The sequence below is a fragment of the Lithobates pipiens genome, unplaced genomic scaffold, assembly GCF_037356315.1.
Source record: "Lithobates pipiens isolate NorthernLeopardFrog02 unplaced genomic scaffold, aLitPip1_a1.2 Scaffold_16, whole genome shotgun sequence".
Lineage (NCBI taxonomy): Eukaryota > Metazoa > Chordata > Amphibia > Anura > Ranidae > Lithobates > Lithobates pipiens.
This window is the reverse complement of record NW_027507748.1, coordinates 205,093,592-205,237,770: the sequence shown is the minus strand read 5'-3', so window position 1 is coordinate 205,237,770 and position 144,179 is coordinate 205,093,592.

Genomic DNA, 144,179 nt, shown 5'->3' with positions numbered 1-144,179 from the left:
ACACACAATTGGAATTTCGGCCAGCAAAAGACAGATGAGAGCTTTTCATTGGAAAATGTGACCGTGTGTAGGCTCCATTGGAATTTAGCTGTCCAAATTCCCGCCAGCAAAAATTTTCAGAGCATGTTCGGAAATTCCGATTGTCTGTAGCAATTCCGCAAAATTCCTACGCATGCTCGGAAACAATTCGACGCATGCTCGGAAGCATTGAACTTGATTTTTTATTGGCTTGTCGTAGTGTTGTACGTCACTGCGTTCTTGACAGTTGGAATTTGGTGTGACCGTCTGTAGGCAAGACAGCTTGAGCGGAATTCCATCAGAATTCCATTGGCAAAACCATCAGAGCTTTTTCCAACCGTAATTCCGATCGTGTGTATGTGGCATAAGTGACATTTTTTTTTTGGTGACATACAGGGATCAGTCCTATAAAAATGCACTGATCCCTGTATAAATGACACTGGCAGGGAAGGGGTTAACACTAGGGGCGATCAAGGGGTTAAATGTGTTCCCTGGGAGGTGTTTCTAACTGTAGTGGGAGTGGATTCACTGGAGGAAAAGGGAGATCGTGATTCAGCTTGGCTGAAACACGGTCTCTTACTTTTCCTGCCTGACAGTTATTATTATTATTATACAAGTTTTTATACAGCGCCAACAGTTTGTGCAGCGCTTAACAAATTAAAGGCAGACATTACAGTTACATTACAATTTGGTACAAGAGGAATCAGTGGGCCCTGCTCATTAGAGCTTACAATCTAAAAAGGAAGGGTCAATTGAATAAATACAAAAGGTAATAGCTGTGGGGGATGAGCCGATGGAGGAAGTAAAACAGTATTAGTTAGAAGCAGGATAGGCTTCTTTAAATAGAAGAGTTTTCATGGATCGTCTAAAGATGGATAGATTAGGGGACAGTCGGACAGATTGGGGTAGGGATTTCCAAAGGATGGGGGAAGCTCTGGCGAAATCCTGGAGGTTAGCATCGGAGGAGGTGACAAGGGAGCTAGAGAGCAGGAGGTCTTGGGAGGACCGAAAAGAGCTCCTTGGTTGGTATTTTGGGACTAGATTAGTGATGTAGCTGGGAGCAGAGTTATGGATGGCTTTGTAAATTATTTTTAGTACTTTGAATTGTATTTGTTGGGTGAGTGGAGGGATTGGCAGAGAGGGGTAGAGGACACTTAATGGTTGGTACGGTGGATGAGTCTTGCAGCGGCATTCATTATAAACTGAAGGGGGGATAGTCTATGTAAAGGTAATCCAATGAGGAGGGAGTTGCAGTAGTCGAGGCGAGAGATAACCAGTGAGTGAATTAGAAGCTTGGTGGTGTCATTAGTTAAAAAGGGGTACATTATTGAAATGTTGCGGAGGCTAAGGCGGCAGGATTTGGACATGCTATGTTTACATTGGCACACTGCTGATCTGTCTCTCTTGTGAACTATCAGCGGATCGCGGCGGCCATAGCACGCTCGCGCCCCCTAAACCGTGTGCACAAAATCGTGTACAGGTACGCAATTTTGCGCACACGGGCTGCCCTGCCACAGTATATGTAAGTGGGGTGGTCCGGTAACAGTTAATGTAATGGTTAAAATGTGATGGACTCCGTCACAAGAAGCTGCTTCCTAAGTCCTGGAACACCAGAACAATGGATCTGGCTATAGTATCCCCAAGAACCAGGCAACACCAGTTTTGGAGTACACAAGAAATAGAACTGTTTATTATAACAAGAATACAGTCTTTTATACACTTGAGGTGGAGATTCCTCCCTCCTGATCATATTACCCTAACAATACAACTGTAACCAGAAACATAAATTAACATGAGCTAATTAACTAATCAATTAACCAGCCTGGGTGATGCAGATGCCTGACCCTTCAGGTCAGCCTTGTCTTCTTATAGCTCAGAAGACACAATCCACATTATCATAAGTAGAAACACAGGACACCTTTGCACAATAGCAGGAGCTCCAGTAGCAGACTACATCTCCTACATTGTACAGAGGCCAATGTGATCAGCTCTTTCAATTAACATAAATAGTTCAGAATCAAATAAACCAGGAATAGTCTTTGTATATTTCCTGAGAGATATTGTGGATACATATTACTGTCCCATTTGCTTGGTCACCCTGTGCCCCAATAGACACAGGGTCACTTAGACATAAGAGGGACATGGAGGGGCTGAAACAAAGATTTACCAGTTCTCTCCAAAAGTCCCTGTCCCGGCTAGGTCTGTCACATGGTACAGATCAGTAAACATAGTCAAAACATAATTTTGAAGACCAGAAATCAATTGTTCAATAAAACATGTCAGGTCACCTGAGTCCAGGTGACAGATGCACCCTGTTGGAGTCTGGAGTGCACTGCAAAGTAGTGGACCCTATGGCTGACTGCTGCAGATGGAGCTCTAGAATATACAGGAGAGCAGGTACTCTGTAGTACCCACATGGATGACACTGGGAGCATGAGATTTCCCAGGGCGCTGAGTCTAAGAGCCAGCGGATATTCACCAGAAGCCCCTAGTGGGTGGGACTGATTTAGCTGCAGTCTGGCGGAAGGTTGCGACCTCCAGGGCCTCCCAGCTCATGCTCATGGTAGACTACAGGGAGGTAGAGAGGAAGCAGCAGACTGCGACAACAAAAGGCTAGTCAGGAGATAACCAAAGGTTGGGGCAACAAGCAGGCAAGGATAGTCAGGAGATAGCCAGAGATCGGGGTAACAAGCAGGTAAGGATAGTCCAGAACAAGCCAAGATTGGTAACTGGAATCAGACGTAGAAGACACAGCAAGTCGCACATTTAAGCTAAACACACAATGTTGATCAGCAGCGCTGGCTTGTGGTGCACAGGTTAATATAGAGTTCCCTGATAGGGGTTGGGGCGGAGCCATGCTTTGAGGAAAGATTGCTTTCCTAAAGCAGCCAGGTGAGAGTGGCTGGCCTCTTAATCTAAACACATGGAGAGGTAAGCTGACAGACAAACATTACTGCATAATCATGACAAAAGATTTATAAAGGGTAAATTATTTGACAAAGTATGGCAGGAAATGAAAAAAAAAATACTGAAATAAAGCCCCCTGATTGTATACTCCAATATGGAACAATAGTAGTTATGGGGAACTGATGAATCTGGAAGGGTTTGAGATATGGAGGTTTAACCACTTGCCAACCGCCGCACGACGATATACGTCGACAGAATGGCACGGGCAGGCATATGGGCGTATATATACGTCCCTGCCTTCCCGCGGGTGGGGGGCCCGATCGGGCCCCCCCCGGTGCCTGCGGCGGTCGGTATTCGTTCGGGAGCGATCCGGGATGAGGGGGCGGCCATTCATTCATGGCCACCCCCTCGCGATCGCTCCCGACGAATAGAAATCCTTCATGACATCACTTCCTCTCCTGTAATGTAAACACAGGAGAGGAAGTGATGTAATCTCTCCTCCGTGTCGGTATTTTTCGTTCCGACACCGAGGAGAGAGGATCGGTGAGTTGCACCAACACGACACTACACAGTAGAACATGCCAGGCACACTCACACCCCCCCGATCACCCCCCCAATTACCCCTGCCCCCCAGTCACAGTGACACCAATGTCATTTTTTATTTTTTTGCATTGGTGTCATTTGTGACTGTAATAACTGTTAGGGCAGTTAGGGTTAGCCCCCTTTAGTTCTAATGTACCCCCCTAACCCCCCCAATAAAGGTTTAAACCCGTGATCACCCCCCGTCGCCAGTGTCACTAAGGCTGGGTTCACATTGCAGCGGTTTATGAGAACGAATGTGATTCGCACCGCACTGCAGTGCAAATCACATCCGATCTCTGTGCGATTCGAGTTCAGCCATACAGATAGTATGGCTGAATTCGTGTCGCACCCGCCGCAAATTCGCACGGGACCCTTTTTTTGGTCCGCAGCAGAATCGGATCGCATGGGTGTTCACACCATGCGATCCGAGTTTGCAGATCGCACTGCGATATGCGAACTGATCTGGGGGTGTCATTAACATTTCACTGACACTCCCAGCAGTTCGCATAGGGCAGTGTGAACTGCCGCCGGGAGGCATGCGATGCGGGAACCCGCCGCGGATTCGTGGCGTTCCTGCATCGCTCCAGTGTGAACCCAGCCTAATAAGCGATCATTTTTCTGATCGCTGTATTAGTGTCACAGGTGACGCTAGTTAGGCAGGTAGGTATTTAGGTTCGCCGCAGCTTTTTATAGCGCCAGGGACCCCCATATACTACCGCATAAAGCCCCCTGATTGCCCCCTAGTTAACCCTTTCACCAGTGATCACCATATAACTGTTAAAGGTGACGCTGGTTGGTTAGTTATTTTTTTATAGTTTCAGGGCACCCGCCATTTATTACCTAGTCTCACTAGTGTACCCCTAAATTTAGGGGTGTCTACTTTCCAAAATGGGGTCATTTGGGGGGGGGGTTTGTGCCATCTTGGCATTTTATGGCCTTCAAAACTGTAACGCCCTTAGAAAGCCTGAAGGCGGTGCTTGGTTTTTGGGGCCCCGTACGCGGCTAGGCTCCCAAAAAGTCCCACATATGTGGTATCCCCGTACTCAGGAGAAGCAGCAGAATTTATTTTGGGGTGTTATTTCACATATGCCCATGGCATGCGTGAGCAATATATCATTTAGTGACAACTTTGTGAAAAAAAAAGTTTGTAATTTTCCCGCAACTTGTGGCAAAATATAAAATATTCCATGGACTCAACATGCCTCTCAGCAAATAGCTTGGGGTGTCTACTTTCTAAAATGGGGTCATTTGTGGGTAGTGATGGACGAACTTCCGACGGGACGTTTCGCGAACGCGAAACGCGAACGGACACAAACGTTCGCGAAAACGACCGTTCGCCGCGGGCTCCATTGACTTCAATGGGAGGCGAATTTCGCAAACCTTTAGGTCGAATTTGCGGCCACGGGGTAATTATTAGGGGGTAGCACGTAGTCCCACCACCTGGACAATAGCATAATACATGTATGAGGTGAATTTGGGATCGATAACTACAAGCATTTTTTTTTTATTTGGGAAATTGTTCTGACAATTCAGGACTATGGAGCTAATGAAGGCAATGGAGGAGAGGGAAGGTCAGGGACCAGGGTAGGCAAACAAGAGGGTGCAGGAGATACAGAGCACTGACAGCAGCACCGTAATACAGAGCACTGACATCAGCACCGTGACATACAGCGCTGACAGCAGCTCCGTGACATACAGCGCTGACAGCAGCTCCGTGACATACAGCGCTGACAGCAGCTCCGTGACATACAGCGCTGACAGCAGCTCCGTGACATACAGCGCTGACAGCAGCTCCGTGACATACAGCGCTGACAGCAGCACCGTGACATACAGCGCTGACAGCAGCTCCGTGACATACAGCGCTGACAGCAGCTCCGTGACATACAGCGCTGACAGCAGCTCCGTGACATACAGCACTGACAGCAGCTCCGTGACATACAGCGCTGACAGCAGCTCCGTGACATACAGCGCTGACAGCAGCACCGTGACATACAGCGCTGACAGCAGCTCCGTGACATACAGCGCTGACAGCAGCTCCGTGACATACAGCGCTGACAGCAGCTCCGTGACATACAGCGCTGACAGCAGCTCCGTGACATACAGCGCTGACAGCAGCTCCGTGACATACAGCGCTGACAGCAGCTCCGTGACATACAGCGCTGACAGCAGCTCCGTGACATACAGCGCTGACAGCAGCTCCGTGACATACAGCGCTGACAGCAGCACCGTAAGCAGCCCCAGGAGGAAGTCAGCACAGCACAGGGATGGTGTGATCCCCTCATAATAAGAACCCCCAGGAGGAAGTCAGCACAGCACAGGGATGGTGGGAGCCCCTCATAATAAGAACACCCAGGAGGAAGTCAGCACAGCACAGGGATGGTGGGAACCCCTCATAATAAGCAGCCCCAGTAGAAATATGACACCGCTCAACCTCTTCAAAGAGGAGGGTAGGGGCATATAGTACGGTGTGCTTTTTTGGGTCAGGGAAGTGAGCCAAATGAATTAAGAAGGTCTGTGTGCTTGATTCCAAAAATTGTTTATAGACATATACATGGTCTACTGATCACATGTGTTGAATTCCTCCGAGATCCATGCCTCATTCATTTTTAGAAATGTGAGGTAGTTAACACTGTCGTGAGCTAGGCGAGTACGCTTATCGGTCACAATCCCCCCTGCTGCGCTGAACGTCCTTTCGGACAGGACACTGGATGAGGGGCAAGCCAACAGTTCGATTGCAAATTGGGCAAGCTCTGGCCAGAGGTCAAGCCTGCCCACCCAGTAGTCTAGGGGTTCATCACTCCTCAGAGCGTCCACATCGGCCGTTAACCCAATGTAGTCGGACACCTGACGGTCTAGGCGTTCCCTGATGCTGGATCCGGATGACACCTGTCGATGGGTCGGCTGAAAGAATGACCTCATATCCGAAGTCACCAACACATCTTCAAACCGGCCTCTTCTTGCAGGCGCTGTTGGATTGGTACCCGCAAATCCTTCTCTGGGAGTGGGAATTGCTCCTCTGCCAGCGCACGCAAAAGCAGAATGCAGCATTTCTCGAAGCAAGGCCTGGAAGTGCTGCATTCTGACAGCCCTCTGCGACGGCGGTAACATTTCCGCCATTTTGTGTTTGTACCGGGGATCTAAGTACGTTGCCACCCAGTACTGGTCCTTGACCCTCATGCTTTTTATACGGGGGTCCCTATTAAAACACTGGAGCATGAAGGCCCCCATTTGCACTCAAGCGGAAGGTATGTGGTGGTGGTGGTGTTGTTGGTGGTAGTGTCTTTGGGGGTGCACATAGCAGAGAGTGAAGAAGAGGGTGCAGATCGAGAGGATGAGGAGGGTGCAGAAGAATAAGGCTGAGTGAGCCACTCAACCAAGTCTGGTGCGTCCTTTAAAGTAATTGAACGCACCTTCTGCAACTTCCCACTTTGGCTCAAGGCTGTTGCTCCTGCCCTACCCCTACCACCCCTGCGGAAGGGCCTGCCTCTTCCTCTGCCTGTCATTTTTTAAATCACCCTGTGACAAAACTCTTAGTCCCTATACCGCTGAAGGACTGCTGCAGTATAGGGCAGCGGTCAGCAGTAGTGCACGTCAACCCTATGTATTGTGGACCGATAGCGGTCCTTACAGAACAGCAGACTGTACTGCACTCAGGCCTATGTACCGTAGCACCCTATACCAAGTTACCAGTCCTTATAAAAACTTTTGTGGACCAAGCAGGTTGTGTGTTAGTGTTTAGCAGACTGTGCGTCAGTCCCTATACCGCTGAAGGACTGCTGCAGTATAGGGCAGCGGTCAGCAGTAGTGCACGGCAACCCTATGTATTGTGGACCGATAGCGGTCCTTACAGAACAGCAGACTGTAACGCACTCAGGCCTATGTACCGTAGCACCCTATACCAAGTTACCAGTCCTTATAAGAACTTTTGTGGACCAAGCAGGTTGTGTGTTAGTGATTAGCAGACTGTACGTCAGTCCCTATACCAATGAAGGACTGCTGCAGTATAGGGCAGCGGTCAGCAGTAGTGCACGGCAACCCTATGTATTGTGGACCGATAGCGGTCCTTACAGAACAGCAGACTGTACTGCACTCAGGCCTATGTACCGTAGCACCCTATACCAAGTTACCAGTCCTTATAAGAACTTTTGTGGACCAAGCAGGTTGTGTATTAGTGTTTAGCAGACTGTGCGTCAGTCCCTATACCGCTGAAGGACTGCTGCAGTATAGGGCAGCGGTCAGCAGTAGTGCACGGCAACCCTATGTATTGTGGACCGATAGCAGTCCTTACAGAACAGCAGACTGTACTGCACTCAGGCCTATGTACCGTAGCACCCTATACCAAGTTACCAGTCCTTATAAAAACTTTTGTGGACCAAGCAGGTTGTGTGTTAGTGTTTAGCAGACTGTGCGTCAGTCCCTATACCGCTGAAGGACTGCTGCAGTATAGGGCAGCGGTCAGCAGTAGTGCACGTCAACCCTATGTATTGTGGACCGATAGCGGTCCTTACAGAACAGCAGACTGTAACGCACTCAGGCCTATGTACCGTAGCACCCTATACCAAGTTACCAGTCCTTATAAAAACTTTTGTGGACCAAGCAGGTTGTGTGTTAGTGTTTAGCAGACTGTGCGTCAGTCCCTATACCGCTGAAGGACTGCTGCAGTATAGGGCAGCGGTCAGCAGTAGTGCACGGCAACCCTATGTATTGTGGACCGATAGCGGTCCTTACAGAACAGCAGACTGTAACGCACTCAGGCCTATGTACCGTAGCACCCTATACCAAGTTACCAGTCCTTATAAGAACTTTTGTGGACCAAGCAGGTTGTGTGTTAGTGATTAGCAGACTGTACGTCAGTCCCTATACCAATGAAGGACTGCTGCAGTATAGGGCAGCGGTCAGCAGTAGTGCACGGCAACCCTATGTATTGTGGACCGATAGCGGTCCTTACAGAACAGCAGACTGTACTGCACTCAGGCCTATGTACCGTAGCACCCTATACCAAGTTACCAGTCCTTATAAAAACTTTTGTGGACCAAGCAGGTTGTGTGTTAGTGTTTAGCAGACTGTGCGTCAGTCCCTATACCGCTGAAGGACTGCTGCAGTATAGGGCAGCGGTCAGCAGTAGTGCACGGCAACCCTATGTATTGTGGACCGATAGCGGTCCTTACAGAACAGCAGACTGTAACGCACTCAGGCCTATGTACCGTAGCACCCTATACCAAGTTACCAGTCCTTATAAGAACTTTTGTGGACCAAGCAGGTTGTGTGTTAGTGATTAGCAGACTGTACGTCAGTCCCTATACCAATGAAGGACTGCTGCAGTATAGGGCAGCGGTCAGCAGTAGTGCACGGCAACCCTATGTATTGTGGACCGATAGCGGTCCTTACAGAACAGCAGACTGTACTGCACTCAGGCCTATGTACCGTAGCACCCTATACCAAGTTACCAGTCCTTATAAGAACTTTTGTGGACCAAGCAGGTTGTGTATTAGTGTTTAGCAGACTGTGCGTCAGTCCCTATACCGCTGAAGGACTGCTGCAGTATAGGGCAGCGGTCAGCAGTAGTGCACGGCAACCCTATGTATTGTGGACCGATAGCAGTCCTTACAGAACAGCAGACTGTACTGCACTCAGGCCTATGTACCGTAGCACCCTATACCAAGTTACCAGTCCTTATAAAAACTTTTGTGGACCAAGCAGGTTGTGTGTTAGTGTTTAGCAGACTGTGCGTCAGTCCCTATACCGCTGAAGGACTGCTGCAGTATAGGGCAGCGGTCAGCAGTAGTGCACGTCAACCCTATGTATTGTGGACCGATAGCGGTCCTTACAGAACAGCAGACTGTAACGCACTCAGGCCTATGTACCGTAGCACCCTATACCAAGTTACCAGTCCTTATAAGAACTTTTGTGGACCAAGCAGGTTGTGTATTAGTGTTTAGCAGACTGTGCGTCAGTCCCTATACCGCTGAAGGACTGCTGCAGTATAGGGCAGCGGTCAGCAGTAGTGCACGGCAACCCTATGTATTGTGGACCGATAGCGGTCCTTACAGAACAGCAGACTGTACCGCACCCAAGCCTATGTACCGTAGCACCCTAGACAGACCAAGTTACCAGTCCTGATAAAGAGCTTTGTGGAACAAGTGAGTTGTGAATGATTAGCAGACTGCAGCAGAAGGGCAGCAGTCAAGTATAATATTCTTTCTATATTTGGAAGAAAGAATATTATACGTGTACAAGCCTATTACCGTACCACTGATACCAGTCCTGAAAAGAACCTTTGTGGAACTAATAGTAACAGCAAGTCTTTAAAATTATCCTCACTGCCTGACACACTGCTTCCTGCCTGTCCCTATACAAATTGGCAAAAAAGAGTAGGCTGGAACGATTAGCTGGAATAGCTCTTTTGTGGACCTGATAGTAACAGCTAATGATGATGATGATGATGATGATGAAGAAAGACTAATCTGGCTGAGCTGTCCCTAAAATAGCAGCATACAGCGCTCTGTCCCTTTATCTAAACTGACAAAAGAAACTCAGGCTGCTGACCTAACACCTATACCAGTCCTGAAAAGAACTTTTGTGTACCAAATAGCTAGCGTTTTCTCTGTCCCTACTCCACACAGGATCCTTTCCCTACAGTGACAGAAGAAAGAATGTAAAATGGCCACCGGATCGGGTGTATTTATAGGTTAGGGGGAATGTCCAAGTGTCCATGAGCTGTCATGTCTCAATTGGTTGTCCTGTAACACATGATAAACGTGTCACGAAAGGTTAAAGTTCTTGTATACATTAAACACGTAAGTCCGCCGGGGCGAACGACGGAAAAAGGCGTTCGAACCCGCGGACGGCGAAAGTCGGAAATTCGCCGCGAAACGACCGCCGGGCGAAACGTTCGTCCATCACTATTTGTGGGGGTTTTGTGCCATCTTGGCATTTTATGGCCTTCAAAACTGTAATAGGTAGTGAGGAGTGAAGTCAAATATTTACGCCCTTAGAAAACCTGAAGGCGGTTCTTGGCTTTCGGGGCCCCGTACGCGGCTAGGCTCCCAAAAAATCCCACACATGTGGTATCCCCGTACTCAGGAGAAGCAGCAGAATTTATTTTGGGGTGTCATTTCACATATGCCCATGGCATGCGTGAGCAATATATCATTTAGTGACAACTTTGTGAAAAAAAAAACAAAAAAAAAAAAGTTTGTAATTTTCCTGCAACTTGTGGCAAAATATAAAATATTCCATGGACTCAACATGCCTCTCAGCAAATAGCTTGGGGTGTCTACTTTCTAAAATGGGGTCATTTGTGGGGGTTTTGTGCCATCTTGGCATTTTATGGCCTTCAAAACTGTAATAGGTAGTGAGAAGTGAAATCAAAAATTTACGCCCTTAGAAAGCCTGAAGGCGGTGCTTGGTTTTCGGGGCCCCGTACGCGGCTAGGCTCCCAAAAAGTCCCACATATGTGGTATCCCCGTACTCAGGAGAAGCAGCAGAATTTATTTTGGGGTGTCATTTCACATATGCCCATAGCATGTGTGAGCAATATATCATTTAGTGACAACTTTGTGTAAAAAAAAAAAAAATTTTTTTTTTTGTCATTATTCAATCGCTTGAGGCAAAAAAATAAAATATTCAATGGGCTCAACATGCCTCTTATCAATTTCCTTAGGGGGTCTACTTTCCAAAATGGGGTCATTTGGGGGGGTTTTGTACTGCCCTGCCATTTTAGCACCTCAAGAAATGAGATAGGCAGTCGTAAACTAAAAGCTGCGTAAATTCCAGAAAACGTACCTTAGTTTGTAGATGTGACAACTTTTGCGCAAACCAATAAATATACGGTTATTGACTTTTTTTTTACCAAAGACATGTGGCTGAATACATTTTGGCCTAAATGTATGACTAAAATTGAGTTTATTGGATTTTTCTAATAACAAAAAGTAGAAAATATCATTTTTTTTCAAAATTTGCGGTCTTTTTACGTTTATATCGCAAAAAATATAAATCGCAGAGGCAATCAAATACCATCAAAAGAAAGCTCTATTTGTGGGAAGAAAAGGACGCAAATTTTGTTTGGGTACAACATTGCATGACCGTGCAATTACCAGTTAAAGCAGCTCAGTGCCAAATTGTAAAAAGACCTCTGGTCATTGACCAGCAAAATGGTCCGGTCTGAAAGTGGTTAAGGGACTAAGGTATATGGTACAGTTATTTCAGGAAGATGTGATGAAAACATTTATTGAATTAAAGAAACAAATATAATATCCCAAACCAAATATTTTTTTAAATTTTCATTCTGATCGCATGAATTGAAATTTAATAAATCAGTGTTAAAAGCCTTGTTGGATAAGACAGAAAGGAAAAAGGGTCTGATATCACAATTATATGATATATTATTTGATAAATTCCAAGAAGCTATGGACATACCAGCAAGGTCAGCCTGGTCTTGCAATATAGGGCCATTTTCAGATGAACAGTGGGCATTGGCATTGTTGACAATACCCCTGGCCTCCCTATCCCCAACGCAAAATTTAACACAATTATTTATTTTACATAGGGCTCATTATAAACTAGAGAAATTATTTAAATGTGAAAGTAGAGATACAGCCCAATGTCTCAGATGTAAAGGGAGCCCCGCTAATTTAATACATATGTTATGGAGATGCCCTAAACGCCACCGTTATTGGCATGAGGTTGTGTCTATGATTAACAAATGTTTTGGGACTGGGCAGTCTCCAGAGCTGGGAGGATGTCTTCTGGGTATCCTGGATGAATCTGGGATCCAGGAGACATCACGGTATCAATAATAAGGAGCCTATTCCAGGCCTGTAAGCCTATTCCAGGCCTGTAAGCTTACAGCACAAAAATGGATATCCCCATACCCACCAACAGTAGCAGAATGGAAAACACAATTAAGGAAAAACCTAATTAAGGAACGATATACCTGTCTACATAGAGGCTGTACAGGGAAATTTGAAAAGATGTGGAAAAGATGGTCTGATATTTTGGATGGATGATGAGATGGGAGTAGATAAACTTATGCTCAATGGGGGGGGGGGGGGGGGGTTGGGGTTATGTTTTGTCGTGGGTTCTGTTGTTTTTTTTTTTTGTTTTTTTCTTTAATATGTACATGGGGGACATGTGTTGTTTATATGTTTATATGTATATGTATATGTAAAAGCAATAAAAAATGATTTGATAAAAAAAAAAACATAAGCCAGGTTTGGAAGCCAATGTGGGTAGTCAGACAAGTCAGTAATCAGGAAACCGGAGATCAACATAGTCGGAGGCAGAAGAACAGGATCAGGAACCAGTAGGGACGTCAGCCAGGCAAAGTCTTTCACAGGAACACAGCAGAGAATCTCCAGATATGTTGAGCAAAGCGAAGGCACGAAAAGAATGAACAAGGCAGTTTAAGTAGACAGAAGGGGCTGGCTATAGGCGGGACTGGCGAGCACGTATTGATCACCAGGTGAGCCACTGTGGAGACTACTGTGCTGACAATTATCTTACAGCTGAGCACAGGGAAGAGAGATGCTGAGAGCCCAGCCCTGGCAGTACCCCCTCCTCAATGACCCCTCCCCCTCGGAGGGGCACCAGGTTTAGGGAGAAAATGTTTATAAAAAGCACAGAGGACAGGAGCATGTCCATCCGTGCATGAGACCCAAGAACCATACCCTTTCCAATGAACAAGGTACTGTATGTGCCCAAGGAGCCAATTATAGATTGTACCTCATAGTCCTCATGGTTCTCAACCTGACCTGGGTGAGCATGTGGTACAGAAGTGGAGAAGCGGTTGCACACCAAAGGTTTTAATAATGAAGCATGGAATAAATTAGAAATACGCATGTTGGAAGGAAGCTCTAAAGTGTAGGCCACTGAGTTGATTCTATGGAGAATACAGGAAAGGGCCAATATACCGTGGTGCCAGTTTCAGTGGGCCAACACAGAGTCAGAGGTTACAAGATGATAGCCAGATCCTCTCCCCAACTTGGTAGAAAGGGACAGGTAGACGTCAGTAGTCAACATGGAGTCTGAACCTATCACTGGCACGTTGCAAGGTCTCTTGGACCTGCACCCAAGTGTAACAGAGATCATGGAGATGCTCCTTTAACACAGGAATTATTTGAGAAATAAATGCGTCAGGCAACATGGATGGCTGGAACACATAATTCGCCATAAACGGAGATAATCGGGAAGCGGCATTGACCGCACTATTGTGATCAAACTCTGTCCAAGGTTTGACCGGCTCTTATGGTGGTCAGAAATATAGCAACATAGAAACTGCTCCAAGGCTCGGTTGGCTCATTCTGCGGCCCCATCGGACTGCGGGTGATACACAGAGGAGAAGGAAAGTTGAATTCCTAACTGTGCACGAAAGGCTCACCAAAACCTAGATACAAACTGACTACCCCTGTCCGAGATGATAACCTTGGGTAGCCCATGTAACTGAAAGATCTCCAACTTCTTAAGTGGAATACAATGTGATATCTTCGAAAACTAGTTAACTGCCATAAGAATAACTGTGTTGCAGTGGGAGTTGGGTAACTCCACAATAAAATCCAGAGACAAGTGGGTCCAAGGCCTCTCTCTATTGGGTATGGGTTGTAGAAGGCCCACTGGAAGGTTTGGTGGTGTTTTACTCGGAGCACACATGGAAAAAGTGGCTACGAAGACGGTTACATCAGCGTGGAGACTAGGCCACCATTATTGTTGAGAAATGGATCAGATGAGTTGATTTTTCCCTGGGTGACCAGCTACCTTGTGAGAATGGTAAGTCTGGAGCAAAGCAATGCAGAGATTCACAGGGACAAAGCAGCAGTCACAGGGTTTCTCAGGAGGAGAATGGATCTGAGCAGCAAGCATTCTGTCGACCAAATGTGAAGTGAGACTAGTGCGAATAGTGGCTAGAATGTGTTTGGGAGGTATCACAGGAATAGGAACCGACTCCATCTTGGAGGAGGAGGAAATCTGTTGTGACAATGCATCAGCCCTTATATTCTTTGTACCAGGTAATAATGAGACTATATAATTGAAGCTTGACAGAAAAAGAGCCCATTGCGCCCTTCTGGGAGATAAGCATTTTATCTCAGACAAGAATGTGAGATTCTTATGGTCAGTCAAAATGAGGACCGGCACAGTGGTACCCTCAAGGAGATGAATAAGGTTTGGAAAAACCGAGGAGCTAGGTGGGACTTTATATGAAGCGCAAGGTGTGTAGAGCCAAGCATGACCATCCCTGATAATTTAGACAAAAAAAGACAAAACAAGTGGGACTTTATATGAGGCATGCACCCAGGAGATAACACGGTGATACTGAATATGGCAGGTACCCAAAATACTATGAAAGAACCAAAAACGCTGCATATAAACATCACATGACATGAACTGGCACTAAAAGATTTAATTGTATATAAAAATTAACAAAGGAATAATATCATAGTTCATACTATAAATATTATAAAAACCCAAATTCATTAGAAACTAGTCTCTAATATTGTAACAGAAATGTAATTAATAACATGATTAGTTCATACTGTAGATACTGTAGAAAACAAATTCATTCAGGGCAGATCTCTATGATAAATAATTTATTCCTAAATGAATTTAATAAAATTATTATTAAATTAATTTAGGATATAATTATTTATCATAGAGATCTGCCCTGAATGAATTAGTTTTCTACAGTATCTACAGTATGAACTAATCATGTTATTAATTACATTTCTGTTACAATATTAGAGACTAGTTTCAAATGAATTTGGGTTTTTATAATATTTATAGTATGAACTATGATATTATTCCTTTGTTAATTTTTATATACAATTAAATCTTTTAGTGCCAATTCATGTCATGTGATGTTTATATGCAGCGTTTTTGGTTCTTTCATACCCTCAAGGAGATGCCTCCATTCCTTAAGAGCTAAAATGATAGCTAACAATTCTTAGAAAAGTAGCCACAAGGATGCATATCGCTCTCAGAGGTAGGGCGTTGAGACAGAAGGGCGCCTACTCCAGTCTCAGACGCATCAACCTCAAGGATGAAGGGTAACGTGGGATTAGGATGTGCCAACACAGGAGCTGAAACTAAGGCAGCTTTGAGAGACTCAAAGGCTTTAAGGAAATCTGGAGACCAATTCTGTGGTTCCCTGGTTATATCAGTCAGGGGTTTGACCAGAAAAGAGAAATTACATTTGATAATAATTGGCAGAGCCAAGAAAACTTTGTACTGGACATAGACCTACGGATCGAGGCCACTGTAGAACTGCAGATAGTTTCTCTGGGTCCATCAAAAAACCGGCAGTAGAAATGACATACCCCAGAAATTGAACCTGTTCTCGATGGAACTCATACTTTTCCAACTTACAATACAGGTTATTGTCTGTCAACCTCTGTACCACGTCTGTGTGGTGGCTCTCTAGGGATTTTGAATATATGAGAATATCGTCGAGATAAACCACCACACATTGCTCCAATATATCTCAGGGGACACCGTTGATGAATTCCTGTAAAACTGCAGGAGCTTTGCAGAGACCAAACGGTATTATGAGGTATTCCTAATGGTCGGTCCTAGTATTAAATGCAGTTTTCCAGTTGTTGCCCTCTTTAATCCTCATAAGATTGTATGACCCTCTCAAATCGAGCTTAGGGAAAACAGTTGCCCCCTTGAGGTGGTCAAATAATTCCGTAATCAATGGAATCGGATAAGTGTTCTTAATCGTGACGTGATTAAGACCCCTAAAATCGATACAAGATCTCAGTTCACCACTCTTCTTTTTCACAAAGAAGAAGCCAGCACTGGCAGGAGACGAGGATTTGAGGATGAACTCTTGAGAAAGTGAATCAACAACATAGTCCTCCATGGTTTTATCCCCCGAGACAGATAAAGGGTAGATCGGGCCCAGAAGGGACATGGCACCAGGTTGAAGGTCAATTGCACAATCATACGACTGGTATACAGGCAAAATACTGGCTTGATCTTTGTCAAAGACATCGCCAAATTCGCAGTACCCCTCTGGGAAAGAGGAGAGTGAAGATGTGCTCAGAACCTTAACCACTTTCTGAAAACATGTTTTGCTGCATTGTGGCAACCAGGAAAGAACCCAGAGCATGAGGTTCTCTCCTGGTTGCCAATAAAAAGAGTGATTGTGCCTCTGTAGCCAAATATAACCAATGATCACCAGGTAATGAAGCAAGGAAATAACTTGAAATTGGATTATCTCATGGAGAAGAGCACCTACATGGTCAATGGAGCAGTCTCATAGGTCACATGGACAGGCTGTAAAGGTCTCCCATCAGTAGCCTCAATGGCAAGTGGAGTGGCACAAAGCTGCAGTGGAATTCAGTGCTTAGACACAAAGGTACTATTTATGAACAGGCCTGCAGCCCCAGAGTCGATTAGAGCCTGTATATCAATGGACGACTCAGAACAAGAAAGAGTAACTGGAAATAGAGGCTTATCCTTCAGGATAACTGGGGACGTAAAATCGCCACCTAAGGTCTGTCCCCCGCATTTCCCAGATGGGTAGGACAAGACTTCAAAAGTGCCTGCCTGGCCACGATGAATGCACAATCCCTCCCTCCTCCTAAAGACCTTCTCCTCTGCAGAGAGACGTGGGAAGCCCAACTACATGGGTTCTACTTCACTGGTGGACTCGGTACCAGGAGGCATGGAAGGTGAGGGAGGTAAGGGTGCAAATGCAAAGCTCAGAGCCAAATGTAAAGGAGGCTTCCGCAAGCACTCCTTAAAGGAAGGTCTCTCTCTGAGTCTAGAGTCAATGAGAAAATGTAATTAACATCTCCAGATCTGTAGGTATGTCTTGGGATGCTCGCTCATCTTTAATGCTTTCCGAGAGACCATGAGAAAAAGCAACCATGAGGGCCTCATTCCAAGCAACCTCTACTGCCAGAGTACAGAATTCAATGGCGTAATCGGCAACAGTTCTCGCACTCTGTGTGATGGGCACGAGGCTCTTGGCAGCAGAAGTGATGTGAGTGGGAATGTCCAATATCCTCTTAACCACTTAAGGACTCTGGATGCGGCGGTCCGTTTCGCTGCAGGAGGGATCCGGGATGAGGGGATGGCCGTTGGTTTCTGGCCATCCCCTCTCGATCGCTCCTGGCCAATGAGAAGCTTCCCCCGCTGTGTATAGTAAACACAGGCAGGGAGGAAGTGATGTCATTCTCCTCGGGGCGGTCTTTTTGACCGGACTACGAGGAGAACAGTGAAAGTAAGTGTGCACCAACACTACACTGACATGTAGGCACACATAGGCACACAAACCTGATCAATATCTGATCAGATCTATACTAGCGTCCCCAGCAGTTTAGGGTTCCAAAAAAATGCATTGTTAGCGGGATAAGCCCAGATACCTGCTAGCACCTGCGTTTTGCCCCTCCGCCCAGCCCACCCAAGTGCAGTATCGATCGATCACTGTCACTTACAAAACACTAAACACATAACTGCAGCGTTCGCAGAGTCAGGCCTGATCCCTGCGATCGCTAACAGTTTTTTTTGGTAGCGTTTTATATTTAAATCCGGAAGGCAGTGCTTGGTTTTTGGTGTCCCGTACATTGCTAGGCTCCCAAAAAGTCCCCCATATGTGGTATCTCCATACTCGGGAGAAGCAGCAGAATTTATTTTGGGGTGTAATTTCACTTATGATAGTGAGAAAGTCAACCAGCGCTAAAAAAACTAAAACAGTGAAAGAAAATAAAGGAAAAAATGCAGCTAGAATACTGTAGGTCAAATTACCAAATCCCACATTTCAAAATATAAATATCTCAGTACAGCGCAAAAACATAAAACTCTTTACAGTGAAATACTAAATGCATAAATAAAAGTCCATATAGTGAATGATACAATATACAGTGATCAAGAAAGATCAAAAAAGAGTCCACTTGTGTAGTGTGTCTTTAATCAATATATCCAGTGACGATGTGATCCCTTCACCAATGAACTAGTTGGACTCTCACCTCATCGAATGGACCCCTGATAAATCAGATAGGTCAACAACACATGTTCCCATCAAGGGTGAAGTATAAGGCTACAGCAAACCAAACGGAAGCTTTTCCAGATAGAATCTCCTCAATGTCATCAGGTCAGGATAATGTCATATATGAAAAAGACAAGCAAATCTAGTGCTCTCCGTTTGATAACAATTTATTAAAACAGATGAATAAAAACAAATTTCCACTCACATTTCTAAGCACTGATCTCCAGTGCTGAGTGCAAAGCAGGAAATAACATGCATGGATCAGTGTGTCAGCTGGCGGATGACGTCACGACGCGAGTCACGTGGTCCGTACGCGTTGCGTCCCAGGGATAGGGCGGGACTTCATCAGCGGTGACGGAATGACGTCGGACGGCCGCTTTATACTAACACACTAAATTTAAACCAATAAACAGCGGAGTTATGCGCAAGGCAAGTACCGCTACTAGCGTGACACCGGAACATACATCTGTAATCGTTCCATACACAGAAGGAAAGGAGAGGGCATATAGAAAACTTTATAAGCACCAAAAACAATATTTAAAACAAAATTAGAATCAAAACCAGAGAGAGGCGTACGTCAAGTCCGCTAATTAGGCAACAAAATATCGCCCACTAATAGTTCTCGCATAAAACATGCAGAGAAACGAACGAGACGTTGCCCAAACGGACAGTACGAAGCCTTAAACGAATCTCCCGGTAGGTCGCATGACCAATGATAAGAACTAACGAATATACCCGCAAATGCCGCTGACGTCATCAGAAAGCTACACTGATCCGTACATGAAGAATAAACAAACAAGCATACCTATAATTAAACACATACCATACAGGTAAGAAAGAAATCAAAAAATATGTACAAAAAATATGAAAATAAAAATAAAAATAAAAATAAAAATAAAAATAAAAATAAAAGTAAAAATAAAAATAAAAATAAAAATAAAAATAAAAATAAAAATAAAAATAAAAATAAAAATAAAAACAAACATAGAAATAAATAATAAAAAAATATATGAAAAATAAAAATAAAAATGAAAATAAAAATAAAAATAAATATAAAAATAAAAATAAAAATATCACAATGACTATGAAAAGAATCAGATACTATAAAATAAAATAAAATAAAACAATTATCTGTCCGAAATGAAACAATTTAAATCAAATTCCACATTTAAACCTCCCGGGGCAAGAACCCGTGTTTCATGTATCCAATAGGATTCACGTTTGCTTAATTGGCGTATGAAGTTACCTCCACGCCAATGTTTGGTGACCTTCTCAATCCCCATTGGGATTGAGAAGGTCACCAAACATTGGCGTGGAGGTAACTTCATACGCCAATTAAGCAAACGTGAATCCTATTGGATACATGAAACACGGGTTCTTGCCCCGGGAGGTTTAAATGTGGAATTTGATTTAAATTGTTTCATTTCGGACAGATAATTGTTTTATTTTATTTTATTTTATAGTATCTGATTCTTTTCATAGTCATTGTGATATTTTTATTTTTATTTTTATATTTATTTTTATTTTTATTTTCATTTTTATTTTTATTTTTCATATATTTTTTTATTATTTATTTCTATGTTTGTTTTTATTTTTATTTTTATTTTTATTTTTATTTTTATTTTTATTTTTATTTTTACTTTTATTTTTATTTTTATTTTTATTTTTATTTTTATTTTTATTTTCATATTTTTTGTACATATTTTTTGATTTCTTTCTTACCTGTATGGTATGTGTTTAATTATAGGTATGCTTGTTTGTTTATTCTTCATGTACGGATCAGTGTAGCTTTCTGATGACGTCAGCGGCATTTGCGGGTATATTCGTTAGTTCTTATCATTGGTCATGCGACCTACCGGGAGATTCGTTTAAGGCTTCGTACTGTCCGTTTGGGCAACGTCTCGTTCGTTTCTCTGCATGTTTTATGCGAGAACTATTAGTGGGCGATATTTTGTTGCCTAATTAGCGGACTTGACGTACGCCTCTCTCTGGTTTTGATTCTAATTTTGTTTTAAATATTGTTTTTGGTGCTTATAAAGTTTTCTATATGCCCTCTCCTTTCCTTCTGTGTATGGAACGATTACAGATGTATGTTCCGGTGTCACGCTAGTAGCGGTACTTGCCTTGCGCATAACTCCGCTGTTTATTGGTTTAAATTTAGTGTGTTAGTATAAAGCGGCCGTCCGACGTCATTCCGTCACCGCTGATGAAGTCCCGCCCTATCCCTGGGACGCAACGCGTACGGACCACGTGACTCGCGTCGTGACGTCATCCGCCAGCTGACACACTGATCCATGCATGTTATTTCCTGCTTTGCACTCAGCACTGGAGATCAGTGCTTAGAAATGTGAGTGGAAATTTGTTTTTATTCATCTGTTTTAATAAATTGTTATCAAACGGAGAGCACTAGATTTGCTTGTCTTTTTCATATATGACATTATCCTGACCTGATGACATTGAGGAGATTCTATCTGGAAAAGCTTCCGTTTGGTTTGCTGTAGCCTTATACTTCACCCTTGATGGGAACATGTGTTGTTGACCTATCTGATTTATCAGGGGTCCATTCGATGAGGTGAGAGTCCAACTAGTTCATTGGTGAAGGGATCACATCGTCACTGGATATATTGATTAAAGACACACTACACAAGTGGACTCTTTTTTGATCTTTCTTGATCACTGTATATTGTATCATTCACTATATGGACTTTTATTTATGTAATTTCACTTATGCCCATAGCACGTGTGAGCAATATATCATTTAGTGACAACTTTGTGCAAAAAAAAATAAAAAATTGTAATATTCCTGCAACCTGTGGCAAAATATAAAATATTTCATGGACTCAACATGCCTCTCAGTAAATAGCTTGGGGTGTCTAATTTGGGGGGGGTTTTGTGCTATTTTGTATTTTATGGCCTTCGAAACTGTGATAGGTAGTGAGGAGTGAAATCAATCCTCATACTCAGAAGAAGCAGCAGAATATATTTTGGAGTGCAATTCAACATATAACTATGGCGTGTGTGAGCAATATATCATTTAGTGACAACTTTTTGTAAACTTTTTTTTTTTTGTCATTATTCAATCACTTGGGACAAAAAAAAAATATTCAATGGGCTCAACATGCCCCTCAGCAATTTCCTTGGGGTGTCTACTTTCCAAAATGGGGTCATTTGGGGGGGTTTTGTGTTATTTTGGCATTTTATGGCCTTCGAAACTGTGATAGGTAGTGAGGAGTGAAATCAAAAATTTGCACCCTTAGAAATCCTGAAGGCAGTGATTGGTTTTTGGGGTGCCGTACGTGGCTAGACTCCCAAAAAGTCCCACATATGTGGTATCCCCATACTCAGGAGAAGCAGCAGAATATATTTTGGGGTGCAATTCCACATATAACTATGGCATGTGTGAGCAATATATCATTTAGTGACAACTTTTTGTAAACGTTTTTTTTTTTGTCTCATTATTCAATCACTTGGGAAAAAAAAAATATTCAATGGGCTCAACATGCCTCTCAGCAATTTCCTTGGGGTGTCTACTTTCCAAAATGGGGTCATTTGGGGGGGGGGGTTGTACTGCCCTGCCATTTTAGCACCTCAAGAAATGAGATAGGCAGTCATAAATTAAAAGCTGTGTAAATTCCAGAAAATGTACTCTAGTTTGTAGACGCTATAACTTTTGCGCAAACCATAAAAAAATACGCTTATTGACATTTTTTTTACTAAAGACATGTGGCTGAATAGATTTTGCCCTAAATGTATGACTAAAATTGAGTTTATTCAATTTTTCTTATAACAAAAAGTAGAAAATATCTTTTTTTCTCAAAATTTTCGGTCTTTTTCCATTTATATCGCAAAAAATAAAAATCGCAGAGGCAATCAAATAGTATCAAAAGAAAGCTCTATTTGTGGGAAGAAAAGGACGCAAATTTCGTTTGGGTACAACATTGCATGACCGCGCAATTACCAGTTAAAACAGTGCAGTGCGAAATTGTAAAAAGACCTCTGGTCCTTAGGCTGATAATTGGCCCGGGGCTGAAGTGGTTAAAGTAAGCAAACTCAGGACAATGGGTTTTTGCATTTCCCACAGAGGGTTTGCCCAGGCCAAGTCTCTATCAGAAAGCAAAGAAATAATGAAGCCTATTTTGCTTCTGTCTGAGGGGAACGCCTGGACAGCACATCAAGTATAGCCCAACCTGGTTGAGAAACATTCTGCACTGAACTGGATCACCCCCAATAACTGGAGCAGAACCAGACCTATCTCTTACAGAGGCATAATATTCAAGGTGGGTGCCTGCACAGAGACTAGAGCAGCAGGGATGGCCTGCAACACTGGTTGTACCGGAACAGCCACAGTGGGAGGATCCAGGTGAGCAGTGACTCAGAAGCATCTGTAACGCTATGGCAAACTGATCCATGCAGGGGTCCGGCTCATTCAATCTGGAAAAAATATTACCACTCGGATTGCCTGCATCTTCTGAATTCATGGTCTTTTGCGTACTGTCAGGAACCATGAATCAGACTGGGACAGAAATGCAGTAAACATCATACCTTTTAATGTAATGGTAAAAATAGTACAGATCAGTAAATTTAGTCAAAACATAAGCCAGGATGGGAAGCCAATGCGGGTAGTCAGACAAGCCAGTAATTAGGAAACCAGAGATCAGCGTTGTCAGAGGCAGAAGAACAGCATGAGGAACCAGAAGGGACATCAGCCGGGTAAAGTCTTTCACAGGAGCACAACAGAGTGTCATGGTTATGCAAGTTTGTCTGCTTACCTGTTCCCATGTGTTCATCTAGAGACCAGCCGACCCTCACCTGTCTGCTTTTGTAATCCATCCTCTGGCATGGCTCCACCCTAGCTCCTATCAGGGAGCTCTATATTAACCTGTGCACTGCAGGCCATCCCTGCTGATCAACCTTTGTGTGTTAGCTTCCTGTTACCTGCCGTGTGCTCTTCTGTTGTTTTCCGTTACCGACTTTGGCGTGTCCTTGACTATCCCTGTTTGCCTGTGATCCTGACCTTTTGGCCTGTCCCTGTCTATTCCTGTCTGCTTGTGGCCCTGACCTTGGCTTTGTCCCTCATTTTCCCTATCCTCCTGTTGCCTACTGTGGGTGTGAGCTGCGGGACCCTGGGGGTCGGGACCTGGAGCCAGTTGCAGCCAAGTCCATCCTCACCACTAGAGCCGCTAGTTAACACCTGCTGGCTCTTAGACTCCGCGCCCCAGGGAATCTTACGCTCTAACCCCAGTGGGATCTGTCTCCCGTCTGCAGCAGTCAGCCGTAGGGTCCACAACCTTGCGGTGCACTCCTGATCCCTACGGTGTGCATCTGTCACCTCGCCTCAAGGTGACCTGACACAGAGAATCTCCAGATATGTTGACCAACGTGAAGGCATGAAAGAATGAACAAGGAAGTTTAAATAGTGAGCCACCGTGGACTCCATGAGTGCTGACAATTATCCAACAGCTGAGCAGCCTGAGCACAGAGAAGAGAGCTTCTGAGAGCCCAGCCCTGATACTTCCATTACATCTCCCCTTTAACATTGTCCATTAGGTTCTTTATTTTTCCCCTCCCCATCCACCATTTTCCCTCAGAATGTCCCTTCAGAAACTATAAAAATTGGATTCCTCTCAAATTTCTCTTCATATCTGAGACTAGGACCTGCTTGACAGAATATTGGTATCAATTACATACGGCTTAACAATGTGACTCTCCTCCAGAATACACTTTAATCTAGGTCAGGGGTAGGTAACCTTTTGAGCACAGTGTGCCAAAAAATGTTTTCAAAGAAATTGAACTTGCTGATTTTATAACAAAAAGAGTCAACTTCACACTCTCAATCTTGAAAAGGATTTTTTATAAAATAAATGTTGTAAACTATTTTAGTACTGAGACGTTAACATCCTGCACTCTCACACCCCAGATCAGCTCCGATTCCTGCAACTCCACACCTCAGATCAGCCCCAATTCATGCACCTTCACACTTCAGATCACTGTCCCCCCTGCAAATCTGTTTCACCACTGTATCCCCCTGCTCATCTGCCCCACCACTGTAACCCCCTGCTCATCTGCCCCACCACTGTAACCCCCTTTCTCATCTGCCCCACCAATGTACCCCTTCCTCATCTGCTCCACCAATGTACTCCTTCCTCATCTGCCCCACCACTGTAACCCCCTGCACATCTGCCCCACCACTGTAACCCCCTTCAAATCTGCCCCACTACTGTAACCCCCTGCACATCTGCTCCACCACAGTAACCCCCTGCACATCTGTCCCACCACTGTACCACCCTGCTCTTCTTTCCCACCACTGTAACCTTCTGCTCATCTGCCCCACCACTATACCTCCCTGCACATCTGCTCCACCACCATACCCCCATGCTCTTCTGTCTCAACGCTGAACCATCTTCTCATCTGTCCTAACACTGAACTTATCTGCTCATCTGCCCCACCACCTTTCTGATCTGCCCCAATACTGTACCGCCTGCACATCTGTCCCACCACTGTACCCCCTGCTCTTCTGCCCCACCACTGTAACCCCCAACTCATGTGTTCCACTGATGTACCTCTTTTCTCTTTTGCTCCCCTCTGCACATCTGCCCCACCTCTGTACCTCCCTGATCCTCTGCCCCACCGCTGTAACACCCTGCTCATTTGTCCCACCAATGTATCTCCTTTCTCCTCTGTCCCAACATTGAACCCCCTGCTCCTTTTTGCCACCGCTGTAACCACCTTCTTATCTGGCTCAACACTGAACCCCCACTCATCTGTCCCACCACTGTAACCCCCTGATTTTCTGTCCCACCACTGAACCTCCTTCTCATCCCTCCCACCACTGTACCTCCTGCACATCTGCCCCACCACTGTACCCCCTTGCTCTTCTGCCCCACCACTGTAACCTTCCTGCTCATCTGCCCCATCAATGTAACCCCTTTTCTCATCTGTCCTACCACTGTACCTCCCTGCTCCACCGCCATATTCCCATGCTCTTCTGTCTCACTACTGATTCACCTTCTCATCTGTCCTAACACTGAACCCATCTGCTCATCTGCCGCATGACTGTAACCCAACTTCTCATCTGCCCAACCAATGTACCTCCTGCACATCTGTCTCACCTCTGTACCCCCTGCTCTTCTGCCCTTACTTGTGTGGATGGAGAAATCTGTTCTTTTTTTTTTTCATTCTGCCCACTGGATGAACAAAATAAAAATACCCATCTATGTCCAGCTTTAGTTCTTGATTTAATTTGTTAGGCACCAATGTCAGTATTTTTTCTTTTTTTGTTAAATACTTTAAAAAAATACATGTGCTGCTTTTAAATGGGCCCCAAAATGTTCAGTTTCTTAAGGTTAGACACACCCTAGAACCCATTACTTACTTATCACTATTTCTCTGGAAAGCTCTACTAAGGTGTTTACCTTTTTTCAGGTTATTTTTCCCCTTCCCCCATAGACAATCTCAGGAAGTGTGGGGGGGGGGGGGGGGGGGGGGGGACTGGGCCGGGGAGCAGGTGGACTTTTGCCCCCAGTCCTATACTAGTGAAATATGTTGTGCTACTGAGTGGAGATAAGTCACCATTCAGCTATTGATCAGAGCAAAGTCCCCAGTCAAGCATATGGTGGGCCTTACATACCATACCATTGTTGTCTGACCCTAAGGGGTATTACCCCTGCTGGAAATGTAACGTCTGCATGCATAATACATGCGGGCATAGGAGATCCTATAGTTTTGAGTCTACTTAGACATCTGCTATTTACCATATGAAACATTTCACCACATGTACTACACGATGTATTGTGTATTTGATTACATGCCAGTGTAAAAAACAACACATAAGTCGTACAATCAGATCATTTTTGGTTAGGTTAATGAGCACATTGCTGGCATTAAACTAGATCTCACTAATCGTAGTGTCCCTAGACACTATTTGCATTATCATTATGGTCTGATGAAGAAGCTGTAGCTTCGAAATGCATTACCATTCCTTGCCACTGTGAATAATCACATTTCCTGTTCCTGTGAAGTCACGACCAGCTGCTTCTTGTTTCCTGCCTCCTGGTTCCCAGCATTCTCTGGATCCCTGTAAGATCACCAGTGCCCCAGGCTGCAAAGGGAAGACTTTTATGAGACTCCAGGACTGGCGATTTTCACCACATACTGAACTCATCTAATTTAACCCGAGCGTGAAACTGGGTTACTTATGAAAAAGTGGAGCGGCTACAGTGTATGGATCGTTCGTTCCTGAGGGATAAAGTGTCTGGTGAAGGCGAGGAGCTGTCGGTGGCTTGGTACTCTAAACGCTCCTTGTGCTTTTACCGTCTGGTAAGCGCACTATTTTGTCGGTGGTGGGACACTATAGTGATAAGGAAGTGTGGAATCACTGTGAAGAGTACCCATTACCTTCTTTATAACTGCCATTTTTAAGTGTGAAGTCGTACCTACCACCTGTGCCTTTAAGGAGGATTACTTTGTGCTCCTTCTCCCTATATAAGAGACTATATTGATCTTATTGTCACTTTCTATATGAATCATATGAATGTTTCAGGATAGGTTCACCTGTTGAGGAGACCCACCTTGATTAATTTATTATTTCATATATAGTCATTGGATGGACGTTAATGCATTGGTTTATGCATAAGGCTGTGACAAGTTTTTATGAAACTCCTTCTCCTTTGCATTGTTGTGCACAATTTTATATATTCACAATATTAATATTTTGTTTTCACATACACTATTAAGTGAATACTCTCCCCCAAGAACTGTTCTTCTGGGGTAGATTTGTTCAGTTTAGCGCTGCATTTTTTCTTTCTTTGCACTGTTCTACAATCACTATCATTGTTGATGCTGGCTGCTAAAGAGGAGGTCCACCTAAAAAGAAAATATTAAAAGCCAGCAGCTTCAAATACTGCAGCTGCTGACTTTTAATAAATGGATACTTACCTGTCCCAGGGTCCAGCGATGCCTCCGCCATCCTCGGTGAGGGAATCAGGAAGTGAAGTGTTGCGGTTTCACTTCCCGGGCCCCTACTGCGCATGCGCGGGTCACACTGTGCGTCCTAACAGATCCCCGCTATCTCCAGACAGCGCGGGGGGACAGGAAGAGGCGTAGACTCCCGTGGGAGTCTATGCCAGGAAGTGGGTGCAAACGTGTCTTAGACAGGTATCTGCACTCCCCTCCACCCTGAAAGGTGCCAAATGTGACACCAGAGTGGGGGAGGGTTCTGAAAAGCAGAGGTTCAATTTTTGTGTGAACCTCCGCTTAATGTTTGCTGTTTTCTATAGGTAGCACAACTTTGTTATATTTTTTCTTCTTACATATCTATCCTACCGCCCCATTCAGATCCACCATCATAGCATCTGAAGTTTTCTAGCATCAACTTTCTTTGTGGCTCTGAAATTTAATGTGATTGAATGTTGTAAGCCACAAAGCAGTAAAAGCAGTTCTGTGCTAGAAAAAGGCCACTCTCCACCAATCAGAAATTGAGTCCTTCCTTGTTTCACGCCTGCCTTTACTCTCCAAACTAATACAGCCAGTCCCTCTTCTGGTAGGTTAGTGGTCAACAGTCATGCAGTGAACACTATAGTCTAGCTAATACTCAGTAGTAGCAGGTATTTTTTCACATATTAGCTAACAAGGCCCCCAAACAAGGTGGGGATAAAGACATTCATTGTAAGGTTCACAGTGATTTGGGGTTAAAAAAAACCTTTTTAATATATTCAAGCCATAAAAACAGTAGAAATGTGTCACCATTCATTCTACACCAATTTTAAAATTACTATGTGTTCAATATCACAGATACCTTCTAGCTTTAATTGTGAAGGATAAATGGTATAAATTAACAAATATTTATAAATGTGTCTGAATACATTAACCACAGAACAGAGACTCATTCAGTAATGAATGGATAAATCTAACTGATTGCAGCATTTGTCAAAACATAATAAAATCTCTGGGACTCAACTTTGGTGGGAACCTCAACAAAAAAACCTCTTATATTAAAGTGGAGCTCCACCCATAATTTCATCTTTATTTAAATCATTTCCTTTCTGCTCCTATAACATTTGGACAATTTATTTTTTTACTTACTGTATCTGAAAGGGGAAAAAAGGTATTTGTTGCCAATTACCAGTTTGCTTGTATACAGAGCAGGCAGCTGCGGTGATGGAGGTTTATATATATATCCACACATTTTAAAATTTCTGGAGTAAAAACTGTATACTGAGTCCTCTAACATCTAACATGATAATTTATGTCATCTTAGCCCAGCACTGCAACAGCTTCATCTGCCTGCTAGGCTAAGTCTTCCATGTTTTGCTGGAGACTGATTGATTATCTTCATTGCTAAAACAACGGGGCGGGCTCTTCCTCTGTCGCCGTCTATGATGCAACCAGACACACCTTCTATGCTACGCCCTCTAAAAGAATGCGCAAGTTCGGGAGGTGCATGCTGGGTAGCCAGCAGCACCTTATCCCGAAAGAGAGTCCTAGTGGGCTTCACATGCCCACAATCAAGATGGAAGCGCTCAGGAAGACGAAAATTAAGGTAAGTAAATTCTAAAAAGATGTACAGGGATTTAATTATAAACATGATTTAACCACTTTCCACCTAGCCACTGCATGTTTACAGCTGGATGGGCGCTCTCTCCTTCTGAGTGGACGTTTAGGAAAGTCCCTTAGAAGGAGGCAGATTGCCCATGCGCGTACCCCCGCAGCGGCGCAATCCAGATGCGCTTGTGCCACCCAGACACGGCGCATTTCTGATCGGCAGGGAGGCTCTGTGATTGGCCCTCCTGATCACATGACGGCCGTGTCCAATCACAGCCATCATGTGATGTAAACAGAGAGCCGGTTGCTAGGCGATCAGCTCTCCTCTCCTCACACAAAAGTTGTTGGTGAAGAGAGGAGAGTGGATCGCTGCAGCCGGCTGGTGATCAGTGAGTGTGAGCTGTTTTTTACAGCTTTTTACACACTGATCACCAGTGTAAAACACACACGTAAAACATGTACACAATGTAAAACACACATGTCCCCAAAACACGTCCCCACACACATGTTCCCACATAGTAAAAACACCTGTCCCCCACAGATTTAACAGTAAAATCACATGTCCCAGTGATTATCTGCACACATATGTCCGTAATCACCTGCGCATATCTGTAAATAATCATCTGCATACATATATCCGTGATCACACAAACCAATTATTATACACTTAATGGGATTTTTTTTACCATAGACATGTAGCAGAATACACTTTGTCTTAAATTTATGACAAAATTAGATTTTTTGTATTTCTTTTAAAATAGAAAGAAGAAAAATATTGTTTTTTTTTCCAAATTTCCGCTTATATCGCAAAAAAAAAAAAAAAAAACGGAATCGTGAATAAATGCCACCAGAAGAAAGCTCTATTTGTGCGAACAAAATTAGTAAATTTCGTTTTTGACCTCAGCACAATAAAGGTTCTGAGGGTTAAATATTGTAGGTAGGCCTAACATCAGTCTGGCCAGGCTGTGTTTAGAAGTTCTGCCTGGTCATGTGAGCGGTGAGGTGCACATGACAGGCTAGAACCAAGTCTGGTTGGATGTTTTGGTATCGGCCTTCTCGGAGCCAATCAGCGGGAGTGCTGGGGCCCGCTGAGGAGTCTGGCAGGGGGTACTTAAGCAGGTGGGGGTCACGTGTTCTGGGTTCTGGAGTAGTTTGAGAGGCCCATGTGGTCTGTTCTGGTTCCAGGACCAGGGTAGCCCCGTGAGGGGTCCCAGTCACGGAGTGTTCGACATCCTGCAGCATGTTCCTGTCTGTGGCCCCTTATAGACCTGTCTGGTCTGGGGTAGGGATCCTTCTGTTCCAGAGTCTTGGAATCGGCTGGTCCGAGGTGCTGTAACTGAGGGAGGATTCAAAGTGTCTGGGTGTGCTCTCGGCTTGGAGGGACACTACAGCTCCTGGAAGTGACCGGGGGAGGACTCTTCGGAGGAGGGCCGGCAAGTGGCATCCTGAGTAGTGCCTGGTTACTGAGTTGGGAAGGACATCGAGAAATTCACACTTTTCCAGTACCTCAAAGCAAGCGGGAAACGTTCCAGGTATGGTGGGAAAAAGTTTCCTGTATACTCTCAGTTTATTGTTCAAGTTTTGAGTCAACGTGCTGACTGCCATGATCTCTGGCTAGAGATCTGTTCAGCCTTGAAGTACCCAGCTGAGAGTGGCTACTCTCTGGGTGGAAATAAAGACTGTGTTACACCTGCAGTTCAAGGTGCCTGAGTTCTTCACCCGTGCCCTCTGTTCCCTAAGAGACTGTGTTTGTGAAAGTTCTACTGCAAAATAAACCTTTTCATCTGTGTCAGTGTACAAGTCGTTGGGTATCAACCCTGGGAAAACCCTAGACACAGAGGAGCAGGCCAGGAGAAGGTAACCGGTAAGCCCATTCAGTCAAGGCCGTCCTGTAACGGGTTATGGCAGCTACATAAATGATAAAAATGTCATTTGGGTACAGCGTAGCATGACCGCGCAATTGTCACTGAAAATGCGAGAGCGATGAAAGCTGAAAATTGGTCTGGGAAGGAAGGGGGTGAAAGTGGCCTGTATTGATGTGGTTAATGTATATTATGTATACAAGCAGAGGGGATGCTGAAAAAATAAATAAATATGTGGGCAGAACTCCTCTTTAACTAGCCCCCTAACAAGGCAGGGTTAAAGAGGTTAATTGTAAGGTTTACAGTTGTTTTGGATTAATAAAACGTATTTTTGTATTCAAATACTAAATAATAATAGCAAAAAGGACCATTTATTCTTAATTTTTTAAAGTGTGCCTGATTATACAGTATACTACACAGGAGTGGGTCTCAACTTGTAAACAATGGATTCATTTATCCAATGGGGTTTTGACCGTAAATGCGTAACTGTATTGGTAGGTTGGTCATATACTAGAAGAAGACTCCCAGAGCTTAATAATCCTAAAGCCGCGTACACACGTAGCAGACTATCTGGCAGACTTAGTCTGACTTTCCGGCGGACTGTCCACTGGACTTTCCAAACGAGCTACTTGCCCACACACGGCACGTTTTCAGCGGACTAATACGGCGCACTAAGTCCACCGGACTATCCGCCGTACTTTTGAAATGAACGGACTCGCCACACACGCGGAGGAAAGTTCACTCATTTTGAGCGCGTCTCCAGGTAGCCGGGGCCAGGGAAGGAGGCGTCACTGGCCCCGTCACCTGGTATGGACTTAAAGGGGAATCCCTATGCCAAAAAATCGGCGTGGGGGTCCCCCCCAGGTCCATATAAGACCCTTATCCGAGCACGCTACCCGGCTGGCCAGGAAAGGGGGTGGGGACGAGTGAGTGCCCCCCCTCCTGAGCCGTACCAGGCCGTGTGCCCTCAACATGGGGGTGTGCCTTGGGGAAGGGGGGGCCGCGCACTCCAAAGCACCTTGTTCCCATGTTGATGAGGACAAGGACCTCTTCCCAACAACCCTGGCCGTTGGTTGTCGGGGCCTGCGGGTGGGGGGCTTATCGGAATCCGTGAGCCCCCTTTAATAAGGGGGCCCCCACCCTATGTGAATGAGTATGGGGTACAATGTACCCCTACCCATTCACCTGTGAAAAAAAGTAAAAAAAAAAAACACAACACACAAGGGTTAAAATAGTTTATTGCACAGCTCCGGGGGTCTTCTTCCGTCTTCGGGGGTCTTCTCGCCAGACTCCTCCTCTATCTTCTGCTCTTTTGCTAGCTCTTTCACTAGCGGAGGAGCCCGGCTTTCTTCTTCGCCGCCGCCCTCTTCTTCTGACTTCGGGGGTCTTGTCCCCCTCTTAGGTTCTTCTTGCCAGGCCACCGCACCTTCTTCTAGCTAGCGGTCTTCTGTCGCCGCTGTCTTCTGGCCTTCTGTTCTTCTCTTCTGGAGATGTTGCCTCGTCGCTCTCTCCGGTTACAATGACAGGGACGCGGCGTGGGGCAGATTTTGGGGCGTGCGGCGACTTATATAGGGAGATCCCGGATGATGTCCCCGTCCATTATGATGTCACAGTCCCAGCATCCTCTGGGACTGTGACATCATAATGGGAGGGGACATCATCCGGTGATGTCCCTATATAAGTCGCCGCACGCCCCAAAATCTGCCCCAGCACAAATCTCCCCCAAATTACACTTCCAAACACAAATCATCTTCCCCATCAAATCCCCTATCCCAGTACAAACCCTACCCCCCTAGGCACAATCTTTTTGCCTCCCCCCCCCCCCCCCGATCAATGTGTCATCCGTATAATTCGTCCTCCCTCCCTAAACTTACAGACCTCAGAAACAGCACTGCAGAGTGCTGGATGATGTCCTTCTTCCCAGTCTCCCCTCATCTTGTATCATTTCACACGTCAGCTCTGAAGAGGAACCTAGGGGAAGCTTCCCTCAGCTCTGAAGTCTATCGCTCTAAGGTGCAGCTGGTGAGGAGAGATGCCAGCTGCTGCAGTGAATGGAGATCCCAGCTTTGGAGACTTACAGGACCCTGCAGTATAGTGCCTGACACTAGGAATGCCACTGATGGACCCTCTAGGCATAGGTTGTCACCAAGGCATAAAGTATAAGGAGTGCCTGGTCTTCACCTTTTTCCCCTGCATGGAAGGAGGGAACTGTCAGGTTGTGGCGCTTGGAATAGCTCAGCTGGAAACAGCTGAAAGGCAGATGATCAAACATAGTGCCAAATTGGCAGAGGTGGGGAAAAGTGACTAATGCCTTGTTTCCACTGAGCGGTTCGGTTTGGGTTGGTTCGGTACGGTACGCTATATTGAGTGTTTCCATTATGAAAGCGGCCCATACAACAGAACCATACTGCACCAATCATGGTCCTGCTTCAGATGTGAGGCCATAGAAAATGGTACAGTATGGTTAGAGTGGAGCTACTGGCATCACACGATACATTCCACTGATTGGTGGACAGAAAAAACGTCAATGCTCATGTCAAAGGCATTTTTTCTAAACCCTGTATGGCCCCTGACGGTCAAACTTGCAGTGGAAATGCTCACCTGAATAGGCCGGACCATTCTAACCCTTCCAAACTGTACTGACCTGAACCATTCAGCTCAGTGGAAAGAGGCATTACTAAGCTAGTTAAGTATTTAGACAGAACATTAGGGCAAGTGGCAAACAAGTGATATAAACCAAGATCAAAGGAGTTATAACGAAAAGCATAGTACAGAGTAGAAGACTAGTGATGGCCAAGAGCAATTGATTAGCAATAAAAACTAAAAGACTATGGTAAATGGAAAGGTTCTTCACAGGATAACATAACAAAGCATTGACAAGTAACAGCCACATTTCCTCAAGCATTGTGGTTTCACACAATGCTTATGTAATAAGGCTTATGCAAGAATTGCAATATTCAGTGTTAAAGTATTATATTAGTGCAATCCTAATAAATGTGTATATTTTCCTATTACTTAGTTTTTTACTTAAAGCGGAACTTCGGTAATTTTTTCAACTTTCCATCTATTAAATCTTCTGCCCTTGTTTTAACTTTGGATAGTAAAACATTTTATTTTTTTTGCCAGTAAATACCTTATACAGCCCACTTCCTGTTTCTTGTCTGGTAATAAGCCTAGACTTATGAGAGACTGGCGCAGCAGCAGGGACGGCCTGCGACTCAGGTTGTACCGGAACAGCCACCATGGGGGATTCCAGGTGAGCCGTGCGATTCAGGAGCGTTTGATCCATGCGGTGATATTGCTCATCCAATTCGGAAAAAATATTACCAACAAGTGGATTGACTGTATCTTCTGAATTCATGGCCTTCGCGTACTGTCAGAAACCATGAAACAGACTAAGACAGAAGTACAATCAAATCACACTTGTTTATTAATAAAAATAAAAAGGTAAATAGAAAAAAGCGTAGTCAAAACATAGCCAGAGTCCTGTAGCCAGATCGGGTAGTTAGCCAGTCCAAAGTTAATTAACCAGATCGGGTAATCAGCCAGGCTGGAATTCAGGGATCCAAGGAGAGCAACCGCAAGCAGGATAAGAAGCCAGGTGGGATGTCAGCAAGCCAGTCTTGAAACAAACAGCAGGAGATGGTTCCCTGTGATGTGACCAACGCGAAGGCAAATGAAAAAGTGAGCAGGAAGGCTTTAAATAGGCAGGTCAGACGAGCATCATCGGGAACAGCTGGTAACTGTGGAAAGAGAAGAGAGCTGGCAATTAGCCGACAGCTGAGCAGCCAGCCCAGAGGAGGAAGGGCGAAGCCAGCCCTGACAGTATTACCCACTTTAACATCAATGACAGCTTGAAGTATTTTGTGGTATTTGAGGATGAGGCACAATATCTTCTTAGATGGCAAAGTTGCCCATTCTTCTTGTCAAAAAATATCCAGTTTCTGTAAATTTGTGGGCTGTCTTGCATGAACTGCACATTTGAGATCTCCCCAGAGTGGCTCAGTGATATTGAGGTCAGGAGGCTGAGGTGGCCACTCCAGAACTTTATTCTGCTGTAGCCAATGACAGGTCGACTTGGCCTTGTCTTTTGGATCATTGTCATTTTGGAATGTCCAAGTACATCCTATGCTCATCTTCCTAGCTGATGTTTGCAAATGTTCCTCCAGTATTTTTTGATAACATACTGCATTCATCTTACCATCAATTTTGACCAAATTTCCTGTGCCATTGTAGCTCACACATCCCCAAAACATCAGCGATCCACCTCCATGTTTCACAGTAGGAATGGTGTACCTTTCATCATAGGCCTTGTTGACTTCTCTCCAAATGAAGCATTTATGGTTGTGTCCAAAAAGCTGAATTTTGGTCTCATCACTCCAAATGACTTTGTGTCAGAAGGTTTGAGGCTTGTCTCTGTGCTGTTTGGCGTATTATAATTTGTGGCATTTGCGTAGCAATGGCTTTCTTCTGGCGACCATGCAGCCCATCTTTCTTCAAGTGCCTCTTTATTGTGCATCTTGAAACAGCCACACCACATGTTTTCAGAGAGTCCTGTATTTCACATGAAACTATTTGTGGGGTTTTCTTTGTATCCAAAAAAAATTCTAGGCAGTTGTGGCTGAAATTTTAGTTGGTCTACCTGATCGTGGATTGGTTTCAACAGAACCCCTAATTTTCCACTTCTTGATTCTTCTTGATTGAGTTTGAACAGTGCTGTTAGGTATTCTCAATTCCTTCTATATCTTTTTATATGCCTTTCCTGTTTTATACAGTTCAACTACCCTTTCCCGCAGATCCTTTGACAATTCTTTTGCTTTCCCCATGACTCAGAATCCAGAAACATCAGTGCAGCACTGGATGAAAGATGCAAGGATCTGTGAGGAGTCGAGAAACGTATTGACCTTTTATACACACACATTAATTACAAGCAAACAGATTACAGGTAAGGATGGTTACCTTTAATAGCCATTCAAATCCCTTTGTGTCAACTTGTGTGCATGTTATCAGACCAAAATCACCAGGGTATGTCAACTTTTGATCATGGTCATTTGGGTAGTTCCTGTTGCCATTATGATTTTAAATGAGTAAACACAGTTGATGTCAGGGCTGGGCTCAACCATTCCTTCTCAGAGCAGGCCGCTCAGCTGTCAGTTAATTGCCAGCTCCAATCTTTCCACAGTGACCCACCTGATGATTATATCCTTGTTTGTCAATCCTGCTGGTTACTTAAGCTGTTCAGTTCAGTCCCCATCTACCTTTGCCTTTGTCAACACATTTAGAGACTTTCTCCTGTGTACCTGTTGAAGACTCGCTTGGCTGATGTCCCTTCTGGTTACTGATCCTGCGTGCTGTTCCACTACACTGATTCTCCAGTTTCCTGATTTCCTGGTCTGTCCTGAATTATGCTGATCTCTGGCTCCTTGACATCCTGGCTTGTCTGGCTATCCATTCTAGTTACCAAACTCTGGCTATGATTTGATTTTGTTGTTCTGTTTACCTTTTACTATTATTATTATTATTATTATTATTAAACAAGTGTGATTTTAACTGCACTTCTGTCACTGTCTGATTCATGGTTTCTGACAGTAGGGGAAAGCCATGAATTCAGAAGATGCAGCCAATCCACTTCTTGGTAATATTATTTCCAGGTTGGATGAGCAGGATCACCAAATGGATCAGTTTGCCTTAGCATTACAGAAGCTCCTGAATTGCACAGCTCACCTGAAATCTCCCACTGTGGCTTCTCCGGTACAACCTGTGTTGCAGGCTGCCCCTGCTGCTGCTCCAGTCTCTGTGCAGGCACCTGCCTCGAGTATTACCTCTATAAGAAGTATGTCTGGTTCCGCTCCACTTCCCCAGAGATTTGGGGGTGATCCAGTTCAATGCAGAGGGTTTCTCATTCAGGTTGAGATATACTTTGAGATGCTGCCCCAGGTGTTTCCCACGGACAGAAGTAAAGTAGGTTTCGTGATATCTTGCTTTTTGAGAGAGCCTTGGCCTGGGCAAACCCTCTGTGGGAAACACAAAACCCATTGTCCTGAGTTACCCAGAGTTTGTTGCCTCCCTTAAAAGGGTATTTGTTGCCAATTACGCCATTGAATTCCGTACTGGCTGCTTTTTCTCATGGTCTCTCGGATACCATCAAAGATGAGATAACAGCATGAGATAAACCTACTGAGCTGGAGAAGTTGATCATGTTTGCCATCCTCATTGACTCCAGACTCTCTTTTAACCACTTCAATATGGGGCATTTTCACCCCCTTCCTCTCCTGTGTTCTTGTTAAAGACTTGCTTGGCTGACATTCCTTCTGGCTCCAGATCCTGCTTGCTGTTCTACTATGTTCATCTCTGGCTCCCTGACGTTTTAGCTTGTCTGACTATCCATTCTGGTTCCTGAACTCTGTCTATGTTTTGACTACGTTTACTCTGTTTAAATTTTTTATTATTATTATTAACAAGTGATATTTAACTGTATTTCTGTCTCAGTCTGATTCATGGTTTCTGACAGCCGGTCTTGGAGGATAAGGCCATGGAGGAGTATGTGGCAGACACAGTTTCTCAAGGATTCATCGGCAAGTCCTTGTCTTCTGCTGGTGCTGGTTTCTTCTTTGTGAAAAAGAAGAGCGGTGAACTGAGACCTTGTATTGATTATAGGGATCTCAATCGTTTCACGATTAAGAATGCTTATCCAATTCCGTAGATTACAGAGTTAATTGAGAGATTCATACAATCTCGTGAGGATCAAAGAGGGTGACGAATGGAAAACTGCGTTTAATACCAGAACAGGCCATTATGAGTGCCATTTGGCCTTTGCAACACTCCAGCAGTTTTCCAGGAATTTATCAACTATGTCCTTCGCTCAGCTATGTGTGGTGGTTTATCTCGATGATATCCTAATTTTTACAGAGAGGGGAGAATATTGGTACACAAATTGGCAGTCATGTTCCCCCAGCTGCAGCGTATTGCCAAGTTGTCTCCAGTGGTAATGAGGATCGAGGAGATGATGATAGTGAGGTCACTGATGTGACTTGGGTGCCGCATAGGGAAGAGGAGGAAGGTAAGGGTGAGAGTGAGGCACAATCCCAACGAGGCAGCCATCATGGAAGTGTAGAGAGCAGCCAGCCTATTCCATCACATTGTGGAGCTGTTATCTTTTAGCTTTTTTAGCACATGTGCAGCCAATCGCACTGTTGCAATTTGCAAACTTTGTCTCCAGCACATCAAGCGTGGCAAAAACACCAGCCATTTGGGTACCACATGCCTGACAAGGCATATAACCTCCCCCCACTCAGCCCATTGGCAAGAGCAATGTAATGTACATTTACATTTACATTTTTGGTTGTTACATGACAAAATGTGGAAAATTTCAAGGGGTGTGAATACTTTTTTAAGGCACTGTGTATTGTATGGCAAGTGTTCCACAAGCTGCAGCACTCATTTATGATGACGATCTGAATGAAAGTTCATGCAATTAACCTGTGGTGCACAGTGGATGTGCAGGTTTTATTGTGAGTATATTTTTATCTTTTTATTTAATAAATCAGAATTTTATGGAAAGCACTATGATTGTTTTTATGCTTGAATTTCTGGGCATTGTTTGTGGATCCTTTGAAGGTGTGTATTTAACCTGGCTGGACCAAATGGAGAATTTAACCGTTCTGGTGTGTCGTGTGCTAGCTGTGTGGCTCACACGTGTGCAGTCTGGCAGGCGCAGTGCTGGCTGTTCCACGGCACGGTAGCATGGCATAGTGATGTAATTTGCGCATGCACAGTTTGGCCAGTGACTTAGCGGTCCAATACCCAGGATGGCTTGTGTCCCTTTGTTCATGCCACCATACTATTGGTTAAAGGTGTGGGGTAACACACATTCTTATTGGCCATCTTCAAGCATATGGGCTGGTAATTGATCTTGTATAGAATATATAAGGAGCAGAGAGTTAAGATGTTGTTTTTGCACAGTGGATCTTGTCAGGCAGGCTGGACATATGTCTCCTGTGGTATATTCTATACCCTTTTAAAAATATAGATCTTTGACATAAGGATTAACAAGTATATATATTCCCATGATATCAGTCAATACATATGTCTGTTTTCCACCATAGTAGTAATATTTATTATGTTTTCTTTTTAGATTGGAACCCTAGGAACCCTACATATAGATGTGTAAGCTGAACATACATCGATTTATGCCTCCCTTTATTTTACCATTTGGCATCTACTAGTGGGACTTATAATTTGGTAAATGATTTTATATTCTCACATTAAGATATTTTAATTCGATGAATAGCTTTTGTATGTGACGATGCCCTGAAACTTATATGTATACATCTCTTATATAGAGCTTTGTTTTAGCTTTCCTTGTGCTCACTATGGAGAGAATGGTTCTTACAGATTTTATTTAATAAGACTGATTGTGATGGCAATAATGTGCATATCAATTTAATTATACTGTATATGTAGGCCTTTAGATGTGGAAGTGGCCTAATTATAGTGGTATAACATATTTCAGATCTTGTTCTCATGTTTTCCTGATGAAGAGAATTGCTTGAAACACGTTCAGCTTTTTCATGTGAACTTCTCCACCTGCCAATAACAATGATGTATTATGGAAATGCATACTGTGTGTGTGTGTAACATACAGTTTGAATATTGGTATTACCGCATTTTCTATATATGTGCCCTAAAAAAAAGTCCTTTCCTACATACTGTATATTTTTTTGCTGTATCTACACAAATATAGGGACATATGCATAGTATCTGTCCATATTTTGCAGTTCACTATATGGTATATCTCACTGGTTTTATATATGCAACCTGCTTGGTAGTTTTTCAGTACAATAGCATGTACAGTAGGTGTGCTCTTTGTTTGGATAGTGTTAGAACGGTGCCAAACTGGGTAGACATACTGTACATATTTAAAATAATTGTGTGACGTAATATCTCAGTTATTATCACAACAAAAACTTACAAAGGCAAAGATTAACTATTGCTGAGGCACCCCCATGCTGAATGCTGCTGAGTTACCATTTAAAGGGACCAATACAGCGCAATAGTCAGGATACTGACGCCAGGATCTGGGGACACCACAGCAGGACCTCAAAAGACAAAGAGCACCAGGGACCCCGAGGATATACATATTACATGCTGTTACCTTACAGCTGTAAGGTAAGGGGACACCCATATCCTGACCACACAGGACCACGAGGGATACACCCACCATCACCAACATCACCACCAATTACATTGTTTTTATTAATATTGTGCACATGTTACTATTATTTAAGCACTAGCACTTTATGCGATTTTTTGATATAATCGCCACCGATTCTGCACAAGTGTAACGGACATTTTCCGATAAATTTTAACCTTTTTTTCACCATGGCATTTACATAGTTTCAATATTGTTTTAGAGGGATTTTTCATTTACTCCCTCAGCACTGACACTTTATGCGTTTTATTATTCTTTATTTTTATAATTGCCACAACTTGCACAGTTGAACGGACATTTTGCTCACTGTTTTATCTATATTGTTTTAGCAATCTTTATGGTGTAGAGGCATCTTGCACGTATTATTATTGATTCATTTTTTGGCACTGGCACTTTATGCGATTTTGACAGTTACAACAAATCGCATTGGGAATCACTTGTTTCAAATATTTTGATTGTGTGTTTTTTTTCGTATTTTTTCATTTATATTTGAATTTACCTTGATGTTATAATGTTATAGTGCTTTTGAGGGTTCTTTATTATCCCCCCATAAAAAACGCACACCGATTTATATATATTTTTTGCCTTATGTGATGACAAATCTGCCCTCTAACATCTCTATATTAGTCTAGTGCCTATAGAGCTTACCAGCCTTTAGGCTGGACTTCCTGTCATAGTACAGTACACCACAGAAATAGATATCTTAAAAAGAACAAGAGTACAAATTAAAATGTTTCATGTAGTTTAAAATTATTACTGCCTCAAACTGCCATGGGACCTGTCCTGTGGGAGACATAAAATAGGATGCAAATTTATCACTGATATGTGTACCTTGCTTGCCTCCCTTGGCTCAGGTCCAATTGGCCCTTTTCATGCATATTTAACTGCACTGATAGCATTGTTAATGTTTAGGACAATGGGAGTTTGCAAAAAAATTGACTTTTATTGGAAAAGGATTCTGAATGTACACTCCACAACTCTGCGTGGCAAGGTGATAATTTTCCCTCATCTGTAGATTACAAGCGTAACTTAAATAAGGTTTTAGCAGATGCTCACCCAGGACAAAGGCTTCCTCCCCCACAAATATATTTGGTAGAGCTGGGCTAGTTGCTCCCAGCAGTGAACAGTTCTCAGGATCAGGAAGGACAAGGCCATCTGCCAAATGATGAGCGGCCAAATATACTTAAGTAAAAGCTGCTTCCATATGACCCTAAAGCAATAATTGCATCAACAACTGCAAATATTTGCTTACACTTCCTATTGGCTTGATGATCCATATGTGTTTCCCATCAATAGCCCCCACACAACTGGAGAAATTTAAGCATTCCCAGAAAACATGAGATATCTGTAGCTATTCTTCTTTGTAGGTTTTTCCACATCCTATATAACTGAGCAGGTGTCATGGCCAATTTTGAATATAAGAAAGTAAGCTAGCATCTGTGGTTATATGTTTTTATAAATATAAGTTACTAGGTTTGGAATCATTCTAAGAGAAATGTTCTATTTACAGGAAGAAGCTAAGCTGCTCCTGCTGCAGTGGAAAACAGAGAAGAAGGGGTTCAAGAAATTCAGCAGCCACAAACACAAGCTACCACATCCTCTTCTGTGAGCCCCTTGCCCGAGGAAGAATTAACACCAGCACAAAGCTTGGCCCCTTTTTCATCCCAGACAAATTATATTGACTACAAGGGCAAGGACAGCAGGATAAGACTTCCATTGTATGCTGGACATTATGGCCAGCATGGCCAATATAATGGGTGGGAAGTGCCCTGAAGAGCTGACAGTTTTTAACTGTGATGGTCAACTCACCTCCTACAGCGCTGGAGTCTGATATACGTATCGTGAGAACAAACACGGTTGCTGTCAAGATAAGTAAATCGGTGCTGCATCTGAATGCCGTACCTGAAAAGAAAATAATGGTTAACAATAAAACACATAAAATAGTAAAGTATTAAAGAATTACATACTCAAAAAGCAAACATGATAAAACATAGTAAAAAGAGCACAAGAATAGAGAGAGAACAATAAAACAACAATTTTTGGCTATATCTATCTATATATATATATATATATATATATATATATATATATATATATATATATATATATATATATATTTATATATTTATTTATTTATTTTTCAACTTTTTATTTTACACTTTTATTTGTAACAGTAACTGTGACGGTTCCAGGTTCCAGTCTCTCAATGCTATGGCATCTTTGGAGGCCCTGTGAAAGTGTATCCTACACTATGCCATGCTGTACCCTACCCTAATACTCCACTCGTGTCTGGTAGCGTTCAAAACATTCACCAATGCAAAGACCAGGATGGTCAGGACAGGAGGGACAATAATAGCGGGTGTCATGCCTATATCCGCTCTTGCTAGAGACGCAACATCTTCTTTGGGGGTGATCGTTGGGTAGGGGTACCAGAGAGAACATATGGAAAATGCCTCTCATGCAGCCGGCTTACTGCATTTGCATTGGGAAGGTGGGGTACAGCACTGTCTGGAAACAGAAGGGCTGTGATGATCTCTTCCTGGAATTTAAGTAAGGATCCATTTTATCCTGATGCTTTGTATAGCACATAAGTGTTCAGCAGAGCCAATTGGAATAAGTATACAGACACTTTTTTGCACCAGCGTCTGGCCTTACAGGCAATTAGGTACGGCACCATTAACTGGTCATTGAGGTCCACCCCTCCCATATTAAAATTGTATTCATGGACACAGAGGGGTTTCTCCACAATACCAGTCGCTGTAGGAATTTGGACTGTCGTATATGCGTGAAGGGAGGACAGAACGAAAACATTCCACAAATCCCTCCACTTCCCTGCGAGAAAATGATTACTTCTCAAGCAAGCTCTCTCCCCCAGCCTAAGATGGGAATCTACAAGTTGCTGGGCTAAGCCCCGGAGATTAGATCGCATGGTGACATATTCACCAATTTCTAGATCAAACAAGTGACTAAAAAGTGTCACGCTTGTGTAATAATTGTCTGCGTAGTACCTCTTTCCAAATAAGACACCAAGTCCCACACAATCTTATCAGCGCTCCCTTTGTAGTTTTGGAAGTTCTCCAGCTCAAAATTACTATCTTTTCCCTCGTAAACCATAAAACTATATGTATAGCCTGTTGCCCTGTCACAGAGCGTATACATCTTGACCCCATATCTGGCATGCTTGCTAGGAAGATACTGTGTGAATGACAAGCGGCCAGAAAACGCAATCAGGGACTCATCAATGCAAACAACTTGATTGGGAGTAAACAAGGCTGCAAACTGTTGGTTGAAGTGGTTTACAAGGGGCTGAATTTTGTGGAGCCGATCGTATTCATGATCAGTGGACTGATATGACCGCAACTCACTTTCTTTAGATATGCCCATGAGGAGGGATAGGCCCAGAAAGGTCTTAAATTCGGAGACCATGATAGGTCTCCAATCTCTGGCAAGGGTCAACTGGGGATTAGCGCCGATGACTTGACCAGCATACAAATTGCTTTGGTTCACAATAGATCTATAGAAATCTTCTGTGAAAAACAGCGAATAAAAATCAAGTGACGTAAAATCATCTGTTTCCACCTGAATTCCGGGTTGGCTGGTGAATGGGGGAAGTACGGGTGCTGCAGAAGTGGTGGGCTCCCAATTCAAATTGGCAAATGCAGCAGGAAGGGCACTATGGGATAGATGGGCCTGTGTTTGTCTTCTTGGTGGCTGCGGGACACTACTTGTGCTAGCCACTGCATCAGCTTACCACGTCACCATGTGATACTGCAGTGCTGGATGCACGACCAGGGTGTACTAGGCTGCTGGTGCTTGCCAGTTCACTAGAAGGATGAGCGGCAGTAGTACTGGCTCTGTGCTCAATATGAGAGCCCTGCGGTTCTTGCACCTCAACAACAGAAGAAGAACGGGGTTGGGTACACCTGCCCTTAGCAGGGACCGTTACTCCCCCGTCAGAGATATCTGTCAGGGTGCCGCTGCTGTTTACTGGATCGTATTCTGAGCCCGAATCTGACACATGAGTGACTTCCTCTTCACTCATCTGTCATGCTCAGAAATGTGTAAGCCTCTTCACTAGTGTACCTTCGATTGGACATTGTGGCCTCTAAATCTAGTGAATCTCACAGGAAAAAAGAGCACCCGATTGTCAGCGACTGATTCAATCACTACCAAAAAAAAAACTGTTAGCGTTCGCAGGGATCAGGCCTGTCTCTGCGAACGCTGTAGTTTGTGTTGTGTAAGTGACAGTAATCAATTGATACTGCACTTGGGTGGGCTGGGCGGAGGGGCTAAACGTAGACGTTAGCAGGTATCTGGGCTGATCCCGCTAATACTGCATTTTTGGGAACCCTAAACTACTGGGGATGCTAGTATAGATCTGATCAAAGATATTGATCTATTCAGACATTATACTACTAAGGGAGGTGTATAGTGCATGTGTGGCGATTAGCGCTGGCACTAATCTGACACTGCCTGGGGTGACACAGACTCTAACCGATGCTAAAACCTAACTGATGTCACCTGCCGGGTGATCAGGGGGTATAGCTTTTATTAGGTAATATAGGGCTGTTATCCTGACGCTATAAAAAACAAACTACCTAACCAGCATCACCCGAGACACTAATACAGAGATCATTGGTGACAGGGGGTGAAAGGGTTAGATGGGGGGGGCAATCAGGGGCTTTATTAGGTATTATCAGGGGGTACCTGACCCTATAAAAACCTGAGGGTGAAACTAATCAACTATCTGGCTAACTAGTGTCACCTGTGACACTAATATGGTGATCAGAAAAAAGATCTATTAATGACACTGAGACGGGGGTGAAAGGGTTAACTGGGGGCAATCAAGGGGTTAAACCTTTATTAGGGGGGTTTAGGGGGTACCCTAGACCTACCTGGGCTTACTATTAACTGCCCTAACACTGATTAGACTTCCAAATTACACCAATTTAGTGATTATTGAAAAATCTGAAAACTGAAATTGGTGACGCAGTGACAGGGAGTGAAGGGGTTAACTGGGGGGGGGGGGGGATCGGGGTTGACAAGTGTGCCTATGTGTACTGTGTCAGTGTAGTGTTGGTGCAACTCACTGTAAGATGTCCTTTCTCCTCTCTCTGGAACTGAAAAAATTATTTTCTTTCCCTGCTCCTGTTTACACTTACTGGCAGGGGAAGCATTTTCATTCATCAGAACCAATCAGCAGGTCCAGGCCAGAAATCATTGGCCTGGACCTGTAGACTGATCATTTCTGCAACTAATCCGATCGCCGTGGGCACAATGGGGACGCGAGTGACTTACGGGTATGTTGTTTTGTGCATCCGTGCCACTTTGCTGACATATATCAGTGTGAGCCGGTTGGTAAGTAGTTAAAAAAAATTGCACTATATATACGATAACTTGTGGATGGGAACACTAAAGATTAAAAGCCAAATTTGTGCTAAAACCAACCCTCAAACCAATATTAGGAAAATGGTATTCAACTCGCTTATTCAAAAACAGAAAATTAAGTACTGATTGCAAAAACATTAGCCATAAACCTAAAATGGTACCACCTAAAGATGGACAAACATCCATCTCTCTCACCATCTGACATTCAAGCAGTGTTCTAGACTGTTAGGATATAAAGTAAATAATGGCTCATACACACGATCCGAATATCATATGAGAGATCGTATGACTTTTTTTTGCTTAACAGTCTCAAGTAGAAATTGAATGGGTTACTAAAGTCATGAAATTTCTCAATACGACAGAAAAAAAACCCTGAAGTGATGTCATGTGTTGTAACGTATTTGTATTGTATTATCGGATGACAACTGTACTGACTAAATAAAAATCGTATGATCTGGTATCGTGCGATGAAAATTTTAGTGCTTGTCCGATATAATAATAATCAGATGAATTGTTGTGATCGGCTCTCAAAAGCTCTGTACTAAAGATCAGATTATCGTATGATCGGGTCAAAAGCGGTATTTTTCATCTGATTTTCGGATCGTGTGTACACGGGTCTTTACTGTCTAATCATAAAGTAACTTTGTAAATAAATATCATAATGATCCTAGGGTATCCACTGGATATTGGATGCTTGAGTTGCTGGATTGAATCTACACATGCATGTGGTTGTAAATCAATAGGAAGTAGGAATCCATGCATCATTGTTTGGGACTCAATATTTACATTTTCCAAGGTTGTATTGATTCTATTGTAGATAATGAAAATAAAAGTAAAAAATATAAGTGTTGCAGTGGTTCTACTTTGGAAAGTACAATAGGGTTTCAGCTGTCCCCTTGCACTGATCTCACAACAAACAGCCTTTATTGTTAGATCAAAAGGAAAGTATATATATATATATATATATATATATATATATATATATACTTATTAAGTTTTGTAAATTATCCAGTGTCTCAAGGTGATCTCTGTATTGAACCATCCATGTGCAATCTGTTAATCATGGCATCACAGTCCATAGCCGGTCAACATTTGAGAGATAAGATGGCAGTGTTATTTCATAGCCTTGTAGACACTATAGCTTTTACGCAAACCAATCAATATACACTTATTCAGATTTTTCTTTAGCCAAAGTAATGAAACATAATACATTTTGGCCAAAATTTATGAATAAATTTAGATTTTTACTTTTTTTTATTGGATATGTTTTATAGCAACATGTAAAAAAAATAAAAAATAAAAAATAAAATTATATATATATATATATATATATATATATATATATATATATACACACACACACACACACACACACACACACACACACAAACACACAGTATCTCACAAAAATGTGTACACCCCTCACATTTTTGTAAATATGGTATTATATTTTTTCATGTGACAACATTGAGGAAATTACATTTGGCTACAATGTAAAGTAGTGAGTGTACAGCTTGTATAACAGTGTAAATTTGCTGTCCCCTCAAAATAACTCAACACTGCCATTCATTTCTAAACCGCTGGCAACAAAAGTGAGTACACCCCTAAAAGAAAATGTCCAAATTGGGCCCAAAGTGTCAATATTTTGTGTGGCCACCATTATTTTCTAGCCCTGCCTTAACCCTCTTGGGCATGGAGTTCACCAGAGTTTCACAGGTTGCCACTGGAGTCTTCTTCCACTCCTCCATGACAACATCACGGAGCTGGTGGATCTTAGAGGCCTTGCACTCCTCCACCTTCCTTTTGAGGATGCCCCACAGATGCTTAATAGGGTTTAGGTCTGGAGACATGCTTGGCCAGTTCATCACCTTTACCCTCAGCTTCTTTAGCAAGGCAGTGGTCATCTTGGAGGTGTGCTTGGGGTCATTTTCATGTTGGAATACTGCCCTGCAGCCAAGTCTCTGAAGGGAGGGGATCATGCTCTGCTTCAGTATGTCACAGTAAATTTTGGAATTCATGGTTCTCTCAATGAACTGTAGCTCCCCAGTGCCAGGAGCACTCATGTAGCCCAGACCATGACACACCCACCACCATACTTGACTGTAGCCAAGACATACTTGTCTTTGTACTTTTCACCTGGTTGCTGCCATACACGCTTTACACCATCTGAACAAAATAAGTTTATCTTGGTCTCATCAGACAGGACATGGTTCCAGTAATCCAGGTCCTTAGTCTGCTTGTCTTCAGCAAACTGTTTGCAGGCTTCCTTGTGCAATATCTTTAGAAGAGGTTTCCTTCTGGGAGGACAGCCATGCAGATCAATTTGATGCCGTTTGTGGTGTATGATCTGAACACTGATAGGCTGACCCCCCACCCCTTCAACCTCTGCAGCAACGCTGGCTGCCCTCATACATCCATTTCCCAAAGACAACCTCTGGATATGACGCTGAGCACATGCACTCAATTTCTTTGGTCAACCATGGCTAGGCCTGTTTTGAGTGAAATCTGTTCTGTTAAACCGCTGTATGGTCTTGGCCAACATGCTGAAGCTCAATTTCAGGATCTTGGCAATCGTCTTATACCCTAGGCTATCTTTATGTAGAGTAACAATTATTTTTTTCAGATCCTCAGAGAGTTGTTTGCCATGAGGTGCCATGTTGAACTTCCAATGACCAGTATGAGAGAGTGAGAGCGATAACACCAAATTTAACAGACCTGCTCCCCATTCACACCTGAGACCTTGTAACACTAACCAGTCACATGACACTGGAGAGGGAAAATGGCTAATTGGGCCAAATTTGGACATTTTCACTTAGGGGTGTACTCATTTTTGGCCAGCAGTTTCGACATTAATGGCTGTGTGTTGAGTTATTTTGAGGGGACGCCAAGTTTACACTGTACACTTACAATTTACACAAATTTATATTATATAATAAAATATTTAAAAAAATGTGAGGGGTGTAATCACTTTTGTGAGATACTGTGTGTGTATATATATATATTTTTTTTCTTTCAAAATGTTCAATCCAGGTATATAATACAAACTAAAAAAGCCTTTGGTGATCAATTACCACCAAAAGAAAGCTCTATTCGTGTGAAAAAAATGATATAAATTTGGTTTGGGAATCGCATTGCATGATTGCGCAATGCTAACCAGCAAAAAAAGGCCTGGTGTTGAAGGGGGTAAAACTTTCCACAGCTGAGGTGGATAATTAACATTTTAAAGGGTGGTATACTGTTTCTAAATAACGTGTTCATGCGCTCCAAATGGCTACTAATTAAACCCAGCAACAGGTCAAAACTATGTGGAAAGAAAATGTGGAATTAGTGGAAGAAAAGAGACAACAACTAGAACTCAAACTGAACTTTTCAATGACATCCTCGTGTACTCCTAAAAATTTCTATTTATGTGACCGTTGGTCATTGTACATGACCCAGAACTGGCCGCTCTCTTCACTTTTTTCTATGACAGGATGGACTCAGTATCTTTGTCTACTCCTCTCAGGGCAGCTATCAGGGTGGTACAGCCGATACAACTAAGGGGCCCGATCATCTGGAGGGGCCCTGGCAGGAGCAGGTGGAGGGGAACACAGTTGGGGGGCTCACATGTATACAGGTGTGGGGGGGCCCTGACATGTATACAGGTGAGGAGGGGGCCTGACATGTATACAGGTGAGGAAGGGGCCTGACATGTATACAGGGGAGGCTGGCATTTATATAGGTGAGGGGGTGCCTGACGTGTATACAGGTGTGAGGGTGGGAAGCCAACATATATACAGAAGTGAGGGGGGCTGAAATGTATACAGGTGTGAGAAGGGCCTGACATATATACAGGTGTGAGGGAGCTGACATTTATACAGAATTGGGGAAGGGGGCTGAGTGCGTACAGGTGTGAAGAGGGGGGCTGACATGTATACAGGTGTGGGGGGGCTGACATGTATACAGGTGTGGGGGGGGGCTTGCATATATACAGGTGTGAGGGGGCTGACATATAAACAGGTGTGGGGGGGAGCTGATATATATACAGGAGTAAAAGGGGCTGACATGTATACAGGTTTGAGGGGGGCTGACATAAATACATATATATTTATATATGTATATATAAAGGGTTGGGGGAGGGGGGCTGACATATGCAGGTGTGAGGAGAGGGGCTGATGCATACAGGTATAAGGAGTAGGACTGATTGTACAGGTGTGAGAAGGGGGGCTGACATATATACAGGTGTGAGGGGGACTGAGTGCATATTCAGTGGCATGGCCGTGGGCAGGTCCTGGGGAATGTTGGTGGTCAGGCTCAAAGGGGGGGGGGGGGGGGGGTGGCCAGGCCTAGCTGTGTAAGGGGCCCAAAAATTTCTGATGGCTGCCCTGACTCCTCTTTATTTCTTCCTCTATTAAAAAATATAAGGTTTCTGCTGTCATGAAACGCACTGTTTTATTGGACAAGGTTAAGCACAAAGCACCACAAAACACAATGAAAACCAGAAAACAGATAAGAATAACCGAAGAAGCAGAAACACACAGAAAGAATTAATGTCACAGGTGACGCTGTTCTCTATTGGCTAATAAAAAAATGCCTGGCCTACAAAACACTTGAACAAAATGCACATAAATGCACAAAAGTTTGCAAAAATGTGTGTTAACTCGATGTGGAGATGTGAATGCAGCCTAAGGCCTCTTTCACACAGGAGTAAAAAGTGCCATGTTTTTTACTTATCTGAACACCGTAGCATTGCCTGAAAAAAACAAGGCACACAGCTGCATAAAGATAAGCAATACAGCGATGAGTACAGAGATTTAGAATAAAAATAGAAAATGTAACGTTTACGTTGCAATAATTTATGTGTATATGTGTGTATACAATTGTAAATTGCAGCAATGGCAAAGGATGAAAAGTTGTATGCATACATGTTTACCTGCATCTATGCAAGGTCTTTATGAAACATTTTACTCAGGATCTAGGTTTCTATATAAACATCAATAAATTCTTACAATGTGCAAGAGGCCTGAAAGTGCTGTCAGGTTTTAAAAGGAAGATCCAGTCAAACAGTCGAATACATAGTTAAAATCCAGTTATGTTTACTGTCTTACTTGTAATTACTTTACTAATACATGTCTTAGTCCTTCACTAATGCATGTGCCAGCTGTCAGTGCTGTATAAACCGTATGGAGCATCAGTAACATACAGTATATAGCATTGTGTTTCCACAGTAGTACAGGGACTTCCTGGAGTTAGGCTTTAAACATTATGTTTGTAGTTCTAGCACACAGTTCAACTGTCACTTCTCACAAGTAGACAAGTACTGAGTGAAAGCAGTTTTGACAGAACCGTCCAGCACCCATCTTGTGTGATTCTGTCAAGATTAGGAATGAGCAGAACACCCCCCGGTTCGGTTCACGGCAGAACATGTGAACTGACAAAGCGTTTGTGTGAACACCATTAAAGTCTATGGGACCAGAACGTGAAAAAATCAAAAGTGCTAATTTTAAAGGCTAATATGCAAGTTATTGTCATAAAAAGTGTTTGGGGAACTGGGTCCTGCCCCAGGGGACATGTCATCAAACAAAAAAAGTTTTAAAAACAGCCGTTTTTTTTGGGAGTAGTGATTTTAGCAATGCTTAAAGTGAAACAATAAAAGTGAAATATTCCTTTAAATATCGTGCCTAGGAGTTGACTATAGTATGCCTGTAAAGTGGCACAGTTTTCCCATGTTTAGAACAGTCCCTGCACAAAATGACATTTCTAAAGGAATAAAAGTCATTCATAACCGCTTGCGGCTGTAATATATTGTTGGGTCCCGGCAATATAAATGAAAATCATTATGAAAAATGGCATGGTTCGCCGTTCTGGTATGGATATTAAGGTGAACCCTGCACCCAAATTAAAAAAAAACAGCAATATACAGGTGGTTCCCGGGTTACAAACAAGATAGGGACTGTAGGTTTGTTCTTAAGTTGAATCTGTTTGTAATTTAGAACAGGTACATTTTTTAAGTGTAGTTCCAGCCAAAAAATCAATTTTTAAGCTTTTTGGATAACATAGGGAAAGGTTATCACCCCTGTAACATTTGTTTTGCTGTCTGTGCCCCTGTTCAGAAGATTTCACCTCACTTTCTGTCCCAATGACAATTGGATTTTGAAAATTTTGGGTTATTAGGGAAACAAGGATTGGTGATAAAGCATCAGTGGAGACCCCTTTTTCCCATATTAACTCTTACAGGAGAGAATTTCCCTTCCTAGAGGTAGATTTCCGCTCACTTGCTGTTGTCTTCCTCCGTTTGTAAGTAGGAGTCATAAGTCAGATGTTTGAAAATAGGGGGACCGCCTGTATATACTATACATCCTGTCCTATATACTCTGTGGAAAATTTGGCCTTAGGTGTTGGTGGTACCAGAACACTGTAAGCCCTCACAGTTACTCTTGGTGGGTGCTGGAATGGGCCTTGCTGTGAAATATTATATCAAGAATTGTAATTACATGCCACTGTTAAACAGGGGCAGAAAAACTGGACCTTAGGCGGTGGTGATGGTGGCACAACACTGTAAAGCCTTCACAGTTACTCTTGGTGGGTGCAGTAATGGGCTCTGCTGTGAAATATTATATCAAGAATTGTAATTACATGGAACTGTTAAACAGGGGCAAAAAATTGGACCTTAGGCAGTGGTGGTGTTGGTGGTGGCACAACACTGTAAAGCCTCACAGATACTCTTGTTGAGCACAGGAACAGGCCCTGCTGTGAAATATTAGATCAAATTACACGCCCCTGTTAAACATGCACTGATGCATGCACTGTCACTGCTCACCATCCTTGTGGCCTTCTCAGATGGTGACAGGACAGTGCATGCATCCTTGATCACTAGCCATTGGTGAAACAAAGCCAAGCTCCCCTGGCCCTGTCCTGGTGCCATACTCACACATGTACTCATTGATGGCCCTCTGCTGCTTATGCAGCTGCTGCAACATTGCCAACCTTGAGTTGCACGTGGTGGGCATGTCACAAATGAGGCGGTTCTTGGGCAACTTGCATTCCCTTTGAAGGTCAGCCAGCCGAGCACTGGCATTATATGACCGGCAGAAATGACCACAGACTTTTCTGTCCTGCCTCAGGAGATCCTGTAAGCCCGGGTACCTTTTCAGGAACCGCTGCACCACCAAATTCAGGATGTGAGCCAAACAGGCAACATGGGTCAAGTGTCCCTGTCTGAGGGCAGAGAGGAGGTTGGTGCTATTGTCGCCTACAACCATTCCTGGCTGAAGCTGGCATCAACCACCTCTGAGCCTGCCTAGAGGAAGAAGGGGGGGGGGGGATGGAGGAGAGAGCTGTGGCAGAATCATCACTAGCATTTTGGAGGTGTGGTGGTGGGAAAAGCTCCAACAACATTAAACCCTGTCCTGCATCCTTCCTAGCTGCCAGCAGAGTTACCCAGTGTGCCGTGAAAGAAAGGTAATGTCCCTGTCCATGTCTGCTGGATCATGAGTCAGTGGTATTATGCACCTTACTGCTGACTGCCCTGTCCAATGAGGCCAAGACATTGCCTACCACATGCTGGAAGAGAGCCAGAATGGCCTTCCGTGAAAAGAAATGGCGTTTGGAAACCTGCCACTGAGGTACTGCACATTCCACAAATTCACGAAAGGGGGCAGAGTCTACCAGCTGAAAAGGCAGCAGTTACAGTGCTAGCAATTTGGACAAGCTAGCATTCAGACGCTGAGCATGTGGATGGCTGGGACTGAATTTCTTTCGACGGTTTAGCAACTGGGGTAGGGAAATTTGCCTGTTGGTGTACCACTAGCAGATTGGCTGCAAGTATTTGGAACACCTATTTATATACCTTCATTCCTCTCAGTGCAGGTTTCTGAGAGGGCTGGAGGTATAGTGGAGGTATAGTGGGGTTGTAGATCCCAGCTGATGAGGAGCAAGGAGAGGTCCACCTTGTTCTTTGATGCAGGTTTTTTAAGTGCCGTTGCCAACGGACTGCATGGGTGGTCGTCATATATCTGGTCAAGCATGTGGTGCCCAAGCAACTGCTGTTTTGACCACGCTTGATACGCTTCAGACATATGTTGCAAACAGCAATGGTGCGATCTGCTGCACACGTGTCAAAAAATGTCCACACCAAAGAACTTTTCAAAATATGTGGGGAGTCAGCAGCACTCTGCACCTGCTTAGCTCTGCGGTGTGATGCAATAGGGTACACCATGTCCACGACCAGCACTGTTGACTGTAGACACAGAGCCTGTCTGCCCTCTTTTAGTGACCTGTGAGCATCTGCCTCACCTTGGTGGCCTTCCGGACATGCTGTAAATTTTGTTTAGCAAAACCACACTACATTGTATTGTGTACTGTGTACACCACCAGAAATGTAGTAGCAACTGCACTATGGGTGCACGGTACTGTGTACACCAACAGATGTGTAATAACAACTATGGGTGCACTGTATTGTGCAGTGTGTACACCGGCAGAATAGTAGTAGCAACAGCACTATGGGTGCGCAGTACTGTGTACTGTGTATACCGCCTCAAGTATATTTTAAAAAGTACACCAGGAATGGCCTGCAGTCAGATATAGGCTACACTGGATGCAGCATATATATATATAGGGAAGAGGATGCGTTGGCAGCTGCTTTCATAGTACCCTGAGCCTGGGTGAGAGAGGATGAGGAGGACGAAGAGGGCTTGGTCATCCACTCTACCAAGTCTTCGGCATGATGCGGCTCAACACGTCCAGTTGGCAAAAATAAGGGCAAGCATGTCCCATGGCCACGTGCTGATGACGATGCACCGCGTGACTGTCTGCCTTTCCTTGTTGGCCTTCCAGACATAGTAATGGCATGCAGGGAGATGGGAAAATCAGCAATTGGGTAGTGTATAGTGTGCTGGAGGCACACAACACCCACTAACTGCTGCAAATGCCTGTATGATAGAACACCAGCAATAAAGGGTAGATACAGGTGTATACTGTGCTGGAGGCACACAACACCCACTAACTACTGCAGATGCCTGTATGAGAGAACACCAGCAATAAAGGGTAGATACTGGTGTATACTGTGCTGTGCTGGAGGCACACAACACTCACTAACTCCTGCAGATTTCTGTATCAGAGAACACCAGCAATAAAGGGTAGATACAGATGTATACTGTGCTGTGCTGGAGGCACACAACACATACTAACTCCTGCAGATGGCTGTATTAGAGAACAACAGCAATAAAGGGTAGATACAGGTGTATACTGCGCTGGAGGCACACAACACCCACTAACTCCTGCACATGCCGGAACACACTACACAAGGCCTGATAACATTACTCCAACAATACAAGCTGTAAGAGGAATATAATTAACCACTTGCCGCCCGCCCTATAGGCAAATGACAGCTGCAAAGTGGTTTTTAAAATCCTGACTGGGCGTCATATGAGGGGGCGAGCATTGTGGCGATCAGTCTGACACCCCGAAACTACGTTCTCGGTAAAGAATTTCCGACGGAGACTCTTTACTACGTGATCAGCCGTGTCCAATCACGGCTGATCATAGTGTAAATAGGAAGAGCCGGTGATCAGCTTTTCCTCCCTCGCATCTGTCAGACGTGAGTAGAGGAGAGCCGATCGGCTGCTCCTCTGACAGGGGGGTCTCTGCTGATCGATTATCAGCACAGCCCCCCCAAGGATGCCCACACTGGACCACCAGGGATGCCACCAGACCACCAGGGATGCCCAGCACCAGGTATGCCACCCTAGACCACCAGGGTTGCCAGTCAGTGCCCACAATGGTTGCCAATCAGTGCCCATAATGGATGCCAATCAGTGCCCACAATGGGCATCACTGATTGGCATGCATTATTGTTTGGCACTGATTGGCATCCATCAGTACAAAACAATACAATACAATGCCGCCTATCAGTGCCCATCCGTACCACCTATCAGTGCCCATCCATGCTGCCTATCAGTGCCCATCCATGCCACCTATCAGTGCCCATACATGTCGCCTATCAGTGCCCATCCATGCCCACCTGTTCCGTCTATCCATGCCCATCTGTGCCTCCTATCCATGTCCATTCATGCCGCCTATCCATGCCCATCCATTCCAGCTATCAGTGCCAATTTGTGCCACCTATCAGTGTCCATCCATGTTGCCGATCAGTGCCATCTATCAGTGCCCATCAGTGCCACATATCAGTGCCACATATCAGTGCCCCTCAATGACACCTCATCAGTGCCACTTCATTGGTGCCGCCTTATCAGTGCCCGTCAGTGCAGCCCCATCAGTGCCCATCAGTGAAGGAGAAAATGTACTTATTTAAAAAGGTTTGAAACTGAAACAAAAAAAACATATTTTTTTTTCCAAATTTTCTGTCTTTTTTTATTTGTTTAGCAAAACATAAAAACCGTAGAGGTGATCAAATACCACCAAAAGAAAGCTCTATTTGTGGGAAAAAATTATAAAAATTTCATTTGGTTACAGTGTAGCATGACCGCGCAATTGTCAATTAAATTGCGACAGCGCTGAAAGCTCAAAATTGGTCTGGGCAGGAAGGTGTTTAAGTGCATGGTATTAAGGTGGTTAACATAGCTAAGGAACAGCTAACATACACATGATTCTAATCCACATCTAGCAACTAATAGCTGACAGTGATCTAATGAACCCCAAAGTTAATCAACATAAACACATAACATCCCCCAATAGTTCGATAACAAGTTAAAGTGGACACAATATTAATCATCTCTCCAAAGCCCTGTACACACGGTCAGAAAATCTGTCGGAATGCGTCTTATCGGACCGTGTTGTCAGATAATCTGACTGTGTGTGGTATGCATCGGACTGATTCCGTCCGAATCTCCGTCCGACCCAATTTTCCAACATGTTGGAAATATTTCCCGACCAACTGGGCCGGTCGGACCTAATCCGATCATGTGTATAGCATTTTGATCGGACCAAGTGCCACACATGCTCAGATCAAATTTCTACATCAAAGCTATTGGCTACTAGACTGAATGTAGTCCCATCGTAACAAAATTACGTCATCACGTTCTGAAAGATCGGATTTTTCGCCAACTTTGTCTGACCGTGTGTACGCAACAGTTTCGGACAAGATCCGACGGACAAAATCCGACGGACAAAATCCGACGGGCAAAATCCGACGGATTTGGTTGTGGAAATCTCCGACCGTGTGTACAGGGGCCAAGAGATGATCAGACAGACAGAAACAATATGTAGAAATGGGAACAGAGGGGCGCCAGACTGAGTGCAGTATAAATCATATATTTAATAAAAACAAGTAGTAACTCACAGGTTAAATTAGATGAGTTCAGTATGCAGTGAAAATCGCCAGTCCTGGAGTCTCATAAATGTCTTCCCTTTGCAGCCTGGGGCACTGGTGTGATCTTACAGGGATCCAGAAAATGCTGGGAACCAGGAGGCAGGAAACAAGAAGCATTGGTCTGATGAAGAAGCTGTAGCTTCGAAATGCATTACCATTCCTTGCCACTGTGAATAATCACACTTCCTGTTCCTGTGAAGTCACGACAAGCTGCTTCTTGTTTCCTACTTGTTTTTATTAAATATATGATTTATACTGCACTCAGTCTGGCGCCCCTCTGTTCCCATTTCTACACAGAGCTCATCGCTTCACTCTAAGGGAGCTGCCTCCAGGTGCTAATCATACAAGATCTCGGATCATTTATGGACATTATGTTTTAAACAAATGTTTTAATATCATGTGTGCTTATTCACACACATTTTATGTATACCTATATTCCAGTTGTTATATAATTTTATGTTATCACCATATCTAGTGCCGCTGTTCACCCTTGTGTTTAGACAGAAACAATAGGTGACTCAATTAACAATGGGAATGCACACCTAGGAGGCACACAATAGGACAAAGACACACATAACAAACAGTGATCCCACCTCAGACTGCAGGCAGAAGTCCATAACAGTCTATGGAACAACTCATAAAACGTCCCAGCAGTCTGTAAAGGTGGACTTAATTTATCTTCATATTTTTCTTGAGCGGTATTGTTGATAAATATTACTGTCCCAAGTGGAGGGCTTCTCCAACCCAGTCTGTAGGATGGCCACCATATTCCCACTGACCATTGACCTGTACAAGGTTAATATTACACCTCTCCATCCAATCCAGAAGGGTCTGATCTGTTCTCTCCATGGAATCAGAGGCTGAACTAAGTTCTTCACCCTGATCTGACAAGAAGAAGCAGATAAAATCCGTGGTCTTCTAGAGATAGAGTTAAAGCCCTGGAACTGTGATACATTAGCCATATATCGAAAGATCAGGGTCGGTGAAAGAGTCCATGGGGCCCCCCCAGCCTGTGCCTTCACTGCATGTTGCAGTTGTAGGTAGTAGAAGAGCATTGATTGTGGAAGGTGGCATTTTTCCCTCAAATCGGGGAAGGGATTCGGCTTTCCTGCTGTAAAAATGTGTCTCACATGTGTGACCCTGTATCTCTTCCACGGCGCACCACAATCCAGCAACAGTAGCTCCTTGTAGTGTATATTTTCCCATATTGGGCTGTACTCAGTGAAGCCCTCCACCCCCTGCAGTTGTCTAAGTTTATTCCATATTTTCTGCATAAGAGCATAAGTGGGGAATCGTTTGATTTTGCATAAGCTAGGGCATCCATACCTGAGGATACATCGCCATGGCCGGAAGCCGAGCACATCAGGGCCCTAATGGGTTCAAATTGCATGGTCCCCTCCTCCTCTCCTGTCTCTTCAGGCATTTCCCTGGCTATATGTTGCGCCTGAGCTGCCAGATAATAAGCCCAAGGATTAGGGAAGGCAAGGCCTCCCACTTCCTTAGACTTTTGTAGTTGTTCTAATTTTATCCTTGGGGGTTTATCCAACCAAATGAAACCTCTAAAAATTGAGTTAATAATTCTAAACAGCTTCAGAGGGATTACCATAGGTGTATTGTGCAGAATATATAGGAGTTGGGGCATAAAGATCATCTTTATCAAGTTTACTCTTCCGACCAGGGACATCCTAAGATGGGGCCAAATTTTGGTTTTGTCTCGAATCCTATTTAATAGTGGGGTCAGGTTAAGGGAGCTATAATCAAGTGGTTCTGACGTGACCTGTACCCAAGTACTTCATGCCTGTGTTCACTGGTATGTTATGTATTATCCGCCATCCAGCAGCAGTAGTGAGGATTTGGTCCAGTTTATGGTCAGTCCTGAATAGATTCCAAATTCACCAATTGTTTCCATGGCTTCCCTCAGGGAGGTAGATGTGTCTCCCAGGAGTAGCATGGTATCGTCTGTGTATAGCATAAGTTTTTCCTGGATCTCCCCATACTGGAAGCCATGCACCCTCTAGTTTGCTGTAATCAAGGCTGCCATGGGCTCGATGGCAATGGCGAAGAGGAGGGGTGACAGTGAGCACCCTTGTCGAGTGCCTAGAATGGAGAAGGGTTCTTTGCTACTTTCTAATGCCACACCTATATGAATGTTTACATATTTTTTTCTATTTTTCATAATTTGGGTATTAACTTGATTACCATTTTTAGAATTTTTGGATCAATAAATAATTTATTTGCTTTATATATAATTTCTTCTTTATTGTTTATTGCCTTAAAAATCCCAATACTGGGGGTATTCTATTGTAGGATACCAAAACTATGGAAGCCAAAGTTAAATAAAGTGCTAAGGAAGTATAAACAAAAAAAACAGTAAATGGTAACGTATCACATAAACAGGAAGACGCTTATTTAGAGTATACCAAGATTGTAATCGCCCACACCAACCTGTGACACTGAAAAAAAAAGGACTCACAGGATGGGAAAAAAATTGAAAAAGGAAAAAAAACATAGAAACACGAACCAGACAATTGCTTCAAAAAATTAGGTAGGTACTTAAAGTATTGCTAAACTCTAATATAAAAATAGTTCATCCCCTGCACGAGCCGTTGTAGCTGTATGTTGGCGCTTTAAGATGCTTTTGCGCCCGCAGGCGCGATGACCGCCGGGCACCCGCTGTCGATCGCAACAGATCGAGAATCGGGATCTGTGTGTGTAAACGCACAAATCCCAATTCTCTCAGGGGAGAGGAGACAGATTGTGTGTTCCTAAGTAGGAACACAGATTGGTCTCTTCCCCTAGTCAGTCCCATCCCCTCCAGTTAGAACACACTTAGGGAACACAGTTAACCCCTTGATCGCCCCCTAGTGTTAACCCCTTCCCTGCCAATAACATTTATACAGTAATCAGTGGCTATTTTTAGCTCTGATTGCTGTATAAATGTCACTGATCCCAAAAAGTGTTAAAAGCTGATCACTGACATTACTAGTAAAAAAATCAAATAAAAAATAATAATAATAAAAATACCATATATCTATCCCCTATTTTGTAGATGCTGTAACTTCTGCACTAACCAATCAATATACATTATGTTTTGTTTATAGCGCAAAAAATAAAAACAGCAGAGGTGATCAAATATCACCAAAAGAAATCTCTATTTGTGGGGAAAAAAGGACATCAATTTTGTTTGGGTACAATGTCGCACGACCGCATAATTGTCAGTTAAATTGATGCAGCGCTGTATCGCAAAAAATGGCCTGTTTAGGCAGGGGGTAAATCCTTCTGGTGCTGAAGTGGGCAAAATATTTCTACTATATACGTTTTTGGATGATCTATATACCACGGCCACATGATAAACTGCACAGTTTCTCCAGTGCTGAGAGTTCAGGTGAATGCTAGCCTGCATACTGATTATGGGCCCTGGATTTTAATAATGTAGTGAGCTAGGAGATGACAAGGCTAGGGCTTAAAAGGTCATATCTCTGAGTCACCTAGTCTGATTAAATGATGAGTTATTTAGCTCATGTTAAATCAGGTTTCTGGGTACAGTTTGTATTGTCATCCTGGTGTATATATTGGTGTGAGATCTCAAATAAACCAGGCTATTTTCTGGTGTACTCCAAGACTGGTGTTGTCTGGTTCTTGGGGGTTACTATAGCCAGATCCATTGGTCTGATGTTCCAGGACTTAGGAAGCGATTTACTGACGGAAGCACTCAAGAGGAGTGTGGGACGTTCTGTCACAGAAATTAATCTCTTGGCTGCATAAAAGAGGTGCAGCAGGGCACATCGCTTATATTAACTAAGTGGGCAGGTGGGGTCATGAAGCAGGAAGTGGATCAGAGACAACAGAATATATACATCAAGAGCATCTTTTATCCAAGCCCTAATATCGGTCCAAAAGTGGCAAAACACAGGGCATTCTCACCACAGGTGTAGGAGTGTGCCATGGTGGCCACATCCTCTTCAAAAAAGATCTGAAACTGAGGGGTATATACGTGACAAGGCTGTAGGTACACTGTACCAACGTGTTAGCAACTTATGATTTGTTTCCTGAGTCTTAGACCTTGTACACACGGTCGGAGATTCCGACGGAATGTGTCCTATCGGACCGTTTTGTCGGATATTCCGACTGCGTGTGGTCTCCATCGGACTGTTTCCGTCGGAATATCTGACGGACCAACTTTTCCAACTTGCCGGTAAAATTTTCAGACAAAATGCTCCGATCGGACATACTCCGATCATGTGTAGCCTACCCCGACGGACAAAGTGCCATGCATGCTCAGATCAAATTCCTAGACCAAAGCTATTGGCTACTAGCCTGAACGTAGTCCCGTCGTAACGAAATAACGTCATTGCGTTATGTACAATCGGATTTTGCGACAACCAACGGATTTGGTTGTCGGAATCTCTGACTGTGTGTACAAGGGCTTAGAGTCAGTAGAGTTGGAATGCATCAATTGGTAAAGATGTGCAAGTTGTTCTGCTGAGAACCCCATCCCAAGGTCATGTTCCCACTTCCAGACAAAAGCAGGTTTCGCAGTAGTGTGAACTGAACTCAGTAGTTTATAACATTCTGAGACCAGGTGGGGTAAGGGCTCCTTTTCTATAAAGAAACATTCAAATGGGGGGGGAGGGTGGACACGGCCTGAATGGAGCATCCATGGGTAGCAAAAAAATTGTATAGTTGCTTATAGCGCCCGAAATCCATGGGAAAGCCTCCAAATCAGTCTACCATCAGTAGCCCATGATCCAAAAAAGGCCATGCATTCCTCAGGGGGGAACCACAGGAAACCTCCTATTGGAACCAGCTGGTATACAGAGGGAGAGCCAAAGAGAACAATTGGTTAACTCTGTCACAAACATACAAGACATAAGTTGCCAATGAAGATTTCACGGGGCAGCCATGGTGCATTTGATAAATTACGTCTCACCAAATATTTCTCCAAGATTTGGTGTGAGTATGCAAACGCCAGATTAAAATTCGCAGGAGAGCTATAGCCCTGTAATTACACTACCTTATTTACTGAAAACTGTTAACATCATTTATGATGGGAAAATTAACAAGGGCATATTTGGTTCGAAACTGGTAAATTTTAGTTGTCACAATGATTTTTCAATTTCAGCTACAACTATGTATGCACTTGGGAAAGCATGTAAAAGTAGCTCAACTACAACATAAAGCCAGGGGTATATAGCAACAGTAATTAGCATTGTAAAAGTTGTGGAACTGTACAAGGCCTCAAAATAAATTGTCACCAGGGATCAATAATGGCTGCCCTGGGCAACCCTGACTTAATATGTCTTCATTAGGGGTTTTACTAATGTTGCGGGGGCACCAAGAAAGGGATTTATGGCAGTCTATAGCATGGGCATGTTTAAAGGAGCATGGATAGATAGCAACAAACCTTTCACATGCTGTAGACTGCACTGACATGGCAGGCTTTTTGACATATCATGTCTGCAACTTCAGCATGTTTATAAAAAAAATCTAAATAAATCACTGGGACAACCAATCGTTTTGGGTGTAGGAGGCCATTGGAAAAATTGGGAGATACATAGATAAAAGGATCAAGCATTTAAACAATGAATTTCCATAGCTTGTGCTTGATTCATTGGATATCTTATGTCGACTGACTAACTTTATTGTACCTAAAGATTGAATACTGGCAGGGGTGGATCTGGAGTCTCTATATTCCTCCATCCCACATGAGGTGAGGATACAAGCGGTCTCCAAATGGCTAGATATTAGACATCTTCTTGCGGGTCCCCACAATAAGTTCCTGCTTGAACTCATTGGTTTTGAATAAAATTTCTCTGTGTTACATAACAAATACTATTGCCAGAAAAGGGGAGTGGCCATGGGGGCCGCCTGTGCCTACTCTTATGCTTACTTACACTTGGGATAGTGGGAAAGAGAGGAGGTGTACAATCACACAGCATATAGAAAGCATGTTGCCCTTTGGGTATGCTACACTGATGACAGATGGACTGCCCAGTATCTAATATCTGTGTTTAGATCGAGACTGCCTTTAGACTACATGTATAGTGTTCATTTTTCATCCCAGCATGGACTAGTGGATAATGCTTGAACTGTATTGCTTGATTTCTATCTTAGTGGCTTTGGTCACATCTTACATTTGTTACTGCTTTGGGTATAGCCCTGACCATGACTGTATGACTGACTACAGTTGTAGCTTACATACCTAGGTGACTAGGATAGGTGGGCTGAAACGGACTGGCTATTCAGGCATATGTACCCCCACAGTACTTTGGTGCAGTGCCTCATTTGCCCATTGTGGCTTTAAGATGTGGCATTGCCCAGAGTAGGGCTGTGGTGACATCCTGGGTGGATGGTTATTAGGGCCTCTCTCTGTGGGGCTGTTGAGGAGGTATATCCCAGGTTTGTGGGACTGTATCCAATCCTTTTCCTGATTTAGGTGAAGGGTCTTTTATTAAGGGTGGGTTTGGGGGGGTTTTCTATATCTTGGGGGGGGGGGGGGGGTTCTCTGCAGGGTCAGGCAGTGGAGGCTTTTTAGTGGGGTTTTTGATGTTGTTATGTGCTGATGTTGCCATAGGCGTAAAGAATTTTGTGGAGTCAACTCTGTTTTGGGTGTGTTTTGTCTCTCCTATTTTCTGTTTTTTAGTTTCTTTTCAGACATATTTTTGATTACACCCCCTATTTATTATCATTGGGTGAGTACCCCACTGCATATTTAGACCAGGATTCCCATATCCATATTCATTTTTTATATTTTATAAAAAACATATTTAGTTCTATGAAGCCATGTAAGTATATTCACTGCTGATTTTAAATAACTATTCTTTACTGCTCAACACAAACAAGATTCGAATATAAAATTACAGTTTGAGGTGGCTCTGGAAAATACAGACTATTTTGTTTCTCCCAATGACCCAATGTTATTTATTTATACTGTTGCACAAAAAATGTGTGGCAAGCCACAGGTATCAGTGATATCCCTGTTTCAATCAGGAGAGTAAAAAAGAAACCAAGTTGGTTTATATTGTCAACAGCCCCACCTTTACTCTAGGTTTTGTAAGTCAGCTCAAATGGGCTAGTGTAAACCAGTTATGGAATTCCTATTGCTGGTGAATATAAATAACATAATTGCATAGTTATCATCATCTGAAAAGAGACGCTTCAAGAGGATGAATAGTGTTTTCAATATATTTTCTATATGAGATATGTTTAGTAGTAAAATGCAATTTTTTTTATTGAATATGGAATATAGTACATACAATTGTTTTATACTTACCTTTTACAGGTAGTTGTCAGTGAGTGTAAACCTGATACTCCATGGCTTCAGATAGCTGGTTTATTGCTGTGCTATGAATATGGACTTCAGTAGCAGGATCTCAGTTTACACATATATTATTATTATACAAGATTTATATAGCGCCAACAGTTTGCGCAGCGCTTTACAACATGAGGGCAGACAGTACAGTTACCATAAAATTAAATACAGGAGCAATTAGAGGGCCCTGCTTGTTAGAGCTTACAATCTAGGATAGCTGAATGACTAGAATGAAAGAACCCCTTCTGCTTATCTCCAAATAGAAACAGTGCTGACTGCTGTCTGGATATTTCGTCTACAGGAGTACTCAACAAGTGCAAATCTAGTGCTAGGCTTTCTCATTAGACACCTTAGAATATGCTCCAAGATCTAAGGCGTGGAAACACCATTATAAAAAAAATGGAATTTTTTTAAAATACACATAAATTATGTAAAATAAGTTAATAGACTTTAAAATATATAAAAATAAAAGCACTATAGTTTTAAGTGGTATTCCAAGGAAATGCATTTGACTGATCTTGTATAGAAGTTCTCGAAACTCCTAAAAAAACTTTCCTGGGGACAATATTAAATACATTTTCACAGCCAGCCCAACACCACATTCTACAGGTGGTTATTCCACAGCTAGCTCTTATTCTTTTGGCGTGTTCCCCATCCCCACTCAAAACGCGTTACCTTCCTCATTCCACAGTCAGGGTAATCCATTGCTAAGCCAGGTACCTATCCTCATTTTATAACCAAACAACCCTTCCTCATAATGCCAGACCTCTCTGTAAAAGATACTTTCTCCTGTTCCTCATACACACCCTCAAAATACCGTATTTTCCTGTGCATTAGACGTTTATACTTAAAAATGTCCCCGAAAAAAATTGGGTGTCACTTTTTACGCAGGTATAAAATGTCTCTGCTCGCTGGATGTAAGCCCGCTGGATGTGCGATAATACCGTATGTAGCTTCTACTACATACAGTATACCACGCTGAGCCAATCACTGCGAGAGATGTATTCTATTAATGAATACAAAGCCTTCTCGGATTGGAGTAACAACCTCTGCCAATCTCAACTGACTACATACCTACATACAGTATACTGCCTGCTCGGATTGCCTTTGAGAGTCAGAGAGGCATGGGCTGATGGTGTTACAGCCCCCAATCCGAGCAGGCTTTGTATTCATTAATTGAATACATCGCTCACTGTGATTGGCTCAGTGCGTTATACTGTATGTATGCTGTATACAGTATGTTACCGAAGCTACTGAACAAACAGTATTACCGCACATCCAGCGGGCTGACAGACTAGTGAGAAGGGGATCATCTTATACCGCAAGTATAGCACAAAACCAAAATTTTAAATGGAAATTTAGGGGGTCGTCTTATATGCGGACAAATATGGTATCTAGTTTTACCTGCCTGTCTGTCAGGGCTGGCTTAGCCCTTCCTTCTCTGGGCTGGTTGCTCAGCTGTCAGCTAATTGCCAGCTCTCATCCCTCTCCACAGTTACCCAGCTGTTCTTGATCCTGCTCCTCTGACCTGTCTACTTAAATCTGTCCAGCTCACTTCATCTCTGCCTTCGCCTTGGTCACATCACAAGAAACCATCTCCTGCATTCCTGCTTATAGACTGGCTTGCTGACATCCCTTCTGATTCCTTATCCTGCTTGCTGTTCCTCTACTTGGATCACTGACGTGTGGCCTGGCTGATTACCCGATTTGGTTACTGAACTCTGGCCTGGCTGACTACTTGATCCAGTTACTGGACTCTGGCTATGCTTTGACTATGCTTATTCTATTTACCTTTTTATTTTTTATTAATAAACAAGTGTGATTTAATTGTACTTCTGTCTCGGGCTGGTTTATGGTTTCTGTCACTGTCAACGGTCAGTATGAGCTGGCAGCATGTATAGCAATGAGCCAATATGATTGGATGAGTCTAGGCAAACTTATTCAGTAGTTTAGGGGATACAAAGCCTATTAATTAAAAAGTAGCCTTTAGGGATCTTGCCAGGATGTCTAGGTTTAGGGGAGAGCCTGAAAGCTGGAGAGGAGGTAATGGGAGAGCCTGGAGAGGAGCTAAGACAGAGTGTTCCTGCTGGAGTCTGTTAGTAACAATACAGTGTGAATCTATGATTCGAGGCAGTAAATGATCATTCCATTGCTTTTTAATCCCTTTACTGCATCATGTATTTACAGCTACAAAATATACATTTAAAATAACAGCAATTCTATTAATTACAAACATTTTGCTAATATGAAGGTTACCATTTATAGAAATGGCATGGATAATATGCAGTCTCACAAAGACATGGTAAGTGCATGCAACATGGAGTGCTTTCTAAAGCCAATTCTGTGTCAAATAAAGCACAGAGCATATCTATTTTATGTCACATTACACAGCAGAGTAAGATTTTCTTGTCAGTATGAGGGAACATTGAACACTTACCTATTGGTAATTTTTTGTTGATGCTGAAGTATGACAGTGTACACATGGGTATAACTCGACCCCTTACCAATCACAGGATCAGTTATAATATAAATGAAAATCCCACAGCAAAGCAATCGTACTCCACAGACCTCAGACTTGGGAGTTATTTAGGTTCCCACCCTAACGAAATAAAGAAGCACCTGACGTGATCACTATTGGTGGGTCTGAACTTAACTGTTGACAGTTTGAGGTTTGCCACCTTTAGCCACCACCATAGGGACTGTCTTACATGCGGGGGCTGAATTATGTCCTTATTAGTGGCCAGAGTGTGAATATCAACTATCAACAAGGTATTATCTACTGTAAGTAATGAAAGAACTATAATACTTGATTTTGGGTGACCATTCTGTGTTAGGACTGCTATGGGTATCTCAGGCCACATTTACAAGTTCATCCAAACTCTGTATCAGCAAGAATCCACACTATGATCCACTTATCTCAGCCATTTATTCTAATGAAAAGACATGCCAAGGTAGTACACTTTCTCAGTCATAGAGCCTTTATCAATATACCTCAAATCTAATGCACCCGTAAAATGCTTACATATTGGAAAAAAAATAAAAATAAATTAGAACCACATTATTTGCAGACAATATACAACCCCAATTCCAAAAAAGTTTTATTTAGTTTAGTTATTTAAATAAATTTGTTTAGTTACATTTGTTTAATCCGTTTAATTTGTTTTCGTAATTCATTTAGTTTATTCATATATATATTGATTAAAATTTTCCGAATTCAACGTTTTCTAATGCCGCGTACACAGGATCAGAAATTTGACCAGAAAAAGACAGATGAAAGCTTTTGGTCGGAAAATGCGATCATGTGTATGCTCGATCGGACTTTTGCTGGCCGAATTTGGGCCAGCAAAAGATTGAGAGCATGTTCTCAATTTTTTGGTCGGAAAAAGTTCCTATCCCAAAATGTGTTTGTGTGTATGCAATTCTGATGCGCAAAAACTCACGCATGCTCAGATTCAACAACGAGATGGAAGCTATTGGCTACTGGCTATTGAACTTCCTTTTTCTAGTCTCGTCGTACGTGGTGTACGTGACCGCGTTATTGCCGGTCGGAATTTGGTGTGACCGTGTGTATGCAAAACAGCTGTATGCATTTTAGGGATGCATTAAATTTGAGGTATATTGATAAAGGCTCTATCACAATGTTAAATAGTAGTGGAGAAAGTGTACTACTTTGGCATGTCTATTCATTAGAATAATTGGCTGAGATAAGTGGTTCATAGTGTGGATTATTGCTGAGGAGATTCTTGCTTTCAAAAATGTTTCAAATTGGAATAGTTTTCAATTTGTTTTCCAATTTTAAAAGAGAATAAAATAGAAAAGAAGATAAATGAATAGAATAGAAAAAATATATAATATAATAGAAAAGAATATAACAGAAAATAAAATAAAACAGAACAAAATAGAATAGAAAATCAAAGAACAGATAAAATAGAAAGACTATAACCATCTTCTGAAATTTGAAAATGAAAATAAAAAAAAAGAATACAAAAGCATGGAATTAAAAAAACAATAGAATAGAATCGTAAGAATATAACCATTTCCAAAAATTTGAAAAACAACAAAATAGAATAGAACGAATATAACAATCTTCCTATTTTAATATATTCTTTTCTATTTTATTCAAATTAGAATTTTGGGAAATGGTTACCGTATATACTCGAGTATAGGTCGATCCGAATATAAGTCGAGGCCCCTAATTTACCACAAAAAACTGGGAAAACGTATTGACTCGAGTATAAGCCGGGGGTGGGAAATGCAGCAGCTACTGTAAGTGGCAAAGAGGGTCAACAATGCCCATCTGCAGCTGCATGTCTCACTGTGTCTATTGCATGCCTCCCTGTGTCCTGTGCAGATCTGCCTACCTCACTGTGTCCTGTGTATACCTCCCTGTGTCCTGTGCAGATCTGCCTACCTCACTGTGTCCTTTGTATGCCTCCCTGTGTCCTGTGCAGATCTGCCTACCTCACTGTGTCCTGTGTATGCCTCCCTGTGTCCTGTGCAGATCTGCCTACCTCACTGTGTCCTGTGTATACCTCCCTGTGTCCATTGCAGCCTACCTGTGCTAATCTTCATCCTTTGTGTCCTGTGCATGCCTCCGTGTGCCCATCTGCAGCCACCGATCAGCGTGTCATAAAAACATACGGAGGCCATTCCAGAATTCAAAAGCCGTGCCTCCTCTTCGTCTGTGATAGGCAGAACACTCAATTTCCCAGCAGTCAGTTTTCAGCCTATCACAGACATCCGCTCATCCTCGTCTGAGGTATGAGAATGAGGGGATGTCCGTGATAGGCTGAAAACAGACTGCTGGGAAATTGAGTGTTCTGCCTATCAGACGAGGAGGAGGCGCGGCTTTTAACCACTTGCCGACCGCCGCACGACGATATACGTCGGCAGAATGGCACGGGCAGGCATATGGGCGTATATATAAGTCCCTGCCTGCCCGCGGGTGGGGGGCCCGATCGGGCCCCCCCCCCGGTGCCTGCGGCGGTCGGCTTTCGTTCGGGAGAGATCAGGGATGAGGGGACGGCCATTCATTCATGGCCACCCCCTCGCGATCGCTCCCGACGAATGGAAATCCTTTGTGACATCACTTCCTCTCCTGTAATGTAAACACAGGAGAGGAAGTGATGTAATCTCTCCTCGTGTCGGTCTTTTTCGTTCCGGCACCGAGGAGAGAGGATCGGTGAGTTGCACCTAACACTACACTAACAGTAGAACACGCCAGGCACACTTTTCACCCCCCCGATCACCCCCCAATCACCCCCCAATTACCCCTGCCCCCCCAGTCACAGTGACACCAAGTGCATTTTTATTTTTTTTGCATTGGTGTCATTTGTGACTGTAATAACTGTTAGGGCAGTTAGGGTTAGCCCCCTTTAGCTCTAGGGTGCCCCCCTAACCCCCCCAATAAAGGTTTAACCCCGTGATCACCCCCCGTCGCCAGTGTCACTAATAAGCGATTTTTTTCTGATCGCTGTATTAGTGTCACAGGTGACGCTAGATAGGCAGGTAAGTATTTGGGTTCGCCGCAGCTTTTTATAGCGTCAGGGACCCCCATATACTACCGCATAGCCCCCTGATTGCCCCCCAGTTAACCCTTTCACCAGTGATCACCATATAACTGTTACAGGTGACGCTGGTTGGTTAGTTATTTTTTTTTTGTTTCAGGGCACCCGCCATTTATTACCTAATAAAGGTTTAACCCCCTGATCACCCGGCGGGTGATATAAGTTTGAGGGTCAGATAAGGCCTGCGTCGCCCCAGCGTCAGGTTAGTGCCAGTACCGCTAACACCCACGCGCAAAGCATACACCTCCCTTAGTAATATAGTATCTGATCAGATATATATTATCGTTGCCTGCATTTTAGGTTTCCCAAAACGCATTGTTAGCGGGATCAGCCCAGATACCCGCTAGCACCTGCATTTAGCCCCTCCGCCAAGCCCAGCCCAGCCCACCCAAGTGCAGTATCGATCGATCACTGTCACTTACAAAACACAACACACATAACTGCAGCGTTCGCAGAGTCAGGCTTGATCCCTGCGATCGCTAACAGTTTTTTTTGTAGCGTTTTGAAACAGTCGCTGACAGGCTAGGTGCTTTTTTACCTGTGAGTCTCACTAGTGTACCCCTAAATTTAGAGCCCAAAATGGCAAAGCCAAGGTACACTAGTGAAGAGGCCTACACGTTTCTGAGCATGACAGATAGTGAAGAGGACGTCACTCATCTGTCAGATTCAGGCTCAGAATACGATCCTGTAGAGGACAGCGGCTCCATGACAGATAGCTCTGACGACGGAGATGAGGCCGCTGCTAAGAACAGGTGTGCTCAATCCCGTATGTATTCTGTTGTTGAGGTGCAGGAACCGCAGGTCACTCGTATGGAGCAGAGACGTACTAGAGCCGCTCATCCTTCTGGTGAACTGGCAAGCACCAGCGGCCTAGTACACCCTGGACGTACATCCAGCACTGCAGTAACACGTGGTGACGTGGCGAGTCCCATAAGTGCAGTTCAAGCTGGCGAGGTGGCAAGCACAAGTAGTGTCCCGCTGCCACCAAGAAGAAGACAAAGACAGGCCCGTCGTACCCATAGTGCCCTTCCTGCAGAATTCGCCAATCCTATTTGGGTGCCCACATCTTCTGCAGAACCCGTACTTCCCCCATTCACTGGCCAACCTGGCATTAATGTGGAAACAGTTGATTTTAAGACACTTGACTTTTACTCACTGTTTTTCACCGAAGATCTCTTTAGATCTATTGTGGACCAAACCAATTTGTACGCTGGTCAACACATCGCCACTATTCCCCAGTCCGCCCTTGCCAAAAAATGGAAACCAGTTACGGTTTCCGAATTTAAAATCTTTCTGGGCCTCTCCCTCAACATGGGCATAACCAAAAAGAGTGAGTTGCGGTCATATTGGTCCACTGACCCAATTCACCATATGCGCGTGTTCTCTGCTTCCATGTCCAGGGCACGATACGAGATGATTTTGCGGTTCATGCACTTCAGCGACAATGAACTCTGTCGTCCTCGTGGAGACCCTGAATACGATCGGCTCTACAAAATTCGGCCCCTCATAAACCACTTCAACCAACGTTTTGCAGACTTGTTTACTCCCCATCAAGTTGTCTGCGTTGATGAGTCCCTGATTAAGTTTTCTGGTCGCTTGTCATTCAAACAATACGTCCCCAACAAGCGTTCCAGATACGGGGTCAAGATGTATAAGCTCTGTGACAGGGCCACAGGCTATACACGTAGTTTCATGGTTTATGAGGGAAGAGATAGTCACGTAGAGCCGGAGAACTGCCCTGATTACATAGGAAGCGCTGGCAAGATAGTGTGGGACTTGGTGTCACCCTTATTCGGAAAGGGGTACCACTTGTACGTGGACAATTATTACACAAGCGTGCCACTGTTTAGTCACTTGTTTGATCAGCAGATTGGAGCATGTGGCACCGTGCGACCTAATCGCCGGGGCTTTCCCCAGCGGCTTGTAGAGTCCCGTCTTAGGCTGGGGGAGAGAGCCTGCTTGCGCAATAATAATTTGCTCGCTATGAAGTGGAGGGATAATAAGAATGTTTTCGTTCTTACCTCCCTTCATGCAGACACGACGGTCCAAATTCCTACGGCGACTGGTATTGTGGAGAAACCCCTCTGTGTCCACAAATATAACCTTAACATGGGAGGGGTGGACCTCAATGACCAGTTGTTGGCGCCGTATCTAGTTGCCCGTAAGGCCAGACGCTGGTACAAAAAAGTGTCTGTTTATTTATTCCAATTGGCTATACTGAATGCTTATGTACTACACAAAGCTTCAGGACGGACTGGATCCTTCCTCAAATTCCAGGAGGATATCGTCAGAGCCCTTCTGTATCCAGACGGTGCTCCACCTCACCTTCCCCTACCAGATGCAGTAAGCCGGCTGCATGAGAGGCATTATCTTTATGCCCTCCCGAGTACCCCGACCCAACAAGCCCCCCAAAGAAAATGTCGTGTCTGCAGAAAGCGCGGATTTAGGCGTGACACCCGTTATTGTTGTCCCCGCTGTCCTGACAATCCTGGTCTTTGCATTGGTGAATGTTTTGAACGCTACCATGAACTAGTTGAGTATTAGCGTAGGGTACAGCATTGCACAGGCTAGGCACACGTTCACAGGGTCTCCCAAGATGCCATCGCATTTTGAGAGACCCAAACCGCTGGAACCGTTACAACAAAAGTGTTAAAGTTACATAAAAAAGTGTTTAAAAAAAAAAAAAAGTAAAAAAAAAAAAAAAAACAAAAAAAAAATAAAATAAAAAAACCAAAAATAGTTGTCGTTTTATTGTTCTCTCTCTCTCTTTATTCTCTCTCTATTGTTCTGCTCCTTTGTACTGTATTCTATTCTGCAATGTTTTATTGTTAACCATTTTTTGTTTTCAGGGACGCCATTCAGCTGTAGCGTGGATTTATTTATCTTGACAGCAACAGCGTTTGCTCCCACGATATGTAAAGCCACGACTCCAGCGCTGTCGGAGGTGATTTCACCACCACAGTTAAAAAAGAGCATATATGCCGAAGCATGGGGGCATAAGGGGTGGAGGAGCGATTTTGCTCCTAATGCCGCGTACATACAGTCAAAATTCCGACGGAGGGCTTGCCCGTGGAAAAGTTTGAATGTATGTACGCGGCATAACTTTTTTGCGGGAGGATGCCCCCATGCTTCGGCATATATATATTTTAGGCACAGATTGTGTTAAATGTGTTATTTTTTGCTATTTTTTTTGTATTTGCTTTGCAGGTATGGTAAGTCCTACTGTTATACTGTAATGTTACTTTGTTTTATTGTTAACCATCATTTGCTTAGCAGGTACGCCATTCTGCTGCAGAGCGGATTTATTTATCTTGACAGCAACAGCGTTTGCTCCCACGATACATAAAGCGGCGACTCCAGCACTGTCGGGGGTGATTTCACCACCACAGTTAAAAAAGAGCATATATGCCGAAGCATGGGGGCATACGGGGTGGAGGAGCGATCTGCTCCAACCTTTTGCGGGAGGATGCCCCCATGCTTCGGCATATATAAATGGTGCATGTATGCCCACCATTAGAAAGTGGGTGGATGAAGGGTGGTATCTAATGGTGGGCATACCCACCGATCAATATTTTTTTTTCATTCAGCCCACAGGCTGCATGAAAAAAAAAATACAATATATGCCCAACCAGTTCCAGCAACATACTGGTATGTTGCGGGACTTTGAGTGCTTATACCAGAATGATGCCTGCAGGTTTAGGTATCATCTTGGTATCATTCTTTTCAGCCAGCGGTCGGCTTTTATGTAAAAGCAATCCTAGTGGCTAATTAGCCTCTAGACTACTTTTACAAGCAGTGGGAGGGAATGTCCCCCCCCCCCGCACCATCTTCCATGGTTTTCTCAGGCTCTCCTGTCCCAACAGGGAACCTGAGAATGCAGCCGGTGGTTCCGCCAGCTGACCATAGAGCTGATCAGAGACCAGAATGGCTCCAATCATCTCTATGGCCTAAGACACCGGAAGCTACGAGCATTTCATGACTTAGATTTTGCGGGATGTAAACAGCGCCATTGGGAAATTGGGAAAGCATTTTATCACACCGATCTTGGTGTGGTCAGATGCTTTGAGGACAGAGGAGAGATCTAGGGTCTGATAGACCCTAATTTTTTAAAAAAAGAGTACCTGTCACTACCTATTGCAATCATAGGGGATATTTACATTCCCTGAGATAACAATAAAAATCATAAAAAAATATATATAAATGAAAGGAACAGTTTAAAATAAAAATAAAAAAGCAAAATAAATAATAAAAAAAAAACAAAAAAAAAAAAACACCCCTGTCCCCCCCTGCTAAGGCGCAACGCGGAACACAAGCGTTGGTCTGGTGGCATATGTAAACAGCAATTGCACCATGCATGTGAGGTATCACCACGAAGGTCAGATCGAGGGTACTAATTTTAGCAGAAGACCTCCTCCGTAAATCTAAAGTGGTCACCTGTAAAGGCATTTAAAGGCTTTTAAAAATGTACGTAGTTTGTCGCCGCTGCACGTTTCTGCACAATTTTAAAGCATGTCGTGTTTGGTATCCATGTACTCGGCCTAAGATCATATTTTTTATTTCATCAAACATTTGGGCAATATAGTGATTTTTAGTGCATTAAAATAAAAAAAAGTGTGTTTTTTCCCCAAAAAATGCGTTTGAAAAATCGCTGCGCAAATACCGTGTGAAAAAAAAAAAATGAAACACCCACCATTTTAATCGGTAGGGCTTTTGCTTTAAAAAAACACTTCATGTTAGGGGGTTCAAAGTAATTTTCTTGCAAAAAAAAATATTTTTTCATGTAAACAAAAAGTGTCAGAAAGGGCTTTTTCTTCAAGTGGTTAGAAGAGTGGGTGATGTGTGACATAAGCTTCTAAATGTTGTGCATAAAATGCCAGGACAGTTCAAAACCCCCCCAAATGACCCCATTTTAGAAAGTAGACACCCCAAGCTATTTGCTGAGAGGCAGGTCGAGTCCATGGAATATTTTATATTTTGAAGTTGTGGAAAAAATACATTATTATTTTTTATTTTATTTTTTTTGCACAAAGTTGTCATTAAATGATATATTGCTCAAACATGCCATGGTTATATGGTTATATGTAAAATTACACCCCAAAATACATTCTGTTGCTTCTCCTGAGTACGGGGATACCACAAGTGTGAGACCTTTTGGGAGCCTAACCGCGTACGGTACCCCAAAATCCAAGCACCACCTTCAGGATTTCTAAGGGTGTAAATTTTAGATTTCATTCCTCACTGCCTATCACAGTTTCGGAGGCCATGGAATGCCCAGATAGCACAAAATCCCCCCAAGTGACCCCATTTTGGAAAGGAGACACCCCAAGCTATTTGCCGAGAGGTATGGTTAGTATTTTGCAGACCTTCATTTTTGTCACAAAGTTTTGAAAATTGAAAAAAAGAAAAAAAATATACATTATTTTTTTTTTCTTCATTTTCAAAAACAAATGAGAGCTGCAAAATACTCACCATGCCTCTCGGCAAATAGCTTGGGGTGTCTACTTTCCAAAATGGGGTCATTTTGGGGGGTTTTGTGCTATTTTGGCATTTTATGGCCTTCAAAACTGTGATAGGTAGTGAGGTGTAAAATCAAAAATTTACACCCTTAGAAATCCTGAAGGCGGTTCTTGGTTTTCGGGGCCCCGTACGCGACTAGGCTCCCAAAAAGTCCCACACATGTGGTATCCCCGTACTCAGGAGAAGCAGCAGAATTTATTTTGGGGTGTCATTTCACATATGTCCCTGGCATGTGTGAGCAATATATCATTTAGTGACAACTTTGTGAAAAAAAAATAAAAAAAATAAAAGTTTGTAATTTTCCCGCAACTTGTGGCAAAATATAAAATATTCCATGGACTCAACATGCCTCTCAGCAAATAGCTTGGGGTGTCTACTTTCTAAAATGGGGTCATTTGTGGGGGTTTTGTGCCATCTTGGCATTTTATGGCCTTCAAAACTGTAATAGGTAGTGAGGCGTGAAATCAAAAATGTACGCCCTTAGAAAGCCTGAAGGCGGTTCTTGGCTTTCGGGGCCCCGTACGCACCTAGGCTCCCAAAAAATCCCACACATGTGGTATCCCCGTACTCAGGAGAAGCAGCAGAATTTATTTTGGGGTGTCATTTTACATATGCCCATGGCATGCATGAGCAATATATCATTTAGTGACAACTTTGTGGAAAAAAAAAAAAAAAAAGTTTGTAATTTTCCCGCAACTTGCGGCAAAATATAAAATATTCCATGGACTCAACATGCCTCTCAGCAAATAGCTTGGGGTGTCTACTTTCTAAAATGGGGTCATTTGTGGGGGTTTTGTGCCATCTTGGCATTTTATGGCCTTCAAAACTGTAATAGGTAGTGAGGCGTGAAATCAAAGATTTACGCCCTTAGAAAGCCTGAAGGCGGTTCTTGGCTTTTGGGGCCCCGTATGCAGCTAGGCTCCCAAAAAGTCCCACATATGTGGTATCCTCGTACTCAGGAGAAGCAGCAGAATTTATTTTGGGGTGTCATTTCACATATGCCCATGGCATGCGTGAGCAATATATCATTTAGTGACAACTTTGTGAAAAAATAAAATAAAATAAAAAAAGTTTGTAATTTTCCCGCAACTTGCGGCAAAATATAAAATATTCCATGGACTCAACATGCCTCTCAGCAAATAGCTTGGGGTGTCTACTTTTTAAAATGGGGTCATTTGTGGGGGTTTTGTGCCATCTTGGCATTTTATGGCCTTCAAAACTGTAATAGGTAGTGAGGCGTGAAATTAAAAATTTACGCCCTTAGAAAGCCTGAAGGCGGTGCTTGGTTTTCGGGGCCCCGTACGCGGCTAGGCTCCCAAAAAATCCCACACATGTGGTATCCCCGTACTCAGGAGAAGCAGCAGAATTTATTTTGGGGTGTAATTTCACATATGCCCATAGCATGTGTGAGCAATATATCATTTAGTGACAACTTTGTGAAAAATGTATAAAGTTTGTCATTTTCCCGCAACTTGTGGCAAAATATAAAATATTCCATGGACTCAACATGCCTCTCAGCAAATAGCTTGGGGTGTCTAGTTTCTAAAATGGGGTCATTTGTGGGAGTTTTGTGCCATCTTGGCATTTTATGGCCTTCAAAACTGTGATAGGTAGTGAGGAGTAAAATGACATATGTATGCCCTTAGAAATCCTGAAGGCGGTGCTTGGCTTTCGGGGCCCCGTACGCGGCTAGGCTTCCAAAAAGTCGACCACATGTGGTATCCCCGTACTCAGGAGAAGCAGCAGAATGTATTTTGGGGTACAATTCCACATATAACCATGGCATGTGTGAGCAATATATCATTTAGTGACAACTTTGTGTAAAAAAAAAAAAAAATTTTTTTTTTGTCATTATTCAATCGCTTGCGGCAAAAAAATAAAATATTCAATGGGCTCAACATGCCTCTTATCAATTTCCTTAGGGTGTCTACTTTCCAAAATGGGGTCATTTGGGGGGGTTTTGTACTGCCCTGCCATTTTAGCACCTCAAGAAATGAGATAGGCAGTCATAAACTAAAAGCTGCGTAAATTCCAGAAAATGTACCTTAGTTTGTAGATGTGACAACTTTTGCGCAAACCAATAAATATACAGTTATTGACTTTTTTTTTACCAAAGACATGTGGCTGAATACATTTTGGCCTAAATGTATGACTAAAATTGAGTTTATTGGATTTTTCTAATAACAAAAAGTAGAAAATATCATTTTTTTTCAAAATTTGCGGTCTTTTTACGTTTATATCGCAAAAAATAAAAATCGCAGAGTCAGTCAAATACCTTTAAAAGAAAGCTCTATTTGTGGGAAGAAAAGGACGCAAATTTCGTTTGGGTACAACATTGCATGACCGCGCAATTACCAGTTAAAGCAGCGCAGTGCCAAAGTGTAAAAAGACCTCTGGTCATTTACCAGCAAAATGGTCCGGTCTGAAAGTGGTTAAATACTGGAATGGCCGCTGTAAGTTTTTATGACACGCTGGCCACCGTCTGTCTACATGACATGCCTGATCAGGTAGGCAGACAGCGGTGACTCGAGTATAAGCCGAGGGGGGCACTTTCAGCCTAAAAAAAGGGCTGAAAATCTCGGCTTATACTCGAGTATATACGGTATATTCTTTCTATTCTGTTGTTTTTTTTAATTATTTTTCTATTTGTTTAATCTATTCTATTTTCTATTCTATTCTATTCTTTTGTATTCAAAATTTGAATTTTGGGAAGATGGTTATGTTCGTTCTAGTCTATTCTTTTTTTTCTATACTATTCTCTTATTTTCTATTCTTTTCTAATCTATTCTTTTCTATGCTATTCAAATTTGAACTGATTCTATTTGAATTTTGAGAAATGGTTATATTCTTTCTATTCTATTTTTTTTATTCTATTATTTTCTATTCCATTATAGTCTATTCTATTTTTTCTATTCTATTCTTTTATTCAAATGTATTCAAATTCAAACTTATTCTATTTAAAATTCAAATTTCAGAAGATGGTTGCAGTATATTCTTTTATTATTTTATTTTATTCAATTCTTTTCTATTCAATTATGTTTTTTCTATTCTATTCTATTTTATTCTCTTTAGAAATAGGAAAACAAATTTAAAACTTTTCAAATTGGAAATTGTTGAGATTCAAAAACATTTTGAATTTGAAAACGATTTGATTTAGAAAACTCTTCAAAATTGATTTGGAAACAATTCAAATACAAATTTCGTCTGAATTTTTTTTCGTTATTTTGCATTTGTTTAAATTCAGTATTATTGTAAACAGAAAATTTGTCTGAATTTCAATTCGGAACAAAACAAACTGCACATGTTTACTGTGTACAATCTACATAAATGTTTTCTCATAAACCCATATTTTATTCACAATATAAAACATATCAAATGTTTAAACTTAGAAAATGTACCAGTTTACAAAAAATAAGGTAACTTTGAAATTGATGGCAGCAACAGGTTTCAAAATAGTTGGGACAGGGCAAAAAAAAGCTGGCAAAGTAAGTGGAACTAGCACTGAAGAGCTGGAAGAATATTTTGCATCTAATTAGATTAAATGGGTCAGTAACATGAAGAAGACATGTGTTTTCCCTTCCTTTTTTCCTCCTTTTTGTATATGTGTTTTGTCTGTTCTTTTATTCCTTTTTTTTATTTTTTTGTTTATTTAGTTTATGTTGATAATTATAATATTATAATGTTGGTCTAGAACATTCAGTTTCTTTTTCCTCTTTTGGGACAACCTGGATTTATGCAAAATCTTGAGGGTATAGGAGTTACTTTTTATTCTCATGGGTGGATATCTTAACCTTGTCAAGCATAAGGAATGCTATTTTTAAATTTAGTTGAAATCATAATTTAAGGGGAAATGACATAGTAAGTGATTATTAAGTACTCTATAAATTGCTTATACTCACATTTGTTTCTGGACAATATATGATTTATCTATTTGTTTTGGGATATGTCAAAATGTATTTTTTTCTTGTTTTTGTAATATTTAAAATGTATTAAATTATGATTAAAACAGAAAAAAAGGTGTTTTGCCTACTTTAACCCTAAATAGGTTATATGTTCCTTTGCAACTGATAGTGTAGTGTTTCGTGTCCAAGGTCTATGATGTATAGATATGATTGTAAGGATTTCACTTTTGCTAAAATTTATAAGGAAACCTGAAAATTTTCCATACTTGTTGTTTTTGGATTACTGGCATATTATATGCGGGTTGTAAGGAACAAATTAATACAACCCCTATTCCAAAAAAGAAGAATTCCAAAAAAGAAGCTGTGTAAAATCTACATAAAAACAGAATTGCAATTCTCATAAACCCATATTTTGTTCACAATAGAAAATAGAATACATATCAAATGTTTAAACTGAGAAAATGTATCATTTTACAAAAAAAAAATAAGGTAACTTTAAAATTGATAACAGCAACAGGGCAAGAAAAAGCTAATAAAGCGCCAGATAAACTTCCCATTCCAATGGAAAATGGACGCTGTCACGTTCCTAGGCATAAAACTCCCTGTCTACCTATCAGAGCTCTATACTAGAAATTTTACAGCTAAAACAGAGAACATGCGTCAAGATCTCCAGAAATGGTACATGCCCTTCATCTCCTGGAACAGGTGTGCCTCAATTCTAAAAATGACGATCCTTCCACGCAAGCTTTACAAAATGCAAATGATTCCAATCTGGCTGTCACCCTAGTTTTTTGCGGCGTACAGTGCTATGTGTAGGTCCTTCCTATGGGGCAACAAACCCACACAAATCAAATGGGCTAAGTTAGTGTTCCCAACTGGGCAGTCCACCTGACTAGAGTGGTGGACTGGAAGATCCATGAAAGGTATAAAGGGTAGGTTGGTCTTGAACACCTATTCTCTGATACAGAACTACATATAGTACCATGGCTCCAAAAGGAATACGTATCTTCCCATCTCTATGCCCACCCACTAATTGGAGCTACTCTCCAGGCGTTTGACAGGGCATGTACTACATATAAATTCTAATCCAAGGAATTCTCGATTACCTCTCTTAGGGGCAACCCTACTTTTACTCCGGGCCTAGCCAGGAATTTCCTGGCAGCAGATTAGCCACATAGGGAAATGCAGGCAAGACACTTTTTCTGGAGAGGGAGGTTCAAAAAAACACAAGGAATTGGCTAAACAATCCAATGCTGCAAAGTTCCCTTTTTGGTCATATCTGCAACTGAAACATTATTTAGACAATCCAGTGCGTAGAGATGCTTTATTCAGCACCCAATGTTTTTTTTAGTCTCTCTGCACCAGATCATCTCCCCAAAGCCATGTCATGTCGGCGCTTTACGCCTCGATGTTTGGGGAGCGGTACGCCATGAAACTTCCTGGGATCGAATACATCTGTATATCCATAAGGGGTCCTTAAATGTAGCGACACAAGAGAATGGCTACAAAATCAAAACTAAGTGGTACAGGACACTAGATATTCTTCATAAATTTATACCGGCGGTACTGCTGCTGAAGGTGCGGAGTGGTGGACATGCCCCCTGATCCAGCCATATTGGTGTAAGGTTCATGACATAACAACCCTGATCACCTCACTCCCGCTAGAGTTTACTCCGGCACAATATTTACTACATCACTCACAAATTCCCAGAAAATGCTACTTCAAGACGGTGGCTATGCACCTGATCAACGCTGCTAGGCTTTGCATACCGTTCCACTGGAGATCTACATCTCCTCCCTATGCAGGATTGGACCTCTTGTATCCACCACGTTGCAGTGATGGAGGAGCTGATATATACCACTCTCGACAAAATATCCGAATACTCAGCCATTAGGGCAGCTTGGTACACCTACCGAGAATCTGAAGCATATCAAGAGCTGATACAACATAAAATGCGACATGTCTTATGAGTAGGGGACCTGACAGCAAAGGATACTCCTTACCGCTCTTCATGAGCCATAAGATATGACTCGACAGGTTGTAGATGGAAAGGGTAGTTGGTGGTGGCCCCACCCCCCTCTCCTCCCATTTTCCTATGTACTTCTCCCCCGTTCCCCCATTTTTTTTTCTTCTTCTCCCTTTCTCTCTGCTCTCTCTATCCCCCTCCCTCCTTCTACCCTTCCCAGCTCAACAGACATGAAAAGGGAAGGTGGGACCAGTAACAATAAAAGTTTTGACCGATTTTGCCCCCACGCCCTTTTGGGATACCTCAAGCGACCTAACCAGTGGTGCTCCTATTTACCGTGTTCTCAACTATTAGACAGTTTATGGCTACTCTCTACAATAACCTTGAATGAAGGATACAATCGTGGGAATAGCTGCCCAAATGCTGCATTAACAGGATGATTCCCTTGGATCTTGTATATATAGGCCATAGGTAGAGTTGTTTATGTATGCCATATTTTGCTACATTTTCTGTATGTACTAGTATACCTGCAGAGCTGTCTATGAAACCATTTACTGTATTGTACATGAAAAACTTTATTAAAATCTGTAGGAAAGAAACCGAAAAAAAAGGCTGATGAAACAAGTGGTACTAACAAGGAAAAGTTGGAAGAACATTTAGCATCTAATTAGGTTAAATGACAACGGGTCAGTAACATGACTGGGTATAAAAAGACCCACAGAATCTACAAAATGGGATTTTATAAAGGCACCAGACCAAAAAACTACAGTTATAAAACCAATATTATTAAATATCACATAAAAACATAATAAAAGCAAGACTGATAAAGAAGATTTTTTTTATACTAACAGCTGTTGGGGAATATCTGGAGATTCCATTTCAAAATATGCAATGTGTCTATACAGTGTTGTTTCCTTGATGCTCGAATGCCCATTTATTGGGTATGAAAACGAACTGTTTCACCGGTATTCAAGGTAGCAGGGGTAACTCCTAGAACTCCTTGTGTCTCCTTTATGTGTACACTGTATGGGCCTTCAGCAATCTATGGATACAACAGTTTCTGCCCTGGGCTTATTCTCTATACTTGTGTAGTTGACACTAATGAGCACCTATCTCTTCCTGATGAAGATTCTTTAGAAATTGAAATGCATTGGACTCACATGTAACAATTGGTCAAAATGTAATTGATTTTATAATTGCATTGATGTAGCATGTGTGTTTGCTTGCTGGTGTGACATTAGTATAAAAAATCTTCTTTTTCAGCCTTGTTTTTATTATGGATTTATGTAATATGTAATAAATAATTGAACCACTTCCTGACCGGCACACGCCGATGTATGTTGGCAGAATGGCATGGGCAGGCATATTGGCGTACAGGTACGTCCCACCTTAAATGCCACCTTGCCATCGCGAGCGTGGCGGCACGCTCGCGTGACGGCACGCTCGCATGACGGTCAGGTCCCCCGTGAGTCCGGTCGCGGGTCCCGCGGACTCGATCACCGCTGGCATACCCGCGATCGTCTCACGGGGCGGCTGAACTGGGAGATGCCATTGTAAACAGCATCTCCCCGTTCTGCCTAGCAACAAGTGACGCTGATCAGTGTTCACTAAAAGAAAGCCAAGCCCCCCACAGTTAGTAACACACCCTTAGGAACACTTAACCCCTACACTGCCACCCACTGGTTAACCCCTTCACTGCCAGTGTAATTTACACAGGAATGAATGAAGGAATGAATGAAATACTTGTATAGCGCACAATGCGAACTGAATCGCCTCTAGGCGCTGAATCACTGCAGGAATCACTGCATTTGTATAGCAGTGATTGCTGTATAAATGACAATGGTCCCAAAAATGTGTCAAAAATGTCCGATGTGTCCGCCATAATGTCGCAGTCACAATAAAAATCGCCATAAAACTATCCCCTATTTTGTAAATGCTATAACTTTTGTGAAAACCAATCAATAATCGCTTATTGCGTTTTTTTTTACCAAAAATATGTAGAATACGTATTGGCCTAAACTGAGGGAAAAAATTTGTTTTTATATATTTTTGGGCAATATTTATTATAACAAAAAGTAAAAAATAATGTGTTTTTTTTCAAAATTGTCTATTTATTTTTGTTTATAGCGCAAAAAATAAAAACCGCAGGGGTGATTAAATACCACCAAAAGAAAGCTCTATTTATGGGAAAAAAAGGACGTCAATTTTGTTTGGGAGCCACGTCGCATGACTGCGCAATTGTCAGTTAAAGCGACGCAGTGCCGAATCGCAAAAAGTGGTCTGGTCTTTGGCCAGCAAAATGGTTCGGGGCTGAAGTGGTTAATAAAATTGGTTTTATAACTGTAGTTTTTTAGGTGCCCTATCAAATCCAATTTTTTGGATTCTGTGGTTATTGTGTACAATTTTGGGGTTGTGGCACCCCAGCTTACTCTAGACCTTTTATTGCATTGGGCATAAAAATAGCATCTTAGAGAACCAGAGTGTCTCAGAAGTAAAAATGGGCAGAGGTTCACCAATCTGTGGAAAGCTGCATCTAAAAAGTTGTCGAACAATTTCAGGATAATGTTCCCCAACATAAAATTGCAAAGAATTAACCTCCCTAGCGGTAATCTCGAGTCTGGTTCGGGTTGGGATTTTAGTATCATAAGCGGTAACCCCGAGCCAGACTCGGGATCGCATCGCTGGATACAGGGAGGACATAGAGAGAAGTTACTTACCTTGTCCCCTGGATCCAGCGGTGTCCTCCGCTCGATTCACACAGTGCCCGAATGCCGCCAATCACCGTTCCCTGCGGCATTACGGTGCATGGGAGCGGGAAATGGCGCCAAATTCAAAAAAGTAAAAACACACAAAACACACACAGTACTGTAATCTTACAGATTACAGTACTGTATAAAAAAAAAATTACACAACCCCTTTGTCCCTAGTGGTCTGTGCAGTGCCCTGCATGCACTTTTATATTATAAATACAGTTTTTTCTGCCTGGAATTTGGAGATTGTCCATAGCAACCAAAAAGTGTCCCTTTATGTCAAAATGATTTTAGACCAACTAGAAAACAGAGATAATAAATTATAATCACTTGCAGAATTGAGCGATAGCGATTTGTGGGGAAATTCGTCATCAAACACTAAATCTAATGACACCGACAATTCTGCAAATGAGCAAATTTCAGTGTTTTTGGATTCGATTACTTTATTGAATAATTTTTATTATTATTTATTTTATTATAAACTTTATCATACCCAGGATGTCTGCTAGACTCTGGTTTGAACAGATTTAAGAGAGTTATTCCTAAGAATTACAGGACTACAATATAAAACGCCAAATTTCCATGCAAAATAATTGTACCGCTTTCAGCATCTAAAACCAGAACTAATCATACCACCAGGGAGGTTAAATAGATCATTATCTACAGTACATACAGTACCTTGAAAAATTATTCATACCCCTTGAAATTTTCCACATTTTGTCATGTTACAACCAAAAACTTAAATGGATTTTATTGGGATTTTATGTGATAGACCAACATAATTGGCACATAATTGTGATGTGGAAGGAAACATTTTTTACAAATAAATATCTGAAAAGTATGGTGTGCATTTGTATTTAGCCCCCTTGACTCTGAGATCCATAACTAAAATCTAGTGGAACTAATTGCTTTCAGAAGTCACTTAATTAGTAAATAGAGTCCACCTGTGTGCAATTTAATTTCAGTATAAATACAGTTGTTCTGTGAAGCCGTCAGAGGTTTGTTAGAGAACCTTAGTGAACAAACAGCATCATGGAGGCCAAGGAACACACCAGACAAGTCAGGGATAACGTTGTGGAGAAGTTTAAAGCAGGGTTAGGTTATAAAAAAATATCCCAAGCTTTAAAATCTCATGGAGCACTTTTCAATCCATAATCTGAAAATGGAAAGAGTATGGCACTGCAAATCTACCAAGACATGGCCATCCACCTAAATTGACAGGCCGGGCAAGGAGAGCATTAAGCACTTAAGGACTGCTGCATGGCAATGTACGTCGGCAGAATGGCACCGACAGGCACAAGCACCCCCTCCCGCTGGCTGCGGCGGTCCATTTCGCTTCTGGAGCGATCCGGGATGAGGGAATGGCCATTCGTTTCTGGCCATCCCCTCTCGATCGCTCCTGGCGAATGAGAAGCTTCCCCCGCCTGTGTAGTGTAAACACAGGCAGGGAGGAAGTGATGTCATTCTCCTCGGGGCGTTTTTTTTGACTGGACTGCGAGGAGAACACAATAGTAAGTGCACCAACACTACACTGACATGTAGGTACACATAAGCACACAAATCCCCCCCCCCAATCACCCCCCGCCCCCCCCCCCCCAGTCACAGTGTCACTGATTGCAGTGATAATTTATTTACTGATCACTGCATTTAGTGTCAGTTGTGACAGTAAAAACTGTCAGGGCAGTTAGTGTTAGGTCCAGGGTAGCCCCCTACCCCCCCAATAAAGGTTTAACCCCCTGATTGCCCCTAGAGTTAACTCTTTCACCCCCTTTTGCCAGTGTCCCTAAGCAATCGTTTTTCTGATCGCTGCATTAGTGTCACTGGTGCCGCTAAGTAGCTAGTTATTTTTGTAGGTTCACGCCAGGTTTTTATAGCGCTAGGTACCCCCATATACTACCCAATAACGGTTTTAACCCCCTGATTGCCCCTAGTTAACCCTTTCACCCCCTTTTGCCAGTGTTACTAAGCAATCGTTTTTCTGATCGCTGCATTAGTGTCACTGGTGCCGCCAGGTAGCTAGTTATCTTTTTAGGTTCACGGACAGGTTTTTATAGTGCTAGGTACCCTCATATACTACCCAATAATGGTTTTAACCCCCTGATTGCCCCTAGTTAAGCCTTTCACCAGCGATCACCGTATAAGTGCCAGTGGTGACGCTGGTTAGCCAGTTAGTTATTTAGGTTCCCCGTCAGGTTTTTATATAACGTCAGGGACCCCCATATACTACCTAATAAAGATTTTAACCCCCTGATTGCCCCTAGTTAACCCTTTCACCAGTGATCACTGTATAAGTGTTACGGGTGACTCTGGTTAGTTAGTTTGCTTTTTATAGCATCAGGGCACCCCCCATTTATTACCCAATAAAGGTTTAACCCCCTGATCACCCGGCGGGTGATATCAATTAGGTTTTAGGGTCAGGGTCTGCATCGCCCCAGGCAGCGTATACACCTCCCGTAGTGGTATAGTATCTGAACAGATCAATATCTGATCTTATCAGATCTATACTAGCGTCCCCAGCAGTTTAGGGTTCCAAAAAAACGCATTGTTAGCGGGATCAGCCCAGATACCTGCTAGCACCTGCGTTTTGCTCCTTCGCCCAGCCCACCCAAGTGCAGTATAGATCGATCACTGTCACTTACAAAACACTAAACACATAACTGCAGCATTCGCAGATTTAGGCCTGATCCCTGCGATCGCTAATAGTTTTTTTTAATAGCGTTTTATATTTAAATCCTGAAGGCAGTGCTTGGTTTTCGGGGTCCTGTACGTGGCTAGGCTCCCAAAAAGTCCCCCACGTGTGGTATCCCCGTACTCAGGAGAAGCAGCAGAATTTATTTTGGGGTGTAATTTCACATATGCCCATAGCATGTGTGAGCAATATATCATTTAGTGACAACTTTGTGCAAAAAAAAAAAAATAATAATATTCCTGCAACTTGTGGCAAAATATAAAATATTTCATGGACTCAACATGCCTCTCAGTAAATAGCTTGGGGTGTCTACTTTCCAAAATGGGGTCATTTGGGGGGGTTTTGTGCTATTTTGGCATTTTATGGCCTTCAAAACTGTTTTCGGGGTCCTGTACGCGGCTAGACTCCCAAAAAGTCCCACATATGTGGTACCCTCGTACTCAGGAGAAGCAGCAGAATATATTTTGGGGTGCAATTCCACATATAACTATGGCATGTGTGAGCAATTTATGATTTAGTGACAACTTTTTGTAAACTTTTTTTTTGTGTCATTATTCAATCACTTGGGACAAAAAAAAAATTCAATGGGCTCAACATGCCCCTCAGCAATTTCCTTGGGGTGTCTACTTTCCAAATGGGGTCATTTGGGGGGGTTTTGTGTTATTTTGGCATTTTATGGTCTTCGAAACTGTGATAGGTAGTGAGGAGTGAAATCAATAATTTGCACCCTTAGAAATCCTGAAGGCAGTGATTGGTTTTCGGGGTCCTGTACGCGGCTAGACTCCCAAAAAGTCCCACATATGTGGTATCCCCATACTCAGGAGAAGCAGCAGAATAATTTTGGGGTGTAATTCCACATATAACTAACTATGGCATGTATGAGCAATATATCATTTAGTGACAACTTTTTGTAAACTTTTTTTTTTGTGTCATTATTTAATCACTTGGGACAAAAAAAAAAAAAATATTCAATGGGCTCAACATGCCTCTCAGCAATTTCCTTGGGGTGTCTACTTTCCAAAATGGGGTAATTTGGGGGGGTTTGTATTGCCCTGCCATTTTAGCACCTCAAGAAATGAGATAGGCAGTCATAAATTAAAAGCTGTGTAAATTCCAGAAAATGTACTCTAGTTTGTAGACGCTATAACTTTTGCGCAAACCAATAAATATACGCTTATTGACATTTTTTTTTACTAAAGACATGTGGCTGAATAGATTTTGCCCTAAATGTATGACTAAAATTGAGTTTATTCAATTTTTCTTATAACAAAAAGTAGAAAATATCTTTTTTTCTCCAAATTTTCGGTCTTTTTCCATTTATATCGCAAAAAATAACAATCGCAGAGGCAATCAAATAGCACCAAAAGAAAGCTCTATTTGTGGGAAGAAAAGGACGCAAATTTCGTTTGGGTACAACATTGCATGACCGCGCAATTGCCAGTTAAAGCAGTGCAGTGCGAAAATTGTAAAAATACCTCTGGTCCTTAGGCTGATAATTGGTCCGGGGCTGAAGTGGTTAAAGTAAGCCACAAACTCAGGACAATGGGTTTTTGCATCTCCCACAGAGGGTTTGCAATATATCATTTAGTGACAACTTTGTGCAAAAAGAAAAATTTTTTTAATATTCCTGCAACCTGTGGCAAAATATAAAATATTTCATGGACTCAACATGCCTCTCAGTAAATAGCTTGGGGTGTCTAATTTCCAAAATGGGGTCATTTGGGGGGGTTTTGTGCTATTTTGGTATTTTATGGCCTTCGAAACTGTGATAGGTAGTGAGGAGTGAAATCAAAAATTTGCACCCTTAGAAATCCTGAAGGCAGTGATTGGTTTTCGGGGTGCCGTACGCGGCTAGACTCCCAAAAAGTCCCACATATGTGGTATCCTCGTACTCAGAAGAAGCAGCAGAATATATTTTGGAGTGCAATTCCACATATAACTATGGCATGTGTGAGCAATATATCATTTAGTGACAACTTTTTGTAAACTTTTGTCATTATTCAATCACTTGGGACAAAAAAAAAATATTCAATGGGCTCAACATGCCCCATTGGGGTGTCTACTTTCCAAAATGGGGTCATTTGGGGGGGTTTGTACTGCCCTGCCATTTTAGCACTTCAAGAAATGAGATAGGCAGTCATAAATTAAAAGCTGTGTAAATTCCAGAAAATGTACTCTAGTTTGTAGACACTATAACTTTTGCGCAAACCAATAAATATACACTTATTGACATTTTTTTTACTAAAGACATGTGGCTGAATACATTTTGGCTTAAATGTATGACTAAAATTTAGTTCATTTGATTTTTCTTATAACAAAAAGTAGAAAATATCTTTTTTTTTTTTTAATTTCAGTCTTTTTCCTTATATATCGTAAAAAATAAATATCGCAGAGACAATCAAATACCATCAAAAGAAAGCTCTATTTGTGGGAAGAAAAGGACGCAAATTTCGTTTGGGTACAACATTGAATGACCGCGCAATTACCAGTTAAAGCAGTGCAGTGCGAAATTGTAAAAAGACCTCTGGTCCTTAGGCTGACAATTGGTTCGGGGCTGAAGTGGTTAATCAGAGAAGCAGCCAAGAGGCTCATGGTAGCTCTGGATGAGCTGCTGAGATGCACAGCTCAGGTGGGAGAATCTGTCCACAGGAAAACTATTAGTTGTACACTCCACAAATTTGGCCTTTATGGAGGAGTGGCAAGAAGAAAGACATTGCTGAAAGGAACCTATAAGAAGTCCCATTTGCAGTTTGCGAGAAGCCATGTGGGGGACACCGCAAACATGTGGAAGAAGCTACTCTGGTCAGATATGAGCAAAATTGAACTTTTTGACCTAAAAGCAAAACGCTGTGTGTGGCAGAAAATTAATACTGCACTTCACCCCCACCGTGAAACATGGCATCATGTTGTGCGGATGCTTTTCTTCAGCAGGGACAAGAAAGCTGATCAGAGTTGATGGGAAGATGGATGTAACCAAATACAGGGCAATCTTAGAAGAAAACCTGTTAAAGTCTGCAAAAAACTTGCAACTGAGGTGGAGGTTCACCTTCAAGCAGGACAACAATCCTAAACACACAGCCAGAGTTACAATGAAATGGTTTAGATCAATCAGTCAAAGTCCAGACCTAAATCCAGTTGAGAATTGTGGCAAGACTTGAAAATTGCTGGGCAACTTCTTAAGTGGAATACAATGACACATCTTAGAGAACCGGTCAACCACCATAAGGATAACAGTGTTGCCTTGGGCGTTGGGCAATTCCACAATGAAATCCATAGACAAGTGAGTCCAGGGCCTCTATCCATTGGGTATGGGTTGTAGGAGGCCCACTGGAAGGTGTCATGGAGTCTTACTCTGAGCACACACGGGACAGGCAGCTATGAAGGCAGTAACATCAGCCCATAGACTAGGCCATCAGAATTGTTGGGAGATGGCCCAAATGAGTTGATTCTTCCCAGGATGGCCAGCTGCCTTGGGAGAATGGTAAGTCTGGAGCACTGCAGTACAGAGACTCTCTGGGACAAAGCAGCGGTCACAAGGTTTATCAGGAGGAGCATGGACCTGAGCAGCAAGAATTTTGACACCCAAAGGAGAAGTAAGACTGGTGCGAACCGTAGCCAAGATAAAATCAGGAGGAATCATAGGAACCGGAACCGTCTCCGACTTGGAAGTGGAGGAAAATCAGCCCTTACATTCTTAGTACCGGGTAAGAATGAGACAATGTAATTAAAGCTCGACAAGAAAAGAGCCCATCGCGCTCTTCTGGGGGAGAGTCGCTTAGCCTCAGACAAGAATGTAAGATTCTTATGGTCAGTAAGAATAAGAAAGGGCACAGTGGTACCTTCAAGGAGATGTATCCATTCTTTCAGGGCTAAAATGATCGCCAACAGCTTTCTGTCACCAATCTCATAATTGCATTCAGCAGGTGACAATTTCTTGGAAAAGTAGCCACACGGACGCATAGCGCTCTCAGAGTTAGGACGTTGAGACAGAAGGGCGCCAACTCCAGTCTCAGAAGCATCAACTTCTAGGATAAAAGGCAACGTAGGATCAGGATGTGCCAACACAGGAGCAGAAACAAAGGCAGCCTTTAGAGTCTCAAAGGCCTTAATGGACTCCGGAGACCAACTCTGTGGGTTACCGTCCTTTCTGGTCATATCAGTCAGAGGCTTGACCAGAGACGAGAAGTTACGAATAAACTTCCGATAGTAGTTGGCAAAGCCCAGGAAACGCTGCAGAGGACGTAAACCCACGGGTCGAGGCCACTGTAGGACTGCCGACAATTTCTCTGGGTCTATCGAAAAACCAGCAGTAGAAATGACATAGCCCAGGAATGTAACCTGTTCACGATGGAACTCGCACTTCTCCAGTTTACAATAGAGATTGTTCTCTCTTAGTTTCTGAAGTACACGACAGACATCTGTGTGGTGGCTCTCCAGGGACTTGGAAAATATGAGGATATTATCGAGATAAACCACCACACACAATTGCAACAAATCTCGGAGGACATCGTTAATAAATTCCTGGAAAACTGCCGGGGCGTTACAAAGGCCAAAAGGCATTAACAGGTATTCATAATGGCCTGTTCTGGTATTAAATGCAGTTTTCCACGAGATTGTATGCCCCTCTCAGGTCAAGCTTTGTGAAAACCGTTGCTCCCTTGAGGCGGTCAAATAACTCTGTAATCAATGGAATCGGGTAGGCATTCTTAATCGTGACACGATTGAGACCCCTATAATCTATACAAGGTCTCAGTTCACTGCTCTTCTTTTTCACAAAGAAGAAACCAGCACCAGCAGGAGACGAGGACTTGCAGATGAAACCCGGCCACGAGGAAGTATGGCACCAGATTGAAGGTCAATTGCGCAATCATAAGGCCGGTGTGGAGGCAAACTACCGGCTTGACCTTTATAAAAGACATCGGCAAAATCACGGTACTCCTCCGGCAGGGAGGGGAGTGAAGCGGTGCACAGGACCTTGGATACCTTCAGGAAGCATGTCTCACTGCATTGTGGTGACCAGGAGCGAACCTCAGAATGGAGCCAATCAAAAGAGGGGTTGTACCTCTGTAACCAAGGATAACCAATAACCAACGGAAATCTGGGTGAGGAAATAACTTGGAATTGGATTATGTCATGGTGAAGAGCCCCTACGGCCATGGACAACGGAGCCATCTCATGAGCCACATGGGCAGGCTGTAAAGGTCTCCCATCAAGAGCCTCAATGGCAAGTGGAGTGTCACGCAGCTGCAGCGGAATCGAGTGCTGCGAAACAAATGCAGCATCAATGAACAGGCCTGCAGCCCCAGAGTTGATTAGAGCCTGTATCTCGATGGACGACTCAGCCCAAGAAAGGGTGACCAAAACCAGGGGCTTATCCTTCTGGATAACTGGGGACGAAACAACACCACCTAAGGTCTGTCCAGGACAGGACCTCAAGGTTCGGGCGTTCCCTGGACGGGTAGGACAAGACTTCAAAAAGTGACCTGCCTGGCCCCAATAAAGGCACAATCTCTCCCTCCTCCTAAAGGCTCTCTCATCCGCAGAGAGACGCGTGAAGCCCAGGTGCATGGGTTCATCTTCACTGACCAACTCGGTACCAGGAGGCATGAGAGGTGAGGGAGGCATGAGTGGGACTACAAAGCTCGGAGGCAAACGTACAGGAGGCTTCCGCAAGTGCTCCTTAAGAGAAAGTCTTTCTCTGAGTCTGGAGTCAATGAGGATGGCAAACGAGATCCAGCTCTCCATCTCAGTGGGTATATCTCGGGCTGCTATCTCATCCTTGACGGAATCCGAGAGACCATGAGAAAAAGCAGCCACGAGGGCCTCATTGTTCCAAGCAACCTCTGCTGCCAGAGTACGGAATTCAATGGTGTAGTCGGAAACAGTTCTTGTACACTGTTTGATGGACATGAGGCACTTGGCAGCAGAAGCGGAGCATGCGGGAACGTCAAAAACCCTTTTAAAGGAGGCCACAAACTGAAGGTAACTCAAGATAACAGATTTTTGCATCTCCCATAGAGGGTTAGGCCAGGCCAAGGCTCTCTCAAAAAGCAAAGATATCACGAAACCTACTTTGCTTCTGTCCGTGGGAAATGCCTGGGGCAGCATTTCGAAGTATATCTCAACCTTATTGAGAAACCCTCTGCATTGAGCTGGATCGCCCCCCAAATCGATGGGGAAGCGGAGCAGAACCAGACATACCTCTTATAGAGGTAATACTCGAGGCGGGTGCCTGCACAGAGACTGGCGCAGCAGCAGGGACAGCCTGCGACTCAGGTTGTACCGGAGTAGCCACCGTAGGGAATTCCAGGTGAGCTGTGCGATTCAGGAGCATTTGTAACGCCAAGGCAAACTTATCCATGCAGTGATCTTGCTCATCCAATCTGGAAAAAATATTACCAACAAGTGGATTGACTGTATCTTCTGAATTCATGGCCTTCGCGTACTATCAGGAACCATGAAACAGACTGAGACAAAAGTACAATCAAATCACACTTGTTTATTAATAAAAATAAAAAGATAAATAGAAAAAAGCGTAGTCAAGCATAGCCAGAGTCCAGTAGCCAGATCGGGTAGTCAGACAGTCCAAAGTTCATAAACCAGATCGGGTAATCAGCCAGTCCAGAAGTCAGGGATCCAAGGAGAGCAACTGCAAGCAGGATAAGAAGCCAGGAGGGATGTCAGCAAGCCAGTCTTGAAACAAACAGCAGGAGATGGTTCCTTGTGATGTGACCAACGCAAAGGCAAATGAAAGAGTGAGCTGGAAGGCTTTAAATAGGCAGGTCAGACGAGCATCATCGGGAACAGCTGGTAACTATGGAAAGAGAAGAGAGCTGGCAATTAGCCGACAGCTGAGCGGCCAGCCCAGAGGAGGAAGGGCTAAGCCAGCCCTGACAACCAGGAGCCAGAAGAGACGTCAGCCAAGCAAGTCTTCAACAGGAACGCAGGAGAAAAGTCTCTGAGATGTGACCAAAGGCGAAGGCAGAGATGAAGTGAGCTGGATGGCTTTAAGTAGGCAGGACTGAGAAGCAGATAAACAACAACTGAGTCACTGTGGAGAGAAAGGAGCTGGCAATTATCCGACAGCTGAGCGGCCAGCTCAGAGAAGGAAGGGCTGAGCCCAGCCCTGACCAAATTTTCCAACTTGCTGGAAATATTTTCCCACAAACTGCTCTGATCGGACATACTCCGATCATGTGTAGAGAATTCCGATCGGACAAAGTGCCACGCATGCTCAGATCAAATTCCTACATCAAAGCTATTGGCTACTAGCCTGAACGTAGTCCAATCGTAACGAAATTACGTCATCACGTTCTGAAAGATCGGATTTTCCGACAACTTTGTCCGACCGTGTGTATGCAACAGTTTCGGACAAGATCCGTCGGAATTCGGAATTTGGTTGTCGGAATCTCCGACCATGTGTACAAAGGCTCAGAGTAATTTTTGTAGGCCTGGGAAGGTTCACAACTGTTTCGAGTTATCTCCATTTGTGGATAGGGGCTCTCCCCGTGATTCACTGGAGTTCCAAAGCCTTTGAAATATCTTTGAAACCCTTCCTAGACCAATAAATGTACATTACTTTGTTTCTAATTTGTTCTTGAATTTTGTCCGATTGTGGCATGATGTGTGGCTTTTTGTGATCTGTTAGCATGTTTCACTTTGTCAGACAGCTTCTATTTATGTGATTTCTTGATACAACAGTTCTGGCGGTAATCAGGCTTGGATGTGTCAAGTGAAATTGAACTTAGCTTTCCAAAAAATTGTGGTTAATCATGGTTCTTTCATGATTCATCATGGGAGGGGGCAATTATTTTTTCACATAGGGCCAGGCAGGTTTGAACAGCTTTTTTCCCTTAAGATAAAATACAGATAAAAATAAGTGCATTACAAACGTAATAAAAAATAGATGCTGAAAATAAGAAAGTCCATTCCGTGGAAGACAAAATGTACAGATAGAAAACACAATTCTTCCTATAATTTTCTGTATTGTGCATTCACCACCAGCTAGATTTTTGGCTTACCGGATGGCTGACACATAAGGCATATCTCCAAATAAGGGTATTGCAGAATCCCGGGATATGACACCCTGAACAGGGAATGCTGGATCCTTTGTCCACCTCCAGGCAGTGATCCACAGTGAGAAGGTCCCCCTTTATATCGCTGCTCGGTCAGTAACGTGACGCTCAATCAAACGAGTGTATATATGCAAATGAAGCAATCAGAAATCCGAGGCCATAAAAAGGGGAAAAAAAACTAGAGGGACCAATATCGGTAAAATCCGAGGGTTTTATTGTATAAATTGAGCAAGATATAGCAATCAATGCATAAAAAATGCTTAAAAAACATAAAAATAACAATCGGCCAGCTCAAACAATCAGCTCGCCCATGCAGCACGGAGAGAGACAACACGCGGTGACGTCAGCACATCGCACACCCTGTAACTGTTTGTTAGTGTTGTATATCACTTTGAGTTGCAGCGATGAGAGGTGTATTATAGCGTGGTTTTTCTTTACGCATATTTCAAAAACATATATTTTAACTATTTACATTTTTAGCAAATTTTTCAAAATGTAAAGTGACGGAACAGAAGAAAAATTTAAATCAAATAAATATTTTATGTGACTACCCTTTGGCTTCAAACCAGCACTCATTCACCTAGGTACACACAGTGCTTGTGCACACAGTTTTTGAAGGAACTTGGCAGGTAGGTTGTTCCAAACATCTTGCAGAACTAACCACAAATCTTCTGTGGATGTAGGCTGCCTCAAATCCTTTTGTCTCTTCATGTAATCCCAGACAGACTCTATGATGTTGAGATCAGGGCTCTGTGGGGACCAAACCATCACTTCCAAGACTCCCTGTTTTTCTTTATGCCGAAGATAGTTTTTAATGACACTGGCTGTATGTTTGAGTTCATTGTCCTGCTGCAGATTTTTTTTAGGTCAACCAGACACCTCCCTGATTATATGGTTTGATGGATAGGTTTCTGCCTGTATTTCTCAATTTCTCAGTGTTTGGTCCACCCCAAACTCTTATTCAAGCATGCAGCCTGGAAAAAAGGGGGGGATGAGCTTGTCCCTTTCCCTCCTGAATTATATCAGGCAATTATACCAGGCCATAGGCTCTGAACATGAGATGGGGATACTTTGGGGACCGCTGGGACAGGAAAAGGTTTGACTCACAGGTTTGAAGCAAAAATGAAGACTTTATTGAAGATAAAAATCATCAGACAACATTGTAAACATCATGACATCAATGCAGATCAAGCAGAGATTAATGCTTTTCACGAATTGGAATTCGCTTAGTCATAACCTGACAAACACTGGTAAGTATAACCTTTATATAGCATATACTCAGCTGAAATAAACCAGTGATTGATTCTGCCAATTAACCCTTGTATCTGAGGTTTCTGCAACAAAACTGACAAAAACCACAAATACCACAACCTATACAATAAAATCAGTATACATAATATAATAAAGGAAACAAACTTTAAACAGAGTCCTCCTTTGTATAGAAAAAAAATTTAGAAAATGTCCTCTCCCTGTTGCGGATAGCTGTCCCAACAGATAAGAGAAAAAACACTTTATAGAAGACCACTCATGAAACATTCAAATATTTTTCAAAAAATTCTCAATATTAATTTTCTATATAGTGATAATCAAAAAATGTCATAACAATCACACCTATGTCACACTGTATATGTACATAATGCTTGTATCTGTCAATACATGTCACTATTGAAAAAAAAAAAAACCAATTGTGATGTACACAACCCTAATGACTAGTATATAAATATATAGACTGCGACAGGATAAAAAAAAAAAAAAAAGGGGGGGGCTTACATAATCCAATTTCTTCTGAATGCTCACGAAACCTGTCTGAGTCTGCAAGTGGTTCTACCCAAATACTGCACAGAACATGCTGCAGAGGTAATGGCATTCACCACATAAAAGGTGTTACATTTGAAAAATGTGTTATTACTGTACTGCCTGCCATCAACCGAAGAACAGAATGTGTCACCCTGCAACATGTGGGGACAACAAAGACACTCACGGAAACCACATTTAAAGTTGCCCTTGCAGTGAAGCCAAGTAAGAGATTTTGCAGGAATGTCTTCGGACACAAAAAAAAAAAAAAGGGTGATAAGTAATTACCCAGAATTTTTGCTTTTCTGGCCACTATGTTAACTCCCCATCCAAAAGCTGAGCACATGTACTTTGCAGACACCCAACCCCCCACCCCCTACACACCCCCAAGTTGTCTGGATTACTGCGGAGGACAAGGACCTCTTTACCATAACCCTGGCCCAGTGGTTGTGGGAGTCTCTGGGGAAAGGACTTTGTCACAATCTTGACTCCCCCTTGAACAATAATTTAAAAACTCAACAATTTATAACCAGCCCAATCTTATCTGAATGAGTAAAAGGTACACAGTACCTCTACCCATTCACCAAAAGATAAATAAAAAACAGAAAATAACACACTGAATTTTTGAGTTTTTTAATAAAAATTAAAAAATGGCCCATAATGTAAATCCATCATCATTCACGTTACCCAGTTATAGCTATGCCAGGCAAATGAAAAAAATCCCACTGACCACCGACATGATCTGCTTTTGTTGCCTTCTTGAGCCAAATCTCCTGGGGCCCCTTCTGCTAAAAGTAAATGAAGTGGTGGGATCTCACGGTTGATATTGACCAAATATGGACATGTCATCAGAGGAATCCAGCCTGTGCAGAAGCTGTAACAACCAGCAGCTTATCAGCCCTATAGATATATGTATACATATGTTTTTTTTTTTCATGCTTTTTTTTATCCTTATGTTTTATATTTTATGTCCTTAAAAGGGTAACAAAAATATTTGTTTTGTTGAGCAAATTAGTATATTGTTATAGTCCAATAGTGAAACTGACCAATGCATACTAATGCTACTAAATGTGTCAATGACCTCTGTGCACTAAAGGGTGAATCTATCAGAACTATAAACCCATATGACAATAAACAAATACAAATAACTAAAACCCTTACAGAAGGTTCTTTTTTGTTTGATATAAGACAAACATTTGAAAGAAAATGTGAACAATAAATTTAGAGCAGCACAAGCAAACCATTTCCATTCAGTTAACAACTGCAAAAGCCACAGTGCTTTAGTTTGTCAGGGTCACATCAATAAGAAAATTTGTACAATAAAACTGAAGCATGTTGATGAATTCCAATTCAACAGTAAGCAAGGAGAAAGCAGCAAATTGAAAAGCCTGACCTTCACTTTCACATAGAAATACATTTTACTGATATAAATACTGTACATAGAATCTCAAGGATGCCAAGCACTCCAAATCAAAGTATTACTTTTAATGTATGATTTTAAAATCCCACTAAATTACAGCAGTTCTTTTGTATACAGTATAGCCCATACACATGTTCAGAATAAACTTTTGAAGTGGCCAATCTTTATATATTTGATTCTCAAAACTTGTTATTTTTTTTAAGTGCTTCCAGCAGGGGGAAATCAACAAAAGATGCATATAAGCGAGAAAGGGAGTATAATGGAATCATGCATATTACTGAATCCCAGAGAAATGTGCAGTAAAAAGCATGTGAGTAAAACAATTCCTCTAGCACAGCACTTTCACTTGGTTGCCAACATTAAATTATGTTATATATTGATGGCTAAGTTCACCCTTTGAGAAAAAAAATAATAAAATACACATGTTTTTGAAGGGGAAAACAAATTTGAGTTACGCTTACCGGTAAAGTATTTTCCAATAGTCCAATAGTCTTTCAGGACAGCCACTATGAGACCCCTTGTCTCCTCCTCTTCTTTTGGAAACACTGCGCCAGCCCCCATAAATTTACACCTCCCCTGCTGGCCTCAGTTTTTCAACAGCACCTCCGGTTAGCTGGGGAGACAAGAACACATTAATAACATACCATCACACATTACTATCTTGTCTATCTTGTCTGACCCCCTAAAAAGAAAATTTGGATGGGTTGTCCTGAAAGACTACTGGAAAAGATGTTACCGGTAAGCGTAACTCAAATTTTCCCTCCCCGTCTTTCAGGACAGCAACTATGAGAGGATAGGTGAGCACTTACCACTTAGGACGGGACAACGGTTTGCAGAACCTTTCACCCAAAGGCCTTCTCATTTGCCGATACCAGGTCCACTCTGTAATGTTTCACAAAGGTGGTAAAACTGGACCAGATTGCTGCCTTGCAAATTTGCTCTGGCGTTGCTCCAGCTCTTTCCGCCTGCAAAGCTGCCATAGCCCTAGTAGAGTATGCTTTAATTCCCATAGGATGCTCTTTCCCTGCCAGTTTATGGGCCTGGCTAATGGCTACCTTTAGCCATCTGGCAATGGTTCATCGAGACGCCTTTTTCCCCTTCCTTGTTCCACCAAACAAAACAGAGTGTCTGACTTCCTAAAAGTCTTTGTCATCTCTAAATATTGAAGGATACATCTTCTTACATCTAAAGTATGAAACCTAAATTCCCTTTCACTTGAGGGATTAGGGCAAAAAGTAGGCAGAATTACCTCCTGGCTTCTATGGCATTTTGAAGGCACCTTCGGTAAAAAAAGCCGTATCTGTCTTAAAAACTACCCAATCCAAAAAAATAACACAAAAGGGGATCTAACAGAAAGAGACTCTATCTCGCTGACCCTCAAATCAGTAGTCATTGCCACCAAAAGTGGTTAAAGGGCCTTTAAGACCAGGGATAGGTCCCACTTAGGGAAGGGTGGACCCTGCACTGGTCTCTGTCTTGCTAGAGCTTTGAAAAATCTGACCACCCAGGGGTTGGTGGCCAGTGATTTCTCCAAATATGCGCTTAGCGCTGCGACTTGGCTCTTAAGGGTACTGGTGGCTAGCCCCTTATCTGTCCTGCATTGCAAAAACCCCAAGGCTGCTATAGGGTTCTGCACCTTAAAGGAGTTCTCTAAACACCACTCCCTAAAGTGGAACCAAACGTTTTGGTAGATTCGGCATATCTCCTCCTTCTCACTATTGAGGGTGGCTACCAGTTGTTCTAGTATTTCCTCTTAAGAAGCCAGGCCGCTAAGTTCCAGTAGTGTACCTGGGGGCAGAGAACTAGGCCCTGTGAGAGGAGATCCTTTTCGAAGTGGTAGGAACCAGGGGGATTCCACTGCCAACTGCCTGAGGATCAAAAACCAGGCCCTTGTGGGCCAGTGTGGAGCTACTAAGATTAGAGAGGTGTTTTCTAACTGAAAGGTGGGAAGGCGTAGCAAGTCTTGAAGTGCCAGCTCTGTGTTAGCACATCTACCCCTAGAGTGTTTTCCCATCTGTTTATTGAGAAGAAACATGGGGTCTTTGTGTTGCTCCTTGAAGCAAATAGGTCCACCTCTTGGGGGGCCCCCCATCTCCTGACTATAAGGTCGAAAACCTCCTGGTTGAGGACCCAATTGCCTTCCCTCAGCTGCCTCCGGCTGAGGAAGTCTCACACTACATTCTCTTCCCCCTTTAGGAACACTGCTGAAAGGGAAAGTGCTTTGGCTTCTACCCAGCTCAGGATCTCTGTTGCTAAGCCCAACAGGACTCCGATCCTTGCACCGCCCTGCTTGTTTATATAAGCAATGATCGAGGAGTTGTCTGAACGCACTTGGATATGTTGGTCCAGGAGCTCCCCTCTGAGGGCTTTGAGTGCCAATCCGACCGCTTTTAGTTCCCAAGTTTGCTTCCCAGTCTCTGCCGCTTGCGTCTGTGGTAATCTCTCTGGACACTGAAATGAGCCAAAAGCGCCCCTGTGACGGATTTATCCGCTTCCTCCACAACCAAATGGATCTTTTTACCCGAGGATGAACTGAAATTAAGGTGTCTAATGACTCCTGCCTGTGATCCCACACTTTTAGAACAAAGGCTTGCAGGGGATGGAAATGTAGGCCTGCCCATTGGACCGCTGGGTTGGCAGAGGTCAGTAACCCCAGGGTTCACATGACTGCTCTTATTGATACCTGCTGGTTGCTTTGGAGGAATGCTATTGCTCTGTCCACATTCAGAATCTTCTCTGCCTTTGAGGAAAACTCTCAGCTGTGTGGAGTCCCGCATGTACCCCAGATAGGAAATTCGTTGAGCTGGAATTAAGCTGGAATTTTCCAGATTCAGTAGCCACCTTAGTTCTGTCAGGGTTTCTTTTGTTAGTTCCAGATCCAGATTAGCTGCTCTGGAGATCATTTAAAGATGAGTAAATCATCCAAGTATGCAATAATTGATATTCCCCTGAGTCGCAGAAAAGCCATGGCTTCTGCCATGACCTTTGTAAATACTGGGGGTGATGAGGATAGGCCGAATGGCAGTGCCTGAAACTGGAGATGAATAGTCTCCCCCTCTACCTTCACAGCCAGGTGCAGCAACTTTTATAAAGTTTCTGCAATAGGGATGTGGAGGTAAGCGTCTTTCAGATCCAATGATATCATATAACAGTTCTGGGGTAGTAATGCCCTGACTGAATATGGATTCCATTCGGAACCTTTTGTAGGTAATTGATCTGTTCAGGGGTTTCAGGTTTAGGATTAATCTGTAACTTCCTGAAGGCTTCTTCACCACGAAAACGTGTGAATAGAAGCCCGCCCCTTCCTCCCCTTTTGGAACCCTGTAAACCACATTCTGTTGCTCTAGTTCCCTTAATGCCCCCAGGAGGGCCACTGCCTTTGTCGTACATCTGGAGAGAAGCGTGACTAGGCTTCGAAGTGGAGGGGGCTCTGTAAAATCTAGGCAGTACCCCCTCCTTACGATCCCCACGATAAATTGGTTGGGGAAAATTGCTTCCCATTGTGGAAGGAAGGCCCCCAGTCTTCCTCGCACTGTGACCGGTAGGTCATTGTTTTTTTCGGGGCTGCTCAGGAGGGTGAAAAATCACCCCTCCTTTACCGTTACCCCTTTGGCCCCAAGTCTTCTTTTCCCCTTCTGGCTTGGGGGGGGCCTCTTCTTTTTTGCAAATGAAACCCCCTCTTGGTCTGAGTTGGGGGTTTTCATTTCCCCCGGGAATGCCTTTTTCTTATCGGCTGTGTGGTCCAATACCTTTTCCAGACCTGGGCCGAACAGAAAGTCCCCAGTCAGTGGAATTCCACATAATTTAACCTTAGAGGCATTGTCACCTGCCAATGTTTTGAACCAGAGGGCCCTTCTAGCTGAGTTGGCTAGTGCAGCGGTCCTGGCTGACATGCGCACCGACTCAGCAGAAGCATCCGCTATATATATTACCCCTTTCAATATAGTTGGAAAGGATGACAAAATGGTCTCTTTAGCCGTACCTGCCTCGATGTGGGCTTGAATCTGCGTAAGCCAATGCTCGAGGTTAAGAGCCACCACAGTGAACACCATCTCTGGTTTTAGATTACCCAGAGTTGATTCCCAGGTCTTTTTTAGAAGGGAATCTATTCTCTTGTCCATGGTGTCTGTCAGAGCCCCCAAATCCTCGAGGGCTAGATCTGTGTGTCTGTAAACCTACCAGAAGGCTGCGTCCAGTTTGGGGTTTTTGTTCCAGACTGACGCTGGGTCATCCGAAAATGGGAATCTTCTTTTCAGGGACCTGGAAAAAAGAGGTTTCTGTTCAGGATCCTGCCATTCCTTTTTAACTGTCTCTACAGGACCTCATGAACTGGGAAGACTTTCTTTTTCTGGTCTCCCAAGCCCTTATACCAGTGGTTGTGGAGAGACAGGGGTTTCTTGTCCGTCTGCATACTCAGTGTGGTATAGACTGCCCCTAAATGTCCTCTACCTCATCAAGGGACAGTTTGTATCTTGAGGGTTTCCTGGACTCCCCGCCCGATTCTCTCCCTTAGATTCATCCTGAGAACCAGAGGTAGCACTGTCTAGTTCCTCCCTAGCCTTCTCTCTGGTTGCCCCCACAGTTTCATCTGCTGAAGCAGTGGCCATAGGTTGGGAAGATGCAGAGCCCTGTGCAAGAGGCAGGGTTGTACTCTGTGATGCAGGTGAGGGATTAACGTGGAATTGTAAACCCTCAAACAAGGTTTCCAAGGACTGAAAAGTTGAGGGCAACTCCTTATCCAATGCCGCTAATCCTGTCTCCTGCTCTGATGCCCTTTCACTAACCAGTGCATCAATACAATCTTTACATAACACTTTTTTCCAGGCCTCCCTAGGGTGTCCCTACAAGAGGTGCACTTTCTCTTAGAGCTATGTGTGGCTTTTTTCTCAGTAGCTTTCTGAAATACATAAAAAAAAAACACCAATCAATATCCCCATAAGACATCACACAGAGATACAACCATGGGAAGCACCTAACCCCTTCTATAAAATAAGGGACTTGGTCCCCCCCCTGACCACCTAGAAAGGTTCCTCTCCCCCCACTACAGGAACCATGGTGGGGGAGGGAAATCCTAGGCAGAGAGGACCCTTCCCCAGGGTGCCCTTACCTTGGGATGGCTGGAGCTGGCATCGCTGAGCTTGATGTGTAGTGCCCACAGCGCTACTCTGTGCCAATACTATGCCCATACTGTGAAATACTCTGCCAATACTGTGCAATACTCTGCCAATACTCTGCAACACTGTGCAATACTCTGCAATACTCTGCCAATACTCTGCAATACTCTGCCAATACTCTGCAATACTCTGCCAATACTCTGCAACACTGCAATACTCTGCAACACTGCAATACTCTGCAACACTGCAATACTCTGCCAATACTTGTCAATACTCTACCAATACTCTGCAACACTGCAATACTCTGCCAATACTCTGCAACACTGCAATACTCTGCAATACTCTGCCAATACTCATCAATACCCACAATACTCACCAATACTCTGCCAATACTCTGCCAATACTCACCAATACTCACCAATACTCACCAATACTCTGCCAATACTCACCAATGCTCACCAATACTCACCAATACTCTGCCAATACTCACCAATACTCTGCCAATACTCACCAATACTCTGCCAATACTCACCAAAACTCTGCCAATACTCACCAAAACTCTGCCAATACTCACCAATACTCTGCCAATACTCACCAATACTCTGTCAATACTCACCAATACTCTGCAATAAATTTTAACAGAATTTATTTATTTTTTTATGTCTTTTTTTTTTTTTAGCGCAAAAAAATAAAAAACCCAGCGGTGATTAAATATCACCAAAAGAAAGCTCTATTTGTGTGAAAAAAAGGACACACATTTCATATAGGTACAGTGTTGCATGACTGAGTAATTGTCATTCAAAATGTGAGAGCACTGAAAGCTGAAAATTGGTCTGGCTAGGAAGGGGGTTTAAGTGCCCAGTGGTCAAGTGGTTAAACTAATAGTCCATGAAAATAATCAGCTGCACATTGCTGGAATACACCAAAAACACAGCTTCACCAAGTGGGTCTGGCAGACAAGACAATATAGTAGTAATTTGGTCCCTCCACCACAGGTATTAAAGCCTCTCACCTCCTAAATTCGACCTGGGTACGTACATTTTCCACCCACCCACAAAGAAAACGCTTGGAGGACAGTACCCAGTAGGGGGAGAGTGAATCAGAGAGGACAAGGGTACCATCAACCCAGGGGGGCTCCTGTTCTTACGTAAAATACTTATGCCCCATTGCAGGGTAAGTGGGAAGAACAACAATTCAACATTCTTTTTTTAGGGCAGGAGATGACCCCCTGGAGGAGACCTCCTCCGCTTACTCCCACGTGGGCAGAGGAGTGGAAAGATCATCCTGGCCCGCAAGGCCAGGTTCAAAACGGTCATTTCAGTCTAAAAAGAAAAAACAGAGAGGATGGGGGGGGGGGGGGGTTTGGGAGACGAGCCCAAAAGGCAAAGACCCCATTAGGGGCTGGGATCTTTAACTTAAGTGGTATACCCCTCACAGAGGATGGGACATGGGTCCTGGACAAAGGTTTAAAGTTCACCCCATCCGTAATTTGAATACATTTCAGACATATGTTAATGTTCAGAAATGTATTTGTGGACTGAATATGAAAAAAAATATTTTCTCTCCAATCCAATACAGAGGAGCCAGTTTCCTCCCAAACAAGAAAGCCCCCTGAAGCCCCCTCAAACTTCTTGGTTGAAAATCCTGCGTCCTTCCGCTGGTGGGGTACCACAATCCCCCATATCCCCCCCATCTTGTTTCGACCCAGGAGGGGGAGGAACACACAAGTACAATATTCTCATTTTAGCCCTCTGTGCCATCATCTGTAGGGGTCCAAATCTGTCTGACTTCATTTTCAAAGGGAAATGCTACTACCCGTCTCATGAGGTCACTTGCCGTGTCCCCCTGCTACTCTTACTTGGGCCCTACAAAGACATCCACGTGCCTTTTTACAAATACACTTTCAAAAGCACTGTCTTTCTATTTCTCTTGGGCCTACACTAGCCCAGTAGGGAGTTTACTAATCTGGGTACCTTTTTGTACATAAGGTGGACACCGTGGCTTTAAGGGTCTGATATCATTAGAGCACTTTCACACTGAGGCGGTGGGGGCAGTAGTGGTAGTTTTAGTGGCACTTTATCGCTGTGTAAGCAGCGCTTTGCTGCCGCTAGCGGCACGCTTTTAACCCCCCCAAAGGGGTTAAAAGTGCCTGTATACACTGCTCCTATACCACCCCAAAGATGCTGCTTGCAGACCTTTTTTTTAATGTTCCGCAAGCGCACTGCTCCAGTGTGAATGCACTTGGGTTTTTACACTGGAGTGACAGGAGAAGTGCTTTAGAGGTGCTTTGCAGGCGCTATTTTTAGCACAAAAACGCCTGTAAAGCACCTCAGTGTGAAAGTGGCCTTAAAGTTACAAAGTGCTCCCTCAATTTCCACTAGACCACCCCTTTTCTCTTTATTTAATTTAGAATGAACCATATTTTTAAACACTGGTTTATTGATAAGTGGGGGCTCTCTTATTGGAGTGACACTGGTCCCTCTCTGCACTCTATGGATGGGCACGCTCTTACTGTTCAAACTGATGCCATGTACACACGGTCGGAAATTCCGATGGAAAAAGTCTGATCGGAACGTGTTGTCGGATAATCCGATCTTGTGTAGGCTCTATCGGACTTTTTCTGTTGGATTTTCCGACACACAAAGTTTGAGAGCAGGCTCAAAAATGGATTGCATAAATTCCGATCCTGTGTAGACAATTCTGACGGACAAAGTGCCACGCATGCTCAGAATAAACTAAGAGACAAAAGCTATTGGCTACTGGCCCATTTATAGTCCCGACGTACCTGTTTTACGTGACCTCGTTCAAAATTATAGAATTTTCCGACAACTTTGTGCGACCGTGTGTATGCAACACAAGTTTCTGAAAAAATACAACGGATTTTGAGGGCGGAATGTCCGATCGCGTGTACAGGGCATTAGCGTTATTTGTTTCCTCATGTACACTGCATGCTTCATTTTGTCAGTTTCATCACTCATATCTTTATTTGACTGCAGCCTCTCCTAGTCTCTCTGAAGGACATCTCAATTGTCTTGCCACTCTGAGGTTTTTAAGTCATGAAACACCTTTAAAGATTCCAACTCTTTATTCAAGTATTCCTTCTGGTGCTTCCTAAATTGTGAAAGAAGTTTACTTTGATTATTCCCCTGAACCTGAAGGGGGCCTACTACTACATTGTTAACCTCTGCTGTGTCTGCCATGAAATTCCCCATCTCATTACAATTTTCATGGTTAGCTGCGACCATATCAACTTGGCCATCAGGTCTACCATTATTTTTGTCACCCACAGCAACAAAACCATCAAAAACCACAAGGGCTCTACCCTTTTCATTATTGTCAAAGTTCATTTCACCAGTGTTTGGCAGGGCAATGTCTGAAGAGGAATCACACACAGCAGAGTGGTTATCTCCCATGACAACTTAACTATCCACCAACTCCACTGCCCCATGACTTTCAGCAAATGTTCTGACAACTGACCATCGCTGCAAAATTTCATATTTGGGTTTGTGAACCCAATCACTTAATTGTACTTGTGCCATCAGGCACTTCCACCAACACCAACTTGTTTGGCAGCATGTCACTCGTTACCACATCATAAGGCTCTTTGTGGATCACAGACATGACCTCTTCTGTGCATTCGCCCTTACTTGGCGCTTCCATCTTGTGAGCAACATCATCTGCAGTAGCAAGTGCACCTTTACATTTAAGTTGCTCTGCAAGTCCTTCATCTGGCACCACATAAATCATGTCTGCTCCACCCTTACCAACAGAGGCCTTTTCCAACAAAGCCAACAGGCTTTTTTGCCTATCTGCCCCAGTCTGTTATCTCCCACTTTTAATAAAGAAAGATCAAAGTTCCAGAAATGAAATCAAAGGGTTTCCCTCACAGGGGGGTTTTCACATTCAGCACCAAGTAACCGTACATTCAGTCTCCAGGCTTACACATGCAACATTGCAATATACTAAGCCACCTGGCTCTCTTTAGCAGCAACACAACTGCTCAGGCTCCCACATGGAGCCCTCCTGTCAGTGACCTTAGGCTTGGGTCCCTAGCTTTCACATTGCAGACCTGCACTCTCTGGCTTCTCCCTTGCAAGCCTGGTCTGGTATCTATAAATAGCCCAGCACACACCTGACCAGTCTGCGAGCTGGTGGATTACAAAATTAGAACCCAGGACTGGGGATTTCATCACACCTGGATCAACACAAAATCCTCAGGCTTCAAGTCCCAAAACGGATTTTCCTACACAACAGGGAAACTAAAAAGCCAGTTTCCTCCCAAATAAGCAAACCCCCTGGAGCGCCTCAATCCACCTGGTTGAGAATTCTGCATCCTACCCCTGGTGAAGTACTACAATACCACAATATATATGTATATATATATTTTTTTACACAAAGGACTTTCGATAAGTAACCCCCACAACCACCAGGCCAGAGTTGTGGGGAAAGGCCCTTGTCCTCATCAACATGAGGACAAGGTGCTATGTGGGGTAGTCTCCCCAAAAGCACTCCTCCATGTTGAGTGCATGTGGCCTGGCATGATTCAGGAATTGGGGGTGCTCATTTGCCCCCCCCCTTCCTGGCTTGTTGAGCTGCATGCTCAGATAATAGTATGGTATTCATTTTTCTTTTGGGGGGGGACCGTGCTAGATTTGTTAGATTTTTTTTCGATTTTGGTGTGGGGTTGTTAAGGAGCCGACAGGTGGCAGGTCCTTGACAACCTGCTAAAATAAAAAACATTCTTTAACTATAGCATGCCTAGACCACTTCTTATTAACCGCATGCATTTATTTCCTTTAGTGAATTGACTTTAATGCTGCCTTATGTATTATTTACCGTTTTTGCTTTTTGAGGTTAATACTGCATAAATGGATAGAGAATGGACATTTTCAATATTGCATGTAATATTTGAGAGAAATGTGTCACATGACCAAAGGTGAGGACTCAGAATGCCCAGTATTGAAAGGGGAGGAGGGGGGATTGATGCCAGAGGAATGCTGTGTATTGATGGGGGTGAGCTCCAAACTGGAATGTGGGGGAAGGAGAGCTCTGTACTTGGGGGGGGGGGACTTGGATGTACACAACACACCCCTAAACCCTGTACTCCGTACACAGCTCACCTCTCAATCATTTACTCTGTACACAATTCACCCCTCAATCCTGCACTTTGTACACAGTTCCCCCTCAATCCTGCACTCCATACACAGCTCACCTCTCTATCATGAACTCCGTACATAGCTCACCCCTCAATCCTGCACTCTGTACATAGCTTACCTTTAAACCTTGCACATTGTACATAGCTCAAACCTCAATCCTGTACTCCGTACATAGCTCCCCCCTCAACCCTGCACTCTGTACATAGCTCACTGCTCAATCCTGCACTCTGTACATAGCTCACCCCTCAATCCTGCACTCCGTACATAGCGCACATAGCACACCCCTTAACCCTGCACTCCATACAAAGCAAACCCCTCAATCCTCCATATGGTGCACCCCTCACCCCTGCACTCTGTATGTAGCTCCCCCCTCAACACTGCTTTACTGCAGGTGGCATAACTATCCATTTATTTTTGGCAGCCTGTGCTCAGGGATACTGCTGCTATTGGGCTCGGTTAACCTTCATAGCTTTGATCATAGAGGTCATAACAGGTAAGTGGAGTAAATTAATTAGAATTTATTGAAATTCCAACAACATAATCATAACTGTGCATAAAAACATCATGACGCATACAACTGGTGATCATAAATATGTTCAATACAAATATAGGAGATATATGATATACATATACATCTTTTGTACTTGACACATTTTTTGTGAGCTCTGCTCGCTTCCTCAGGAGTTGATGTATGTACAAGATATCTAAAAAATAGTAAAAATAGTAAATAGTTGTCATGACACATATGGTCAATGGGGCAATTTAAAACACATACTTTGTTTCATCTTTTCACCGTGGTCACCCTCCACTGGACCCTCGACTGTTTGCTATGGGTCACACCTCTTCAGCTCCCGGTTGGAGCATTTTCCTCTGTCGCATTGTGGGATCAGTCCTTTGGACCAATTGAGCATAATGTGAGAATGGAGTACCTTATCGAGGTCACATGCTTCTTTTCTAGCCCCAGCCATCATTGAATGCTATATTTTACAGATATTTACTATTTTTTAGATATCTTGTACATACATCAACTCCTGAGGAAGCAAGCAGAGCTTGCAAAACGTGTTGAGTACAAAAGATGTATATGTATATCATATATCTCCTATATTTGTATTGAACATATTTATGGTCACCAGTTGTATGCTTCATGATGTTTTTATGCTCATTTATGATTATGTTGTAATCAATCAATTCTAATTCATTTACTCCCCTTACCTGTTATGCCCTCTATGGTCAACTCATTTAAAATCCCATGGGCTAATTTTCTCTTTCAATTTCACATGTGGTTTACTTACTTCCTATTATTTCACATTCACGTTGGCCAATGTTCTGTATATATGAAACAAGGAAGATGTTTTGTCTTGATGTATGGTTTGTGTACATACCTTTTAACAATATAGACTGTGTACCACATATACAGTCAGGGCCACTGATAGGGCAGTATAACCGGGCCTGGGGCCCCAGCAGCTTTATAGTCAATGTTTGCCAAATAAAGAAAATGGAGCTTCCTAATTTAGCAGTGCTGATGCCGGATGCCAACCCAACCCCTATACACACACATTGCACCAGGCACCCCTGCCACAGGACACAAGGTAGCAGCACTGACAATGACAGGCTCAGGGAAGGGATACAGACAGAGCCACAGCTGCAGGGGATTTCCTCCCTCTCCCCTTCCCCTTCCTCTTCACACAGACAGAGACCAGAGTGGATCGGGGTTGCCCTTCACTCTCTTTGCTCATTGGCTGGGGCCAGAGGCAATGAGAGGCAAGATTCAGAGCAAAAGAGGAGGCATGTAGTCCCAGGTATCAGTGGCCCCAAAAAATGCACTGATCAATGTATAAATGACACGGGGGGGAAGGGGTTAACACTAGGGCACGATCAAGGGGTTAACTGTGTTTCCTAGGTGTGTTCTGTGTGGGGGATGGGTTCACTGGGACAACACAGAGATCGTTGTTCCTGATTACTAGGAACAGCAGATCTCCATGTTACCCCTTGTCAGAACGGGGGATCCATCTTGTTTACATATGAAGATCCCCGTTCTGCCTCTCTGTACAGAGATTGCACGTGGGTGGCGGAGATCGAGTCCAACTGCGCACACACGCCCATAGTATCTTTTGCATGAAACTATATACAGGTACTTAGTTTCGAGCAATAGAGCTGCCCTGCCTCAGTATACAGTATGTGCAGTGGGTGGTCTTAAAGTGGTTAAAACTGTGTTTGTTATAATGTGCATTTGTCTCAGGGCTATACTGCTCAATAATTAGAGTTTGTTATAGATAGTTATTACTTGGCTATATACTACTATTTGCTTTATTACAAAGAAAAAGAAAGGTGTTTCAGTAAATATACTCTATCTGGTTTACTACTGTTGTGTCTATAATATCGTTTAATTACTAGGTGTGTTAGAGGGGCTGAGTATGTTCCGGGGGTTAGGGGCAGAGTACAGAACCAAATATACTCAAGTGGCTCCTATGGGGGGTTGTGCTACCTTAAAATACACCCCCCACTCCTACATGCTTTGGGGGTGTATAAACATGTTTTCCTGGGCCCCATCAGGTCAGCTGTGGGGCCCAGCAGGTCAGATAATTGCAGGGACTTTTTTTTATCATCGGGGCATACATACCCCACACTGCAACCTGCTCTGCTAAATTATAGTTCAGGTCAGTGATTTTGTGTACATGCTCCACTCCCTCAGGACAGATGCTGAGACTGACTTGAGGCTGCTGACACTGACAGGGAGCAGCAGCACTAGTCCTGATGGCGTGGGCGGTGGCATGGCCACAGTGCATCGCATAGTGAGTGACACTAGTATGCAGATAGAGTCCCCAGAATCCTCTAAAAAGGTGGATGTACTCGTCAATGTGGTTACAATTCTGTTGGAGATCTCAGTCATGTATCATTTGAAATCCAAACCAGCAAGAACAATGATGCAAAGCATTGCAATAAAAAATTCTAATACTATGGGACGGATAAATTAATCAAATGAATGCAAGCAATTTGAAAATCAAAGAAAACCAATTACAACGTTGAGACAATTTAATTCAAGTCTGATAGTTTTCTTTTTAATTCTTTCACATACATATAATCTGTGAATGTGCAGAACACACAGACGGTTTTGATAAGCTGTTGATTCTCTTGCCAAGTATTAGCTTCCCTTGGGCAATCTTCCAGTGGTCCTTTAACTTTGATTTTTCAGTAGGACACAAGTCTACAAAACAAAATGGAGGGAACACTGTGATAATCATGGAATGGATGTTATGGGGTTAATAGCGGAGGAAGAAAAGATTCAGTTAATAGAGATTAAGGAACAGATTGAGGAGAGTACAGTGGACTGGAAGCCCTAAAAGAGACAGGGGAGTTTTCAAAACAAAATGAAATTCTCAAAAAAGAGATAGAAAGGGTCCAACTTAACCTTAAAATAACAGAGTAAATTTAGAAGAGAAATTTCAGATTTTGAAAAAGGCGAAGCTTTTGATCTAACCACCAGACGTGGACGGAGTAGATCCTGGGGACCATGGGACCAAAGGACCATGTCAGCAATCGAGATCACAATGCAGAAAATCCAATAGTGACACCAATGAGAAAAATACTAAGACTTACCTTTTTAGAGAAGGAGGGGGTGGAGTTAGCCACAGACCATACCACCCCTCCAAAAACAACAAAAAACAAAACTCAAATCGGTGCTACAGAACAAAGAAAAACAAACAAAAATAGGCAGCCAGCGATCGTATACAAGGAGCCAGAAAAGACACTAATCTCGTCCCCACTTGAGAATGACGATCAAAAATATATGAAAGTGATTCATTTATGTGAATTTCCCCTTTCCCACGACCATATTAAGTTACTACAAAAAGGTATGACATTCTCCCCAGTAAGTAATAAGGATGAGTTTACTGTCTATAAATACATAACTCTTCCTTCGGAAAGTCTTTTTACGATCTCTCTATGAGAGAAAAGATACTATATGTGCTAGTGAACCACACTTAGGTGTGGAGGATGAGAAAGCCCTGGAAATTTTTAATTCCCTTCTGGAGGAGAATAAGGACATACTAGAGACAAACAAATCCTAGTAAGAGAGTGGTAAACCTAAAGATCCGATCCAAGAGAATGCCACCCCTATGCAAGAATAGGTGGCTGAACCTCTTCTTGGAGATGGTACAGGCAGACTTTGACAGCATTGACTGGACACAAAAAGGTACTGACAACTTGACCCATGTGGAAAGACGAGCCCTTAAAGAGCTTAGGGAAATTAAAAAATATCGTTATTAAAAAGATCGATAAGGGAGGGAATGTAGTTTTAATGAATGAAAATCGGTATGAAAAAGAAACAAGATGTTTTCTAAATGACCGAACGCCATATAGGAGATTGGACTACAATCCCTTCCCTGAAGTTGTTCATGAATTAAATCAGAAATTAAAAGGATGTCAGGGAAGTAGGCCTCCTGAGCACATGTGAACACGAGCACCTCCAAATGAGGGAATTCAATGTACTCACCTTCTATATCATCCCCAAGGTACATTAAAACTTACAGAACTCGCCTGGCAGGACCTATAGTCTCATCCTGCCAGGGTCCCCTTGAGAGGATTAGTGGTTACCTGGATTCCCTCCTTAAGGACACGGTGAGAAATTTAAAAATTTTTGTCCAGGATACCCGACATGTATTAGCCAAAATCACGGAGCTATAGGATGGGGGACGAGGTGTTGCTGGTAGGCATTGATGTGGAATCACTCTACACCTTGGTCCCCCACTCATGCTGTATCAAGGCAGTCAAAACTTTCCTCAACCTTCACTACCCCCAGTATGGCCCACAGAGTGAGTTACTGGAATTTGCCTTACTTAACAATTTCTTCCAGTTCTCAGAACTATCAACCAATTAGAGGTACCTTGATGGGAGCAGCATGGGCACCTGCCAACACGCCCCTTCACTTGGGCCTCATTGATGCACCGAGACCACGTACATACGTGGTTAAGGTACATCGACGATGTGCTCATGGTATGGAAAGGGTTTATTGACCAACTTAACCAAAATGAGCACAAATTATATTGACAAATACCTATGACTGGACTGAGATCTCCTTTCTAGACCTTTGGATAACAGCTCAGGCTAGACAGCGATACACCCGTACCTGACGTAAGAAAAAAGCTGCAAATACACTCTTATGTGCTGACAGCCACCATCCACACTGGCTGAAAAACTGAATTCCAGTAGGGAAATTCCTAAGGATTAAAAGAAATTGTACAAAAACAAATGATTACAGATGAGAGGGTACTGAGATGTATAAAAGATTCCAAGAACGTGGATACTCTCATGGACAGATCATAAAAGCCAAAAAGAAAGTAGCTGGGAGAAGTAGGGAAAGCCTGGATAATAGTAGCTGGATAATAGTAGCGATGAGAAAGGCCCTCTGAAAAATAGTAGACAAGTTAGAATCATAACGGCCTTTGGAGCCCAATGGAACTCGGTACATAACGTTCTGGAAAAACACTGGGGGATACTGACCAACAACCCCGGGGTTAACAGACATAGTCGGTACATTACCCAAGATGATAGCACGTCGCACCAAATATCTGGGCGATATGCTAATGCAGTCTGAGTTCATTAAGGACCTCGCTATCAAATTATCCCAGGACAAAGGGGATGTTTCCATGCAATAAGTGTCAGATTTGATCCCTTTATAGATAGAACACAGACCTTCATGGATGCCCTAGAACATGAGAAGTATGAGATCAGGGACCTAATTAACTGCTGAACAGAAAGGTTGATCTATATGATGACCTGTTCATGTACAATTAAAAGTGAGGATAGGTGAGCATTTAAGAGAAATTATGGAATAAAATCCAGAAAAACACTTAGCAAAACATTTTTCCTACTGCCACGGAGAGTGCCCTGAGGGTATGAAGGTAAAGGGTATTTATGTCCTTAAGCTACGAGCCAGACGAGGAGACTTTGACAGTATACTCCTCCAAAAAGAAAAAATGGTGGATATATAGGCTAAAGCCCCTGTGCTGGTGGGCCTCAACACAGAACTAAATCTGCAGGTGTTCTTGGTGAGTTAATATAGCTAAAAAAAAAAAATCTGAGGTACTAAAACTGCCTGAAAATCCAGGTGGATTGATCAGTAATTACTATTTATTACCCCATGAACGATCCGAGATATACTTACCTACTATTGCCCCCTTAAAGTGTTCCCAATTACGATGACCTGACATGTTGTTATATGTTTGTATCTCCCCCCTCTCCTCCTTCCCTCTTTTTTCTTCTCCTTTCATTTTCCTTTTTCCTCATTTTCACTTCTTTCCTTTTTTTCCTCTCTCTCTTTCTTTTCTTTCATTCTTTGTTTCCTTATTTTGCTGCTTAGAAAGTCTATGTCAGTGATGCTGATCGGATTATTGTCTAAGTTGACAAGACCTCTTCTGCTTTAATTGGCTACTCTGAACAGGGCCGTCTTTAATACTGATTGGACCCCGGGCAAAAAATTTCTTGGGGCCCCCCCATGCAGTTTTGCTCTCCACCTGCTCTGAGACATACAATAAATAGCAGCTAGACTCAAAATCAGTTACTGTATCAGATCAGGCAGCTGTTGCGATTGGTTACCAGCAGTTACAGCATATCATTACTGCTTAATGACTGGTTGCTAGAGGTTACAGCACACATTACGGCTCACTGATTAGTTGCTTGAGGTTACAGCAAATTATTTCTGCTTGTTAATTGGTTACTAGAGATTACTGTAAAGTAATACTGCTCACTGATTGTTTGCTGGAGGTTCCAGCACATCATCTCCTCACTGAAGGGGAGCATTATATACATATGAATGCCACCTTTATTTACATATCAATGCTGCCGGCCGCATCTATTTACTTAGTAATGCCACCACTATTTACATATCAATGACGGTTATTTACATGTAAACACAGGTCTGCAGGTGAGTTATCTGTACACAACAATAGGGCAGAGCTGGGCAGCATTAGTTACATCACTTCACACTGAGATATTGGGACTAAAACTTCAAGGGACAAGGGAATTTACACTGGGATAGTTGGCAAGTATAAGGGCAGCTGCTTTGGGCCCCACAACAATGACAGTGCCCAGGGCAGCTGCCCCTTTTGCCCTGCCTTAAAGACAGCCCTGACTCTGAAGATCACCTCGCATCACTTTGATAATACGACACGTATCCCGTTAATATACCATGATGGGCAGCATCCTCACAAAAAAATTACAACATAAAGGGAGTGAGATCTGCCATCCAATGATCATCCAGATGAAGCTACGTTATCCCTTTTATCGTAAGGCATTGATGTCACAGCCGTTCCCTCATATGACTCTGCTTTCATGATGCTCCCGGAAATAGAGGATGTGTGATGTGCATAGGAGATCCCTGAGAGTGATCGGCATGTAGCTGGACGTCCACCTACTGAAAGCTTCGGACCACAACCCGAAAAGCATTAATCAGCACTAATGTATGTGATAAGGCCACATCCAAATCCCCAAATGGGACATTGAAGGACGGAGACAAGCTTACATCTTTGACACAAGATGGTAAAGTATATCCACTATAGGGCGACTTGTGAGCCCAAGGATGCTTTGTGCTGTATGAATTCACTGCATGAAAGAAATCTCTCCTCCCACTGTTACCTTACCATACTGTGATGAATACAATGTGTGTCGGTAATGTGCATTTAAGACTAATGGTAGACCAAGATAATTTACTACCAGAGCTTGTCAGTTTTCAACATAAAGACCTACTCCAGATAAGTACCCATAATTAAGGGTATATCTGATACCGATACCGGGAATTTTTTCATACAACCAGGACTTCCTTTTGAAAAGGTAACTTTTTACTTTTTTCTTTTTGAGCTCATTATAAGGTGGTCATGACTACTATCTAGATGGACTAATCAGGAAAAAAATCCTAAACCATCATGATAATTTGAGCAGGTTAAATACTATAGTATTATCTATTAGCCCTTTTTCCTCTATTGAGATCCTTCCTGGGGCCACACGCGGCTGGGCTGTCAGTTAATGTTACAGCCATTGTGGCTTTGTTTTTCTCTTTTAGGAATTACCTTTATGATGATATTTTTCATCTGACAGCCTGCCTGTGTGTTGTCACACGGCATCTGGGCATGTTCTTTTTAACTGTTGTAAGTGTTTTCTTGTGTCTGTGTCTTCTAGTGTAGTGATTACTTCATCATCGTGACTCCTTATAGGCTAGCCTTGATGAAGTTGTATTTTTTATACATTTGGGCCTGAGATTGTGCCAACTTTTTTATAATACGATAACATTTTTAGATTTTCATGATAACTCTAAGGCCGCGTACACACGGGCGGACTGTTCGCCCAACTTTGTCCGCTGAACAGTGTTTGGGCGGACAGTCCGCTCGTGTGTGGGCTTTCAGCGGACAGTTTCAGCGGACAGTTTGACGGACAAGGTTTTTCGGAATTTCCGAAAAACTGTCCGCTGAAACCTTGTTTCAGCGAACAGTCCGCTCGTGTGTAGGCTTGTTCGTCAAACAAAGTTGCGCGCATGCTCAGAAAGGATTTTCACGCCGAAAGTTATAATGCAGTGTATAGGACGTCGTATTTTTCGTCCCGTCGTACGTGCCGTTCACGTCATCGCGCACGGTTTCAGCAAACTGTTCGTCCGTCGTGTGTGGCCATGTCCGTCCATGCTAATTTTGAGCGGACTGTTTGCCGAAACTGTTTGACGGACAAAGTTGGGCGAACAGTCCCCGCGTGTGTACGCGGCCTAACATGATCTGATTTTTGCTGCCATTTGTAACTGCTATTTTTGATATATGCTCTTTCTTTAGTTAAGGCAGCGGCACCCAACACGGTGAACGATCTATGAGTGACCACTCTGAGTGGCTATATATGTGCTAAGCTTTTTTCTACAAAACATAGGCCTTTAGCAGGGAAGAAAATGTGTTGGGCAAGAAGGAAAAAGTAACTAGTCTTTTTGCAAAAAGAGTAACAAAAGACATCGCAACCAGGTACAGTATGTGGACAATGAATTACCATAAATTAATTGCCAAGGTTGACTATATTGGTTTTGACTGAGATCTGTTAAATCTTAGAGGCTTACAGCAAAGAATGGTTTATTTCTCTTTAATATTTGTAGACATGTCACTGGAGAAGTGGTCGAGGGGGTGTACATCTCACCTAGGTTGCTACACAGTGTGAGATGGTAAGTCCAGGATGGATCAGTTTCTCAGCAGCAATATGCTGCTGAGTTGTTATTTAATCTTGCCGGGCCTGGGTTTATATGGAATGGCAGGTAGGTTTGGTAGAGGGACCTGTCATTCCACACACCCCCCGGTCCAGTTCTGGGTTTTGGATCAGGTGAGCTTTGATCCTAATTAGCCTGGGAAGGTAAAGGCTCTGCGGGGCCTGCAGGTGCTCGCTCTCAGCCTGGGAATGAACAGTCTGTGTGTTGGAGGAAGCTGCGAGCGCAGCCATTGCTGGAGCTAAAACCCACCCTGCGATATCCAGGCGAAAGACGCTGTGTTTATAAGTGTCAGATAGGTGAGAAGAACCTGTTAGTAAGTGCCCAGCCGGGATAGGTTGTTTTGTTTTATTTATTTCTGTTGTACTTAAAAAGCACGGTGTTGCCGTATATTTTTGTTTGTTGGACTGTTTGTACCACGAATAAACGCCAAGGTCTGCTTTATAAATTCCAAGTCTGCTGTGAACTGTGTCCAAACTCACCCTACCCCGGGAAGATCCCCTACAATTGGTGGAGAATGCGGGCAACACGGTTGCTAGGGGCAACGGTGTGGACAGACTTGGCTACAGCTGCTTATGTCCTGGGTGAAAGCTGCAACTACACTCCAAGAACGATCCAGCAACATGGAGGAGATGCTGAAGCAGTTTATGCAAGTGAGTTTGCAACAACAGCAGGCTCAGACAGAGGCCAATAGACGACATGAACAGTCCATGGCTGCACAACAGCAGATGCATAAGGAAGAGTTGCAAGCTTTGCGCCAAAGCCAACAACAACTTATCGAGCACCTGATAGTAAATCGAGAGGCGCCTGTGGTTGCTAATCCACCCACAGTGGAGGGAGCCGCTCCAGAGATTTTTTTTGGGAGAAGGACTGTGCAGCAAGCGCTGCAAAAGATGACTGCTGAGGACGATGTTGAGGCCTATCTAACAGTATTTGAGCGCGTGGCTGAGCGAGAGAAGTTACCAGCCGCTGAGTGGGCAGAGGTAATTTGCGCCCTATTTAACAGGTGAACCTCAAAAGGCCTACTATGACCTCAGTGAGCAAGAGGTTAAGGACTATACTCGGCTAAAAGAGGAGGTACTTGCCCGACTAGGAGTTACTACTGCAGTCCGTGCCCGGAGGGTACGCAACTGGAGCTACAGTCTGGACAAATCAGCGAGGTCCCAGATGTATGACCTAATCCATTTGGCAAGAAAGTGGTTGGAGCCAGACACTTCTACTCCTGCACAAATCCTAGAGAAGGTCGTGATGGATCGCTACCTCCGAGCGCTTCCTACTGACCTGCAACGCTGGGTGGGACAAGGTGATCCTAAGAATGCAAACGAACTTGTCAACCTTGTCGAGAGGTTCCAGGCGACTGAGGACTACCTCCATGATGTTCCTGCAGCATCTTCACCTCCCCGGAGCGCCAGATCTGTGCCGTCAGCTGGTAAGAGACTTCCATCTATTGGGGGAGTGTGGAGGGGTGCTCAAGTGGTGTCTCAGGGACAAAAGACTGGTGATGGTCCCGGGTGGCTAAGGGGCTCTAAAAAGGACTCCTTGCCAAAGAGACCAGGCCCTATCCAGTGTTGGAGATGCCATGAGGCGGGACACGTGTCTGCCCATTGCCCTCTTACCACTGAACCCATGGAGTGTGACGCTAGCCGGCGTCAGTCGCTATTTGCGGAACCATCTTGTGCTGCAGTTCCTGGACTAGAGACTGAACCGCAAATCTGCAATATTACAATCAATGACCTTCCTGTTAAGGCGTTAATGGACTCGGGAAGCCTCGTAACCTTGGTGCATGCTAGCCTGGTGGCTGGGGACTTAGAGTCTAAAAAGCATATGAGTGTTGTGTGCATACATGGTGATACAAAAGTGTACCCTATAGTGCTGGCTAAAGTCGGGACTGAACAAGGCATCGTACAATATGAAGTGGGTGTGGTTAAAAACCTCATGCATAATGTAATATTGGGGCGCGATTTTCCATTATTCTGGGCTCTCTGGGAAAAAAGAAAAATCCCCAAAAGGAGTGAGGATACCTCTAAGGGGGTTGCCTTGTCCCCTGTGAATGATAAAAGTGTGCAGGATGAAAATTATTGTTTTCCTTTGCAGGTCCTGGCTGGGGAGGAGGAGGCTCCTCCCACTGAGCAAAATATACTAGACTTAGAGGTGTCTAGGGATAATTTTGGCGCTGCACAATTACAGGACCCCACTCTCAAAAATGCGAGAGAGCAGGTTGCTGTTATGAATGGGGTACCTCAGGAACCAGATGCTGAAAAAAGATTTCCACATTTTTCGGTGACTAATGATCTTTTCTATAGAGTCAATAAGATTAAGGATGAGATTGTGGAACAGCTTCTGGTACCTAAGCCGTACCGGCGTCAGGTGCTTGACATGGCACATAACCATGTTCTTGGGGGACACTTGGGGACTGACAAAACGCGAGAGAGGGTTCTCCAGAGGTTTTTTTGGCCGGCGGTATATGATGACATTAAAAAATACTGCGAGTCGTGCCCCACATGTCAGGTTAGTGCCCCAGTGTCACATTTTCGCAGTCCTTTGGTTTCGCTCCCTATTATAGAGGTGCCTTTTGAGCGTATTGCCATGGATTTAGTGGGTCCCGTTGTAAAGTCAGCTAGAGGACACCAGTATATTTTGGTCGTCATGGATTATGCGACCCGCTATCCTGAGGCTGTACCCTTAAGAAACACTGCATCTAAAACAATTGCGCGTGAGTTGTTTTATATGTTCTCTAGGACTGGGATCCCCAAAGAAATCCTAACTGACCAAGGTACGCCATTTATGTCAAAACTGATGAAGGAATTATGCAAACTATTTAAAGTCTCACACATCCGTACCTCTGTATACCACCCCCAGACGGACGGATTGGTGGAGAGATTTAATAAAACTTTGAAACATATGTTGAAGAAAGTGGTGGGAAAAGATGGTCGTGACTGGGATCATTTATTACCCTACCTCATGTTTGCTATTAGGGAAGTGCCCCAAGCGTCCACAGGGTTCTCACCATTCGAGTTGGTCTATGGTCGTCACCCTAGGGGTCTACTGGACATTGCAAAAGAGACATGGGAGAATGAGTCCACCCCATACAAGAGTGTTATTGAGCATGTAGCACAAATGCAGGACCGTATAGCCACTGTAATGCCCCTGGTAAGGGAACACCTCCAGAGAGCTCAAGAGGCCCAAAGTAGAATTTACAACCGGTCCGCAAGAATCAGGACATTCAACCCAAGCGATAGGGTCCTTATACTAGTCCCCACTGTTGAGAGTAAATTCTTGGCGAAGTGGCAAGGTCCTTATGAAATTGTTGAAAAGATCAGTGAGGTGAACTACAAGGTGCACCAACCAGGTAGAAGGAAGCCTTTCCAAGTTTATCACATAAACTTGATCAAGCCCTGGAAAGACAGGGAATCCTTGGTGGCGACAAATACTGTTAATAATTTGTTACCACCAATCCCTCCAGTCAAGGTAGGTGATACTCTATCAGTGTCACAGAAACAGGAGGCTCAGGAATTTTTACAGAAAAACAAAAACAAGTTCTCTGACCTCCCAGGGCGTACCCACCTCATCCATCATCACATTGAAACTGAGCCTAGAAGCAGAGTAAACCTAAAGCCCTATAGGATACCGGAGGCACGTAGAAAAGCCGTGTCTGCCGAGGTAAAACGTATGCTTGATCTGGGGGTAATTGAGGTGTCACAGAGTGAATGGTCCAGCCCGATTGTGCTAATCCCAAAGCCCAATGGAACTTGGAGGTTCTGTAACGATTTCAGAAAGTTGAATGAGATCTCCAAGTTCGATGCTTATCCTATGCCCAGGGTAGATGAGTTGATTGAGAAGTTAGGTAACGCCAGGTACATAACCACCCTCGATCTCACAAAGGGCTACTGGCAGATTCCACTTTCTGGTGAGGCTAAAGAGAAAACTGCATTCTCCACCCCTGATGGGCTATTCCAGTATGTAGTGATGCCATTCGGGTTACATGGAGCGCCTGCAACTTTCCAGAGGTTGATGGACTTGATTCTGCGACCACATCGGGATTACTCAGCCGCCTACCTCGATGATGTGGTCATTTTTAGCCCTGATTGGGAAAGTCACCTCTGTAAGGTACAGGCCGTGTTGGATACCATAAGTGATGCAGGGTTGACCATAAATGCCGAGAAGTGTGCTCTAGCCCTAGAAGAGGCCAAATATCTGGGCTACATTGTTGGGAGAGGATTGATTAAGCCACAGCTAAATAAAATTGAGGCAATACAGAATTGGCCTAGACCCCTGACAAGGAAACAGGTTAGAGCTTTCCTGGGTATTACGGGTTATTACCGTAGATTTGTGCCGAACTTTGCCTCAGTTGCTGCTCCACTAACTGACCTGACAAAGGGCGGAAAGACAGCAATGGTCACGTGGACCCCAGAGGCCGAGAAGGCTTTCCAAAGCCTTAAGTCTGCCTTGTGCCAACCACCTGTGTTAGTTACCCCCGATTTCAGGCGAGAATTTCTGGTCCAGACAGATGCCTCTAACACAGGCCTAGGTGCAGTACTCTCACAAGTAGTGAATGGTGAGGAGCATCCGGTGACGTACTTGAGTAGAAAACTAACCCCGGCCGAGAAAAATTATGCCATTGTGGAGCGAGAATGTTTGGCAGTGAAGTGGGCCCTAGAATCTTTAAAGTATTACTTGCTAGGCAGGAAATTCAAGTTGGTGACAGACCATGCCCCCCTAACATGGATGAAGTTAAACAAGGAGAGAAATGCAAGAGTGACTAGATGGTTTCTGTCCTTACAAAACTTTAATTTCACTGTGGAACACAGGCCAGGGAAATTACAGGCAAATGCTGACGCATTGTCGAGGGTAAGTTGTCTGTGGGGACAAAAGGCTCAGCCCTCCGGTCTGAAAAAGAGGGGGGGGATATGTAGACATGTCACTGGAGAAGTGGTCGAGGGGGTGTACATCTCACCTAGGTTGCTACACAGTGTGAGATGGTAAGTCCAGGATGGATCAGTTTCTCAGCAGCAATATGCTGCTGAGTTGTTATTTAATCTTGCCGGGCCTGGGTTTATATGGAATGGCAGGTAGGTTTGGTAGAGGGACCTGTCATTCCACACACCCCCCGGTCCAGTTCTGGGTTTTGGATCAGGTGAGCTTTGATCCTAATTAGCCTGGGAAGGTAAAGGCTCTGCGGGGCCTGCAGGTGCTCGCTCTCAGCCTGGGAATGAACAGTCTGTGTGTTGGAGGAAGCTGCGAGCGCAGCCATTGCTGGAGCTAAAACCCACCCTGCGATATCCAGGCGAAAGACGCTGTGTTTATAAGTGTCAGATAGGTGAGAAGAACCTGTTAGTAAGCGCCCAGCCGGGCTAGGTTGTTTTGTTTTATTTATTTCTGTTGTACTTAAAAAGCACGGTGTTGCCGTATATTTTTGTTTGTTGGACTGTTTGTACCACGAATAAACGCCAAGGTCTGCTTTATAAATTCCAAGTCTGCTGTGAACTGTGTCCAAACTCACCCTACCCCGGGAAGATCCCCTACATATTATTATTCCGTCGGTACCAGCAAATGTGCACCTGTTAATTGAATGGCAATTTCCAATGCTGCATGGAGGTATATATTTTTTATTGGGCTTTTTCACTTCTAGCTGAATAAAAGAGAAGCAATTAGGCAAAACAAAGCACTAATTATGTGCACTGTACAGTAACGAATAACAGCCAGAAATTACTTTTTGTAGGATCAGTAGTAGCTAGGTCACTCCAAACTTGCCTCTTTCCCTGTACCTTCAGCTCCTAGGAATGCATCTCTACTCAGCTGTTCTGCTTGCCAAGTAGAAATTAAAGGGCCACACGCTGATTCCCTCAAAAATGTAAAACCAGCTTTAACCGCTTTTTGACCACATACAGTACATACATAGTGGCAAGTCAGCTTCCCTGTGCAAAATCACGTACAGGTATGAGATTTTGCACTTTCGAGTCTGGGGCGCGCATGTGCGCTGCTGGCTGCCCGCTCCCGCTGTGATTGGACACAGTAGGAGACAATCAGCGGGTCTGTTGGGACCCGCCGATTGTTCCTGAGAGAAGTAGAATGGCGGTCTGCCTATGTAAACAAGGCATATCGGCATTTTGTGACAAGGGATGATAGAGATCCTGTGTTTATGCTAAGCAGGAGCATGGATCTCTGTCTTCCCACAGTTAAAAATGCTCCCCACACAGTTAGCATGCACTCCATAGGGATACATGTAACCCTTTGATCGCCCCTGATGTTAACCCCTTCCCTGCCAGTGTCATTAGTATAGTGACAGCGCACATTTTTAGCACTGATCGCTGTATTGGTTTCACCGGTCCCCAAAAAAGTGCCAAAAGTGCCACTTAGCGTCCAATTTGTCGGCTGCAATGTCACAGTCCTACTATAAGTCACCGATTGCCACCATTACTAGTGAAAAAAATAAAAATTCCATAAAGATATCCCACAGTTTGTAGACGCTATAACTTTTGCGCAAACCAATCAATATATGCTTATTGTGATTTATTTTCACCAAAAACATGTAGCAGAATACATATTGGCCTAAATTTAAAAAGAAATTTGATTTTTTAAATTTTTTTATTGGATGTGTTTCCCCTCTGGGTGTCCACTCACCAAATGAAGTTGCTTTAAACTCTCATGCTCGGCAAATAAGCATCAACCCATATAGCAGGGGTGTTCAACCTTTTGAAGAGCGAGGGCCACTTATGTAACTTGGTAACCAGTCACGGGCCACAATGAATGGAGCAGAAGGATGACAGTTCTGCCTATGCAGAGCGGACGCGGATACAACCCACTCTACTCTATGGGCCCTTGGATCCCATCTGCCCAGTTAGAAGGGGACGAATTGGATTGGAGGGAGGTGGGGTGTAAATGGCCAGAAGTATGTTTACATCTGCGGCTCGATAGAGGTGAACGGAGGGTCAGACCTATGGTGTCAATAGGGCCTAAGGCTGTTTTCACACTGATGCTCTGTGGTTTACCCACACAGAGGGTGCAGACAAGTGTGGCTTTCCTGCAGGTTAGCTGTACTTTGCCATATACTTCAATTATATGCTGCAGGTGTGGTGCACTTTCTGAAAGTGCACTAAACTTGCAGGTAATAACAGAAGTCTATGGCTCAGTGCAGGTAACCCGCAGGTGTTCTGCACTGCACCTGCAGATCAGTTTGAAAGCAACCCAGTAACCACCGCAGACAGGGCCGCTGATAGAAATCATGGGGCCCCGTACAGCCTACCTGACGGGGCCCCCCTTCAGCTCCACCCTGGCCCCGCCCCTAGTCCCTCCTCCAGCCCCACCCCTGGCCCCACCCATTGCCCCTCCCCAGACCCCGCCTTGAAACACTGAAACTGCAGTGCGGTGCGAATCACATCCGGTTCTCGCTGCCGCAGCGGTGTGGACCCAGCCTAAAGGCTTTTAAAGCGCCGTCTATGGATAATATAAATTTACCGTAGTGTTCTGCCATTCCACAGGTGGGCATCGTTTTAAAGCATGGTATGTTTGGTATCTATTTACTCGGTGCAACATCTTTTATATTTAACAAAAAAAAAAAAGGGTATTCTTTTGTGTTTACATGTGCTAGAATTCATTAACCACTTGCTTACTGGGCACTTAAACACCCTTCCTGCCCAGACCAATTTTCAGCTTTCGGTTCTCTCACACTTTGAATGACAATTACTCAGTCATGCAACACTGTACCCAAATGAATTTTTTGTCCTTTTTTTCCCACAAATAGAGATTTCTTTTGGTGGTATTTGATCACCTCTGGGGTTTTTATTTTTTGCGCTATAAATGAAAAAAGACCGAAAATTTTGAAAAAAAACGCATATTTCTTTGTTTCTGTGACAGAATTATGCAAATTATTAATTTTTCTTCATAAATTTTGGCCACAATTTATACTGCTACATATCTTTGGTAAAAATAACCCAAATTAGTGGATATTATTTGGTCTTTGTGAAAGTTAGAGAGTCTACAAGGTGTGGTGCGAATCGCACAAAATTGATCACATCTGATGTACTGGTGGCCTATCTCGCTTCTTGTGACCCGAACAAGTCAGGAAAGTAAAAATACCCCCCAAATGACCCCTTTTTGGAAAGTAGACATTCCAAGGTATTTAGTAAGAGGCATAGTGAGTTTTTTGATGTCATATTTTTCCCACAATTCTTTGCAAAATTAAGATTTTTCATTTTTTTTTTTTCTCCACAAAATTGTCATTGTAATAGGTTATTTCTCTCACATGGCATGTGTATACCACAAATGACACCCCCCAAAAAATTCTGCTACTCCTCCTGAGTATTACAATAGCACATGTGTGGGACTTTTTCACAGCCTGGCCACATAGAGAGGCCCAACATGCAGGTAGCGCCATCATGTGTTCTAGGAACATAAATTACACATCTAACTTGTTGACTACTTATTACACTTTTGAAGCACCAGGACAATGACACGTGACACTGATGACAGATGGCACTGATACGTGGCAATGATGACACTTATACGTGGCACTGATGACAGGTGGCACTGATGACAGATGGCACTAATATGTGGCACTGATGACACGTGGCACTTATACGTGGCACTGATGACACGTGGCACTAATACGTGGTACTGAAGACACGTGGCACTGATGACAGATGGCACTAATACGTGGCACTAATACGTGCCACCGATGACAGATGGCACTAATACATGGCACCGATGACACGTGACACTGATGACAGATGGCACTGATAAGTGGCATTGATGACACGTGACACTGACAACAGATGGCACGTGACACTGACAGGTGGCACTGATGACAAATGGCACTGATACGTGGCACTGATGACAGATGGCACTATGTGGCACTGATGACACGTGACACTGACGACAGGTGGCACTGACGACAGGTGGCACTGGGGGCAGGTGGCACTGACGACAGGTGGCACTGGGGGCAGGTAGCACTGGGGTGGATGGCACTGGGGGCAGGTAGCACTGGGGTGGATGGCACTGGGGCAGGTAGCACTGGGGTGGATGGCACTGGGGCAGATGGCACTGGGGCAGATGGCACTGCTGGGGGCGGATGGCACTGCTGGGGGCGGATGGCACTTTTTATTTGTTGCTTTTTACTTTTTACCACATCGACAAAACAATTATTTTATCTTTTATGCCTCAAGATCAAGAATACACAGACACCTCACCTTGTCCCCAACTTCTCACCTCGATCGCCCGGCCCCTGCTCTCTCTGCTTCTGGTTAGTCATGTGTAGAGAGAGAGAGAGAGAGGATTGGGCATATCACTCCGCAGCATAACCTTTCTATGTTAATGCTGTGCGTTGTGCGATGTGCGGAGCGGGTGCAGAAGATGTATTCCTCCGCGCCCGAAAAAGAAGAAAGAGTCCCCCCCACTACAGGCAGCCGCATACGTAGAAAACATACTGAAAAAAAAAAACGTTACACCCGGGGGGGGGCGGGGGTGGTGGGGGTTTGCGCACGGGTTAGTTGTGGGACGGGTGGCGGTGTGCTGGAGGAGGAACTTTTTTTTTTTTTTAATACATACAATTTTTGGCAGTTAGGTTGCCCAGGCCCCCCTGCTGGTCAGGCCCGGTACAGCAGGGCCAGATGTACTGGCCTATCAGCGGCCCTGACCGCAGAACAGATATGCACATATATACAGTGTGATTTAAGTAATAAACTTAACTTTAATAACAGTTTTCCATCCAGGTATCGCGGGCTGTTGTCCCAGGCCGATTGCATTTGGTATCACACCTGTGATAGCAGTTGGCGCTATACAGGAACCATCAGCTTATGAGGCTCTGCAGCCACTTGCTTCCTCTACCAGTGTTTTTTTTTAACAGAAGCTCTACCAGTGGATTTATTCTCAACGCTGATGCTCTGGAATGGCGGGTTGGCAACCTCTCTGCAGCTACTTCTCACTTGTGAATAGAACCATGCCAGCCGGGGTGCCTGGTTTAATTCCCCAGGGTTTCTCGGATGACTTGGTGTACTTGAACCATCCAGCACTGAGGTCTCTGAACCCTCAGGCCTTCAGGTTAGGTTCCTGCTCTCCAGCGCTGGGGCATCTGAAACCCCGGGCCTTCAAGCCTGCTCCTTAGAGTCACATTTTGGCTGCTTCTCTGGACTCAGTCTCTTCCTATCCTCCCCAGGAAGCATGTGACCTCAGTATATATATATATCAGTCCCGCCCCTGCCCATGCAAATTAATGATTGGGCAAGGGCCATATACACTGCCTGCATTCCAGTCCCCAGCCCACCTTCTTTCCAGAGATCCTACCTGGACCTCCGGTACTCCCGACTCCTGAGAATCAGTCTGGATCTCCTCTGCGGTTGTCCCAGATGTTACATAGCCCTCTCCGACCTTCCAAGTCATCCGGGCTTCAGGCAGGCAGAGTCCCAGTCTCGTCAGCTGCATGCTGCAATGGCTGCACCGGGCCCAGGCGTTCACCCCCAGAGTTGGCCTCCGACAACCCGGGGCAGAGCAAACATAGTCTATCCACTCCATCCACGACTCCTAGTGCCAGCCCACCGGTAGGTTCCAGGTGAATACCGGTGTCGATGAGGATCTGGTCCTGCATATCAGTGGTTTGCTGAACGGCGGGTGTGCTCTGACTACTATGTGCCATCTTCCTCTGCTGTATGAGCAGCGCAGGATGCTGGTTGTTCATACTTTACAGCTATCATACCTCCGTTCTTCCACCCCACATAATTCACAACAGGGCAGAGTACAGGTGGTCACACCCCTCTCTATTCTACTACTCCTCCTAAACCAAATTAACAACGAGGCCTAAACAAAAAAAGAGTAAGGCATTGGCAATTTTACCTAACTCTTACCTATTAGCACCCACCTAAAGGTGGTGGGCGCTACAGGTGATTGACTGGCCAAGCATGTTTCCAGACCTAAACCCTATTGAACATCTGTGGGGCATCTGTGAGGCCTCCTCAAACGGAACTCCATGCCCAAGAGGGTTAAGGCAGTGCTGGAAAACAATTGTGGCCACACAAAATATTGACACTTTGGGCCCAATTTGGACATTTTCACTTAGGGGTGTACTCACTTTTGTTGCCAGCGGTTTAGACAATATTGGCTGCGTGTTGAGTGATTTTGAGGGGACAGCAAATTTACACATTATACAAGCTGTACACTCAGTACTTTATATTGTAGCAAAGTGTCATTTCTTCAGTGTTGTCACATGAAAGATATAATAAAATATTTACAAAAATGTAAGGGGTGTACTCAGTTTTGTGAGATACTGTATATACATACACACAGTACTGTGCAAATGTTTTAGGCAAGTGTGAAGAAATGCTGTGAAGTAAGAATGCTTTCAAAAATATATATTTTAATTATTTTTATCAATTTACAAAAGTAAAGTGATCAAACGGAAGAAAAATTGAAATCAAAATCAATATTTGGTACAACTACCCTTTTGCTTCAAACAAGCATCAATTCTTCTAGGTACTCCTGCACACCGTTTTTAAAGAAACTCAGCAGGTAGGTTCTTTTAAACATCTTGGAGAACTAACCACACCATGAAAACAGTTCAGGAGAACAGCAACAAGGCAGTAGACTAGACCAGTGGTCATCAACCCTGTCCTCAGGGCCCACTAACAGGCCAGGTTTGCAAGATAACTGAAATTCATTACAGGTGAGATCATTTGCTGCTTAGTGATTGCAGTATTCTAGTCTGCATCTCCCCAAGGTAATACATAAAACCTGGCCTGTTAGTGGGCCCTGAGGACAGGGTTGATGACCACTGGACTAGACAGCTTTAGGGCTTATTTCATTGGGAAAATGCAGCTTGCTTCCAGGTGCATTGTGCGTGAATTTGGGCTCCGCTACACGGGCGGTCCGCCCAATGGACTCTGCTTTGCTCAGCTATGCAGGCGGATGACAGGTCTGTCTCCACTCACTGTACTGAGATGGACCTTTCAGAGCCCACATTCCTCTATGGGGAAATCAGATGAAAACGGGCCATCTGACCTGATCGGAAAGCCCGTGTGAAAGGGGCCTTTGACACTAGTTTGAGACGCTTCTAAGATCAGAGTTCATTGACAGGTATACCTGTCACCCTCCTTCTGATCTGCATTTTAGTTTGTTTAAAGCTGATTAACCTATTTTGAGCTGCTTGTATATTCTTATTGACTTGTATCGGGAAAGAAGCAGTTCTGATGTGAACCAAAGCCCACCAACACAAGCCTTTACTATGATATACCATTAAATCATAATTTCATTTATAGCTAACCTGCTAGTCTAAATAATATTCAATCAGCATAAAAAGGCCCCCAATCAGATCTTGCTTGTGCCTGTCTGATTAACATAAATGTGGCAAATGCTATTATAAATCTGTAAAATATGTTAATTATAAATATTAGCACCTAAGTTGCAAACACGATTATTGCAAATCTATAGCAAAATAAAATGTAGCATAATTTATATAGGACAGATGCCCAATTCACATTTCCCCTTCTAAATAAAATCCTTTATCCTGTAAAATTTTAAAAAAATATAGCGTTTGATAACACCAGAAGTTAATGCTATACTTCAGTTAGGTTGCACAGCTAAACAATTTGGTCAAAATACAGAGAGATGCCATCTAGTGGCTGCATCTGACCATGTACAAAAGTAACTGCAAATAAGACAATTATGCAAAAATTTAATTGCTTAGTAATGTAATTGTTTCACAAAAAAGCTCAGAAATTGTACAAAAATGTGACATGTAGTGTAATATTAAGAAATACAAATTAGGATGGATTTATAATGCCAAAATAAAGCCCAAGGTGTTTAACCCTTTCAATGCCAGGGCCTACAGAACAGCTTGCAGCTGGCCAGGTCACCACCTCCCGCCTGCTGCAGCTGCTACTCGAGATGGATCCTGGATTGCTTGCTGTCAGGATGGAGAGTGCTGTCCCAAGTGAACATAGTGAGTGATCGGTACCGATCGCTCCTATGTTCAGCTGTCACTGTAGCACAGTGTTTACTATGCCCCAGTTTATGAATGAACGAGAGTGCTATACATAGGCTTCTATCCATAAGTATTGCAGCTGAGCCTGCAGAGAAAGGGACTGTCTCTCCAAAGACTGCCCCCCCCCCCCCCAATTACAAAATAAAATTAATTGTATCTGTTAAAAAATATAAAAAATCATCACAGTAAGACCCCTTTCACACAGGCACCTCCGTGGGACGAAATCCACATGCTCAACAGGGATCGGTCTACTAATCCTTCACAGATGACAAGTCCGTCTCCGCTTCGCTGTGCAGGGAGAAGATGGACAAAGTCCCTCTCTCCTCTATCAGGAGATCAGGTGAAAAAGGACTGCCTGTCCATTTTCATCTGATCATATTCGATCCGCCAGATGGATGGAAAATAGGACCACCATCCATCTGTTTTTGCAGGCAGGATCGGATAGTGGTGGATGTCAGCAGACATGTCACCGCTGACACACGCCGCTCCATAGGGAGACTGGAATGTCCAATCAGGTCCGCCTATAAAAATAAGAGGTGGACCTGATCAGACAGCCTGTGTGAAAGGGCCCTAAGGGTAAATTTAGAAATGCGCATGAAGCTTCAAAAGTGTGATAGGTAGGAATGAAATTAGATGTGTAATTTATGCTCCTAGAAAGCCTCAACGTTGGACCTCGCTATGTGGCAGGCTGTGTAAAAGTCTCACATGTGTGGTATTGCCATACTCGGAAGGAGTATCAGTGTATTTTGGGGTGTCATTTTTGCTATTTACATGCTGTGTGTTAGAAATATCATATATATTGACAACTTTGTGTAAAAAAATAATACCTTTTTATTTTCTTTCCACATTTTACAAAGACTTGTGGAAAAAAGGAAATGTTCAAAAGACTCATTATGCCTCATAGAATATATGTTGGGGTGTTTGCTTTCCAAAATTGGGTCATTTTGTGGGTAATTCCATTGTCCCGGTGCTCCAGGATCTTCCAAATTGTGATAGGTCATTAGGAAGTTAGATGTGTAATTTATGCTCCTAGAACGCCTGATGCTCCCTGCATGTTGGACCTCTCTAAATGGCCAGGCTTGGGGTGGACTGACAACTCATGGGGCCCCTGGGCAATAGGAGATTATGGGGCCCCCGGGCAATAGAAGATTATGGGGCCCCCAGGTAATAGGAGATTATGGGGCTCCCAGGCAATAGATTATGGGGCCACACAGTATACAAACACACACACACACATACAGTATACACACAGACACACAATATACACACACAGTATACACACACAGAATACATATACACACACTGAAAAGGTACTGGGGAGGCGGGGCAGCTATAATCTTGGGATTTTTTTTAAAACACAGATTTTTACATACTGTCCCTGGTTTTATTGAGGCTGGCAACCCTGATGGGGCCCCTTAGTGGCATGGGGCCCTCGGGCAGTACCAGAGTGTCCAAATGGTCAGTCTGCCCCTGGGCCAGGCTGTGAAAAAGTCACACACATGTGGCATCGCCATACTCAGTAGTACCCCAGTAGTAGAATGTATTTTGGAGTGTAACTGAAAGTATGAATATGCTGTGTGTGAGAAATAACTTATTATGACAATTGTGTGTAAAAAAAAAAAAATAAAATATAAATAATTTCTTAATTTTCCCACGAATTGTGGGAAAAAATTACAACTTCAAAAAAATTGCCATGCCTCTTACACCTTGGACTGTCTATTTTTCAAAAAGGGGTAATTTTTGCTGTATTTGTACTTTCCTGACATGTCAGGGCCTCAAGAAATTAGATAGGCCATCAATACATCAGGTGTGATCAATTTTCAATGATTGGCACCTTAGTTTGACTCTATAAAACTTTCACACAGACCAAATAATATACAGTTATTTGGATTATTTTTACCAAAGATATGTAGCAGTATAAATTATGACCCAAATTTATGAACAAAAATTACTTATTTGCAAAATTTTATTAGAAACTAAAAAAAATTGTTTTTTTCTCTGTGCCACCTATTGGTGCCCATCAGTGCTGCATATCAGTGCCCATCAATTTTACATATCAGTGCCCATCAGTGCCATCTCATCAGTGCTCGTCAGTGAAGGAGAAAACAAAATTTTATAACAGAAACAAAGAAAAAAATTTTTTTTCAAAAATGTCAGTCTTTTTTTAGTTTGTTTAGCAAAAAATGAAAACCGCAGAGGTGATCAAATACCACCAAAAGAAAGCTCTATTTGTGGTAAGAAAATTATAAAAAATTTGGGTACAGTGTTACATGGCCGCGCAATTGTCATTCAAAGAGCGACAGCACTGAAAGCTCTAAATTGTCCTGGGCAGGAAGGGCGAAAGTGCCTGGTATTGAAGTGGTTAACAGTAACCTAGGACCACCTGGCTCATTTAGGCCCCTTTCACACTGGGGTGGTGGGTGCATCAGCAGTAAAGCGCCGCTATTTTTATCGGTGCTTTACCGTAAATTTTGTGGCGCTATTTGGCTGCTAGCGGGGCACCTTTACCCCCCGCTAGCGGCTGAGAAAGGGTTAAAACCACCACAAAGCGCTGCTGCAGCAGGTCTATGCCTGTGGTATAGCCGCTCTGCCCCATTGATTTCAATGGGCAGGAGTGGTTTAGGAGCAGTGTATATACCACTCCTTCACCACTCAAAAGATGCTGTTAGCAGGACTTGGGGCTTTCACATTGGAGAGACAGGAGCAACTCTTTCAGGGCACTTTGCAGGTGCCATTTTTAGCATTATAGCTCCTGCAAAGCGCCCCAGTCTGAAAGTGGCCTAAGTATAATCATCAAGTATAACTAAAGGCAGAGTGGAGAAGGAACAGTTTTTACCGTAATAGAGGGGAAATCTCCTCAATGGGACACAAATGTTAAAAGTAAATCTGACAGGGGTTGCTACTCTCCTTTGCTCTATCCAAAATGACAAAAAAAAAAAAGTTTTTCAGATTTAATGCTTTTACAGCCTTTGGAAAGAAATGGTGACTAGGGTGGGACAAGTCTCTCACTATTTTCTATACAGCCATTCTCAACTAGGTTTCCATGGAACGCTGGGGTTCTTCCAGAGGTTTCTTGGGGTTCCTTGAGCTGTGGCTGTTGAACCACCTATTTGATGATGCCCACAGAGTTGAAGGTTCAGCACCATTTAGCAGCATGACACCCAATATATTTAAGGGTGGCATTCTAAACACCACTTTATGGGGGACATTCTTCCTATTGACCAATAATATAAGGCGTATTGTTTTTATTGAGCCCTTAGTAAGAGTTCCTTGAGACATGAAAATTATTTTTGGGGTTCCTCTAGGGTTAAAAGGTTGAGAAAGCGTGCTCTACATAGACAGCGAGACTCATACATTTCATCTAGGCAGTGAAGTTTACAGCCCACATTTTCTGCGCAGCGTGGATTATTTTCTGGAGAGCGGTCTTATCCCTCAATGAACAATTGGGGTACCAAACTAAGATGGACCAAATCAATACACTTTCAATAGATAAATGGCAGAAGGTCTCTAATACCTTGTTCCCTTGAACACCTTTTCTTAGGAAGTATAAACATGAGACTTTTTAACCACTTCCCACCCGGCCAATGCACATATACGGCCGGGTGGGAGCCGTCTACTCCTGATAGGACGTTTAGGAACATCCATCAGGAGGAGCGGGATCGCGCACGCGCGTGCCCGCGCAGCGGCGCGTACCCGATGCGCCCGTGTCACCGGGACACGGCGCATCTCAGATCGGCAGGAGGGCTCTGTGATTGGCCCTCCTGATCACATGACGGCCGTGTCCAATCACGGCCGTCATGTGATGTAAACAAACAGCCGGTTGCTAGGCAATCGGCTCCTCCTCTCCTCACACAGAAGTAATCGCTGAGGAGAGGAGAGCAGATTTCTGCAGCCGGCTGATGATTAGTGAGTATGAGCTGTTTTTTACAGCTTTTTACTCACTGATCTTCAGTCTAGTGTAAACACACAACACACTACACAGTGTAAACACAGTCCCCACATATGTCCCCATAACACACATGTCCCCAAAACATACATGTCCCCAAAAAATAAAAACACATGTCCCTAATAATAAAAACATGTCCCCAACATATGTCCCACTAAAATCACTTGTCCCAATGATTATGTGCACACATATGTACGTGATCACCTGCACACATATGTACATGATCATTTGCGTACATATGTCCGTGATCACACAAACCAATTATTATACACTTAACGGAATTTTTTTTACCAAAAACATGTAGCAGAATACATTTTGGCTTAAATTTATGACAAAATTAGATTTTATTGGATTTCTTTTAAAATAGAAAAAAGAAAATATTGTTTTTTTTCCAAATTTCCGCTTTTTTGCGCTTATATCGCAAAAAATAAAAAACGGAGTCGTGAATAAATACCACCAAAATAAAGCTCTATTTGTGCGAACAAAATGATAAAAATTTCATTTGGGTACAGTGTAGCATGACCGCGCAATTGTCACTGAAAGCGCTAGAGCGATGAAAGCTGAAAATTGGGCTGGGAAGGAAGGGGGCGAAAGTGCCCTGTATTGTAGTGGTTAATAACAGCATTCACATTGTTGACCATGTTAAAGTAGAACTATAGGCAAAACTTTTTTTTCCATTTTTGGATAGAGCAACAAGCATAATTCAGATATTGGCTTTTTCAGCCAGATATTCCCTACACCATAAGAATGATCATAGCGGCTGCTCCGTCCCCCCTCCCGCCACCTTTTGGTTCTCCTACCGACTCACCGCTTCCATCGGCTGGGATGTCGAGATCATTTTTATTTTTAATTTCAGGCTGGAGGTGAGATGTGGGTCTTATTGTCCATATCTCACTGTAAAGAGGACCGATCACATACCTTCCAACATTTTGAGATGGGAATGAGGGACATCTACTTGTAAATGTATGTAGGTATAGGACACCCCCCCGACACAACTTCTTAAAGGAGAATTAACCAAAAAAAAGGTTAATTAAAGAGGAAGTAAACCCTGATGGGTTTACTTCCTCTTTGTCTCTCTGCAAAGGTAAAGCATAATGGGCTACTATGCATCGCATAGTAGCCATTATGTGTCACTTACCTGACACAGGAGCCAGCGATGTCACTGTTGTCCCCTGTAGCACGAAGCGTCCATCTTCTTCTGGGTATCGCTGCTCCAGCTACTCACAGCACCGAAGCAGCGAAGACGTCACTCCCGCGCATGCACGCAGGAGCCGCCACTAATGGAATATCCCCTATGGGGATTTTTAAGAACTGATGTTTGGCCCAATTATTGGAGTGTGTGCAATTTTGAAGTATGGCATGTTGGGTATCTGTTTACTCAGCGTAACTTCATCTTTCACATTATGCAAAAAATTGGGCTAACTTTAGCCCTTGTACACACGGTCGGACATTCCGATGGAAAATGTCCGATCGGACCGTGTTGATGGATAATCTGACCGTGTGTGGGCTCCATCTGACTTTTCCCGTTGGAATGTCCGACCAACAAAGTTTAAGAGCTGGATATAAAATTTTCCAACAACATGATCCGACCGGACTTTGTCCAATGGTCTGTAGAGGATTCCGATCGGACAAAGGGCCATGCATGCTCAGATAAAATTACGAGACCAAAGCTATTGGCTACTAGCCTGAACGTAGTACCGTCGTAACGAACGAACGTCATCACGTTATGAACGATCAGATTTTCCGACAACTTTGTCCGACTGTGTGTATGCAACATCAGTTTCGGAAAAAATCCGATGAATTTTGTGGTCGGAATGTCCGACCGTGTGTACAAGGGCTTACTGTTTTTTTTTTTTATTTATTTGTTTTTTTTAAAGCAAAAAAAAACTTTCGAAAAATTGCTGCGCAAATAACGTGCAAGATAAAAAGTTGCAACTACCGCCACTGTATTCTCGAGGGTCTTTGCTAAAAAAATATATATAATGTTTGGGGGTTTTATGTAATTCTCTAGAAAAAAAAAATTAAGATTTTTACATGTAGGAGAGAAATGTTAGAATTGGCTTGGGTGGCAAGCAGTGGCGGCTGGTGATGTTTTTGGATGGGGGGGCGCAAGACCCCGCCCATCATGACCCCGCCCATCATGTTGGCCCCTCCCACTTCTCATAAACCACGCCCCTTATGTAATCCACCTAATCCGTCCCCTGTATTCCACTTCCTTCCACCCATAGTGTCACGAGTATACAGCTCAGATCACAGGACAGAGTATACAGCCCCAGAATCACAGGACAGATTATATATCTGGATAAAATATTGAAAATGTCAATGTTTAAACCAACTGTTAAAGAATGCAATAAAAGTACCACGAATCAGTGATTTTTTTTTTACAACAGAAAACAAACTTTATTGTACAACAAACAACAAAAAGACTCAGAGTAAAGGTGACTGAATACAAATTCACGTTAGCAACAGTCCAACTATTTGAAAATAAATTTTGCTCTCCTTTCTTTCTGGCTTGCAAATTTCTCAATGACCTTCTGGTTGAAGTCAGTCATCTCTGTCACCACTCTCTTTTCCATTGACAGCATGGCCAATGCATTCAGCCTTTCCTGGGTCATGCTATTTCTCAGAAAAGTCTTTATTCTTTTTAAGGTTGAGAAGCACCTCTCAGCTTCTGCTGTGGTCATGGGTGTGGTGATGAGGATCTTTAGCAAAGTCACAGTCTCTCTAAATACATGAGCAAGATTGTTGTCCACAAACAGCTGGAATAGGTCCAAAGCACCATTACACTTTTTGAACTCTTGTGTGCGGTAGATGAGACCAAGCTCTGTCTTTAACTTATTTTTATTCAGAACTGGATAGGCCTTCAAAGTCTCACTCAGTGCATCCTCGGGAAACTCCACTGCGTACTGTTCAAACCTGTCTGCTTGAAGCAAAGTGGCACTAACAAGGTGTTTTGTGAAGGAGAAACGTCGCATGGTGTGCAATAGTATGGTATCACAGACCTATAGAGTGAAGGATAAAAACAAAAATTAGGCAGTGATGTCAATTAGGGGTGTCAATGTCATCTCTGTTAGCTCCCTGACCATCATAAATGCATGCAACCTGACATATTTACTAAGAATTTCTTGTCCATGTGTATGGAGTCATAACTTAAAACTGGTCATTTTAAAATGTTCACTTTAAAGTTATAAAGGGAGATCAGTTTCAGTGGTTTGGAATCCATAATTTCTCAGCACTCCATACACATGGACATTGGACAACAAGACATTCTTAGTAAATATGTCAAGTTTCATGCATTTCTGATGTTCAGGCAGCTAACACAGATGAAGGTTGTAATACTAATGTTATCCACTAGAGGGAATAACAAATCCTTTTAGATCACATCATTTTTATATGACTATTGTAAGAAAAATATTTTTCTTTCCAATCTTCATATCTATAAGGGAGCTATCAAAAAGACAAATATTGCAACAAATAAACACTCACCTCAGATGCAATGCGTTTATGGTCTCCTGGATTCAGTGAGCCCCGCCTCTTCGGTTGAGAACCACCTTGACTGCTTTCGTCAACCAGGGATGGGATAGAATCTCTGCAAAATGTATGAGCAATAATAATTAAAAAAATAATAATAATAACAACAACAACACATGGAAAAGGAGGATTACGGCTGCTACCTGATCATCTGTATGTCCCGCTGGAACTGCTGGATGCTCCCCTTAATGTGGACTGAATCTATGTCCTTCTTCTGGAGTTTAGCATAAAGGAGGTCAACATGCGGCATAATGTTGTGGAAAAGCGCAAGAAAATATTTAAAATCCTGATCCTCCAGCAGCACGGCAAAGCCTGCTGCTTCTCTCATGGTAACTGAGTCAAAATCACCTGAGTCTCTCATGGTTTCAAAACAGCGGATGAGGTCCTCTCTGTGCTCAAACACTGTATTGACGGCACGGCTGTGGAAGTTCCATCTAACACTGCTTGATGTTGGTAGTCTATGGGCAACTACTTTATCAAGTACATCTGTGCGCTTGGGTGATCTGGCAAAAAAGCTGGCAAATCCTCCAAGGTTTGCAAAAAAGTCTCACTTTGGGCATTTGAGAAGTGGCCTGTTGCATTATCAGATTGAGCTGATGTGCATAGCCGTGGATGTAATGGGCATTTGGGTAAATATCCTGAATCTTCTTTTGAACCCCTGAAGTGGCACCCCTCATCACGCTGGCTCCATCATATGCTTGGGAGATGAGCTTATGTTTCTGATCCCCTGGAAGGATGACAGCAAGGCGCTCTTGTAGTGCTGTAGCAATGGAATCTGCATTAGCGGAATGTAGAGGAATAAACTCAAAAAACCTCTCCTGTACGTTGTTTTTGTCATCTATGTAGCGCAGTACAAGCACAAGTTGGCAATGGGTGGCAATATCAGTGGTCTCATTTGCCTGGATTGAGATGAAATTGCTGCTCTGTGCTTCTTGGATAATGTGCTCCTTCACTACAGACAGCATACAGTCCAACAGCTCGTTCTGCACAGTTTTTGAAGTGCCCTTAAAAACAGTGGCATTCTCAAGGTGCTCTTTCAAAACTCCATCAAGAGAAGCAACAAAATCAACCAAGCCACGGAATATCCCACGATTTTCGGAGCTCTCACTCTCATCATGACCACGCAAAGCCAGCTCAAATGCACCACAAAATTTCACACAGTCTATTATCCTAGACAGGATGTGTCGATTTTTTGTGACCTCTTCATTGTGTCTTCTAATGGAAATTCTGTAGCCTGCATCTAGCTGTTCACCAATGCTACGCTTTCCAAAAAACTTGAGCCTCATAACATTGTCAAGATGGCTTTTTCAGTGAGATGCTTTAGGTCGTTAACCCCTGTTGATATCCACAGCGTGTCGGTGCCATGACTTTGGAATAGCAAACATGGAAAACAATAATATGCATGAGTCACATCACATCCAGCTAGCCAACTCCATTTATTATAAGAAGTGGTGGAAAAGCTTTGCGTGTAAACTCGACCACGATCACTTGACCTCTGCTGAATTTGCAGTTTGGGTTGATATGGTCCAAGCTCCTTTAACCTCATTTTTTCCTCATCTGTACGCCTTGTGAAGGGAAATAGTTTCAAAGATGGAACCGAATTTTCAGTCATTTTGAAAATAAATTGCACAATGTTCAATACCTATGAGTCAAATGAAAGTATGGGTAAGTTTAAAAGAGAGATTATGGCGCTGCCAAATGCAAGTGTCTATTTCATCAAATGCAGCCTCACCTTGCCCATCAATTGCAGCCTCACTGTGCCCATAATGAGGGGTTCCCACCATGGCTGTGCTGAGTTCCCGGGCCTGTACAACTGCTGGCTGCTGTGCCCATTATAAGTGGTTCCCCCCATCCCTGTGCTGAGTTCCCGGGCCTGTACAGCTGCTGGCTGCTGTGCCCATTATAAGGGGTTCCCCCCATCCCTGTGCTAAGTTCCTGGCTGGCTTTTATACAGTGGCAATAGACTTCAGAGGACAAGTGTACAGGGTACATAATGTAGGTTCAATCTGATCACAACATTTTTCCTGCTGTTCTGGATGCATGTTTATTCAATATTGCCATGTGAAAAACACAGCCAGAAATTTGAAGTTTATCTTGGAAAAACAATAGCTATCAGTTATTATTATACACCATACCAGGCTCTACATTATACACAGGACCCTGCACATCATATATAGATTTGTGGGTCCAGCCTTTTGCATCGGAAGTTCATCCTTTTACATAAAAATAAATACATACATAAATAAATAAAAAAGCTTTAATATTGATTGGACCCTGGGCAAAAATTTGTATTTGGTATGATATACATATGAATGGCCACTCTATTATTTACATATCAATGCCACCAGTCCGCCGCTATTTACATATGAATGCCTGTATTTACATGTAAACACAGGGTCTGCACTCTGCAGGTGAGTTATCTGTACACAACAATAGGGCTGGGCAGCTTTAGTAACAGAACTTGGGACATAGCACAGGACTAAAACCTCAAGGGACAAGGGAATTTAAACTGGGATAGTTTGCAAGTATGAGTCAGCTGCTTGGGGACATACAACAATGCCAGGGCCCAGGGCAGCTGCCCCTTTTTCTCTTTTTTTTTTCTAACACCCTAGAGAATAAAATTGCGGTCATTGCAATACTTACTGTCATACTGTATTTGCACAACGGTCTTACAAGCGCACTTTATTATGAAAAAAAATAATTTTTTTAAATAAAAAAATAAGATAACAGTAAAGTTACCCCAATTTTTAGATATATTCCGAAAAAGATAATGTTACGCCGAGTAAATTGATACCCAACATGTCACGCTTCTAAATTGCGCCCGCTCATGGAATGGCGTCAAACTTTTACCCTCAAAAATCTCCATAGGCAACGTTTAAAAAATTCTACAGGTTGCATCTTTTAAGTTATAGAGGAGGTCTAGGGCTAGAATTATTGCGCTCAGTCTAACGATCACGGCGATACCTCACATGTGTGGTTTGACCGCCGTTTTCATATGCGGGCGGCCGGGCGCAGTACTCACGTATGCATTCGTTTATGCACGTGAGATCGTCGGGACTAGGTGCTTTAAAAAACATTTTTTTCACAGTTTTAAAAAATAAATGGTGTCACTTTTATTCCTATTACAAGGAATGTAAACATTCCTTGTAATAGAAAAAAGCATGACAGGTCCTCTCAAATATGAGATCTGGGTCAAAAAGTCCCCAGATCTCACATTTACACTAAAATACAAAAAAGGTTTATAAAATGTCTTTGCCAGCAAATTAACTGTGAGTAACAACAAGCAACAGAGCATCAGCAGACCATTACTTTTTGCACTTTGCTGAATAAGAATACCGCATTGAGGCTGGGTTCACACTGGAGCGATGCGGGAACGCCGCGAATCCGCAGCGTTTTCCCGCATCGCATGCCTCCCACCGGCAGTTCACACTGCCCTATGCGGACTGCTGGGAGTGTCAGTGAAATGTTAATGACACCCCCAGATCAGTTCGCATATCGCAGTACGATCTGCAAACTCGGACAGGAATCGGATCGCATGGTCTGAACACCCATGCGATCCGATTCTGCTGCGGAGCAAAAAAGGGTCCCGTGCGAGTTTGCGGCGGGTGCGATGCAAATTCAGCCATACTATCTGTATGGCTGAACTCGCATCGCACAGAGATCACATGTGATTTGCACTGCAGTGCGGTGCGAATCACATCCGGTTCTCGCTGCCGCAGCGGTGACAACCCAGCCTCAGAGGGAACTATTAGGGGATTTAGAGCTGGAGGGACCCAATACAGCTAGACTGCTCCCCCTGTGTATGGGATTTCCCATGTCATGCTGCAAAGCAGGAACAGCACTCAGGTCAGGAGAATATAAGGCAAGTTCTTGAGTACTCCTAAATGGGATGCATGTAGCAGGAGAGCTTTAGGTGACATGGGTGACTAGGCCACTAGCAGTATTAGTAAGGACTAGCAAAGGTTAAAATGTATATTTCATGTGATTAGGAGCAGTGGCAAGAAGGGAGGCCAGGAGTCCTGACTGAAGACATTTTTTTTAAAACAGTAAAAACTTTCTTCAGTGGAAAAAAGGTGTCTATAGTATTTTATTATCTTAAATTTCAATGTGGTATACAAAAGATTCTTCAACCTCTGTGCAAAAAATGTTCTAGACAAGCAGATCATGAGATACCAGTTTTCTAAAGCGATTAATTTCCACCCATGACCTTGGACACACACCATAAGGCTCGATTCTCACAGGGGCGACTGCGATCCGACTTCAGGTCACCCCTAAAAGGGGAACTCCACGCCAAATTTCTGAAAAAAAATTGGCGTGGGTTCCCCCTCCGAGAGCATACCAGGCCCTTAGGTCTGGTATGGATTCCAAGGGGAACCCCCTACGCCGAAAAAACGGCGTGGGGGTCCCCCCCAGATCCACACCAGACCCTTATCCGAGCACGCTACCCGGCCGGCCAGGAAAGGGGGTGGGGATGAGCGGGCGCCCCCCCCCTCCTGAGCCGTACCAGGCCGCGTGCCCTCAACATGGGGTGGTGCCTTGGGGGAGGGGGGGGCGTGCGGCCCCCCCCACCCCAAAGCACCTTGTCCCCATGTCGATGAGGACAAGGGCCTCTTCCCGACAACCCTGGCCGTTGGTTGTCGGGGTCTGCGGGCGGGGGGCTTATCGGAATCCGGGAGCCCCCTTTAATAAGGGGGCCCCCGGATACCGGCCCCCCACCCTATGTGAATGAGTATGGGGTACAATGTACCCCTACCCATTCACCTGTGAAAAAAAGTACAAAAAAAACACAACACAGGGTTAAAATATTTTATTGCACAGCTCCGGGGGTCTTCCGTCTTCGGGGGTCTTCTCGTCGGACTCCTCCGCTATCTTCTTGTAGCTCTTTTGCTAGCGGAGGAGTCCGGCTTTCTTCCTCCCCGCCGGCCTCTTCTTCCGACTTCGGGGGTCTTGTCCCCCTCTTCGGTTCTTCTGTCGCCGCCGCCGCCGCCTTCCATTCTTCTTCTTCTCCTCCAGGAGATGTTGACTCGACGAGCTCTCCGGCCGCAATGCCAGAGCCGCGCTGTGCTGCCACTTATATAGGGACAATGGGGCGGTGTCACATGGGTTGATGTCACATGGGTTGATGTCACATGGACTGTCGCCATGTGACATCAACCCATGTGACCAACCCATGTGACATCAACCCATGTGACACCGCCCATTGTCACTATATAAGTGGCAGCGCAGCGCGGCTCTGGCATTGCGGCTGGAGAGCTCGTCGAGTCAACATCTCCTGGAGGAGAAGAAGAAGAAGAAGAACAACAAGAAGAAGAAGAAGAACGGAAGGCGGCGGCGGCGACAGAAGACCGGGCCACCGCCTGTAAAAGAGCTATAAGAAGGCGCGGTGGCCCGGCAGAAGAACCGAAGAGGGGGACAAGACCCCCGAAGTCGGAAGAAGAGGCCGGCGGGGAGGAAGAAAGCCGGACTCCTCCGCTAGCAAAAGAGCTACAAGAAGATAGCGGAGGAGTCCGGCGAGAAGACCCCCGAAGACGGAAGACCCCCGGAGCTGTGCAATAAAATATTTTAACCCTGTGTTGTGTTTTTTTTTGTACTTTTTTTCACAGGTGAATGGGTAGGGGTACATTGTACCCCATACTCATTCACATAGGGTGGGGGGCCGGTATCCGGGGGCCCCCTTATTAAAGGGGGCTCCCGGATTCCGATAAGCCCCCGCCCGCAGACCCCGACAACCAACGGCCAGGGTTGTCGGGAAGAGGCCCTTGTCCTCATCGACATGGGGACAAGGTGCTTTGGGGTGGGGGGCCGCACGCCCCCCCTCCCCCAAGGCACCCCCCATGTTGAGGGCACGCGGCCTGGTATGGCTCAGGAGGGGGGGGGCGCCCGCTCATCCCCACCCCCTTTTCTGGCCGGCCGGGTAGCGTGCTCGGATAAGGGTCTGGTCTGGATCTGGGGGGAACCCCACGCCGTTTTTTCGGCGTAGGGGGTTCCCCTTGGAATCCATACCAGACCTAAGGGCCTGGTATGCTCTCGGAGGGGGAACCCACGCCAATTTTTTTTCAGAAATTTGGCGAGGAGTTTCCCTTTCAGAGCTCATTCTCTGATTGGCCACGGCAAAAGTCGCCTGGCCTGGGGAAACCTTTCTGGCTGTGAAGTGTGAAAGTTTTTTTTCCATTCATTCAGCTAAATGCATGAACATTTAACAAAGTAGAAACTATAAGGTCTTTATGTGGTGACTTGACTCACCTCCTGCCTGTCTTGCAGCTCCGCTCGGGCTGAGGAACGGAGCTGCCGACGTCACTTCCGGGTTTCGTAAAGCAGCCGAAAGCCGGAAGTGACGTGCCTGTCTAAGAATGACAATGCTACCGCCCGTAGAATCACAGTGATTTTACGGGCGGAAGCCAGTCGGCGTTCTGCAGTGCGCCGCAAGGCGGGTTTTTAACCCGCAAAT